Genomic DNA, 144,179 nt, shown 5'->3' with positions numbered 1-144,179 from the left:
CTACAAACGTTCAAATCTCAGCCTCTCTGTGAAAGAACGTTTGCAATATTGAATTATTAGGTTTAGCTATTGCTACGTACCTTGCTTTTGGAGGAAATAAAGTAGTATTTTGAAGTATGGTAAAATCTGTAAAGGAAATACAGTCCCATCGTTTTAGAAGTGTCCAGGATCCACTCAAATACCTATTTTTCTCAAAGAAAAATAGGTCATGGATATCAGATGAAAAAACTAATTAATAATAAAGATTAATTGAAAGAAAATATGTTATTACGTATACAGTATAATATTATTTATTTTAAACTCTCAATAACATTGCTTTCTTTGTCAATCGGTTTCATTTATTTGGTTTTCCTTACGTATTTGGTTGTCCTTATGGTTTTGGTTTTTCTTTTCCCATATTTTGTATTCCCATATTCTTGAGATTTTTGTTACGCATAACCAACCATTCCTTTCGTCTTTCATCCGTTTCTTTTGTTCGGATATTTCAAAGTTGTTTTCTTGAATTTCAAGTGGTATTTTACTTTTTAACGTATGAATTCCGTCTTTTTGAAAGCCGTTCCTTTCGTTGTCCATCGGTTTCATTTATTCGGTTTTTATTACGTTTTTCTTGGTCCTTATGGTTTTTCTTTTTCTTTCTATCCTCTAGTTTTTTTATTCGCATATGCTCATATGTCTATGTATATATGTATATGTAATTTGTGAGTTGATTAGTGGTATACTGTGGTTACTCGGGTGGTTTGATGCGTATGTCCCTTTAATCCACCCGGCACTGAAACATATCATCATTACGTCACCATCGTAAACCAATTATACCCTGGCATTGGTACATATCTTCATCACATCATGGGACATACACTTCGTAGCATGACGGAAAACATACCTGCACGTGTTAGGGTTTAGTAAGATAGGACCCAAAAGCAGAACTCAGAACCAGATGAAGGCAAACTCAGGTATTTATTCACAAAAACAGGAAAAAACAAAATAGGCATGGGGCTGTATAGGGCTATGTTGAGCTGGTCGGCAGGCAGGCAGGCAGGCGGCGTAGAACACTGGGGGCACAAGGAGACGAGGAGTTAGAAAAATATTTGATCGCAAGGAAAAAATGTAGAACTCAGAGGCACCGTGACTTTACCGATAGTAACTGAATAAACTGGCAAGGGCTGGAGTGAAGAGCCAGGTCTTATAACAGCTGGGCTTGATGAAGAGGTGTGTAGTTCCACAGGAGGTAGATACCACGTCACAGCCCAGGTAGCCAGTCACATGCCCATGCCAGACCGCAGACCATATAGGGAAAAGGAAAAAAACAGAAACACAACAGAAAAACAGCCCGCCCATAACAGCACCCCCCCTCAACGGGAGCCTCCTGGCGACCCACCAGGCTTCTCAGGATGGGCTAGGTGAAAGTCTCTGACCAGCTGAGGGTCCAGGATGAAGGACCGACGAACCCAGGACCTCTCCTCCGGACCGTATCCTTCCCAGTCTATCAGATATTGATAACCCCGGCCACGGCGACGAACATCCAACAGCCGCTGGACAGTATATGCAGGGTGGTCATCTATGATCCGGGCGGGCGGAGGGGGCTTGGAAGGAGGGCAGAGAGGACTGGAGGATACTGGTTTAAGTTGAGACACATGAAAAGTAGGATGAATCCTCATAGAGCTTGGCAGCTTCAATCTGACAGCAGATGGATTGATGACACGTTCCACCACAAAAGGCCCAATAAAGCGTGGGGCCAATTTCTTAGATTCTACTCTGAGTGGGACATCCTTGGAAGAAAGCCAAACACTCTGACCTGGTTTGTATTTGGGAGCCTCTACCCGATGGAGGTCAGCGACCCGACGATTGTTCTCAGCAGAGCGTAGTAGAGCAGCGCGTGCATCTTTCCAAACCCTACGACATCTGCGAAGGTTCAATTGGACGGAGGGAACAGCCAATTCCTCTTCCTGGGAGGGAAACAACGGTGGCTGATAGCCTAAAGAGGCCTCAAAGGGAGACAGTCCTGTGGCAGCACTGGTTAGAGAATTATGTGAATACTCCACCCAAGCCAGATGTGTACTCCACGAAGCAGGGTTGGCAGCCGCAACACACCGTAGGGCAGCCTCCAGATCCTGGTTAGCCCTCTCCGTTTGGCCGTTGGACTGGGGATGGAAACCAGACGATAAACTCACAGTTGCACCCAATGCTTTACAGAATGATTTCCAAACATGAGATACAAATTGAGGACCCCTGTCTGAAACAATGTCCAATGGAATACCATGAAGGCGGAAAACGTTGTTCACCAATAGATCAGCAGTTTCATAGGCTGTAGGGAGATTTGGAAGGGCCACAAAATGAACTGCCTTAGAAAAACGGTCAACAATGGTGAGAATGACAGTGTTACCTTGGGAGGTGGGCAACCCAGTGACGAAGTCAACTGCTATATGGGACCAGGGACGACTGGGAACAGGTAATGGATGCAACAGACCAGCAGGTGGACGATGAGAAGCCTTCCCCCTGGCACAAATGGAGCAGGCGGAGACGAATGCCCGGGTATCTGCCTCCATGGAAGGCCACCAAAAGTGACGCCTGAGGAGTGACACAGTGCGGTTCCTTCCCGGATGACACGCAAGTTTGGAGTTGTGTGTCCATTGAAGGACCTGAGAACGAGCTGAATCGGGAACAAACAGGCGGTTAGGTGGGCCATTACCCGGATCCGGCTGTGCTCGCTGAGCCTCCCTTACTGCAGATTCAATCTCCCAGGAAACAGCTGCCACCACTGAGGAAGGGGAGACGATGGTGTCTGGACTGGGAGGCTGCTCCTCAGGAGCGTGCTGGCGGGACAGAGCATCAGGCTTGACATTCTTAGACCCAGGACGATAGGTAATGGTGAAGTCAAACCTTCCAAAAAACAAGGCCCAACGAGCTTGGCGAGAATTTAGACGTTTGGCTGACTGAATATAGGCCAAGTTCTTATGGTCAGTCCACACAATAAATGGGTGTTCAGCTCCTTCTAACCAATGCCTCCACTCCTCCAATGCCAATTTCACTGCTAGCAGCTCCTTGTTACCAACATCATAGTTACGCTCGGAGGAGTCAAGGGTATGAGAAAAAAAAGCACAAGGGTGCACCTTCTGATCCTGGCTGGACCGTTGAGAGAGTACTGCCCCCACCCCTATATCAGATGCATCGACCTCCACAATAAACTGCAGGGAGGGATCAGGATGAACTAGAATAGGAGCAGTGGTGAACAGATGTTTGAGCTCATAAAAAGCCTGCTCTGCTTCTGGGGTCCAACGAAATGGGACAAGTGTGGAGGTGAGCTTATTAAGAGGCGCCACGACTTTGCTATAGTTCTTCACAAAGCGGCGGTAAAAATTTGCAAACCCCAAAAATCGTTGAAGTAGCTTACGGGTAGTGGGTGTAGGCCACTCTGCAACTGCTTTGACCTTCCCTGGATCCGCTCTCATCTGTCCTTTCTCCACAATGAAGCCCAAAAAACTGACCGTATCGACGTGGAACTCGCACTTCTCGGCTTTCACGTAGAGTTTATTCTCCAACAGCCTTTGGAGAACCTGGCGGACATGGGAAGCGTGGTCAGACATGTTCTTGGAAAAAATAAGAATATCATCAAGAAACACAAACACAAAACGATTCAGGAAGTCCCTTAACACATCGTTTACCAAGGCTTGAAAAACCCCAGGAGCATTGGTGAGTCCAAAAGGCATTACCAGGTATTCAAAATGACCCAATGCCGTGTTAAAGGCCGTCTTCCACTCATCTCCTTCTTTAATTCTGACCAGATGATAGGCGTTCCTGAGATCCAATTTAGTGAACACAGTTGCTCCATGGAGAAAATCAAAAGCAGAGTTCATTAAAGGCAGAGGATACTTGTTTTTCACTGTGATGTTATTAAGCCCTCTATAGTCAATACAAGGGCGCAAAGTACCTTCCTTTTTGGCCACAAAAAAAAACCCCGCTCCCACAGGAGAGGAAGATGGGCGAATAATTCCTGCAGCTAAAGAGTCTTTAATGTATTTTTCCATGGCCTCCCGCTCAGGACGTGACAGATTGTAAAGTCTACTAGACGGCATAGGGGCACCAGAGAGCAGATTAATTTCACAATCATAAGGACGATGAGGCGGTAGAGAGAGAGCCAGATCCTTGCTAAAAACCTGTCCCAGGTCATTATAATTAGCAGGAATGGAGGACAAATCAACAGTTTCAGGACGAGAGGCAACAGTGACCTCAGCTGGGGGCAGAGCAGATCGCAGGCAGGAAGAGTGACAAAACTGACTCCAGCTAATAATCTTTCCAGCAGACCAGTCAATGTGAGGGTTATGTAGTCTTAGCCAAGGAGAGCCCAGCACAAGGGGTGTTTGAGGAGAGATAATTATCTTGAACTGAATTAACTCCCTGTGATTGCCAGATAGGACCAAAGACACAGGTACAGTTTGATGGGTTACACGGGCCAACAATCTCCCATCCAAAGCATTAGCAGTAAGTGGTCTTTCCAACTGAATAAGAGGGATCTTAGCCTGGTCGGCAAAATGACTATCCAAAAAACTGTCATCTGCACCCGAGTCTACAAGAGCAAAAAGTGGCAAAGGGACCTGATTAACACATAAAGTAGCTTGAATCTGCATTCTGGTTTTGGATAGGGTTGAACAATCTGCATGGCTCACCAGTACCCCCACCTCTACTGACGAGCCCGGTCTTTTGGTCGGGTGGGGCAGGCAGCGCGCAGGTGACCTAATTGACCACAGTACAGGCACTCACCCGCCCGGAACCGACGAGAGCGTTCATCAGGGGATAAGTGGGCTCGACCCATCTCCATGGGCTCCTCTTCATCTGATTGCCGCGAGGGGTGAGATTTCACAACAGGTGGTGAAGGGAGAGAGGAAAGCGGAGGACGAGGACGGCTCCCTTTCTCTCTGCGTCGCTCACGCAGCCTGTTATCCAGCTTAATGGCAAGAGAAACAAGGGATTCAAAGTCAGTGGAATCATCACGAGAAGCAAGCTCATCCTTCATCTGTTCACTGAGAGCATTAATAAAAACCCCACGAAGAGACTGGTCACACCACCCCGCATCAGCAGCTAGGATTCGGAAGTCCACAGAGAAGTCTGCCACACTCTTGGAACCTTGATGAATATATAGCAGACGTTTAGCAGCATCACCACTGTGATCCGGATGATCAAAAACTCCCTTCATTTTTGACACAAAATCATTGATTGTGAGCATAGTCAAAGGTTGATTAGAATTTGCTGCCTCTGCCCAAGCCAAAGCCCTTCCTCTCAATAGCCCCATTACATAATGTACCTTAGATCGATCCGTAGGAAAGGTAAGTGGTCTTTGCATAAACACCATGGAGCATTGGAGAAAAAAACCACGACACTTATCCACATCACCGGAGAATGGCTCTGGGTCCGGAGCATATGAATCTCTGTCAGCAGGTTGCTGTGGGTTGGGCGGAGCAGCCTGAGCTGGTTCTGCAGGATTGAGTTGAGAAGTTAACAGGTTCATGCCAGCGGATAATTGGCCAATCTGATTTATCATGAGTTGATTGTTGTTAGAAAGTTCTTGCAAAGCTTGTTGGTGTTGTCCCAATAGCCTTCCTTGGTTCTCAAGAATTTTCCGTAAATCTGGTTCTGGGTCAGCTGAGTCCATAGTGGCCAGTTTATTCTGTTAGGGTTTAGTAAGATAGGACCCAAAAGCAGAACTCAGAACCAGATGAAGGCAAACTCAGGTATTTATTCACAAAAACAGGAAAAAACAAAATAGGCATGGGGCTGTATAGGGCTATGTTGAGCTGGTCGGCAGGCAGGCAGGCAGGCGGCGTAGAACACTGGGGGCACAAGGAGACGAGGAGTTAGAAAAATATTTGATCGCAAGGAAAAAATGTAGAACTCAGAGGCACCGTGACTTTACCGATAGTAACTGAATAAACTGGCAAGGGCTGGAGTGAAGAGCCAGGTCTTATAACAGCTGGGCTTGATGAAGAGGTGTGTAGTTCCACAGGAGGTAGATACCACGTCACAGCCCAGGTAGCCAGTCACATGCCCATGCCAGACCGCAGACCATATAGGGAAAAGGAAAAAAACAGAAACACAACAGAAAAACAGCCCGCCCATAACAGCACGTCTGCTTCCGTATGTCCCGACACATATCATCCAAACAAAATCACATTGTGGCAGAAACCGGGAAACGCATGCCGTAATCCAACAATGTAGACAACAAAATTACAAATTAGAAAATAAAAGCACATGGAAATAATCATGGTTGTCCGTGACACGTTCCCTCTTTTCATTATCTTTCTTTCTTTTTCACCCAACCCTCCTTCTGTTCCCTCTTCTTCCCCTGATATGACATGAAGTGAAGTTGCAATCCCACGTGTGTGTGTGTGTGTGTGTGTGTGTGTGTGTGTGTGTGTGTGTGTGTGTGTGTGTGTGTGTGTGTGTGTGTGTGTGTGTGTGCGTGCATGCGTACGTGCTCAGAACAGTGATTATAGCCATCATAATTACCTCTGTGCGGTTTGCCTATGGTGTCACATTGTTTCTTATTTACTTCATGTATGATTAATTGAGCAAACCACTGGGACATGACATGTAGGCCACTCTTTAATCCTGAAAGATCTTCAGAGAATATACAGGAATGGAGTGAATTAAAGAGAACAAGGGATATGGTGTAAGAGAATGCGGGGAAGGGAGTGGTAAGGAGAAAAGGAGTTAAGATAGGGAGAGAGTGGTAGCTCAATGCAAGACAGAAACAGGGAGATATGGTGGGAGGGAGAGAAAAGGAACAATGGACAGGGACTGGGGTACAGAACGTGATTGAGACTTTGAGAGATAATGAGACAGAAACAAGACTCTTTGAAAAGGATGAGAGGAAGAGAATAAGAGAAAGTGTGAGAGAGAGAGAAACTTGCTCTGCATGGCATTACTGACACAAATGGGCTGACAGGCAAATCAACCCGAAGTGCTTCTCTCCATGGTAACAAAAGCACACAGTATACTAGGCCTATACTGTAAGTTGGCAGCAGAGCTGGGGGAATTAATTAATGCTGCACTGTATAGCAGCATTAGACGTGATCATTTGTGAGTGTCCATCATTAAGTCATTTCATTGATAGCCTATATATTAAATGTCATTTAAAAAAGGGGGAAAAAATAACTCACTTCTCAACAACCAAGTCAATGAAACTTGTAGGCTATACTATCAGTTATGTTATCATCATCATCATCATCATCATCATATTTTTGATGATGATACAGGTTTAATGTTTGTTTTTAGTTCAATGTTTGACGATTCATTGACAATGAAGAGAAATAAAGATAATTTAATATAATAGCACCCCTCACTTCACACGGGTGTGATCTTTTCCTTCTGTTGAGTTGAGTTGAGTTGAGTTGGGTATGTCACCTGCATACTGTCCAATCAGATGAGGGCAAAGCACACAAATGCCTTGGGAAGAGTTCCAAATCGCTGGCCAATCGGAGGGGAAAATAGAGAATTTTTGCACGATTTAAAATAAAATAAAAATTCAACAATTTAGCGCTGGAGTGCAATCACAATTGTCTGTTTGCCTATAAGCAACCACAGGACCTGTCCCTCAAATGAAATAGAGGTTGTGATGATGATGATGATGACGATGACGATGATATGAGTCAGTGAGTCATAAGAAAATGGTGCATTTACTGTATATAGCGCCTTTATCCAAGGCGCTTATATAGATTATGCATTACATTCACGCACACATTCATACACCGATGGCAGCAGGAAACCATGCAAGGCACCAACCAGCACATCAGGAGCAATTAGGGGTTCAGTGTCTTGCTCAAGGACACTTCGACAGTAACTCTGGGGGAGCCCGGGTTTGAACTGGCAACCTTGCGGTTACCATCCAGCCACTCTACCCCTGAGCCACCGCCGCCCAAGAAAGAAATTATGTGGAAATAAATACCGTAGATAAAAACCCAGTTGTTTCAGAGTTTCATATTCAAGGTGTTCAAAAAGGTTTGGTGTCCCAGCTGGTCTATAGGAGTAATGTTGACAAGACTAAAACGATGGCACTGCATCTACATTTTCACTGTCGCAGGTGGTTATTTTTATCCAGCTACAGTACACAATGTGTCTTGAGGGAACTCCCACAAAATGTTTTACACAATAAATGAGGATGAGTTGCTTGTTTTCTTTTGTGTTGAAGTAGAGAAAGACGACTCAGATGACCTTATCTTTAGTCAGCAGGTCTACTTTGGCTGCCACTGTGCTGAACTGCTTCTACTCTGCTGGTTTTCTACATTTGTGATGCAGAACTTTCTAAACAATTCCACTGTATGCATGTGCCAAACTGCTGTGTACTAGTGTCGAGCTCAGTTTTTTCTTTGTTCCTTTCATATTTATCCAGAAGTAGAGGATGGAAGGCATGCTGAGTGATTTTGGATGCTGGTTCTTGAAGGCTTGAGTTTTGTGTGGCTACAGAATGAGCAATTGGCTTATCGTTTACCACATACGGTGCATGAAAAATGCACCGTATGTGCGTGATTGTTTTTATTATTGTTATTCTAATTTGCATTCCATTTTTAGTTTTTCAAACCCTTGAAAGTGAGGGGAATCGTTCTCTGCAAACCAGTCAGATTTATGACAGTTATGACTTGAGGGATACAATATGCCTATTCAATTCTACTACAATTGGAAATAATAGAGTGCACTGTTCATTTAAGGGATAATGAACAGAGAGGTCGAGGTGCTCATTAGAATTAGTACATGGCTTGGTTGAATGCTTGATTCTGATTGGTCAATCGCTGAATTCAGCGGTCTGTTATTTCTGGATAATGACCGGCTAATGACCGATAATGATGGCTCTATAACAGGCCGATGCCTAATCAACCCCTCGGAGCACCAGCTGTGTGGCTGCGCCCGCAGATTTTCTGACAGCCATGTAAACGCACACACAATTTATTAATTTTAAGTTACTGTAGGTAGCCATGTAATAAGCGGGATAATATCTGGCTAGGTGGTTATTGTCGGGAGATAATTCACCTTCAGGGTGATTAACCACCTTGACTTCGCAATGTGTCACGGATGCAGACAGAGTGAGTTGAACCCACAAACAAGAGTAGAAGTTAAAGTATGTAATAAAGAATTAGGCAGATATCTTACACTGAGGTTGCAGGTCAGGATCAGGCAATCAAGAATGACATAACAGGCATATGCAAAAGCAGGACATCCATGACAACCGGGTTATGAACTGACAATGAGTGTTTGCAATGAGTCCAGTTTTATAGGGAGCAGGTTGATTGGAGAAGTGTTCACTGCTGGGCTGATGAGGTAGTTGAAGACAGGTGTGTAAATGGAACTGGGTGTGCTGGAATGGGATATGGGAGTGGCCAGGGTGGAGTCACAGACTGAGGGAGAGACAGACTGTGACACAATGACCACCTAGCCAGAAATGATCCCTCACATAAATCCCTGTGATGCAGGACAGAAGGGTCTTGAATCACCCTGAAGGGGATTGTTTCTCAATGATGACCACCTATTAACCACTTATTACCACATATTTTGTGGTTAATAAATGGTTATAAAATCAATCAATACATTGCAAAGATGTTTGTTCTATACATGGCACAAAACAATGTGGATTGATATGATCCAGGTACTCAGTCTATTGATAAGAACATCCATACAGTATGTTTGAACGTTTTGTTATTCATTGCAGTGGTCCGCTATCAAGAAATAACATCTATGGCTCGTGTTCAGGGGAGGGAAGTCTGGCAGGGAGGGTGATATTGGTCATTGCACATACAGTACTCCTCTACAGGCTGGGGCGGCACCTGTCATCAGGGAGTGTTGGCCAGGAGTAGCTCCTCACTGGCAGTTGAGTCAGTATAGTATTAAGTACGTATATAGTCTTGCGTGGCCAGATTGTTGCCTCCTGCAATTTTCAAATGCTTCCGTCATACAGTCTGGAGCACGGAAGCTCTGATCATGAACAATCGATAAAGCAGAAGTGAAGCCTCCTCACCACTTCTTTTTAAGATACTTAAAGATATATGATGAGTGTTGTAATCTGATCGCCCACGGCTGTGTACTTGTACGTGAGAGCACAGTGTACTTGATAATTTATTGTGTACTGCCTGAACTGTAGCATACTTTATAGTTAGCTGCGGAGACATCTCAGACAGCAAGGTCAGCTTGCTGCAGTTAGCGGTTGTTATGTCTCAAGTGTTGTGGTCACGTCATTGGGATCCAGCTCTATATATTTCCTTTTACAACAATGAGGGAAAGGACTTAACAGCAAAATATCACACCCGTGTGAAGTGATCGAGGGGCGCTAATATATTAAAGTCTAACTCACAGAGAGATTAGGTGATGTAATGGTTATGTAAAACAAACGGTGCCAACACAAACATTAAACGCCATTAACAATAAAGAGACACTATGACTTAATGAGTTACACTATGATGTTTTTTTTTTTCCCCTTCATTGTCAATGGCGTTTACAAAACAAACATTGAACTAAAGACAAACATTAAACCTGTGTATAGGAGGGGCTAGCGCCCCTCAAGAATGCAAAAGCATTGCTGATGCACAGTATGCCATGCATTCTGGTGTTTCTACAAATCCATGCCCACTTTTAAAGTATTCTGACAGGCTAACTGCATCAAGGAATATCAATCCCAGACACGTATCAGCTCTGTCTACAACAAAACCCCCAATTTCATATACTTCAAAACAATTGCCAGCAGCAACCATACACGCTTGACATTGGAAAATGTGTTGTGTTTTGTGACAACCTGCAGGTTGAGTTCACTTTTATTAGAGATGCCATGTAGACCAATGATTATCCATTGGCCGCTGTAGTCTCTGCCACCCCTAAGAAGGGCATGCAGTGTTGCGTTGCTATGGCATCACTGTGCGAACAGGCAGAATTCTCCCACCAACGACGGCACGATGCCCAGAAGATCCTCAGCATTTTCTTGTGCGACATGCCTCCAGGAGACACGGCTCTCCTATCTGCCTCCACCCACTGCTCCCTGATCTCTCTCTCTCTCTCTCTCTCTCTCTCTCTCTTTCTTCTCCTTATGTAGATTTGCCATAGGATTTGCCATCCTATATGTTCTCATTTTGCTCCCTCTTTCTCCCTCAGCCCTCCTCGCTTACTTTCACCCCCTCCTCCTCATCCATCATCTCTGTTGTGAATCTGGCCAGTGTTTCTCTCTCTCTCTCTCTGTCTCTCTCTGTGTTGTTGCTTCTGTGTTTTGTGTTCTGTTGTTGTTTTGTGTAGTGAAGCATTATCAGCCTTTTGAAAAATGCATCCATGTCTATAGTCATCGTCTCATGGGACTCTCTGTCCAACAATGTGTATTTCATGTACCATTGAGCGACAAAAGGGCTTAGGAGTCATGACCTGTACAACTCACACACTCTGAGAGACACGGACAAGTTTGTTTAGACAGGAAGCATCAATAATTCACAGGTAGACAGGCACTGTGTATAAATGCATGCAGGCACGTGATGGCTTCTGTGCATATACTGTGTGTGTGTGTGTGTGTGTGTGTGTGTGTGTGTGTGTGTGTGTGTGTGTGTGTGTGTGTGTGTGTGTGTGTGTGCGACCGTGCGTGCGTGCATGCATTCCAAGTCGGTACTGATCATACAGTCTGCTTTGTCAAATGACATAAATAAATAAACAAACAAACAAACACACTAATAAATAAAACTTAACCACTTACAGTAGTATACTTGATAGCTTGATTATCTTTGTTTAATGTTCCCCCCAGAATGGATGCTAAAAAGTTAAAACACAGGCATGCACGCACACTACACACAAACTAAGTACGAAAATCCAGAGCCACTTACATTTAAGCAAAAACAAAAGCATGGCATACATCACATATATAAAAAGTAGTTATCATGAATCATGTATAAACTAAGAACGTAACAGTGGAGTATCTATGTCAACTATACATACTATACTATATTATATATTATACAATATACATGTGTACTATAAAGTGCTATGACTACATAAAATGCAATTCTAGTGCTGTCTACGTAACAAGCTATAAGTCTGTCTAAAATAATATATAAGTCGACATAAAATGCTATCTAAGGGGCTAGGCTAGGGCAAGTGCTACGGGCCATGGTGGAGTCTGAAGAGGTGGGTTTTCAGACTACGGCGGAAGATTGGGAGTGAGGCTGCAGTTCTGACTGTGATGGGAAGTGCATTCCATAGTTTTGGGGCCAGAAGGGAGAAGAGTTTGGGACGTGTGGAGCGTTGTCCCGGCGTTTTTAGTGAAGGTACCTCCAGCTTCCCTGCGTTGGCTGATCTGAGTGCGCGGGAGGGTTTGTAGGGTACGATCAGACTTACGATCATACTTGAGATCACAATGTTGTGGATTACACAAAATATAACAAGACGTTCCACATTCTCTTCACTATACCTTGGTGTGGTTGGTGCATTCTGATCGGGCGCGATGACACTTTCACCCCCGCACAGGAACAGGGACCAAAACAGCCATTTGGCACAAATTATGTTTCAACCGCACTGCCCTGGTTCATTGAGCATCAAAACGGTTCCGTATTATTTCTACCCCCATACTCACCTTTAATCTAAGCACTATTTCTCAGCATGGTAGTTGGAAGGTGCATGTTCCCCATGACCCTGCTAGAGGCAAAGGAAGAAAGCTTATATATTATATTTAATATATATTTTATATTCCTTTGGTTGGTTAAAGAAGTTAGAAAATGTTTTCCAGTCTAATGGTGGTGGCCTGTCCCTCCGTTATACAGCCTTTGTTTTGCAGAATATTTTTCACAAAGAGTTTCTACTGTAGAATCACTTTATATTAAATCTCTGCTTTTGTCACCTGTTGAAAAGAAAGCTTTGGCTGCTTGATGAGGGTTGGCAGCCATGTGGACGTTATTGCCGGTGCATGGAGAGATTTCATGTTGTGTTCACAGCAGTGGATAGATGTTTCTTTGTTGGTAATTTGTCCTGGAGCCGTGGACACACTTTGCACTTTACCGTTACATCCGTTGCAATAGTACAAACAACAATGAAACAACTCTATGAAAATAATGAATTTTTGGATTGGATTTAGTGCCCCTCCAGGCCTCCAGTCCAGATTGGACAATAGTACCCTACCCTACCAATGTTTTACAAATGTTAAATCTATAAGTTCTTCATGATTATTGTAAATATATACATGTTCAAATTAATTGAATAGTTAATAGAAATACAAGGTAACATGCATGCAGAATACATTATAATGCTCAACATATTTGTATTTCTTTGTTTGTTGGTGCTGCTGCATAATTGTAGCCTACTTGTAGCCTTTTTCAAGCATCACTTTGTTAATAGGTGGCTATTTGTTATACATAGGGGAGTTTGACAAATTAAGTGCCCCCTTTGCAAAAAAGTATGCCCCCCTGCTTATTTGTGCCTGGAGATGGCACTGCGCGCACGCACACCTGCAGGTGCGCATGCACAGATACATTATGGAGGCTTTGAAGAAGGAAGATTCAAGGATATCCAACAACTGTCCTTCAGCAGTGATAAATGGGTTTTGTGTGAATCAAAACCTTGGGGTGTACACTTCTTGATTTAGCTTCAATATGTGGGAGGATGACATTTTCGATTGAAAACTGGCGCATCTTCTCTCTTTCATGTGTCATGTCTAATGGTACACCAGATTTGTGAATATTCTTTTGTTTCCAGTTAAAGCTTCTGCAAGCGTAACTGTGACTGGCTCGTACATCTAATCCTAATTCTAAACATAAGAAATAGGTAGTAATAAATAAGTTGATGCAGTAAGTTGTCCGTCTCTGTTCCCTGGAGTGTGCAGTGGAAGGTTTTTTCCCTTTTTAAAGTCTATGCCTGCTAACTAGACTTGCACCTCCCACGGGTCTTTTTGGATGTGCAGGAGTCCCTTTTTTGTCTCATAAGATATAGCATGTTTTTCTCTTTCCTGACAATATAGGTGCATGGGACTCCAAAGGAGATCTCTGCAATATCAAATAAATGTGTGTGTGTGTGTGTGTGTGTGTGTGTGTGTGTGTGTGTGTGTGTGTGTGTGTGTGTGTGTGTGTGTGTGTGTGTGTGTGTGTGTGTGTGTGTGTGTGCGCGCGCGCGCGCGTGTGTGTGTGTGTGTGTGTGTGTGTGTGTGTGTGTGTGTGTGTGTGTGTGTGTGTGTGTGTGTGTGCGTGTGCGTGCATGTGCGTGCATGCATGCGTGTAGCTCTGAACCCAGGTATAGCATGCGGCCGGAGAACACACATTGCTCCCACGAGTCAATTCCCCTGGCTCCACCCATAGCATAATCTTAAAATCACAAAACTACAGGGAATACATAGTCCCTTGCACAGTGTTCAGACTAGAGAACTCGCTAATACTATGGACCAGAGCTAGATGACAGATATCCCATCCTCTGCATTTTAGTGAGTTGATTGTGCCTGGTCTTAATTGCTAATCTAGTGTTAAATTAGCACTTTGTTTTTAGTTTCGAGAACAATGTTGGAAAAGGTTTGTTAATTGGCCAAAATCCCCTTCATTTGTTTGTTGCTCAATTGCACTCTTTTTATTAAATTTCATTTATTAAATCAATAAACTTCCTTCAATAAAGTTGTACCCCCTAATTGCAAGCTAAGCATTGTAGTACACACCTTATACTATAGTGAACCACTACTGCAGATGCAAAAACCAACAGCTGAACATTATCAATGTGACTGTCTTGCAAGATGTATTGAGTGCAGTACTTTCATCCGACGGAGCATTGGTCCGAACGACAACCTACCTCCTCCCTCACCCTAACCCTAACCTCCCCCGGGGCAGACACCTAAACCTAACCGCTACCCTCTCCCGACCCGCAGCGCACCTCGGAGCATTGCCCCGTCGGGCCTATGAGTTGTCGGACAAAAGGATGCCCCCCAGATGTATTGCATGTTTGTACTAATCCTGCAGTGAATCCCAAATCAAATCACTATGGATATGCTTACATTATGGACCCCAGTTCAATGTCTCAGTCCTCAGGCAGTCATTTGCTGACCACTGATTTCAGTCCAATCACAGACACAGAATGACATTACTCGTTACATTACCGCTGATGGGATGGCAGTGGCTCAGGGGTCCTTGAACACTGAACCCCTAATTGCTCCCGATCAACAGGTTGTTGCCTTGCATGGTCTCCTCCGCCATCGGTGTGTGTGTGTATGTGCGTGCGTGTGTGTATGGCCAGACGTCATCAGCAGCCCCCCTGTCACCCCCACCCTGGTCCGACTTGATATTATCACCCCCCCCCCCCCCCCCCGCACATGCACGCGTGCAAATGCGGGGACTCCTCACGCACGCTCGCGAAGCGGACATTTTATTTTTAACTTACCATTTTTTGTTTTGTGATGCTTGGAGTTGGACGCCTTATGCTTGCACTTTGCAGGCAGTCTGCAGAATTAAATTCAATTAAAAAGTAGAAGCCACGCTGGATCGCCGGACGCACTTTCATTTAATTAATTCCACCTGGTACCGCCACCCTGAAAATACTTTGGCTATTCTGAGTGGCCAAAGAGCATTGATCACGCCTCCAGGTCTTAAGTTAAGTAATAAGACCTGGTACTTAAGACAAAATACAGCCCTATGTCTCATAAACGGCTGTAATCTTTACAAAGGACTGTATAGCCAGTGTGACAGAGCAGCCTCTGTCAGAGTAATGTAAGCTGTTCAACAATATACATTCATTGTATTGTTGCTGTATTGTATTTGTAACAGGTTGATCCTCAGTCCCACAGAAGGTGCACATTCTGCTTTGACATGTGAATCTAACATACTATCTATATATTATCTATGCACTAGTATGCAGATGCTGTAATTGGGAAGCTGCCTTGATTGCCTGAAGAGAACTCTGATTGATTGCTTTAGGGGGAGCATCTTGCTTTGTGATTTGCTGACTGCTTAGCCAGGGGTGGAGTCAGGAGTCTATATAAAGGGGAAATGGTTCAGTAGATTATGGGCTGCCATGGGGAGAGGTTGACACCAGTACCTCTCTGTTTAAGGTCACATTCCCACCTAATACTTTGACTGCGTATGGGCGGAGAAATTGGGATTCTTGCATATTTAATTTGCTGCGGTTTGCCTTCACACTGTCATCCGCAGCAATTGGAAACGCAGCAGGGGGGACCTTTAGCAATGTGTTCCATTCATAAACAAGCCTACACAGTGAAATCTATGGTGATAAAATGATAGGCTACTCATAACGTGCATGTGTCGTGCCGTCTGGGACAGTGGGACCTGCACCGAATCGTAATCAAGTGCGATTGGAAGCAAAGCGAAACCCCCGTTTTTGCTCGGAGTAGAATGCGGTTCTTTGATACGCATTAGGATTCGAATGAGCCTTCACACCTGCCAAACGAAGTGCACTTCCTGAAAATGCGCAGCAGGATTCGTTTTAATCGCAGCAAAGCTCTCTGGTGTGAATGTGACCTAAGTTATGTTGAGTTCTGTTGTTTCAGTTATTTTTCTTTTCTTCAGTTATTCACTTATGTTGTCCAGGCCTGGAACACATTAAACCTTATTTCATGTCATTTAAAGGTTTTATTACTGACAAACAGCCGATCTACAATCCCACTTGGTAACAGCCAGGCATGACAGAATTGTTAACATTATTGCAAAAGATGTGTCGACTATGTTTGATTCCTCTGTTGTGTTTAAAAAAAAAATCCTGTGTGAAACCAGAAATGTTTCAATGCAATGACTCAACCGTATTTGCAAATATAACTGCACCAGATGTCATTATACTGACGAGAACAGCAAAAGGTTTTTTCTATTGGAAGTTGGCTGTTCTTTTGATTCAAGTTTAGTGGAAGCTTTCTTTACTAAACAAGTAAAATATCAACCATTAGTACAGGCCATTATACAACTGGGCTATAGCCTACTGTCAGTTCATTGTTTTTATATTTGGCAGCCTGGGCCATGTCCACAGGCTAGTGGTCAGAGGCTTGAGGATTATGGAGTTGTCCAAGTGTAAGGCAAAGCAGCTTGCAACATAGGCTACTGTTCAATCTCCTCCATTATAGGCAGTCAGTCTATTTGGAGGAGAAGGTGCTTTTTGTACCCATGATTTACTTTCTGTTTTGGTAATACTAGCCCTTACCCGTTGTGAGATATTTCCCCCCCCCCATTGTGGCCGTGGGGGGTACTGCGCCCGGGTGCGTTTGTAATTGACTAATAAATTCATTAATAATCATGAATGTGTCAAATCGAAAAAAGGGCTTCGTTACGCCCTCCATATTCATATGGTCAATGCCTGTGTGAAGTGGGGGTGGGGGTGATTGGTGCAGGCAGTAAGGAGCTATGTGTGTGTGTGTGTGTGTGTGTGTGTGTGTGTGTGTGTGTGTGTGTGTGTGTGTGTGTGTGTGTGTGTGTGTGTGTGTGTGTGTGTGTGTGTGTGTGTGTGTGTGTGTGTGCGCGTGCATTTACATGGTCAGTGTCAGCAGACTGGCAGATTCCTTGTTCCTTGTCTTATGTGTTTGGCTTCGGGTCAGAGCCCTGGCTGACCTCACTGGTTTACACTTCATCTGTATCGTCTTCAGAGTCACGTTTTGGACAGCTGTCGGTAACATTGATTTATTACCCACAGAGCAGAGTTTGGCTTCCGTGCACACTCCAATCCGGTTAATGTCATATTGCACTCTTTATCCTCTGATTGAGCTTGCAGGGAGATTGCATCCTGCAGCTTATTTTTTATAATTTGAGGCTGTTTTAGCTGTTTTTATAACGATTATACACATAGAAGGTTGTGTGCTGTGAAAAAGAAAGACATGAACTGGAATACATTATCACAGTAAAAGGATACATAATGGGTTGACTCCAATGCAAGCAGTTTTACTATACTGATTTGTATTGTCTTCACCAGGCCGATCCATGCCAAACTTTACACACACACACTCCCTAGATACCAACGATGAACCTCGATGAAACAACGATGACATTTTCCAGAACGGCCTGTTATTGCGCCACCAGGATGCCGACTTTTGTAAAACACATTCTTTGATATTACTCCTCCAGATATTGTCCAAAAATCATGCAAATCGTTACACAGTATCTCTATAGTCATGTGTTCATGATGGATCTGTCGGATATTTCATATTCCATCCTAATTGGCTGACATTGGCTTACAAAGTTTGCAGGACTGGCCCGTTTTGAACAAAAAGCCTCAAATCATGAATGCAGTGTGCAATTTACGTGAAATATTTCACACACTTTCCTACTAGTCTGAGGAATATATCCCACCCTTTTCACATTGGCCTGTTATAGCGCCACCAACAGGAGGATTTTTACGAAATAGAATTTTGGAACAAAATGCCTCAAATCATCCAATTGCATCAAAGGCATAAGAACAAATGGCACCCTTTTCATATTGGCCTATTATAGCGCCACCAGGAGGCCACAACCTGCCTGGAGACCTTTTTCTAGTTGTGTCTCTTTTGTTGGGAGTTCCCACCACTGGTTTTGTGCTGCTGCTGGCGTAGTGATACGGGACACAAAAAATAGTTCCATGTGACAGTCTGAGGGGGTGTGTGTGTGCGTACGCGCGCGTGCGTGTGTGTGTGTGTGTGATTGTTGGATTATGCGTTGCTGCTGTTGCTGTTGTTTTGTGTGGGTTCATATGTTCTGACTCCAGGTAAGCTTTTAACCTATTCTGACCTCAGATCAGATTCAAAAAATGTTTTCTACATCCTGATAGTTTTCTGAAAAAGCTATATGTTTCTCTCAGTCGTTCTTCGATTTTTCAAGAAATTGCTAAAGCATAACATAATGCTAACACCAAAAGGGGTTCCCGCCCAAAATGGGTTATACAAAGATAAGGCTTTAAAGAGGCTCAGGGAGCTGTTATCAGCAACTTTCAAAGTGAAAGGCGGCAAGGCAATCTGATTGTGACCGAAAGGGAAGGATCAGCTATTGGAAGCTAAGTACTGTTCACAGGTTTCATTACGTTATATCTGATTATGGGATATGATGTGATTAAGGATGGATGAGTCCTTGTCATTCAATACACACACTTTGCTGCTTTCCATAATTGAGGGAGACCAACTAAGACTTGACGTATCACGTTGATGTACAGTAACTAGACCTGTTGTCTCAAGTATATTGGAGGCCAGTCAATCTATGTCGTCACTCGTCAGATCTGTGATCGGCACACGCTATATTATTATATTATTATTATAAAAGCCGCAGGCTACGAGAGAACGAGGCATGCTATGTTATTCTTCCGGTTTGAGGGAAAGGATGTTCCAGATTGATGGTTCCGGCCCGATGACAACAACAAAACAATGACTACAACATGATGATATCATCCGTTCCAGACCGGATCACACGGCAATTTTGTAACACAGACCAGGCTTTCCTCCGAGGTGGAAAGCCAAGTGAGAAGTGGGAGTGTTTTTCCGCGTCCTTATCTCCTGATCTGAATGCCATGTCTCTCTGAATTATGTCCCCACGCACACTACTGTTTAAAGGACCACTTCACCACTTCTCAACCTATCTTCATATATCATATATAACAGGTCCTCAGTATATAATCATGATAAAATGGCACAATTTTCTTTGCACGTACGCACGCACGCACGCACGCACGCACGCACACGCACACACACACACACACACACACACACACACACACACACACACACACACACACACACACACACACATCCACTCTCATTCAGGTCTTTGCAGCCGTAAGAGGTTCATACAGTACTCCTCTTTAATACCTGCTGTGCCCTCATGCAGAGGGGCTCATGATGAACAGTGCATGTGTGCATACTATAGCTGCGTACGTGCATGTGTTGTGCTCTACACATGCTCATACAGTATGTGCGTATATGTAAACAGGCTCCAACACACATACATTTTTAGAATCACCATTCCATTTTGGATGGGATTGTACCCCATGACATGCTGTTTGGCTGTCTGTCTGTCCGTCCGTCCTCTCTCTCACCTTCAGTTTCTCACTGCATCTTCATGTCACACCACCTCCTCCATCAGCTTTTCTTCATCACTGCCCCTTCTTCAGCCCCTACCCCCACCCTTTCCTTCTCTCTCTCTCTCTCTCTCTCTCTCTCTCTCTCTCTCTCTCTCTCTCTCTCTCTCTCTCTCTCTCTCTCTCTCTCTCTCTCTCTCTCTCTCTCTCTCCCTATCTCCCCCCTTCCCCCCTTGGTGAGAATTGTTTTTTAATGGAAGTGGGGGGACTGTGAAGTCAAACCCTACACTTAGTGATGCGGATGCTGCCAGGGTTGCTATGGTGACGAAGCCCACAAGGTGTCATGAAAGCAGCTACTGTGCCATGGCTTATACGCACCGTTGTACCACTTCACTTCACACACAAAGAGAGTGATTGTAAATAGAAGAGTATATATCAACTAAAATGATGACAATAACATCTATGACTATAAATCTAAATCATATAGCATACCTGACCTGGAGTATGCGAGTCTGTAGCAAAGAAGGTGAGGCAGCGCCTACACTATACTGCACATCATCTCAGACAGCTACGGAAATAAAAGGTGCCCTATAGAAAATATTTTATTCCTCTTACTCTGCTAGTACCATCACCATTGTTGGATTTATATGACAACAGATGCCGGAGGAGGGCTGAAATGTATCCTGGAAAACAGTCTGCTTGGGATGATGTGGAAAGCTCCAGGAGGACTGGAATGAGCTTGAGGCGTCGCAAAGCCCTGGGCTCTAAGCTGTTGGAGCCATAAATAGGGACATGGAAAAGAGACAAAAAGAAAAGTAAGCGCAAACATTGAATGCCATTGATAGAAATGAACGCCAGCTTTGAGTGTTTGTGTAAACACAGACACTGAAGACGACGGTGAGGACGCAAATTGTGATTGGCTGGAATGAGATGATGTATGATGATAAGAGCCCCTCTCACGTCTTTGATTTGTATTACAATATACTTACTCCACTACATCTCAGACGCAAATATTGTACAGTACAGTACAGTACAGTATCACCAACACAATTATAACAGCTTTATACTTCTATAATTTAACAATTTGTATGCATTTCTGGTACACACTGCAAAGACAAATGTATGAGTCCACTAACAAACTTGTTGGTGCACAATTCATTGAAAAGTGTTCTGATGCTATGGTATATGGTTTTATATTTTGAAATAGTAGGTAAAAAGTACTTTTTGGTCCATGTATTTTCTCTAGGATGAAGTCGTAGAAGTGGTTGTCTCTCTCTCTCTCTCTCTCTCTCTCTCTCTCAAAGTGGTTGTCAAAACAAAATAAGAAGTCAGGTGTCTGAGAAGGCTACAACGCCTCTGTTCAGTAGAGCCCTTATAATACTGTACTGTACAGGAGAGGCTACTGTATTTCAGTATCCTATTCGTCACCTTTAAATAGTTCACATGCTGTATACAATCAGGCCTGAAATCCGTACGGTCGCCCCTAAACCATCTTGCCCCTCGATATTTCCGCCGACCTCACACCAACCACTCGGTCCGACGGTCTTATATTCTTTATTTTGTTTTACTGAGAATAAGGTTAGAAATAAGTTTAGGGTTAGGCATAGTTTTACTGGGGTTAAGTTTAGGTACAGTATAGGTTTAGGCATAGTTTTACTGAGGTTTAGGTTAGAAATAAGGTTAGGTTTAACCGTGTAAGCATAATTTACTTAGGTTACTTTAGGAATAGAGGGTATGCGCATGCTTAAGGTGAATGGCACATTGAGTGGCAAATCGAGTGGCAAAGTGAGTTTAATATTGTTTAATGTTGTTAAATGCAATCAGATAGGACTTTTCTGTTTGGATGTATGGGCTGTCAAGGCCAGAAAGTCGTTTTTTCCCACTCATTAGGCATTCCTGCATAACTTCCGGGTTTGATGATGATGTCACGCGCATACCCTCTATACCAGTTCCGCCTAGCTGTACGCCCGGGGCGAGTTGGTAAAGGGGCGAGTCGTTTGGTATTCAATCCGTATAGAGCCATGCATGGGGATATCCAGTCAACCACATATTATTTCATAGCATAACATTCTAAAGAAATAAATATTTGCGTTAGCCTCGGTTCTATGATATCATATCAGGATACCGGTCTCATCTTTTGATAACGTTTGACTCATCAAAAGTCTCCTCAGCTCCTGCAGTGCATTTCACACGGCTCATTTCAATTACTAGGGAACGGCGAGCTTGTCTTGTTGATTACTGAGGTGAAAATACAGCCTTATCCCCAATGATTTCTTCCTTATTGGGTTATTATGACAGGACAGCGCGGCGCTCATGGGGGCTCGCATGTCACCACTCACCACACTGAGTTATATCTTTGTCATGAATTGATTAAGGTTTTTGAAACGGGCTGTTAAGAGAATCTAATGTGGCGGTGTTTGGCAAGCCTCACTGTGCAATGTGATCATTAATTTGTATTACAAAGATTCTCAAATTCCGATAATTCCCCCGGTATTGTTTTCTGACGGCAAACCATAAATCATACTTTTCATGTTGAAGACAGTACAAGATGTTCTGTCCAAAAGCTATTCATCATATTAATAAACGTGTCACAATCACGCTTTTTTACACCCCCACTTTTATCCTGCTCTGTAAAATAAGAGCTGAAGGGTTGATCCTGAAACCTAATGTAATAAGAGTGTGATGATTTCTTCAAACAGCATTCAATTACTTAAGTTTATATCACTGAAAATATAGCATTCAATCAAACTTTGGATAGGCCCTTAATTGATGAATAAAATATCCCCAGAGCAAGTCCTTGAGTCCCAGAGCAAGTCCTTGAGCAAGACTCTGAACCCCTAATTGCTCCCGATGTGCAGGTTGGTGCCTTGCACATGATTTCCTCTGCCATCGGTGTGTGTGTGTGTGTGTGTGTGTGTGTGTGTGTGTGTGTGTGTGTGTGTGTGTGTGTGTGTGTGTGTGTGTGTGTGTGTGTGTGTGTGTGTGTGTGTGTGTGTGTGTGTGTGTGTGTGTGTGTGTGTGTGTGTGTGTGTGTGTGTGTGTGTGTGTGTGTGTGTGTGTGTGTGTGTGTGTGTGCGCACGCGCGCGCGCGCGTGCCTGCGGTCAGAAGATTCAATCTTTCACTAGAAGCTGACTAACATAGTACTGTATATTTGTTAGTACACATGGGTGTCACCAAGTTTTGAACACATAGGGGCTGAGCTCAGGTAATTGGGGCTGAGACATTTTACCTTTCAGATCAAATCTGGAGACATTACATTACTTTGAAATAAATTAGATTCATGGCTAGGCAACAAACATTGCAGGTTCTTTGTAAACCCTTTATTTTGCAAGAGCCAGATTGTCAGATTTTTCTCATCAACACCCTGATTCACATCATTGCCATGTTCTGGCAGCCAGTGGCAGGGCAGGCGCTTGTTCGGCAACATATTGAAGTTACAGCTTTGACACAAAGTGAGTTAAACAGGTTTGAACCGGAAACATAATATGACACCATCACATGTGTTTTAACCTCAGTTGTTGGGATTGGGAATTAAATGGAGAATTGAGAACTCACACTACATCATTCAATTAAACTCCACAGCAGATTGCCAGTGGTAGAAGTGCCACTATGCACATTTAATCTGTCGGTGGTACATCACTGTTCATTCCTTTAGCCAGCAGTGTCAAAGAGTTCTTCAAAAATAGAAGAGAAAACTAACTAGAAAAGTAATTAGACAGGTGACTGCACTCGCTAACAGGAGTATAATGATTTAAGGCTTTAACTTTAACAGCTGCAACATAACTTCAGTTTCCTAAACTTTTTTGAACCTCTGTTGAATTCATTTGAAACACCATCTGTTTAAAAATGCGAGATGGAATGACTGCTTATGTGAGGAATGACAAAATGATTTTATAACATAACGTAACTGCTAATGTCTTGTCTCCGTAATTGCTCTTTTGAAGGCTGAGGGGGAAGGAAAGAGAGGAAGTACAAGAGAGAGAGGGAAAGAAAGACATAATACTGTAGGTACAGCATGAATTTATTTTATAATATAGTGCAAATGCCTGACAAATGTACAGTAGTGCAAGCGATTGAAATATAATCTAATTATGCCTCTATAACAGGACTAATGCTTTACATTTGTTTCATGCAATCCTTAAGAGTTAAGAAGACTGATATGGATTTATATAGAGAGATATGCGCTACGACTCAGATTTCGTGGGGACATCATGTTTAGCCATACTGTATGTGCTGTAATCTTTTCTGTGTAGGGTTGGATGTTCAGGTATTGTTTAGAATTACTGCATGATTGATTTAATGGGTTTGGTAGGGATGCGTGGCTACTGCTATTTCTGTTTGTTCAGGCTTTGCTCCATTTTTTTTTGTTAGGTTTTGTCATATTATTTAGTTTGCACTTTAGCTACTACAAGATGGTTTATGTTAGACCTGAAGTCTCATCTACCAAAATTAAATTAATTTACTTAATAAATAAATAACATGCCTAGCAAGTGGTGCAGTATCTGGTGTGGCATGAAGGCCCATTACTCAGTGGTAGCAGCAGCAGCACAATATCAGCTCTGAGCCTTGGAGGCCAGCACCATCTGGCTCAGTGTCACTGGCACACAATGGATGGCGGTGCTTTCACCGTGCCAAGGCCTGTGCTGCGTTCTGCCGTGTGCCCGCCCGTCTGACGCCGAATCCTTGACAGAAATACAGGAGAAAGAATATAGTGTCATCACTGGATTTACTTTTTACTTCCCTCCTCTGGTCGTTGAGTGGAGATTTGTTTTATCCTGATATGTCTGGTATGTTTGATATTCATGTTTGATAATCACAATTAAAAGATAATTACAAATGTATGCATGCAACTTTTCCCTCGTATTTTCTTTGCAAATTAAACGCAGCATATGATATGCAAGAGGCAGTATGAGAGCGTGCAAGTTACACATACAGCCTTTGAAATCCCTCGAGTACAGTTTACACATGGGACTATCTACCCTGCAGGGTGCATCATGGCGAGGGAACGCTGTAGCTGGTGCTACATACCACCCATGTTTACTACATGGTGCCCTTGAGCAAGGCAATGGACCTGCAAAGTGCTGCTCCATTAGTCTGTGGTCTGCCTACCTGGCTTTTAGAACAGTTCACGTTTTGTGTGATGATCTAGCTCTTGCTAAAGCGTTCCCTGGTGTGCATTTAAAGCATGAATACAATTTAGCAGAAGTGCTCCGCTAAAGCACTCTGTTCAGGAAATGGAAGGCAGCACCGAAAGCACTCATGGTTTTAATTATATATTGGAAAAAACATTGATAGCTTACGCTGGTACCCCCATGGACAGGCAAGCTCTTCCTCCAGTCTTTAAATCTACTAGATGAGTGTACACTGGAGTAGTAGTACTCTGGCATTTGTATAGGCTTTTAAAAAATAATTGCAAAGTGAAAAGCCAAACATTCCATGCAGGGCATGCAACATCTGAACCAAAAGATGCCCCGCCCTATAGTTTTGGGTTTTTTCCCATTGAGAAAGTGATGAAACTGCCTTGACATATTCTTTTTTGTAAAGATTAGTTCCCAGCTATTGTTTTCTAGATGAAAAATAATTGGATCTAAAAATCAGGATAAACAGTATGGTTGGGTTTGATTCCCTCATAAACCAATAAATTCCAAGTCAGAGTTGACAGCGAACTATATGGCTGTACGCCCTATAGTCTCTCGAAGCACATGCTTCATCCAAGTGAGGTTACTGACATAATAAGCCCCTTTCCCACAAAGAGAGCTTAAGCTGATAAAATTGGAACTGGACCACTGTAAAATGAAGTTGATTCATTATCTTTATGGGGTTCTCTCTCCTGACTGGATAAAATTGGCATCTTGTAAAAAGGTACTCACTCTAAATAAATCATCACTATCGGAATCTAGAGCTTTAACGTTTTAAGAAAAAGTGCCCCTTTAAAGTTGATGTATTTGTATGTCTTGTCCGGGTTTGACTGTTTTTATGCATCCTGGAAGCAAAAGAGACCATATTAAGCAGACAAACAGATATAAAGGAAAACTGAATGAACAGAAGGCAGTTTTCCATTTTAGTTTTTCTTGTTTAAGAACATGTGTGCCAAATCACTAGCAATCAGTTATGTCTAATTACTGGATGTCCCCAGCTGATGCAGTTGATCCTTTGTAAATATGGAGCATCACGCTTAGGGTGACCAGATCCAAACTGTTCATTTGAGGGACCGAAGTATCACTTTTGTGGGACTATAAATGCCTTTATACCTTGATGCCAATAAATGCCTTGATGCCTTCATATTTGGCAATAGGCCTACTATTTCTTATCATTTCGTTATTAAACCCCTCTGGCATCTTACATTTTGTTTTAAAATCCAAATTTTGGTCATGTCTACCGTCTTGGTAGCCCTAGGCCCTAGCTAGGCCTAGGAGATATTTATCATGATATTTTAACAGAACACAACACACATATTGCAGGAAAAGAGACAATGAGTGAGCCTAACTATTAGGGGAATAACTATTAGGGCATTTGACTGCCAGTTACAGTGTGGGACAGGGTCTCAATTTGTGGGACGCATGGAAAGTCTTGGAAATGAGGGATTGTCACACGCAAAAGGGGACATATCCGGCCATTTTGGAACTTTTCCGCATGACGTTCGTGCCTTAACTAGATTGAGATTCACGTTAGTTGAGGCTTGGACGTTGATCTGATATACATACACTGCTACAGGTCACAACTAATATAGTTCTGTGTTGGCAGTCCATTTTAGTGTCTATTAGGTCTGGCAAGAACGTAATCTGCTGCACAGGCATGTTCCTTTGGGTCAACAGCTGGACCGCCGACCTATACCTGTCCCTGTGACATACCATGTGTCTCTTCCCTCTACTCACTAAGTCACTGGTAAATCACAAGCCCGCCTGATCCATCACAGCCAACTCCTGTCAATGTGAGGGTGGCTGTGAGTTAACCTGAGTAGTCAGCAGGCCATCTCAGTGGCCTTCTGTTTCACTTCTGTTATTTGATTAATAGCTTTACTGTTCATTGTGTTTTTTTTATTGTTAACTTGTTTGAGGAACTCGTTTATGGCCGTTTTGGGACTTTTGGGACTGATTCTAAAAATGTCTTCTACATCCTGACAATTTTCTGAAAAATGTTTCTTCGATTTTTCAAAAATAGCAGACCTACAAGCTCGTAGCGTGCCACTCGGTGGCGCGCTATGAGCTTTGTAGATCTGCTATTTTCCAAGGGGTTCCCTCCCCAAAATGGGTTAATGGGTGGTTGGCAGATTATGCTTGACATATAGTTAGTATAGAATGAAGGGAGAAAGGAAGGGTTTTAATTTGTTGCTTTCAGCTTCAGTGATTTTGTGTGGATCTGCTGTGTTAGGTAGGACGTTTTGTTATAGTCATATAAGCCACTAAAAGTGCCAAATCACTAATCAGTTATGTCTAATTACTGGATGTCCCCAGCTGATGCAGTTGATCCTTTGTAAATATGGAGCATCATCACGCTTAGGGTGACCAGACCCATGAATAAAATGTCTGTCCACAATATCTCTGCCCAGGGTATAGCTCGGGGAGCGATAGACCAACTGGTCCCAGATTTTGAACATGCCAAGCGGCAATTTGGAAGGGTTACGGATGCAGAGAATTGAAAAATCGAAAAATGGGCCTGAGGAGGAGGCTCTTCTGAATACTGAGGTCTGATGCGGAGGCATCGGTTCTAGGCTTCTCTGGTCTGTCAGACTCCTTGACGTTCGTGCCAGGCTTCATGTGACGAATGCGAAGGTTTATGATTTATTGATTGATTTAAGTATTTATTTACAGTTTGCAGAATTACAGTACATTTCAAGCACAACTCAATACAAAAACTGTTAACTGTGGACGATACACTGATAAACCATTACACTATTGTTTTCAACAGGGTCCACCCTTTTCAATTAATCAGATAGGCATATTGGCTAAGCTATTACGTAATTCATTTGTGAAAGTGCAGCACAAGCACGGCATCAGGCAGTGCAAAAACACGCTACAAAATCTTAGAATTTCGATCGCACCTACTGTATGACCTCTTTTTATAGTATTTTTTAAATTACATAATTATAGTATTATACCTTCTTTTAAATTTTTGAACACAAACTGGCTCTGTGCACCGTCTTGTAATTCTAAATGCAGGCTCTATACCATTCTGCCTTTACCCAGTGGGCTGTCTCAATTGTAAGCAAAATACCCATTTGTGCCATGTGTCTATGGGACATTGGGACAAACAATCTTTCACATGACACATCCAAGAGCTTGCTTATGGATATGCAACTTTTCAGTGTGGTCAGTTTGAATTGCTTTGCAACGACTGTTGCTTTTTACTCCAGCATGACATCTGCTCGTTAAACCAACCGGGGCTCAATGAGTTGGTGGAACATGAAACAACATTGTAAGGCCTGCCTCTCTAGTAGCTCTAATGGCCATAGTCTAAAACAGCATGTGCTGTAAGCCTCCAAAAATTTCTCATATACAACATCTGTACTGTAAATGTGCCACGTCTCTGTCTGCGTGTGTGCGTGTGTGTGTGTGTGTGTGTGTGTGTGTGTGTGTGTGTGTGCGGTTGTAATGCACGTAACTCGAGAACCGTTTGCCCCACCGACTTCAAATTCGACACACACGTTCCACACCCCCGCAGGGAGTGCAGTGCCCGGCCTCGAGTTGGTGGCATACAACGTTGTCCAGAAACACCACAAAAGGCTCTAGTCAGGCTCTGCCAGTGGGCCTAATGAGGCCAATTAACTCCTCTCACCTGTGCAATGTCCAGCCTCTGCCTTGATTGCCATTGCCAACTACAGAGATCTTCATATACAGTATGGGCACAAAAGGGACACAGACAGTTCCCAAGTTGCATCGTTCCTGTAGTACTGTAGTACTGTAGGCCGCTGTAGTACTGTAGGCCGCTGACCGTACAGGTAGTTGTACTTCAATGCAATACACATAATAATAGCACACATGTCACCATGACATGCATTAATCACTAGCAATCAGCTATGTCAAATGACCAGATGTGCTCAGCTGTTTGTGTCCCTTGCAAATAAAATGCTAAATACTGAGGCTTAAAAGAAAACAGCATCCATTGAGCTTTATATTGGTGTCAAATTAGCTGTAATCTGAACAGTCGTTAGTCAGATTAATGTCAGTGTCATGGATTACTATACTGGCTGATTTATCTGCTCTTCAAACCTATTTCAATGCCATCTGTCTGCATGTTAGTGAATACACACAGGTACTGCTCTCTGACGTACTGATTTGCCAAAGGTATACGTTGGCACTATGAAGTCCAAAGGGACATAGGCCTACTGATGTTTGTACGCTCTTTCCCACTCTAACGAGCTCAATTGATTTGCAACCTTGACTTTGAACCCTGTTTACTTGTCCTTATCAATACCTTAGCCTTCATTATCGCTGTCGTCATCTCCTCCCTCCCTCTGACACCTCCACAGGCGGCAAATTAAGCTGTTTCTCTTGTTCCGTTTAATCAAAGTCCCAATCACACATCATGCTGCGTCATCATTAAAGGTCAAGGGAGTTGGGTGAGAAAACAGTTAAGCTTGTTATGGCAGTAGACGTAGAGCTAAATAAGACTGATCTCATAATTACAATCTGCTCATTGCATCCCAGCTCACAGGCCCTGATTAATGCACAGGCACACCAGGCTGCAGCCCAGCACTGAGGGTCCAGGGGGCCCGCCTGCAAGTGCCAACTAGGGCTGCAACTATCTTTTTTCAGGTTCTGACATATATCCAATTATCCATATGGAGATCTAAGGGTTTGAGGTTAGATGTTGAGTTGCTGGCCAATATTGATGACATCAGGGATCTCCATAGGGCTTAACCAAAGAGTCCAATAGAAAGAGGATCCAACTTTGCTGTGGGCGGACACATTATTAGGAGACGGGAAGAATGCTGGAGTTTATTCATTTCCAATGGGAGACTGAACGTGAACACAGTTTATGAACCATTCCTTAACTCCATGGTCACTGAACTAAATACTGGACCCAGTCATCACAAGGCACACAATATTTACAAGATATTCATATTAAATGGCTTATTTTAGCGAGACAAATCAGGAAAAAATCTATTTTGTTATCGACATTTCTTCATCCCAGCAACAAACTCTCACGAGATTTGAGTCCAGAAGATTCTCTCTGTCCATTTGCAATTTGACGGACAAAACATAGGGGGCCATATTTAAGATGAGAATATGTGAATATTATAACGTGAAATGAATGGACATATTAAAAGTTAAATAAAATGTGTGTTCCAATGCTTAATACTAATATAATTTTCCATAACTGTCTTAGACTCTTGGTTGATGGGGGCTGATTTCCACATGACATGGGAGAGGGAGGGTGGTGGGAAGGTGAGGGAAGACCATCTGTAGGCTTTGTGTACCATTTGGCCTCTAGTGGCTCCACATCTCCATCCCTGATGATGTCACATGATGTCACGAGACCTACTGTAGTAAGTAAAGTAAGTAGCCTTGCCGAGCCGCTATGAGGCCTCCTGTTTCTGTAGCGTGAGACAGCTTGATGTACAAGTACACCCCCTGGACATGACGCTAGTATGATGTACCCCCCCTGGACATGACGCTAGTATGTCGCAGGGACTAACCCCCAATCCTACCTTTTCACTGATTACTTATACATTTTTTTGATCAAATTGTTATTTTGTTTTTGTGGGCTGTAAACTGTGGCTGTCTTTTGCATCCTATGCCTGTGCTTGTGTGTGTCAATGCCTGACATGTCCAGTGTCTTTGATAAGTGCTTCTTGGAATGTCTTCCAGTTGCCAGTCACAGAGGCAAATCCTTCTTTCACGCAGTTCCAGCAGTTTTGAAAAAGATGGGTATTGATAATGAAAATGGTAGGGAACAGTTCTACAACAATGCTGGTACTATGTTGAGCACATATAAAGGAGTGCAATCATGCATACATGAATTAAACCCACTCGCATAATGGTTCCTGTGAATAGACTGAGTTAACTGCTGCTCGGAGGCTGAAGAGGTCTTTTCGTTCATTCAGTCCCTCATATAATTCTTTCTATCTCCTATCTCCTACCATCACTTTAGCAGACACTGACAAAGCATTTTCAACCTAATGAAATAATTGTACACACTCAGGTCTCCCTCACTTGGTAGTCTGTGTAGCGAGCATAGGGCATTAACATCATTATGGAAAATATTAACGAAAATTATGAAAAATCTATATTTCGGAATTATGCAAATTAAAGTATTCCTTCACACCTTAATTATACTGTTTCTAGAGCTCACGTAGAGTTCAAGGGTGTGTTAATGTCAATTGGTTAGAGTTTGATTGTTGAAAACATCAGGAAAGAGACTCATATCATGTATGATACAATTCCTATACAATTCTTATAATTCCTGTATATTGATGAGAGACTTCTCTCATATTATATACAATATTTATTAATACAATTCCCATAAATCAACACATTTCATATAAGAGTCAGATAAGGATGGCCACATTCTAATCTGCTAAACAGGGGAAATGAATAAAAGGAGAAAGTTCAATGATCGGCCGCTGTGGCGTTGAGAGCTGTCCAGAAGAGGGGGGCTAGGGTCAACCCGGCCTCGTCGTTGTGGGGCAGAGCTGGGGGAGGAGACGTGGAGTATAATCCTTCTTCTGCTGCTGTCGTAGTGGGAAGGGCTTGGAAAGAGAGCGAGTTCCTTGGTGGCCAGCCGTTTTATACTGTAGGAGGAGCCTCTGTTGTGTGCATGGGACCTCCTTTTTGCTAAACATGATGAAATGCTAAATCTTTGATAACTGTTTAGGGGAACGTCTATGACCTCAGCATAAAATCTGCAAGCTTGTGGATCTGTGAATAAACTTTATATCGTCTACGATACAGCTCATTGTATTTCAGGTTGAATCCATTTTTCCCCCTTTTATTGGTTGTTTTATTATCATCAATATATAGGAATTGTATTAATAAATATTGTATATAATATGAGAGAAGTCTCTTTCCTGATGTCTTCAATCCATTTACAATCAAACTCTAACCAATCGACATTATACTGTTTCAAGATCTCACGTAGAGTTCAAGGGTGTGTTAAGGTGTGAGGGAATACTTTCATTTGCATAATTCCTTCACTTTGGGGGGGAAATCCATATTTCATACTTTCATAATTTTCATAAATTATTAATATTTCCCATAATCATATTAACCACCTATTCTCGCTACATCGGCTCACAGTTCAGCAGAGTATGCTTTAATTTACGAAAACATTATCTAGTCGCTTCATAACATACTGTATAAACTCCCCAAACCTGACAACCACCAGTATTGCTTATAAAGTCTGCTTATAGTATACGCATTGTTTAGATTTGTATTTTTTCTGTAAATTATACGCTAGTTAATATTGGTAGTTGCGGGTTGCATTTTTTGGGGGCTTGTTGCTTCCTATATAATGTTTAAACCAGTGGTTCTCAAACATTGAACATACTTGTATAAGAGCGCTCCTCACTTCACACTGGTGTGATTTTTTATTTTTATAATAAGAATTTGAAGGTTTTCAGAAACCTTTTTATGGGTTAATTGTATGGGTTAATTAATGGGACCATTAATTACTAAACGCATATAGTTTAATGTTTAATATAATGCTGGATGGATTTTATTTGACTGGAAAATGGGTCTATACAGACCTTTGTCTGAAGGTGCTGTCTATGTTGAAACATTATTACATGTTTCCTTGCGTGTGTGTGTGTGTGTGTGTGTGTGTGTGTGTGTGTGTGTGTGTGTGTGTGTGTGTGTGTGTGTGTGTGTGTGTGTGTGTGTGTGTGTGTGTGTGTGTGTTGTGAGGGGCTTAAACCTGGTCAAAGCCCTGGGGTCTAGAGTCTTAATCTGGCCCTGAGCTGTGTGTAAAAGTCAACAAGGAAGATATCTTGCTTTGAAAATGACATCAGGGGGTACAAATCCTGATACTTTCCATTCAGGGGCATTCTGTCATGTTGTACAAAATAATAAATCAATAAAAAGGACTAGGCCTATACTATTGATTTTGATTGATTGATTGAATACTTTATTAACAGTTGGCTTGTTTCCATTGGGGTCCTTTATACTCAATTCATCAAAACATTTAATAACATTATACAAATACAAATATACAGTACTATGCAATAACAATATACATCTGTATAAATAGCATCTATTGAAAATAAATAGGCAAAGTAGAGAATTCTAGAAAAACAAGGAGTGCCAGAGGTTGAGGTAGAGTCAAGAGGTGAATTTTCATACTGACAATGGAAAATTGATAGTCTTCAGTCTTGACCGGTGTTGTTCAGTAACAAGTTACTATAGCAATATATTACTGTAATATTAATAATAATAATAATACTTTATCCAGTAACGAGTAGTATAAGGTATTACTCTGCCAAAATAGTAATAGTATACATATACTTTGTAAAAGAAATATCACATACTGTCTGTATTACATATTACTCAGGTTTTCTACCGTTTGAAAACATTTTATTTAAAAGGTCAAGAGAGATTGCTGCTTTATTTTATCGCCTTTAGGCTGATTGGTGACTCTTCTTCTTATTATTCAAAACAATTGGATTCAGTTCTAAAAGAAGCTGACTAAACATTATTGTGGAAGCTGACTAAACATTTGCGGGTGGGGGGGCAAAGTATGTAATATAATATGTAATATATTGCTCTTGATTCCAAGTAATATCATGTAATAAAATATGTAATAAGTAACACATTACTCTCTTGAGTAATATTGCCCAACACTTGAAAAGTTGAAACCAAAGTGCTGACTCTCTCCCCATTTCAAACATTGACAATTAAAGCACATTTGATCTGTACCCACATGTCAGTGTTGGCCTGTGCATATTGCATATTGTTGACTGTGCCCTCTGGTGAGAGAGGCCTTTTTCAATTAAAACTGGTGAAAATGTAACGAAAAATGAAGAATCGGATGAACCCATCAAACTTTGGAAGCCAATCTTAGCCAATCAGGATCATGGAGTATGAAGAATCGGACAGATCCATCTTGATCACATGCCTATAGAGATACTGTGTACAGATTTACGTGATGTTTGTGGACAAAATCTGTAGGAGTGATATCAAATAATGCGTTTAGCAAAACTCTGCCCCAGAGGTTCTGCTCTACTCATGCAGGGCATGCAGGGACAGTGTGTGGGCTGTTTCTCGTCGCTTGGGCCAACGATCGACATGCCTTCATTTGGCCTGCCAGAGAGGATAAGAAGAAGAAGAATCTGTAATAAAAAGATGTGTGTGTGTGTGTGTGTGTGTGTGTGTGTGTGTGTGTGTGTGTGTGTGTGTGTGTGTGTGTGTACAGCATTTAACTACGCAAATTATGTAAATTGAAGGCAAGCTTAATCATAAGGATACTGAAACGTGCATGTTCCTTGTTCATTCCTAACCTATTTTGTCATTGTGTGTAGCTTCAGTAGCTGGTAACATAGGCCTTTTCAATATCGCTAACAGCAGTTAGCACACTTTTCTTATTTAAGACAGTGGAATGTTTCTCGTGTCACCAATATTCAGCTTTCTTATGAACAGAACGGAAAAATGGGGGATATGATTAAATCCAGTCCGCTTCCACCAGAGATCTTTTCAATCAGGCAAACACAAGAGGAGCCCCTCTGTCGCTCTTTTGTTGGACCTTACCGGCTCGATAGCCTGTGATTACTTATTTGTTGACTCTCGCAGAGCCCCTTGGAATCAACAACACTGCTCTGGGGATTCAACAGAAGATCATATGACACTGGAGGGGTGGGAGATGGCGCTGGGCACTAACCTGACGCTGCCAGATCCAAGAAGCTTGCTACACAAATTTGTTTCACAGCTTATTAGGATCTGGGATCACGGAAGCAAATTTGATGACGGGGCTGTTCCTTTTTTTCAAGATACTTGGTAGATGATTGGATGGGACCGTCTGTCTATCACCGTGTGGGCGTGCAAACACAACCAATCATATTGACGTGTCTATATAGCTTCACGTCCGGTTTCGCACATATCCCGCCCTTAGCTCACGCTGATTGGTCCGGTACGGAACGGATTTTTGTCAGCTCAACTGCCTGAGAGATCCCAGATGAATGCTGTGTTGGGGAACATGGTTACCCAATACCGCCCTCATCTGGCAGCGTCAGGTTAGCTGGGCACTGCCTCGGTTCACAATGATGCTTTTATTTAACTTTTTCTTATTTTTTGAGGTTACGCATGAAGCTTCAGGCTCCTAACTGCAGGCTAATATTTAGACATGTTTGCAATTAATGATTTTTGGGTGTGTGAAAACAGGCTGATGCTAATGTGATATCATATTATTGACATTCACTACATGACATTATTGTTTTTCTCAAGCCATAGTGCATGCGGTACTAAAACCCAATATTAATATATTATTATTGTTATTTTGAAAGCTGCTATTTACTGGATTATGTAGGCGTAATCAATTAGATGTATTAACATTTTCAATACCTTGTGTCCCAATATAATGGTAAATGTCATACTTTGACATTTAACCATATTGTCATACATGCATTGGGAATTGGATGCAAATTAATTTGACCCTGCGAACTCCGGCTTCTTTTTAGATCTCAGCAATCAACAAGGTAATGCCAACCTTAACCATGAGGACAGACACGACATGCCACAATTTTGTGGAGCAGAACTTAGTCAATATGAAGCTTGGTCATACGGTATAGTACCTTGTCCAAACGGGACTGTGTGTGCTAAAAATGTTGACCCAGGCCATGGGCTGATTATTGTAGCTGTTGGGTGCTTGGGTAATGGGTGGTGATAGCCAGGGTGGTGTGGTCAAACCAAGATGTTGCCATCTTTATACATGTCTATTCAACTGACTACAACAACGAGACTAGCTTGCAGATAAGTGAGATATAGTAAGAACAATTATAAAGAGAAAGAGAAATAAAATAGAATGGATTCAGCAGCACACACAAATTATTCAGATACAAGGCTTTGTGACATTGTCTGTGGCATTGATTATTCTGTTTGACAGGCTAATTTCCTAGCAGACAACACAAGCAGAGATTAGCGGAGAAGAAAACCACGAGAGGTTTGAGAGGTTGATGGTTGGACAGAGATTGCTGGAGGAATAATATGTTCCATGTTTGATTGTGTTATTAACTGTCACTGAACCCTCTAAAATGTAATGTTACATTGTCTTGATATTATTATACATTTCTGTTCAAACCGGCTGTGGTGCCCCTCCCAGGTGGATTCTGAGGAGCAGAATGTGGAAAATCATTCAACAATCAGTTTAAGAAAATTGGTACTGTCACGGGGCCCGTGCCCTATAGACTAAAGAGGAACAAACAGGCATACAGCTGCTTCCATTTAACAGCAAGCCGGCTTGGAGGACTGTGTGACTGGACATTAGTGTTGCATGTTGTTCTTATTTTATTATTTGTACAAACATGAATTATAAAAAGGACACAAAGATGGTGCATGGGTTTTAACAGCATTTCTGTTGATTGGAAATTGTGTGGCACCTGGCTCTCCTGCAGTACTGCCTGGTGATCCTCTTGATTGAGTGGGGGAAGGTACCAAGTGCTATAGAGCAGGAGGGGTGTCTGTCTTATGTTTCAAGATCTTATGTTCTCTTATGTGAATAATGTGGCGCCTGAAAGGTTTTCATGTATTTGGAATAGGTTTAGTAAAACCGTATATAATAAGTGTAAATCAACTCATGCAGGATGCCGAGGTTCAGTAGTGGCTTGGGCAACAAGCAGGTAACACCCAGGGAGAGCTGCTAGGGGTCCCTTTTTGGAAGGGTTTTTGTTTATTACGTTCTGGGTTTTTGTTTCCTAATTTGCTTTCAAGCTAAGTTTCATCTGTCTTTTTGTGAGTTTAGTCTTCAGTGTTTTTTTATTAGGCCTTCCACTGTAAATACTATTGCAACTCAAAATGGTATTGCTGGATTCTGTCACTTTTTGGAGCCTTGGCCACTCGGCCAACTTTACAGGTACGTTCAACTTTAATTTCCAAATCTCACTTAGATAAACAAATATCATTACTAATAGCAATCTGGGGACAGATAAAGCTCCCAGAATACTAGAATATAGAATTATTTTTGTGACATTTTCAATTGATATATTAACTATAAAATGGCAACATTGTGGAGCACAAATCTCCACCATATGCACACCCCAATTATAGTAGGTCTACTTACTAGAAACGTCAAGTGCTCTCTCTCTCTCGCTCTCATCATGGTTTGCAAGAATTCCAGTCATTATTTTGGTCACTTTTTTCCACACTCTTGGGGGGGGGGGGGGGGGGCAATAATTCACGATTCTGTCCTTATTGGTACATAACTCGATCAGATCAGATTATTTTCTTCATCTGGGCTTTACATCTTTTGAAAATAGACACTATTGATCCATAATGTATAAATTAGTTCCAACCCTGATATTAACGGTGTCTCTCTCTTGTGCACATTATACTGTAGGTGTGTGGTCTCTCTGTGTGTCACATATCTGTGTCCATGTGCGCATGAATCACTGGCATGTGAGCTGTTGTCACTTCGTATGTTGCTGTTCTATCTATCTCTCTCCCCCCCCCTAATATAGCAGCAGCAGGTATACCCTATACAGTGGCCTAAGGTGCAGCAATAAAAACAGTAACACAATCATAGAACACTGACTTTATTCATAGCAATTAGCCTACTGTACGTGCAGGTGAGATGTCATTGAGCAACACAATGCATTGTAACCCATTAAGACCTGAGGTCGATTGTACAATGGTCTAAATCCAAACAGTTATCTGAAAAACGTACGGTATGTTAAATGAGTTAAAAATGTTTGCTTGAAATAAAAGATTTGCACAACGCTTTTTCAGCAATAGCGTGGCACGAAGTGAAGCGCTATGAATTTATATCTGCTATTTTTGAATAGCCAAAGTATAAAATAATTGTTAAAATGGCTAAAATGACACAGACAGTTTACCAGTTTTAACAGGTTAATTAGCAAAACATTAGGAACACCCATTTTTCTTAAAACTAGACTATGCAAAATGTAACGTTCCATTATGAGTCAAGTGCTTCTATTGTCAGTACTGTATGTGAGACCTACGGAGCCCCTAAGTGGCCATGGTAAGAAAAATAATTTATCTCAACCGGTCAAATTATTAATTCGACTGGACAAAATATTATCTCGGCCAGTCGAGATATAACACGACATATATTCTAGAGCAAAGATAATATCCTCTTCCTCGTTCCTAATATTAAATGAAAGTGATCAGAAATGCACATTGTTTGAAGCACACTTCTTGTAATCTCTGAGAATTTAATTAATCTCTTTCAAGTCAATGCTTAATCTTAGCCTCCCTACTCCACTGACGTTACATTATGCAAGTTGGTTAACACCACACTTTGGCATGCCTCACTGGGCTTATATCCACGTCTGACGTCACGTCCTGCCTTGTAAATTGTTTTGAATGCAATTTCAATAATTTACAGTGTTAAAACTGTGTTGAGTCTACATGGACTACCTTTGCGTCACGTGACAGCTCCCTGAGCACTGAAAGTGACACTAAATGGTTATCCAGTGCGTCGTCGACCGAGTGATGCCAAGGAGTCCTGACATGTCAATACCGATATGTGACGAGCGACACATGCACAGAATCACCAAATCTGATGCACATGGATTCTTGTGTTTAGATATGTGAAATTAATGAATACTTTGGCAATATCCCATCACTTCCTTCCCCCCCGTACATTGTTTCTTCACAGTTTTGCTACATATGGGCTGTTTAAACTGTGGAGACTGATACTTGGAGCCAGTCAATCTGTCATATGAGCCGTATAGTCCCTGGGCTTAGTATAGTCCATTAAGCAGGCTTCCACACACATCATAGACGTCACTATAAGGGAAGGTTCTACATATTCTGCTCTCTCCATAGTTCTATCCCTGCTGTCTGTATCATTCTATTTTGTTCTTTTTCATTCTGTGTCTGGCTGTCTTTCTGTATCACTGCAGACCTCTTCCTCTCTACATCTTCACGTCCCTAAGGGTCCTCCGTACAATTATGTACCATCAGTCAGTTTTCTTTGCCACTTTTTACTTCACAGTTATTGTCATCTGGGAGCACAGAGACAGATTGGATTTTTTCTTATTTTCTTCCGGTTTTGAATTGAATCAAATTAAATTAAATTAAATGTAATTAAATTAAATTATATTAAATTAATAATGCCATTGCTGCAACAGCCAACGCAAACATCCATCTTCCCAGTGGGGAAGACTCATAAGGATTTCTATTCAGGCATGGGAGGTTGAATAATATGTGTATAATTATGTGCAGAACGGTGGTACACCGTGGTAATTGGCGTTTCCTTTTTTGCCACCTCCTCCCCTGAAGTCAAACTCTGAGTAAAGACTGCTTTTGTCACTCATTTCCTATACTGTATACTTCCTTGTATGATATTGTATGTCAAACAGCAGTCGATGTACAGGCTCACAACGAGTTGCACGTTGCAACATTACATGCATGGCACCTTCTGAGCTTGGAGACCTGCAATTTAGCCAAATGTTCACCTACTGTATTTCTGCTGAGTTCAGCCGAATGTTTAGCTTTAGTTTTTCAAATGTTCGCCTATTTCTGTTGAATGTGAACCTATTTTTGTTGAATGTTCACCATGCCCATAATAGGAACACTACAGAGCGTCGCAGTCCCACCCCCTTTCAGAACGACGAGTGGTCCAGGAAATGATTCTCCATTAATTTTCTCCATAGGCTTTTCAAAAAGTAAAAAGGACAAAGCTAACTTGGATCGTGACAAATCATGACCACAAACACAATATTTTGTGCCGATCAAATAATTTGAAAGAAGAAAATAAAGGCAGGATACAACACTATTTGTTTTGTTTTTCTTCTTACTAATTATTTGATCGGCCCAAAACATTGTAATTATTGTCATGATTTGTCACGATCCGAGTTGGCTTTGTCCGCGGCGTAACCGTCTTTTAATAAATACTTTTTGAAAAGCCTATGGAGAAAATGAATGGAGAATCATTTCCTGGGCCACTCGTTGTTCTGCGGGACTGCGTCGCTCTATAGGGTAAATGTGTTTAATTTCAAGATGTGAGAAGTAGCATAATGGGATGGTGCAGATCAAATGAAAGCATTCACATAGACGCAAAGGCACAAGCTACAGTGGGGGGCCATGCATTTGTATACTGAACCATGCCAGCACATAGAAATGAACACTCACTGTCACTATGCATGAGCAATGAGCATTAATGCATGTAAGCTGCTTTTCCTGTGCACGATATATGAATATTGAACACAGAACCACAGTTACATAGTATACATACCTAAAAATACAAAGCCATGAAGTAATGCATACATATATATATATATACATGCACAAAGAGTAAGGTACACATGCAGAGACACATATACAGTACGACACAGAGGCAGATGTGAAGGCATAACGCTATCACTGCCATGAAGGCATGAGCACATAAACACATAAAGGTGTAGCTTCGGTACCCAAACACGGACATTGAATGTATACACATGCATAAATTAACACTGAGAATTGTACTCATTAATGCACATGCATGCATTGGCAAGGTGTGTGATCAAACAAACATCAGGCACATACAGTACAGGTACACACAAAGCCATAAACCACACAAGTAATACTAAATACTAAGTAATTAACAACAACTGTCCCCCTGTCCCTGTCTCTCCAAATTTAGAAACTTTTGCAAACATGGAACATTGGAAAGAAGCCCACGTAACAGGAGTATCTATATAATGAAACTATATATAAACTATACATACTATACTATATTATACTATACATAGGCCTATGTACTATAAAGTGCTATTGCTATGACTACATAAAATGCAATTCTAGTGCTGTCTACGTAACATGCTATAAGTCTGTATGAAATGCTATCCAAGCCTACATAAAGTGCTATCTAAGGGGGTTAGGGTTAGGGTGCTAGTAGTTAGTGCTACGGGCCATGATGGAGTCTGAAAAGGTGGGTTTTCAGACTAGATTGGGAGTGAGGCTGCATGCAGACATGTCATTTGTATGCCAATAGACATAAGAAATCCCATGTAGGTTAGACATTATGCCATTATTTTAGCAAGGTGATGCTACAGTATGTAAAAGTACCACAGGCGAAATACAGTCCAAGTCCAAATTTCATTCTGACCCCTCCACGAAAAGGCCTCGTTGTCCTGAACCCTTATCTATCATTTATACATTATGGATCAATAGTGTGGACTTTTTTTCGTCTGTGGCATTCAATTGTCAATAGTTATTTTCATGGACATGTATGTAGGCCTATTGCTTGAAAGAAAATTAGGCTATCCTGCAATCAACTATTCTGCACCCCATCCATCTGACATCAGTGCAGGGCATACATGGACAAGACTATTAATAATACTCAATCATACAACTGTGTAGCTTTCTGAACTTAGCACGTGGGACAGAAATCTGCTATTTCTTTGTTGAGCGACACGATGGCAAGATGTATATCATGCTTAACATTACACTGTGACTAGCCTCGGTACCAGGCTTTCATTTTTGTTGGTGCAAAAATTGAAAGCCTGGAGGAACGCATTGGCCGCTCTGGTCTAAAAGTGGGAGTCAACCCTTCCGGGTGGGCGTCGCTCCAAATGATGTGACGTAGCGCTGCACTAGGGGGAGAGGAGGGGCCGGGGGTGACGGACAGATCGATGAGATCCAATCAGGGCGTGCGCAAATCTGAGCCGCGACCCGCCCCTCTAGACCAGAAACCTAACATGTTAGCTCAGGCTACACTGTGACTGACTGAAACAAACAATGTATAAACATACTTCCTGATTATTGTCAAATGATTAATCTGTCTTGTTCTGTTCTGTAGATTTGGTGAAATGATTCACTGTACATTTTATATTGGTTGCAATTAACAGGCTTTCATAGGGATGCCAGAACAAACCAGGCAGCTAATTATGGTCAATGCAAAAACAAAAACAAAAAGAAACAATAATGACAAGTGTATCATTAAAACTGTGAGGTGAAACAAGTGCTCTCCGTTGTGCATCTGTCCCCCTTTTTTTCTTCCCCCCATATTATTATTATTATTGTAACGTATATGTTTCTGTGTCACAACCTTGCGGCCGTTGTTTGCGTTCGTTTTTGACATTCTGTTCGTGGTTCAATCACTGTGTTTTGTTGCTTTGCTTCTGTTCAGTTAGCTCAAAACATTAGCAGTTGTTGGCTGCTGGCTGGTGTGACTGTGTGGGTGCAGACTTCCGCAGTGCGGGGCAGGCCTTAGGAGGCAGCCAAACATGACTAGGTCGCTAATACAGGCAGCCAATCATGACTAGGTGACTAGCCTCGGTCCCAGGCTTACTTATCTGCGAAAGAAAAGCCTGGTCACAACCTAAGGCAGAGAAGCTATCAGCGGTTGTATCCTCCGGAACAGCCGTCAAATGTATTTCCCCCGGATACGATATTTTCCCGACCAATCACAACACTTGTTTCATTCACAGAGAACGTAAAGCATCAACGATTTCACATCCGCTAAAATCCCGCAACTTCCGCTGATAGTCTTTTCAGCTTAGGTCTTGCCCAGGGTGCTAGGTGACTGGTCGCTACTACGTGATTGGCTACACAAGTGGTGCAGACTCCCATTGGCTTAGGCGGCGTTTCAGAGTATAGCCTACCTTAAGGGCAGCCAATCATGACTTGGTCGCTAAAGCCAACAGCAAAGGTTGTAGGCCAGGCTTCACCTGTCAAAAATAGGAACAATTTACAAGGAAGCCAGTGACCTGACCTGACCAGTGACCTGACTTGTACTTGATTGCCACAATATCTGTGGTAATAATCATGATGAAATTTAATCTTCATCACTATTTATCTGTTACAGGACACTGTGTTAAATAACAGCTGTTACACTTTGTTCATGCCGGATTGCCAGGTTAGCAAGCAATATATTTACTAGTTAACACAACCAATGTTAATCACAGCTAAACGGTGATTAATATGATTAAAATGTTAATCTGTTGACAGTCCTAATACACGCGCACACACACATGCATGGCATGTGCGCACGCACACACACACACACACACACACACACACACACACACACACACACACACACACACACACACACACACACACACACACACACACACACACACACAGTACACAGTACAACAATGTCTGGCAGCATGCCAAACAGAACCAGGCGATATGTGCTTTAATCTCTAAGTAGTTAATCACGTTAGTCTTTTATGAAGGATATGGATGCCTTTCATCCATATCTGGGTTAGAAAGCATAAAAAACACCTTGAGGGATTCATGCCAAAGTGAAACAGATACTGTAAGCATAAGCACCATGGAGATGAAATAAATAAAATAGTGTCCCTTGTTGACATCAACATTGAAGACTTGGGAAATTGACATACCAGTAGCTCTGTCAGGTGATAATATTGCAGAACCACAGCTACATATCTAAAAACACAAAGCCATGAAATAATGCATACATGCACAAAGAGTAACGTACTGTACACACCCAGCCAGCACGCCAAGTGGGTCCCATATGGTTTATGGCTATCTATATGGGCCTCAAGTGGGCTTGTCAGTGGTCACCAGATGGTTCCCATTTGGGCTTGCCCTTGTGGGCTTTAAGTGGGTTCTACCTAGGCCCTATTGGGCCCCAATTAGGCAAGTTTATGTGGGACCCTAGTGCAGAGACATGCAGGCATATATGACAGAGGCAGATGCAAAGGCATAAAGCTATATACACACTGCCACGAAGGCATGAAGGTGTAGCTTCTGTACCCAAACACAGACATTGAATGTACCCACATGCATTAATTAACACTGTGGTTGTTTGTGTGTGTGTGTGTGTGTGTGTGTGTGTGTGTGTGTGTGTGTGTGTGTGTGTGTGTGTGTGTGTGTGTGTGTGTGTGTGTGTGTGTGTGTGTGTGTGTGTGTGTGTGTGTAATAGGGGAACAACAGGGGAATGTCCATGATAAAGTGCTGATAATGCATTCTTTGAGACAATTCTGTTTGTTTCGGGGGCCGCCGCAGTCGGTAGCGATGTCGCCTCATAGGTAGAAGGTCTTGGGTTTGATTCCCACTGGGGACGCTGTGGGTGCTGGGGCGTGTTCTATCCTCCGTTTCACCAGTGCCCATGGCATTAAAAACAATAGATGCCTGGCTGATGCAGTTCGTTGGAGCGATGTGTGTGCAAAAGGGGGCGAAAGTGCACAGGAAGTGCTGAAGGCACGCTGCGTCGCTGCCCAAGTGGTGTCACTCATGCGACTCATCCATGTCTCTCGCTGCCACTCAAGTGACTACACTGGCCAATCACAGCACGTCTTTTCCGGGACATCTGCTACACATGCAGAAGCTTGGCAAGCTTCCACTCATGCTTCCACTATGCTTCGCAAGGATACTCGTGAAAATGTTGCCCCCTCTCGAGAACACACACCCCAGAGCCGGAAGAGGCCTTTATATGTCTATGGGCAAAAGGGCCTTTCTGTGTGGAGTTCTCCCAAAAAACATGCAGTAATCCTGGTCTCTTTACGTCCCCCTGGCCAGCTGGGGCGCCTGTCGGAGGGGAAAGGAACTGTTTGGACGTGTTGAACGTGTTCGATCCACGTGCTATGTCAGTAGTGCCCATAGGATTACATTAGATAATTGACACTGGGTGAAAAAAGGGTTGCAAAAATTGTGGGATAAAAAGAAAAGAAAAAAAGCCTTGCTTAATTTGGTGGTTTCAGTGTATGTGGAAATATGTGCATTTGATACCCATTCCATAACTATTAATACAATATAAATGAAAGTTGCGACATCGTCACTCTGTATGTGCTTGTGTACTGCGTGCATACATACAGCCACTATTTACCCAGTAGGGATGGAATGCAATGCAACTCACACACCACACAGTGGGTTGATGGCATATCACCTGAGATTGGATTATCACATCCACCTGTTTTCTCTTTGACAATGTTTTGTCAAGTAGGGGGTACACAAATATCACAAATAGCGTAGAACGGAAAATGATTGGAAGTGTATACCTGCCTGCCTGCATTGAGCATTCCTTTCCACTTTATTATTTTTAGTCTTGTGTTGCCAGAAATCGTAAATTTCGGCCTATACCAATCGTATTGTACGGCCTGTAGCCGTATTATTATTATTATCATTATTATTATTACTAGAACAGTGCATGCACAATTACAACTGATCTGGATAAACTTCTGGACTACACCAGGCTTTTCAAAGTGTGCGTATGTGTGAAATTTACTGCATGTCTACAGTGGCGTTTGGAAAGATCCAATTGATATCCACTTACGCACACATCACGCACCGGCTGTATCCTTGATATCAATTGTAATAACTCAATATTTCCTTATTGTAGGTAGAAAAGGCAGTCAGTCAGTCAGGCCTGTACTGATGTCCAACAGACGTGGAACTCTGGTGTGAAGAAGAATTGGCGGCTGAAGACAGTAAAACACATTCAAATACCACAGACCTCAACATGTATGCAGGACCATTAACACCACACAGCCACATGCCACTCCACCACCATGCCCCTGACTTTAACCCACATCAACACATCTATAATGGCCCCTCTGTTTCAGCTCCACACAGATGGTCTTCTTCAACTCAGTTACAGAGCAGATGTCAACATGGGCAAGGCCAGGCAAGCCCAACCCCACATGATTCATCCCTAAACACATGTGTTGTGTCACACTGAACACAGTGACAGCAGCACTTCACTCACCTGTAGGACATGCAGGATATTTTATGATACCTACATAAAATGATCTCCCATTCAAGCAGTGGCACTAAAACTCAAAGTGCTTAACAGTTCTGGCATGGTGCTAAGAAGCTGCGTACAACATGCAGCTATCATCGCAAAACACCACAGATCCAAATCAAAATAATGTTTACATGGCATTTGTATACCCAACATTCACTGGCGAACAAAAACACGGCAAAGATGACAAGGCCAATGTAATTGCACTTCTGGAGAGCAGAGGGCAAGTTGTGGAGAGGAGAGGCCTTGTGGTGCACCCTGAACACCCTTGGTTGGGAGCCAGCCCTCTTCTTTTTACACATGGTACCCAAGTTGGCTGATGATTTTGCTGCATGAGAAAAAGATAAATCTCTGCCAAAATATCTGGATCTCTTTAAGTGAATGGATCACTGTCACTGCATTGCGTTAAACATTCAATGAATAAACCTGCAGTACACAAAATCATTCATCATTCATGTTATGTAATCCTATATAGTAACTGGATTATCTCATTTTCAAATTCATAGTCATTTCTTCGTATGTGGCCTTTTGATGCATTTGCTAAATCAGTTTAATTAATGTCATAAAAACTTGATCTACAACCGGCATTGTTGATGTGCGGGCAAAACTTTGTAAATGAGCTCTCAGGGTACGGTGCAGTCTAGATGTCTTGCTAGGTGGAGCTTTGGCATAAATGTGCATAAATGTGGTCCTCCATTTCCTGGGACTGGCCACTCTGTGTGGACATCATGTGAGCTCTTTGACACATTACTGTGGTTAAAATGTAGATCTACCTGCCATTCAGGCAGGCATACATTGAGTGTTTCATAGGTGTATTTGTAACAACACTAATCGGCCAGGAGTTTGTTTTCAGTCTCTAGTTGAGCAACAAACAAAAAAAACAGACAAAAAGAAAAAAAGGGACATGTAGCATGATTCCCATGCAAGTGTAACCCAAGGCTATAGATACATATACTAGACGGAACACAGAATATAAATAAAATAAAATATATAATCTTTATTAGAAAATGCAGAATATAAAAATAGTCTTTATTATGAGTAATGTACACAGCTCGCAACTCTCTCTCTCGTTGCGAGTACCACGGTTTGGTGCAGCCGCTCATGGAATTCATGTTGCCGCCAGAGACACGCCCACACTACTCGTCGTGACCCCAAGCTGCCCCCACCTGGCCACACAAGGAACGCTAGCTCTACTGGATATTACCGTTATACATTATCTACAGAAAATACAATATAGCAATAAAAGGAGGTGTGGTTAGATACTGTAACTCGACCTACTGCATTAGTGACCCACTCGCACACAGATGTGTCCTCACCTCACACACTCAATTATCATGAAAGCTATTTAAAATAAGTTGGGACTACAAAATGGTGTATCTGTTCATCTAATGTACAGTACTGTGTTCCCGGAATTATTGCTGACTTTAATATTACAGTTTTACAATTTCCATCACACCTCCCCTGGGATGATGTGTCGTAAGTGGAAATACAAACAGTGTTTACACTGATCCTTGTGCCCCCTGCAAAAGGGGCCCCGTGTACTGAAATAATTGATTAGGCCTATCAGTCAGCTACCATTTGCCATTATCTCCCAGAATGCAATTTCTTTTGTGACTTACACACTCATCTCATTAATAAGTAAGCTAAAGCAGGGGTTGTTTTGGCAATATAGCGCCATCTGGAAGATAAGGGGTCAGGCATTTTTCTTGTCTTGCCTTGCTCCCAACCATTACTGTTTCTTGGTTACACTACTGCACTGCATGCACGCACACACTCACACTTACGCGCACGCACGCACACATGCATGCACGCGTACACTCACACACCTCTGCCCTGGCTGCTATAACCATTTCCATGTCTGCATTATTCAGTATGTTGTTCATATGCTGCTTTGCTCGGAACAGGACATGGGCATGCTTGCTGCAAAATATTAATTCAGGATCATAATAATAACTGTCAATACTGGGAAACATGAGAATACTTAAAGGAGAAATCCAGACCAAAACACATACGCATAAATCAGCCTATAATCCTGTCCCAACATACATGTTGGCCTTGAAATGTTTCCCACCCCTCCCACAGTAAAATGCAGCTAGAATGGTAGAAAGCTATATTGTCTTCATTCTAATGCGCAAATGCAGGTATTTTTGTAGCTCCAAACGCTATTTATATATTTTTCATGAATGGTCTATTAATAGCGTCCCGGTATTCACACATGCACTTTGTCACCTTGGAGCTGCCGTTCATACAGAACCCAGGGCCGGGCTAGGCCGGGCCTTAATACGGAAGGTAGAGGGCAACAAACGGTGCATGTGTTAGTACCAGGTCACTATTAAAGGATCACTTCAACACTTTTCAACCTACCATAATATAATTTATCCTCACAAACATTCTGTGTCTCATGGGAGGGCTGTGGACAGTTCAGAAACCCACCCACCAGTGACGTCATCGATGTGGAATCCAAGCTAATAGAAACCTTCTATATAGCCTTCTATTCCTGAAAAGTTGCAATGCGATAATGGAAGCCATCGAACAGGGGGCATCTATGAAACAATTCAAGGCCAACGTAATTGGGACAGGATTATAGGCTGATAATGGGTTTTGTTCTGGATTTCTCCTTTTAAGTAAAGAGATGCCTTCAAAGAGTAATTTCAAGAGTCATGCATCATGATCACATTCTTACCCTAATTCAATCCACCAGACTCCACCAGATGGAAGAGACACTGGCTTCACATTCTCTGTCAATCATATTGACATATGACAATCTGTCAATATGAATTAGTCTGTCAGATATTGACATGTCTACATGACGTATGGTATAACTGCACCAGCAGGAAAGTAAACAACCCCCGCAAATTATGAAGTGTTAGTGAACGCCTGATAGTATTAGGTTCAACCTCACTATCATGTCAGATGTGTAGGTCATATGTATAGGTCATATGTGTATGTCATATGTGTAGGTCAAGGTGCTAGGAATACCATTGCAACAGGCGCTTCTCGATGGCGTCACTGCACACCCAGTCTCACCTAGTCCCGCCCATAGCTGCCGCTGATTGGTACGCGTTGACGTGCGTTGGTTTAAATGCCAATCTCTGTATGGAGGCTGTATTGTGAACTTGTGAACTCAATGCCGGCAGAGTCAGGTTTAGTTATGTCAAGGTTTAGTTATGTTTCGGAGTATTACGCAGGAAAAATAAGAAAATTAATGAATGAATGAATTAATTAATTATTGTGTTTTACGTTGGACATCAATTGAAAATGAGGTATGTTGATCTACACAACCAATATGTGTGAAAATAAATAATAAAGGGAATGATTAATACTCATTTTACAATTATAAGTAAGTTAAACAAGAGGTTCAAGTGCTGCTGTCGGGAGCAGACAGCTATTCACTGACAATATGTGGCCATCAGTTCACATGGCACGTCCTTGACTGTACACACCATTACACCTGAGTGGAAACTTGAGGCTATGTCTCCAGACAAGCAAACAATCTTGCTGATGCACTCAGAGATGCACTTCAGCAATGGCAACTTGATCAAAATAAATATAAAATAAACGGCCATAACCACAGACAACAGTGGCAATGCTGTTGCTCAAATATATAGGTCCCTGCATTGGCTGTGGATTAATTGTTTTGACCACAACCTGAACTTGGCTGTTACGCATTGCAGGACCAACAAAAACCTAATCGGAACCTCAGACTCTGCCGCAGCAGCATCGACACCGCCTTTTTACAAAGCTGGCACCGAAACAGAAGCAGGTAGAACTTGTGTGATGCATCAAGCCCTCATCCATTTATGTATAGGCCTACAGAAAAATATATCCTGAGTCTAATAAGTGTGTGCTGTGTGGTACATATTAATGTATGTCCTTTTTTGGAAAACACAACATAAACAACCTTGACTGCCATACGTGTCCTCATTGCGCACGTAAGGCCTCCTGCATGAATAAATTTAGAAGCAAATATTCTTAAAGCCTTTTTAGCCTACACACATGTCGACCTGTGGTCGACATTATAACTTAATTATACCACAGGTCATTTCGAGGAAGCAATCTGATTGGTTGAAACAGCCTTCTAGCCGTGGATCAAACGAGCACCACTCCACACCTAATCAAAACAAAGAATTCAGCTGCTCTGTTTTCCCAGAGCGCAGCAAAGTCGGTGGCTAGGCTAGCTAGTTTCTTGGGACATTTGTGGTCGTAGTGACTACTTCTGTCATTAAAGAAATATGTTTTTTCAGTGATTTTCTTAGTTTTAAGGGTAACTGAATTGTATAATTGCAATATTACACTCGAGGGTGTGGTTTAACGTGATGTGAGTAGAACTTTCTTCATCTCATTTAAATGTCGTAATCAAACTCATATTTTTTATCTCAGCATCATCTAGAGAATTTCAGCCATCTTGCCATATATTTTTATATAGTTTTAGGATTCTTTGATTACCCGTGCTAGCCCATTTAGGAAAATCCGGCTAATAGGCCTAAATCCATACGTCGTCTTCATTTTGCTGCTGTTTCGACCACGGCCAAAAGAACAGATCTACAAGTTGTCGACAGTCATGGTGCAGTGTATTAATGGATTCATTATTTTTTTGGAAAGGCGCGCCACATTATGCAAGCATGAACCACCCGAATCTTTGTTTAATTTTGAAACCCATATATATGACTCACCACTCCCTCTCTCTCTCCGCACGCACTGTTCTTTTGGGCATGGAGGCACAGCGCTGAGCGCATCTGAGCGCAGACAGCAGCGCAAAACTGCAGTGTTTTTATGTGTTTCCATAAGCAATTGATTAATGTACTCGTCCATTATTTCGATGAGGGCTTCAGTCTCCTCATTCGACCAAGTCTATCCACGGTTGCGCTGCATAAAATATGCCCTCTCCGTCTCCAACTGTGTTTCGTCATCATTCATCCGCCACATTATTTGCTTCATTTCCTTTATCTGTAGCGGGTTGCATTCACATCCAGTGAATCAAAGTCAGGTGCGCTTGAAAGCAAAGTGAAACCCCCGTTAATTAAACCATGGTAACATGTTTCTATATTTTGACCGCATCAGGTACTATGTCAACAATGCAGTCATGGTGCATGGTGACAAATGGTGACTGTCTTCATCTAATTTAAATATAAAAACGAAATTAAACAAACATGTTTAGGCCTACTTCAACATCAATGAAATTAAATAGTTAATTCAGCATTCTTAAAATTAATTGATTATAAAATCAATTAATTTTAAGTTAGACACACAGACACACCTAGTGCATCTTGAGCAAGCAGAAGATAGCCGATCTACAAGCGCTGTGATGTTTTGTGAGCTTTTAGATTGGCTATTTTTGTTGTATGGCGGTGTCAGCCATGAAAGGCTCTTACCAGTTCCTGCCTTTGATCAGTCCTCTATGGAGGCAGTGTGCTGCGAGGAAGGATAATCATCTATCATGATTGACTTTTTTCCGTTCACTTGTGATGTCGTAGCAGCCTGGACGAAGCGCCTCAGGTAGGTGCTAAGTCATGAGGAGATGCAGGTACTTCATCCTTGTCAGAGTGGAAGAGAGGGAAGGAGAGACCCTCAAGACCACCAACAAACTAGACTAGATTGGTACGTAGCCAGTTATATGGCAGGCCCCAATGCAGGCTATTTAGCAGCTAGTTTTAATTAGTTATAAGTGGATTTGCTCATTTCAGCAAAAACACAATGCATTCATCACACGTAGCCCGGCACGAATGTAACACGAGCACATGATGCCATAGGGGTGTGTGGGTGTGTGTGTGTGTGTGTGGGTGTGTGTGTGTGTGTGTGTGTGTGTGTGTGTGTGTGTGTGTGTGTGCGAAGGCTGTGATTTGGGCTGGGAGGAGGAGTAGGACTAAGGCCCTATACGTCCTCTCTGTAAGTGGGGAGTGTTGGCTGATGAATATCAACATCCTAATACATCCTGATACTGGGGGGTCAAATTATGACAGGCAATTCCTGCTGTCAAAAATCCATGCTGTCAAAATTCCTGCTGTCAAAAAACACTTTGTTTGAAATAGACACTCATTCTTTCCAAGGTGTGAGTTCACACGAATGTAACACGAGCGTCACACAAATACAATAGGCGTCGATGTACGCGCAAATGTGTTATTGAACGTCTGCTGTGTTTTGCGTGCGTGCGTGCATGGCTGCGTGCGTGCGTGGCTGCGTGCGTGAGTGCGTGCATGCGTAACGAAAAAAGATAAAACAATATATATATAGCTGCAAGCAGCGATAGGACAGTGCCAGGCAAAGAAATCACCCCTGTGTGAACTGAGCGTTGCAGGCTGCTCAACAACACTGCTGCCTGGCTGCAGTTATAGTTAGTGCTCAGTGTGAAAGGGCTTTTTAGGCTGCAAACAGTGCCACTTTAGATCACCCAGCGGTATTGCAGCTGTTTGTTTTTTACACCAATTTCTTCACGGTGACAGATTCAAGGTACATGTATAAACAAGTTCCATGGCTTTTGGCCAAACAAGGCCAGGCATGAGTTATCCCTGTTCAAAGTGCTCGTTAATGGATTATTTTGATGTTGTTTACACACCATTTCAAGTTGGACAGGTCACCATATCTGTTTGTCCGGTTTGTCCTAGATAGGTCACTGTCCCTATCTGTCCCATCATTTTTAACTCTAGCCTAAAAACATCGCAAGGATGCAACTGGGACGTATCCTCAGTGATGTAGGTCATCAGGGTTTCGGGTCTTCCAACATCATACCCCTCACTTGGGTGACCCAGCCAGGCTGATCAAGTCCCGACTTACGTCCCAGTAGCTACCCTCCATCAGTCCATTAGGGAAAAACCAGGGACACACAATCCGCTTCTCCAGAACTACTCTGCCGGTACTGGGTGGGCCATCGACGGGTACTGGCCGGGCCATCCGGCGCGTGGAGGGACTAGGCACTGTGGGTTGACTCCTGGCCGGGCACCTCCTACGCCTCACCAGGACCTATGCGTTGCACCAAATTCCCAGCACCAACCACTTTTTTCTGGAGTGGTGGATTCCGCAGGCTCCACTTGCGGCTTGAATGGCCCTCCTAAAGGCCTCACGTGGGTTTTTTGGGCGTTCTCCTCCACTAACCCAAACTGCTTACCCAGGGGGCCGTCTACATTCCGGCTGCCAACCATCTCTCGGGTGGTCATCGACTATTCCCGGTTAATATACTGTACATCTCTGTTGCCATACTGTCTATACTGTCTATACAGTTAACTTGAATATTACAGGACAATGTTGAATGTTTTAATTCTGCCAGGCAGCTGCCTCCTTATCAAACCCTTCAGATAGCGTGACCTCGTTACTAAACGGGGGACAGCAAAAAAACACCCAGCTGACTATTATTAGAGAGTTCACAGAAGTCAGGGCATTATCTACAGGTTGTCCGGGCAACGCATTCAACTCTATGGGAGTCTGCAGGACTTCCCATCTACGTCACTACGCCACCACCATCTGAGCCACTGCCGCCTGCTATAAACTGTATTATCCACGGTAGAAACTTTATTCAGGATCTTTGGATTAATGCTATGTAAAACTTTGTAATATCAGAAAATTTCTGTTTCTCGATAAATCAATTTTTATATAAACTCCCATATACTTTAAATTAGGTGTCCTCTTTCTTGCGTCTTCAAATTTATATTTTTGGGTACTTTTTTTCTCTAAAAGTATTTTTCATCTTAAAATTATAGTAAACATTTTTCTAAAAGAAAATGCTATTTCTAAACTATACAACTAAAAGGTTTTATAACTATTTGGGTACATTTCATTGGTATAAGGCTTTAAAGCCTGGGTTTATGAGACTGAGAACTTTTTGTAATCGGATTACATCCATGGGTATTTTTTTACATTTTGGCTTAAAGCCTGGTCCTTCATGAACTATTGAAATTACTAATAATGGGTTAATAATAATATACATAATTATAAATGAATTAACACTCGTTATCACTGTGTTAAATTTATTTTTGAAATGTTCACGTACAAACTTCTCTTGAACTGCGATTTCAGTTAATGGTCTAGAGATTGTGTGTAGAACGTTTCATGCCAATTGCAACAAAAACTAATCCAGGCAGAAAATCAGGTTTAAGCGTTTTTAAAACTGCATTTTGATCAAAGATCCTGGAGGAGATAGATCTGATAAAATTCAAAATGGTGGGTGATCAGACTTCGAAAGTTGTTCGGCATGAGGAGACGCATATGCGTAAAGTTTTATTGCCGACCGTCAAATGGTTCAAGAGCTATGATGCCTGTTCAAAGTTTGCTATTGGCGCCACCCTTTGGCCAATGGTTGTGGGCTTTGCGTCCTCACTGTTATGGCATAGCTCTCATATCTGGCAAGTTTCGTGAAAACTGACTGCACGGTTAAGCCTTAACTGCTATTTTTGGCGGAAGGAGAAGAATGATAGAATGTCAGTGCTGTCGCCTTCAGATGTCTGACAAGACCGTATACTTCCTCTCAAGATCAATACAATATGGCTTGGCCATGAGGAGTAATAGATTTTTCCTCTAGTTAGGTAACATGGTTATGAAGACATTGTGACACTAACTGGAAAAACATTTCGATGGCAGTGTGTTTGTATCAGGATGTCGGATGCTTACCAAATAGCTACTTATCACCATGACCTTAATATAGAAGCCCATTTGGCCTCTTGATTAAAATGTAAAAGGTATATATGTGTGTGTGTGTGTGTGTGTGTGTGTGTGTGTGTGTGTGTGTGTGTGTGTGTGTGTGTGTGTGTGTGTGTGTGTGTGTGTGTGTGTGTGTGTGTGTGTGTGTGTGTGTGCGTGCGCACATACAGTACACACACATAGTATAATGCAATTTCATAGTTCCAGACCTCTTTGCAATTGGGCGCAGAAATGAGGCTTGCAGTAGTGCTTTGCTAGGATGTTTTAGTGTTATTTTAATTTTACAGTTCCCAGTATTGTTTGAGGTCAAAACCTTATATTAAACCTATATTGAATGTTACACTGTCACTGGTCCACTGCAGTAGTGTTACGGACGGTAATGAATGCAGTTGGAAAGGTTGTATCAATCCACGTTAGTTTATTCCTCAGCACGGACAGAAGAATTGATCCCTGCTATGGGCTTGGCACTGTAGGTGGCAATACATCCAGAGTGCTTGCCAATATTACCTTAGTGCTCTTGAACAAGACACTAAAACCATCCACAATTGTGTCAAGGATTCTGGCCTGCAGGTCACACTGTGTGCCAGCCTCTCTAGATTAAATACATTCAGGAATGCTGTGTGCTGATATAATTGCGACTGCAGGTCGCATTGATTTACTATGAAAACCTCATGACATCACACCTCCATATATGGTCACACCTCGTGACAGCACGCCTCCATATGGTCACGCCTCGTGACATTACACATATATGGTCACACCTCGTGACATCACGCCTTGTAACACGTCACGCCACCATATATGACCAACTCCATATATGAAGATTGCAACACTGATTTCATCTAACCCTGGATAACCATACGCAAAGAAGACAGGATCATCACCTAGATCTGCATATATGGATCTACATCAGATCTCCATATGGTGCTAACCTGTTCTGACATGTCAGAATAGTTCTGACTTCAGTGAGACTTCATGTCAGAACAAGTCCTACCCCACCCGTCCTTCTTTTCCTGCATTTTCTGACATTCCATATGTTGATCTGAACTCATCAAACCCTGCACACTCAAGACACGCTCCATATATGGCCAGTACAGAATTCATTCCATATGTTGATCTGACCCAGGCGGATGCATACACGCAACCTCGCCCTTCACGGTGGTGAGCTGACCACCGGAGCTGAAATAACGTTGAGCGGTGGAGATAAGGGCTGGAGCGGTGGTGGTGGTTTGGTCTTCACCGCAGCTCATGACGTCATGTTGTAGTTCGTTGGTCACCTAACCACCGAGAATCCAGACTATGTATGAGCCTTAAGAATACAGATACTGTCCTTTTGGGCTAGTTTGGAGCATTTGGCCAACATCACACTGCTCATGCAAAATAATCTCTTGGTAGGCTATATGTGGCGGGTTCCACAGGTGTGGTATGGTAAGAGAATAAAAGTATAATAATAATAGATCACCGACTAGGCCATCCTTTTTGGAGAGGTAAAACGAATTTGGTAAAATAGCTAGGCTAAAATACAGGCAACACAGGTTCGTTATGACAATAAAATAAGCTTGGCAAATAATTGGGTTGAAGCTACGGTTTAAAAGGTAGGTATGACAAAAACACAATGACAATGTTTCTAAAACCATCAATCATCCCAATCATCACGCTGGTTGGTGAAACCTCTCTCGCGCTTCACAGGCTCAGTGAAATGCATGTTGGGATACAGATGCATGGCGGGAAGCAAGTAACTAATTTAATGGGTCACAGCTTTCTGTGCAACATCGCCATCATGTTATCAACAGCAAATTCTGCTACACCACACTTACTAACCTATAGAATTCCGCTGCGCCGCTGACTACACGCAGCGACAGGTCGTGCAAACGTGCGTGCATGTATGTCGCGCAGACGGGACACATGTTCACTATTGATGCTTGCTTCGTGGACCACTTGGTGGTCCGTGGACCACCTGCCTCAAAATACATGTACGGTATCAATAATAGGCTATCATCTATCTTCGAATGGGTAAGGACCACTACTACTATAATAATAATGTATGCTGGCTGACGTTATAAGCTGTTTATTTGAGGACTACTCTATGCATTTAAACCATGCTCCTTCACTCAAAGGTCTGCCAATAAGTTGCTCCAGTGCTTAGGCCTACCCTAGATGTGTTTGAAGGATTAATTATGGTCATTTTTCTAATTATACTTTGAAATGTCAGCAAGGTGATCAAGTAGCAGGCACATAATCACATATTGAAGGCTTTTTCAAACTTAAGTTATGCATTAAATGAGTGTGTTCCGCGAGATGCCATTGACTCAGAAAGCCCCGATGACCTTTCATTCATAACAGGTGCCAGCATGCAATGATTGGAAAATATAGTGTAAGGGCCTTCAGAGTTACATTGAAGGTTTACGGTTTAAGTTAAATGTAATTATCCTTATACTTTGAGTTTTGGGATTAAAGTTGATTAAAGATTGAAGAATGACTTATGAAGGGAGCTGGAGACAAAGGCGGTTGTAGCCCTAGACAAAGGTGTTCGTAACACATGGTACACTATGTGTTATTACTTATTTATATGTCATATTGGTGTACACGTTGTGTAACATGACAAAGTTTTGTACACTTTGTGTTACATTACATACTTTTGTACAGTATGGTTTTCATATAGTATTACAAGTATAGTGTTGCAACTTGATGTGCAGTTGGACATCTTGACATTTAGAATTTGTAAGTGCACTGCATAATAGCAAAAACACCATGTGAGACAGCAGCACACTCACAGGCACAAAGCCTGGCCTGAGAAAAGCCTGAGAAAATGGCTCCCTGTGGCTGGCTGTGGGGCTCATACTGCACCGAGAATCTACACATCATTCATAGGCTGGTGTGAGTCCTGAAGTGTCCTATGCTCTCCTGGAGGGCACAAAGTGCACCTTGAGGGGAAATGTCAGCAGGATTTATGAGTGTATGTAAATTTCTATTTCCAATGGCTGCTGACTGACACTGACACTGACAATCATTTGGCATGACTTCGGCTCAGATAAATTGAGTACCAACTATGGATCAATTGAAATTTCAATGGAAACCAGCACAGATATAGGCCTAACTGCAGACAGGTGAGTCTGCACTCTGCACCTCATGATGACAGCCATTGCAATAATCAAATTAATATAAATGCATGCAGTTGATCACAACATATATCATACATGATCTTTGCTGGCAACCATACTTGCCATAGCCCTTGCTATGAATGCAAGGTGGTACAGTATAGCTCTTATGTGAGATCCATGCTTTTTTGCAGTCCTTTACATCTCACTGGCTACAATTCAATTTATTTTATTTTGTTGTTTTTCCAATTGAGGGTGAAAAAAGTAGCTATAGCCTACTCTCTTCCTCTCCAATTCTATCAAAGGTCCAGAATTCCCCATGCAACAATCACATTCCGTGATTACTTTTATTGATCTAACTTTATCTATGGAATGATATAAGGAACCACAGCCAAAAGAGCCTTCCTTCTCCACTCCCCCTTTCCTGTTTTTCACTACAGGAACTTGTCATTCCTTACATTTTGACCATGATTGAAGGGAGTCATACAGCGGGACGGGATGAAGGTTGGTTTCTGAGTCTATTCTGGACGTGATCTGTGGTCATGTCAGTTCAACAAAGTTGATTAGTGGTCAGAATTATCCGGATTTAGAAATCCCATAAACCATAATGCACTTTACAGGATGCGGTGCAACAGGTAGAGTGACACCACTGTTTAAATATCACTCTGCCACTGATTAGTAATACTAGATCGGTGCCCGGCTATAGAGCACAGAGTCGGTAACGATGGAAGTTGAAGATCCATGCCCCACCCGTTGTACCCGTGTCAGAGTACCCATTCCACCCATCTGTCTGTCCCTTTTATACCATGGTAATTTCTGTATCTGTCTCTCTGTGAGCCTTTATTCCTATATATGGAGTTCTGTGTCAGGCATGCCCAAATATGGAGTGTTGTGATGTCAGAACAGGCCAGCTCCATATATGAAGCCTGGGCAGGGGCCCTGCCTTGTCCAACCGTGGGTCCGTCCGACCGACTCGACACCGGGCACTGCACTCCCTGTGGTGGTGTTGAACGCTTGTGTCGAATTTGAAGTCGGTGGGGCGAACGGTTCTCGAGTTATGTGGATTACAGACGTACACACAGAGACTTATAGTTAGATAAGATAGCCAACTGTTAAAATGCATGAACAGTTTGCTTATGTAGTAAATATCTGTCCTTGAGTTTGTTTTGTGTTTTTTCAGCAGATATCTGAAATTATGCTAACAAGGAAGTTTTGTCTTTCTTTGTGTTTTAATTATACAGTTTGGGAAATCACAATCTAATTTGAGCTCATTAGCATAAATTGGCTGGCACAGAGCCAGAGGTTACTGTCAGCTGAATCTGTATTTATTTTCTCATTTAAGAAGTGACTTATATATGGCATCATCATCTTTGTTCTTCTTTCTTTTTCTTGTTCTTTCTTTCAAATAATTCTTTGAGCATCTTTTCTGAGCTCCTGTGGCAATACCTGTGAGGATTCAACAGGGCTGAGTAATGTATACAGAATATATAATACATAGTAAATAGTAATGTATGTATAGGAAGAACCAAGTAAATACTGTATAAACAAGTATGAGAAGAACAATCTGTACAGTGCAAGCGATGCATGATGAAGATAACATATGCAGTGTACACACCCACCCACACATACCCACACTCTCTAACATGCTAATAAATATAAGCATGAGTTCAGATGGATGGAGGGATTGACGGAAGGCGTGTCAATGTTCAGTATCATTGGGGAGGGGCTTGGTTAAGCAAGGAGACATGCAGTAACAGGAAAATAAGCTGTTCCTAAGCCATACTTACTTCTCTATGCAATCGTAGGCTCAGGCTCACTTGCATGTTTTCACTTAATGTCAATAATGTCAATTACCTGTCAATAACCATCTGTGAAATCACCTCTCCTAAAGGGCTTGTTGCCTGCTGCTTATGCATAGTCCTTTGTTTCCTTTCCAACTATGCAGTTAGGACAAGGGTTCCCAAACTTTTAGGCCACAACCCCCAATTTGTACGCTCTCAGGGAACCCCCTCATATGGAACCCCCTCATGGAACCCTGAGCTGGGTCCCCCCCATGGGGTCACTTTGAGAACCATTGTTTACCTGAGGTCTGTTATTATGAGTATCATATACTGTAATCCATTGTTTACCTGAGGTCTGTTATTATGAGTATCATATACTGTAATCCATTGTTTACCTGAGGTCTGTTATTATGAGTATCATATACTGTAATCCATTGTTTACCTGAGGTCTGTTATTATGAGTATCATATACTGTAATCCATTGTTTACCTGAGGTCTGTTATTATTGCGAACGCAGTGAGGGTAGCAAGACCACTCGCCCTTGGCGAATCGCCTAGACCACTCGCCCAGGCGATTCGCCAAAACGTCAAGTCCACTCGGACCAAGCAGAAGGCCATTCGCCCCGGGGCGAGATGACTTCCCCTTTTGGCGACAAGTCTTCACTTTTTGGCTAGTGTTTTCTTCACTTTCAGCAACTGCTATTCAGATGTAATTCAGGCAGTAAGTAGTGTAGCTGCCATTGTAAACGGGTGATCAAACAAAGTCCATAGTTCTACATTACAGCAACATTAAACAATCCACAACAACACGTCAACACGTCTAACAAATGCTAACCAGCTTTCCTGTTAAAGTATGCAAATTCCGCTAAAATCGGCCTTTTTGTATACAATCGTTTTTGAAAATAATACTAGTCTTTTACTAACTTGCTAACAGAAATAGCAGAGAAATAAGTATTAACCATCGTATTTTGTAAAAAGTGTGTTTATTTTCGGTCCGCCTAAAGGGGAAGAACAATCAGAACAATAGAACATGTTAATCAATGATAATGTTTTATTTGTAGATATAAATTATATATTTCCCCTCAAATATCTTAGTTTTACCAACATTGTTAATGTGAAATAGTTTCAATATGCTTATTTAGTTAAATTGTGATAATTGCTATAGCTATTGGAGCTCTGGTGGTCCCAGACAGACAGGGGATGTTAAAGACGAAATTATGCCCGGGTACAAGGCATCATGAGTGGGGGTGACTGGGAGGAGTGACTGGTGTTGACATCGCGGATTGTCTGACTCTGCCAAAACGGAACAGTTACCCTTAAAAAAACACCTCCATTCAGTTTCATTGTAACTGAGATTTTCGATCATAATTCATAATTTTTTAATACTGTATTTAGCTATAACGAGTGCAAATGTCCGATGCTAATTGACAGTGCTACTATGCTACTACCAGGGGGAAAAATGGCTACTCTCAACCGCACAAGAGGAGATTAGACCCCATCCCTCCCAGAGAAAATCCCATAGCCTGGAAGGACGATCCCATAGAGTATGGTCCGTACGGGAGATCCTTTAGAGGGCAGCAACGGACCATCTTGGGGCTTCACTTTCGGGTCGAGTGGACTTCCCCTTTTGGCGAGAAGACTTCACTTTCCGGGGCGAGTGGTCTCGGACACCCCGCCCCGGAAAGTGAAGTCTTCTCGATCAAAGGGGAAGGCCACTCGCCAAAGATGAAGTCCACTCGCCGAGGCGAGAAGTCCGGTATTCGCAGTGAGCCACTTACTATGACAGCAAGGGCTGAATGTCTGTGTGTGTGTGTGTCACGCTGTTACACCACCCGCCCGCCACCAGAGGGCGCAGCTGTAGCACACACACACACAGGGCGCAGCTGTAGCACACACACACACACACACACACACACACACAACCACACACACACGAGCTGCGTTCGCTTCCCGCGTTTGCGCGTCTTACTTGTGAGTATCATATACTGTAATCCATTGTTTCCCAACTTTTTCAGGCTTCACCCCCCAAAAAATCATATTTGAACTGGGGGCCAACATCCTGATAAGCATGCACAAATGTATACAGCTGGAGTCGGCATTATTACATTTAGTTCCGCATATTGTGAAAATAGCACAAGCTTGTATGGACTAAATTCACAATGTTTGCCTCTTTCTTATATTATTTGAAAATGTTTGACCAGTTTATAGTTTGTTGTTTTGATGACGTGGTCTTCTTTCTTTCTTTCTTTCTTTCTTTCTTTCTTTCTTTCTTTCTTTCTTTCTTTCTTTCTTTCTTTCTTTCTTTCTTTCTTTCTATTAAAAAGGTCTAAGGGGGGGGGGGGGGGGGGTATAGTGCTATGTTGTATTGTGTTTGTGTGTATTGATTAGCGTGTATTGATAACCAACAGTGTGTGTTGTACTGGTGTATTGATTTAGTAAATTACAACATTATTAACTAAATGTCTATACTTGCCAGTGTAAAGCACCTGTTCACATTATGGTGTGTATGTGTGTGTGTGTGTGTGTGTGTGTGTGTGTGTGTGTGTGTGTGTGTGTGTGTGTGTGTGTGTGTGTGTGTGTGTGTGTGTGTGTGTGTGTGTGTGTGTGTGTGTGTGTGTGCGCGCGCGTTTGTGTGTGTGTGTGTGTGTGTGTGTGTGTGAGAGAGAGAGAGTAAAGAATCCACACCCTTGCTTCCACACTAATAAGATAATAACCTATAACTTGGGGGACATTCACATGCTATTATTTGCACAAGATGCACATGATTGTGTTATATTTAGTAGGCCTAATAAATAAAGTTGAAATTAAATGTATTACACTTTTTGAGATGTTCAAGTGGGCGGTTGGCCCTGCTCTATTTTCTGATCAAAAAAAAGGTTGAGAACCATTGACGTAGACTATAGGCTATAGACTCAATTTGATCCACCTAAACCAATCAGGTGGGATAATTGACATAATAGGTGACATAATATTATGTGATCTATAATCTGTTTTTTTCCGACAACCCATGTCAGATAGGCTATTAGATAATGTTGCCATCATCACCCTGTGAGCCTGCGTGTGCGTGTGCACGAGAGAGAGAGAGATCTCGCGCTTTTGTCCTCATTCTCTTCATTCTTTTCTCGCGTGGAGTTTCTTTGTGAAGGCATTGCATGTAACTGTGAGACGCATTTTTGTTGGCGTGTTGTGGATTTGTGGTCTTATCACAGACAGGTTGTCATAAACCTGCGTGGCGATTACGAGAACGTCACAGACCGCGTGTGGGTTCTGAAGCTCACACACTCACAAGCTGTGGATATTTCAGGTCAGGAAGTCTGTTGTGTTGGACTAAAGCTACTTTATCGTGCGCTATTTTGTTTACTTTAAGGCTTTGAGTCATATAGAGACGGGGTGCACGTTTGTCGGCAGGTGTGTAGAGCATTATATGTTGTCCATTTCCCTTAAAGTATGACATGAGTCGTGCGCGGGGGCTGGGTGATCATTTCCAACGACGGAATACTCTCCCGCTGGAGGATAGGAGTTAACACTCGTCATCCTTATTCGTGGGGAGCCTCCTCTTCAGCTGGCTGAATGTATAGCTATGTTTTAGTTTAGATTTTCTTTATCCTTTTCCTCGGGAAGACAAATCCATCGGAATGGGTGCCCGAGCAACAAGCAGCCGTGGCCGTGGGCAGCTGGCACTGGCACACACTTCAGAAGGATAAACGCGTGAGCGTCTGATTATCAGTCGGCGTGAGGTGTTTTTTTGCAAGGTATAAAGCGTGCGGAATTATTCTACTTCATTCCATTTGAAACGAGCTGTTATCGTGTGGCAGCTGACGGATCACATGAATGGACAATTTCGAACATGCATGCGAGACGATGGATTCCTAAAACTATAAAAAGTGCCCTTGTTGTAGCTTGTTAATTTGGTCCTATTCCTGATTCGGCGAGCTGCTTTTATTTGACTTGTGTCGTGAAAAGGGGGCTAAATAAATCATGGCCAGGCACAAGAATCTCACTCATCTATGCTTCACATTCCGAGTTGTGTGGATCCTCAAAGCTCTCCTGGACCTGGCGGGTTCCCAGGAGATTTACGCGCCCCATTCCATCAGGGTCGAGGGCGACGTGACGCTGGGGGGGCTCTTCCCGGTCCACGCTCGTGGGGCGCCGGGGATGCCGTGCGGGGACATCAAAAAGGAGAACGGCATCCACCGACTCGAGGCGATGATGTATGCCCTGGACCAGATCAACGGCGACGAGGAACTGCTGCCCAACATCACGCTCGGCGCGCGGGTGCTGGACACCTGCTCGCGGGACACGTATGCGCTGGAGCAGTCGCTGACTTTCGTCCAAGCGCTCATCCAAAAAGACACGTCGGACGTGCGCTGCACCAATGGCGAGCCGCCGGTGTTCGTCAAGCCCGAGAAAGTGGTCGGGGTGATTGGCGCATCGGCGAGCTCTGTGTCTATTATGGTGGCCAACATCCTGCGCCTCTTTCAGGTAGGTGGAGTAGTATAGCCTCATCGTGACACGAGATGGTCTACTGGTGGTTTTGAGCTGGCGCGCGCGCGCGCACACGCACGCACGCACACACACACACACACACACACACACACACACACACACACACACACACACACACACACACACACACACACACACACACACACACACACACACACACGGCTCTTTATTTCCCTCCTGATGAGAGGTAGTAATTGGATTCCATTCAACCCATTTTTACATCTGTCCGTTAGTTAGGCTAATCTCCCACTGTCTAAACGTGCCCCTCCCCCCCCCCCCCCATTCTTAAAGCCCCTACAGAAAAAGTGCATCTGATGTCGCCTATATGCCAATCTATATGCATGGCATTAGATGTTGAAGGCCCTACTATGAGTAATCCAGAGACCTAATTTGCAAATTGCAAGGGATTATTTTTTATACCCCCTCCCTTCATGCCCACACATATACATGGTACACACACACACACACACACACACACACACACACACACACACACACACACACACACACACACACACACACACACACACACACACACACACACACACACACACACACACACACACACACACACACACCTGTCTGCAGTGTGAGCCTGGAATGTGTTCAGTGTGTGCTGTGTTCAGTCACAGTGTGTTGTAAGGCTGAATTGTGCAGCAAACAATGGGGTTATTTGTGTCGTTTAGAACAATGCAATATGATTTATATCTGGATTGAATCTTCACAGAACAGGGACCGTGCAAAGCCGGGGTCAGGTCATGTCAATTCTGAGACGTGAGAGAAAGGTGGGAGATCAGAGAGTGAGAGAAAGGAGGAGAGAGAGAGAGAAACACAGGAAGAGAAACGGAAGACAAAGTGAGAGAGCCTATAAAGAGAGAGAAATAGAGAGAAAACACCTGTTGACCCCAGCTTCAGCTCACATGTGTCAACTTCTCTGAAGGTGACAAACTGTATACATGAAACAGCTGTCTGGAGTTTGTAGACAACAATGTCTCCTTTTGATACACACAATGCCGCCGGCCACTTCTTTTCACCTGACAGTGAGCATTCGTATCACATACAGTAACACGCTATCCCTCCCAGTTCCACTCCCTGCTGAACAGGTGCCCCTACCAACCTAGTTAGAGTCACTAGTGCAGTGAGAACATCCTCCCCTGCTGACTTACCACCCGCAAACACAGCCAGATTGCTTTTGTGAATTATTATTGTATGTTATGAAGGGCTGACAGACGATAGCTATACACAAATCTAATTATTGATTGGGCGGGTATGACACATGTTTGGATGGGCTGGAACCACCCCATGTTGTGTTGCACCATAGACTTCTTTAACTTTGAAATTATTTTATTTCCTATACGTTTCACAATACTATAAGTGGAATGATATGTTGGCATGTCAAGGTTCAATTCAAATCTGGTTGCAGGTGTCTCTGTCCGCAGATGAGGTCAATCTCACTGATGACACTATAGGAATGACAAAAGGTGGCCACTGTCCTATTGTCCTAAAGTGCTGAAACATCGTCCCTTTTTTCACAACTATCAGCACCCCTGCTCCAGTCTACATCCAGATTTCAGAATTGTATTGAAGGGTTAGATACAGATAATATAAAGATATACATACTGTACATATTGTATATACATAGATAGCTTGCTCACCCTCTTCCACCCACCCCACCTACCACCACATCATCAGCCATTAAACAACAGAGGAACAAATAAAAAGGCACAGTGCAAATACATCCGTGACGACATATCATTATAGTGGCAAATTGTCAGTTTAGAAGCAGAAACAAGTTGAACGTATCCAGCCCTGCTGTGCTCTCTGTTGTACAGAGCTTGGTGCTGAAAGGACAGCTCCCGTTTCATGAGGGCATCCCTCGTGCAGCTGCTCTCTGTAGGCTGCCACTATCTGCTCCTCCTAGCCCTTCGCTCTCCACCTCTCCTCCTCCACCTTCACCCAATATTCTAACGTCTTCTTCATTCAGTCAGTTATAGTGCCATAATAACTATCAGTGATATTCTCGTAATTTATTCTATTAGTAACTTTTTTGATCAACCTAATAACCAAGAAGCGTGTTTACAGACATGAATCAACACGAAAACAAAAGAATAAAAAAAACTTGACTAAGGAATCACTGCATGGTGTCTCTGCTGGGGTGCTGGGGATCTCCTGGTATAGCTGGCAACAGCTCCTCGTTATAGCCTAGAAACAGGGAACAGCTGAGACAGGGTGTGGCAGCCAGAGCCATCAGGTGATTGATAGGTGAGTCTCTAGACCAGCAGATCATAGCAGCATAGTCAGATTTAAGCAATGTCACAGGCAGGACACTACAACAGAACAGGGACAGAGAAACATTAGTGAACAGATGATAGACAGATGATAGCGTGAGCAGAGAGTGTGAGAGTGAGAGTATGCAAGCACATAACACCATGCTTTCTATGCCATGTGTGCACATGTGCAAGCACATAACAACTGATTTGAATGATTCAGTTCTGCTTTGTTAACTTTTATAAGCTTCCCAAACACTAGCCATAATGGAAAGTATGAAAGGATGGATGGCTTTAAATGGATACACTATTCATATTGCGAGCAAACACATTTTCTGCACACAGTCCTCTAGGCTTAATCCATAGCATATTCAGGTCAGGAAAGCCCACACTAAGCTGGGCTATCACCAGTTTGGACATAAGGGCTTGTGAAGCTATAGATTCATAAAGCAGATTTAATTTAAATTCCCCCTTTCCACCAATTTCTGCAAATCACAGACAAGGCAAAGTAGGTCAAATGCTGAATTGAGAGGAACACCAACACCAAGCTGCCTTCGGGCCAGCGGTGTCCCCACAACGCAATACCCAGCATAATGAAATGGGAAGCTAATTATTTACCCAGGTGATAGAAAAGTCATCTGTGTCACAGCTGTTTTTCAGTTCATTACACCCCTAATGTTCCCTAAATGGGCTGGTTGGCACTGGAGCTACACCACAAACACATTAGATCTTACACCACATTAGCACATTAGATCTGCTACCAGCAGATCATGGTTTGGATCAGACCCGGAAATGGCTATGTTTTATGTTGAGATCAGTGATGTGGTTGTAACAGTTCAATGAGGAGGTGGGCAGACTGAAATGGCTATGTTTTATGTTGAGATCAGTGATTTGGTTGTAACAGTTCAATGAGGAGGTGGGCAGACTGAAATGGCTATGTTTTATGTTGAGATCAGTGATGTGGTTGTAACAGTTCAATGAGGAGGTGGGCAGACTGAAATGGCTATGTTTTATGTTGAGATCAGTGATGTGGTTGTAACAGTTCAATGAGGAGGTGGGCAGACTGTGACCCGACTACCATATGTTACAATAGTGATTATACTGAAGGATTCTTCAGGATCCTTGTAGTTGTGGGGGTGGATGTATGGCTGATTAAGTGGGCATATTGCAGAAGATGTGTTCTACTGTATTACTAAGCAGACTAACCGATGGTGGTAATGTGGCTCATTGGTTGGGTATCTGTCTCATGAAACTGCCACTGCAAAACACAAGGCATGCTCAACTTACTAATACATGTATATTGAGTACCGGTAGTCCTAGCGTATTGGTGTTGTAGTTCCATAAGTCAAGTCACCATACAAAAGAAAACAGCCAGCCAGACACACTACAAGGAATCAAACTTTGTTACACATATTTTCCCATTTTCTATATGTAGATGTGTACTATGGTTCCCGTCGATGGACCCTCCCCCTGCCATGTGCCGCCTCACATGACATTTAGGAAAATGATCATTGAGCCAATCATTTGAATTGCAGTTAAGTGATAAACGTGCAGCAGTATTAATGGATTGATAATATACTTGGTGCATTGTTCGTTGTGGCAAATGTAGAGGGTGACTTTATGACCTCAACATAATGTGCATAGTCCTTATTATACTGTCAGGTAGGCACACACCTGAAATATATTTTCATATTGTTGCCAATTTGGAGAGCAGTACAGTGTAAGAGGTGGGTGGATGCTGTTCAGGTGAATATGCTGTGACTCCACCATGTGTACCAGTAATAATTAGTTTGTCATCTGGCCACTGGAAATGTCCTTAGAAATATAGGTATACTGCAGAAAAGATGGGTATAAATGTAGTTAATGTACCGCAACATACATGCAATACAACACAATACAATACAATACAATTGAAAGCATAACTGGGAATGGGATTACTAACGGTTGTCTCATTAATTTGGGAGGAACAGGCTCTGAAACGTTTTCCAAATTCCATGTTTCATAATTTGGTGAGCTGTGGCGTGCAGTAGAGGAAGTGGTGGCGTGCCAGTGTTTCCCAAACAGAATAGTCATCGTGGGATATGTTTCCATATTGTGAACTGCTGTATTGTGTTGTGTTAGCTGTTAGTCATAGATTAGTGGCTATATTGTCATTATTGTGTCCATAGTAAGACCAAGAGACATTTTCCGAAAGTTGGAGAAGTGACTGCAGGGGATTACATTTTATGTCATCTCATATCACAGCCTACCCTACTGTACACACAGTGGGATACTTTGTATAAAATTACAAACTGCTCTTACATAAGTATAAGAAAGGATACAATACAACAACCAAATGAAAAATCAACCTTGTTCCCCTATCCACACATCACCACCACCACCACCACCACCACCAACAACAACAGTTCAGTTTGTCAACACTGTTGAGGATGTCAGTATCCTCCTAAGGATGTGTGTATTGAGGGAGATTTGAGTTGATAAAACATGAAATGGCGTTGCTTTCTTGAGAAGCACAAATTATTCAATACAGCACTCCGTTTTAACAATGTATTTAATGTAAAATGGAAGGACTAGAATTTGGCACACGCATCCCTCGTTAAAGCTGAATAAATCACCCACTAGGTCAGAAAATAAGAGCTGTGGCGTGTGCGCCATGTCTGGTGGGTATGCTGTGACTAGGTTTATCTGGCTGCCTGGAAATGCATCAGAAGTAGTGTTGTGAACTATTATTATGTCGCTCACTTCAAACCCGATACCTGTGCGATGTTGTCAGCTATAGGCTAGTTTGGCAGTTCATTGATGGTGAGGTACAATTCAGTTATATTAATCTGCTACAGTTTGCTACATCACTATTATATATGCAGACAGACTATATAAACTGTAGGCTACTGATTTGCCGCAACTAGTCCCGAAAGTGTTGTCATTTGTCTGACGTTATAATGACCAGTAGATGATGTCAATATGTAAATTTCTTTCATTGAATATATGGTGTTTTTCCACAAACGATAAAAAAGATTAAGCACGTAGACCGCACACACTCACAGCTTTTAGGATGCGTCTAGTGGAATCAAAGCATTCTCTACAGTCGCCATGCTAATCTTAACAAGAGATAATCTTATTTACAAGTCATCTACACAACTTTACAAGAAGATTACATTGCAACTATATATACTTCAGAGGTAGAAAAGGCCACAGTTCTTGGTGACTACAGTATACAAATAAGGAAAGCAACAAAGAGACAAATCTGCATTTGCTTGAAGCAGCCTCTTAATTGACATCACCCCCTATGCATTTTAGTTAGTTTATCTGTTCAATCCAGGCCCAGCCATAGGCCCAACATTGTTTGCAAATATGTATTAATGTATTCATGAGTACCAGCAGGTTGAGGTTAATTGGATAGTGTTTTGTTGTTCAAGCTTGCATTGTTATTTTTATTACTATGCAATGATGCTGTTGTTCTGGACTGCTTCCAAAATTCAAGCTAGATGATTGATGACCTATGTTTTTCTTTTGTTAAAGACAATATACTGTACATGGTGACCTCCATTGTGTTCAGTGATCGTATGACAGTTGATAAGGGGTTAATACTGCTGAAAATGTCAAACCATGGGTTTGTGAAATGATGTCTGAAATAATCTAATTTCAAATAATGAAATCCCACAAAATAAAATGATTACATATTGACAATTTCGGCTTTTAATAATAAACTTTATTTGTATAGCACTTTTCATACATAAAATGCAGCTCAAAGTGCTTCACAGGGCAGGACACAAAAATAAAATACAATAAAACACAAGTAGTTAAAATGATAGAACAATAGCAGAGAACAAAACCGAATATAAGAACATAAAATAAATAAAAACACATAAAATAAATAAATAAAACTCAACTAAAAGCAAGGGTGAAGAGGTGAGTCTTGAGTTGAGATTTAAAAATGTCTACAGATGGTGCGTGTCTGAGCTCGAATGGAAGTTTATTCCAGGCTGTTGGGCCATAGAAGCAAAAAGCTGCCTCACCGTACTTTTTTGTGCACATACCTTTAGGCACTTCAAGTAGGCCAGCGTTGGAGGACCTGAGGGGGCGGCTAGGGACATATCTAGGTAGGCAGTCACGGAGGTACGGAGGTGCGAGACCATTGAGAGCTTTATAGACAAGTAACAGAATTTTAAAGTCAATCCTGAAAACAACCGGAAGCCAGTGCAGTGATGCCAAAACTGGAGTAATATGTTCTCTCATCCTAGTTCTAGTTAAAACTCTAGCTGCTGCATTTTGGACAAGTTGTAATCTGTCAGTCGCTTTCTTAGGGAGTCCTGAAAAGAGTGCATTGCAGTAGTCAAGCCGAGAAAAAACAAAGGCGTGGATTAGCGTTTTTGCATCGTCCAAGGACAAATAGGATCTGATCCGTGCAATATTTCTAAGGTGAAAAAAAGCAATCTTGGTAACATGATTAATGTGTGAATTAAAATTCAATTCAGAATCAATAATAACCCCCAGGTTCTTTACTGTACTGTTACCTTCTACAGTCAGGTTGCCAAGTCTGCCAATTATTGATTCTCTTTGCTCGCTAGAACCGATTATGAGAACTTCCGTCTTATCCTCATTCAGTTTGAGAAAGTTCTCACTCATCCAACACTTGATGCCAGACAGACAGGTCAACAGCGGGTCCAAAGCACAGGGATCGTCTGGGGCCACAGCAAGATATAGTTGGGTATCATCAGCATAGAAATGAAAATTGACTCCGTGATTGGTAATGAGTTCACCCAATGGCAGTTGGGTATAATACTCTTATCGAGAGTGGCTTAAAAAGTTCAAGATCGGAGAAAGCAGTATGAACTCTACCAAAACAGGGTAAGTTGTCAAGTAAATAAAGTGCTAAGAAAAACAAGTTTACTGCTACAAAATAACTAGGAAAACTGTCTCATCAAGTGCAGTTACTGCTTTTTTATACTGTAGCATCAGCAAGGAGTGGACCTGACCTGATGTGGTTTGAGGCAGGACACATCTCTCTATGTTAGCTGGGAGGGTTTCGGCCAAATTCATCAAGATTGTGCACTTGGTGACAAGTTTTATATTTTTTGGCACAGTGTTAGATACGGGCATAAGGTTTTCAAAAACCATCGCAAACTAGTTGGGCTCTAGTTGGCCCCTGTCTGTTTGCAATTAATCCAATATTAGATAACTCAGGCTGAAACCCCAAATAAATATATAATAATAAATATCTAAGTTCTGGAAAGGCATCATTTTCAAAATGGCGTTCACGATGGCTGCCGGGAGCTTAAAGGTATATTCAGTGATTTCACTCAAAAAACCTTAGGTTTCGTTTTTGGCTGTGGGACCCAGCCTTTCGTCCAATCAGGATAGAGAGTCAAAAACGAAACCTAAGGTTTTTTGACCCCCAGGGGTTAACTGGGGACAGGGAGGAACTCCTTATATGGCCAGAACACTCTATAGTAGGGAGGATTATCACAACAAAACAAAAAAATAAGTGATATTTGAATTAAGTGAAATTAAATTATCTATATTTTCTATATATATTTTTAATAGTAACAGAATCCATTGAAAAATCATTTCTATACATTATTTGAGGTTTCAACCATATACTGACTTATCTAATATTGGATTCAATTAATTGAAAACAGACCACTAGGGGGTGAGTCCAACTCCTTTGAAAACCTTATTCCCATACCTAACAGCACGCCATCATGAACATTATGCCTTTAGTTTCCAGAACTTAGATTTTCCAAAAAAGATTGTATGTTATTTAGCATACCCAATAGTGCACGATTTACATGAATTCCCTCCCAGCTATCAAACAATACCTCTTTTGGAGTCTCCAGTCATCTTGGCAAGCTCATTTGTGCATTCCGCACCAGCTTCTTTCTTTCTTTACACATCCTCACTTAAATTACATAAGAACAACCTTTTGTCAGGAAACATTCAAGTAGCTTTTTGATCTTCAGGCTTAACTTGTTGGATCCTATGAGGATGGTTACCCCTACTGTATGTTGTCCAATCAATGATCTAAGTTATCACCACTCTTATTGGGTATGAATGATTCACTTTCCACATAACTCTCCAAAAATCTATACTAAAGTTATATCCTGTTCATATTATGCCACATAATATTTTCCTGTTCTCTGTTATTGAATTTATGAGCAGAGACCAGTGACCAGACACTATGGTTTGCGGGAAGCAACTGTAATAATATAATTCGATTTCCCAGAACGATCCATTGTTAATACACTTTCCACATGTTGGTGAAATGACTGCAGGGAAATAAATCTTATATCATCCCATATCACAGCCTACCTCTCTTATTGCATTTGTACAGCTGTCAAAGTGGATATTTGTCATGAAATGTAATTTCTTTGTACTTCGTACAAAATAACAAACGGCTCTTGCATCTGTGAGACAATAATAGAAAGGGACCAGGAAACAAAATAACAATAAACCTAGTTCCCCTATCCTCTACCCAGTACACACATAATAATAAAGACCCCCCACCACCATAAACACACACAAATGCCTTGCTCACGCTCCTTTCGGCCGATTTCTACAAAGCTGCAGTCTTCCTATGCGATTAATCCAAGGGCCCCAGAGTGGCTGGTTCCACTTTCAGCAGCTCCCCTCTTATTTGGAGCTTCTTTGTGCTGTGTCTCAGCCTGTCAAAGCTGGTTGGGAAGGCTCTTTCGCCTCTCTGTCTCGGCTACGTATAAAGGAATTGCTGTGGTGGACTAAGCCAGCCCTCTGAGCCATGCAGGCCCATCTATTATAGGAGGATAAATCTGTCTGTGGGTTTGTCTGGCAAAAGTTTAGTTTTCACTGCTTACTGCTTAGATGAGGTTCTCTTGGACAGACTCTATGCATTGGTCGTGATGATTTTACATCCAGTCAGTGTTGGAGTGAGCCATTTAGTAAGACATAACGTTCTTTTGAGTTCGAGCCGATATGTGGTCCTCACGCCTACGCCACACTGGCTTTGTCAGAGTACTCGTTGTACCCGTCTGTCTGTGTCATTGAGTTTGCCATTTATGAAGATGTCTGTCTCTGTCTGGTTACCTGGCTGTCCATTTTATGCCCATATATGGACATATCTGTATAACATAATCCCTCACCTTGTGCCGTTCCGGGCCTCCTGGCGGGGATCATTTCACCTAACTCTTTGTCATGGTATGCCATGATATGCGCGCACCAGGTTTGAAGGCATATAGTGGTCTCTGTATCTGTCCTTGTCCCTTTTATGCAAAATAGCTGATGTCAAGAGATACGAGGAGAGAGGATTTGAAGTAGCATAGCATACGTTTTACAAAATATGTGTGTGTGTCACAGCTTCATAATTTGTCCATTGTTTTGTTATATAGCTTACCGCTGTATTTTATGATCTCAGAGGAGATCAAACGTATGTATTTACTTTTATTTTGATTTACAAAGTAGTAAAATGTGTCATACTCTTTTTTTTTCACATCTGGGGTGATTTTGAAGTTGCAGTGATTATTAATAACATTCTGAAAGCAACAACAGTTATAGATTACAGTATCCTGCACTACAAAAAATGTAGTAACTCACTCCCAGTTTTTTTTTTACCAGTGCCCTTTTCAAGACGACTTTTCAATGAATATATGGACATTGTTAAAAGAGGCCGCCCAACACCGGAACTACTGGAGATCAGCCAAGTAAAGCTTCAAAGGCCGGTTATGAGCTGCATCCATAGCAACTTGGAAATATACTATCCTATTCTGCTGGGAATGCTTGTTGTTTGGGACCGACAAGGATGCGTGGAACTGGAGAGAATCATAGCTGTTTAATCAAGACTGCACAAAAACATGAATGCTCAGCAAGTAACCAACTTAGCCAAATTAGTTGTTTGAACACTTTGAACACATTGCTGGATCTGCCACTGTGCATTTTATTTCCACACACTTATGTCTCTTGAATTATTGGCTGGTCTTTCTTTGCATAACTGATGTAACGAGGTTGATTGTGTGGTACTGGCAGCCCGCATCAATTTAAGTTATTAGCGTTATTACGAACATATTCGTACCCCCCAGCTATGGGACGGTATCAGCTACGTACAAACATGTCCGTGCCCACTCGTACAGTATACTCTGTGTATGGTTGAGGCCCACAGCAGCGTTTAACATTGATCCAGTTGCTATGCAATGCCTCAATCACCACCAGCTATGGGACTGCTCTCCGTTTACCGCAGTTCAAAGCAGGATTTTCAAACCTCCATAAGTCGGAATCTAAGAGAGCTGTCCTTGGTGGATCTTCAGCCATCCAAAGCCATCTCACACTGTCTTAGGGGTGTGTGTGTGTGTGTGTGTGTGTGTGTGTGTGTGTGTGTGTGTGTGTGTGTGTGTGTGTGTGTGTGTGTGTGTGTGTGTGTGTGTGTGTGTGTGTGTGTGTGTATACAGTGCTCATGCACTGTCTGCAGCTCATTGATATGTTGTGAAAAACGTATAACCTCAAATTCGCCACCCAAAAGAGCCCTTTAATCCATCTTCCCACAACGTGGGTCGGTTGTGGGAACCATTAGTTTTGGAAACAGCACAGTGGACAAAAATGGGCTGTGCTAGACAGTTATCCTTTTGAGAGACACAGCCAGGCAGTGTGTCTGGACAGTAGTCATTGGCTCTCATGTCATACAGACAGTTTGAGTCTGGAAAAAAATGCTGAACACAGCCCACTTTCAGTGATGGAGGTTTTTTACAATGGCTATGACATTCCTTGTAAGTGACTTACGACGACATTCTGGGCATTCAGCTATAGTGAGCAATTAGTCTGATGCAGTTCGAAAGTATGTGCCATCTAGTGCAGCAATGTATAAACATTCAAGAGTGTTACCAGATTGGTTTAGCTGTGCATGCGATGTCTTTGCTAACATCCCGAATACACCTGATGTTGTCTTTGTTGACACCAGACACAAGGAGGTCCTGATTCTGGAGGTGGGCTGTGTCTTTGATTTGTACATGGACCAGGCATTCCAAGATAAATATTCTAAGTATCAACCATTACTTGGAAGTATAACAAACTTGGGGTATCGCTGTAGATTTGCCATACTGATATTCGGAAGCCTGGGCCATGTGCATAAACTTACCATGAGTGGCCTAAGAATAGCTGGCATGACAAAAAGCAAAGCCAAACAACTTGCCAAATACTGTTCTGTCTCGTCTGTTATAGGCAGTTTGTCTGTGTGGAGAAGGAGGTGCCATGTGTATCCCTAAGTGAACATGAACTGTCAACCCCGTTATATTTGTTTCCTTGTAAAATTAATTGTAATTTGTGGATTCAAATAAAGAAATCGAAATGTGTGTGTGTGTGTGTGTACAGTGCTCATGCACTGTCTGCAGCTCATTGATATGTTGTGAAAAACGTAGAACCTCAAATTTGCCACCCAAAAGAGCCCTTTAATCCATCTTCCCACAACGTGGGTCGGTTGTGGGAACCATTAGTTTTGGAAACAGCACAGTGGACAAAAATGGGCTGTGCTAGACAGTTATCCTTTTGAGAGACACAGCCAGGCAGTGTGTCTGGACAGTAGTCATTGGCTCTGATGTCATACAGACAGTTTGAAAAATGCTGATGGCTATGACATTCCTTGTAAGTGACTTACGACGACATTCTGGGCATTCAGCTATAGTGAGCAATTAGGCAGTCAGTGTTCTTGCTTTGGGATACATCAAACACACAGTTGTCTTCCAGTTAAAGGACAGTGTCTCTCACCCACTCAACATATTTTTACTTTGTGGATATCCTCCGAGAATCACACTCCACGCAAAATCGCAATATAATTTACAAAAGGTTTTGCCAATCATTTGTAGTTATGAAAAGTTTGCATATAAGGCAGACCATGTTGACCATGATAGGCTCTGTAATTTACATTGACAGACAGGTCTACCACTTAATGAACAACGTTTGACAAATACATTGTGTGGTTTCTTCAAAGACACATTGAAAGAACATAATTGAAATAAAGCCATTTATTTCTGGCTGCCTTTCTAAGCAGGATGGACTCTCACATGTGCCTATATTTAACATCAATACTCATTACTGCCTCACAATTACGAGTTATGGTAGCCTTGGAATTTGGAAGTGTAGTGAAGGCAGGACTATTAATTAAAAGATTAAATCACATTTTGTGTCTGGACACTGCTCTCACAGGCAGATGGTTGACTTTCTCAGTGATTAAAAAAAGCAAAAATAAATAAATACAATTGTTTAGTCAACGTGTGCTTGACATCAAAGTGTTCCTTTTTCTGGAGATTGCATGGTCTCTTGAGGACAACATGCAAAGAACCGTGGCTCACTTGTGACTTCACAGTGACATCTTCGGTGTAATTTAACTCCTGGTAGTGTTGTACAGTATCTTTGGGAGCCTTGTTTATGCTGACAAGACCACACTGTCTAAGATTAATTGTGTGCATTTCTACAGTATAGCATCTATTCTGTCTATTCTTTCTTTCTTGGGTGCATCTGCCAAAACGGGGAAATATTTCAGCAGTGATGCATGCCAATGCTCCTTTTCATAGGCGTACTGGAAGTGTACTTGTGACTGGGTCTAGACATTAAGTCATCAAGCCGGCCGTTGAGAAACAGTAGAATCAAATGATTCCATTTGTACACGCAAATTAGCGACACGATTGTTTTCATGAAGTCAATGCAAGCTTCCACATCAGCGACGCATTTCCACAGAGCAAAAATGCGGCTGTTTTTGCTCCTTATTTTTTCGCTCTGGTGTTGAATTTGACCAATCAAAATGCAGTCCAAACTGCATATTGGTCTATAAACAGTTATGAACGGAGCATAAGTCGGCCCGGCCGTGCAGCTCTGCGAGGTCGGGGGAGCACAGGAGCACACTGCACCCTTCCTCCCCTCCTACATACATATGTAGAACTAAAGAAGATCTGGAACATAAGTTTCCTGCCTTTCATCTGTCTGGTCAAATTATGAATGTGTCCAAAATTACAAAATATCTTGGGCATATCATAACAGATACCTTAGAGAATGCTTTGTGTACAAGCCAACATGCTGGTCCGTAAATGTCATCATTGTACTACGGATGTTAAGGTAAACCTCTTTAGAGCTTATTGCACCCCTCTCTACACAGCTCCACTGTGGGTGAAGTATAAGAAGGAGAGCTTACGCAAACTGCAAGTAGCCTATAATGACTGTCTTATAATCCTGTTAAAAAAGCCCAGGAGCACTAGAGCCAGTGGGCTTTTCTGTTCTTTGGGTCTCACTACGTTCATGGCTCTGTTAAGGAACCTGATATTCAAGTTCATGAGCAGGCTGGATCGCTCACTGAATGGACTCATTGGACAGACCCAGGCCGTAGTTCTGTAAGGTACACTTCTACCATCAGAGGACACTGGCATGAGTGCCTCGCTTAGAGTAGTAACCTGTGGGGCTGGGTAAATGTATTGTATTTTTTTTTATTTTTTTCATTTATTTGTATTCTCGTATATGTGATGTACTGTCTTAACTTGTGGGCCACGAGCCTGTAATAAAGTTTATATATATACAGAGCTTTGGGGCGGGGGGGAGGGGGGCACTTGTGTGCTAGCAGCAGCCACCAACGGGCTCCGCCAAACTTTGGTCAACTGAACCAAAGTCAACTGAATCCAAATTACTCTGGGCCCCAACCCAATTGCGTTGCCTGCATCACGGTAGTGAAGAAGTTGTGGACAAATCGGAAGGATACCAATGATATAAAGAAGCAGGAGGAGGAGAGGGGTGGCGAATATAATCGCATATGTGGTGCATTTCGCCGGCCAAATATTTCGCATTTTCGGGTTGTTTATTCACATCGCATCACTAATTTGCCAGTGTGTAAAGACCTTAAGTTACCATCCTAAGATCCTTGAAATTAATCGTTTTTGAGAACCACTGTGCCACACTAAATACAGGGCCTTATTGTCTCCACCAGGCCGAAGGCATGGGGGGAGAGTATGTTTTGCACTCCGTCCGTCCGTCCGTCCGTGTGTGTGTGTGTGTGTGTGTGTGTGTGTGTGTCCGTCCGTCCGTGAGCAGCTAATCTCGGCCACCGTTAATCCGGTCGATGCCAAATTTTGCACACACACTCCCTGGATGCCAACGATGAACCTCTGCCCCAAACTTTCCAGAACGGCTTGTTATAGCGCCACCAGGAGGCCGCTTTGTGCAAAACAGGTTTTTGCACAGCACACCTACAGATTTTGTCCAAACATCACGCAAATTGGTACACAGTCTCTCTAGAGCCATTCAACCAAACCGGTCTTTCAGATTTCTCACACTCCATCCTGATTGGTTAAGATTGGCTTCCAAAGTTCACAGGAGTGCTCAGTTTCAAACAAAATGCTGCAAATCATGAACACATCGCGTGATTTCCGTGAAATTGTGCACCCACATTCCCACTAGGCCGAGGACAAAATGCCACATGAACAATTTCAACTCAGCCTCAAGGTGGCGCTATAACTGGCCGAAAAGTGTTTTTACCTCTAACTGCACGGATCTGTGGATAACCTGGTGGAGACCTGTGCCCAGAAGGGCACTTTTTCTAGTTTAGTATAATAAGGGCTGCAAAGGAAATTAGGAAGAGGCCCAATTTCTTTCCAATATGGCCATGGTGCATAGAGCCTATTGAAAAAATGGACTGTGTGTTGCCGTGTGTGACCCACACCAGTGCACCTGCCCCAAACTAGGGCCTAACAGATTAATGTTGAGGATGCTGAGGATTTTGCTTTGTACTCCAATTATAGGGTTGGGTCATTCAAATATACAGTAAATAATTGAATACAGTTACAGCTGACACCCATCACCTGTCCATTCCTTAGAGGCCATCTACTTTTCGCTTTCCTAATTTCTACATTATTAATGCTTCAATAACTGGGAATAAAAAAGGATGCCACCCAGTTCTCTTCATACACACACACACACACACACACACACACACACACACACACACACACACACACACACACACACACACACACACACACACACACACACACACACACACACACACACAAAAATAATAATAATAAATGATAATGAAATGAAAAGAAAATGTGATTAATAGTCTTCTTTTAATAAATGCACCATTTACCATTTATTATAGTGTTATAGTCTTAGAGTATATATGAATAGAGACGGCACCCGGAGGAAACCCTGAGGCGAAATGGACATAGTGGCCAAATTTGGTATTGCAGTTTGGACCCAAACACATGAACGTGCTGGTCCATTGGCTATCATTGCGCACGTTCATGATGACACGTGAACGCTGTTTCATACGTGAACGCACGTGAACACGTGCAATGATAGTCAACGGCAGCATGTTCATGTGTTTGGGGCAAATCCATCCCAGAATGCACTCTGTTCCTATCCGTAAGGAGGAGTGAAATCGCCTCATGCGCTTTTGAGTGGATGGGAGGAGAAGTCCGGTGCCGTCTCTATTAATATATACTCTAAGGTTATAGTTCCTTCCTATGTTGTGTACCATGTGGTGGTAATAATCGGTTTGTCTCCAGTGCTGAGAGGAATTGCTGTGGTAGACTGAAGCGTCCCTGAGAGACCTTGTGCCATCCTGCTCCATTTAGCCTCCACAGTAAAGTACTGCTTAGCCTGGACTCTGCTTTCGTTGTGGAAATTGTGTGTGTGTGTGTGTGTGTGTGTGTGTGTGTGTGTGTGTGTGTGTGTGTGTGTGTGTGTGTGTGTGTGTGTGTGTGTGTGTGTGTGTGTGCGTGTGTGCATGTGCGTGTGTGTGTGTGTGTTCATGCGTGCATGCGTGCGTGCGTGCAGGCCTATGTTATGTTATTACTTGTGGGGGTGTTGCATCAAAGAAGTGGTCTGACCTTGCAGAATTAGAGAAGGATGCATGCAGAGAGAGAGAGGACACATACGGTACTCACTGGGTGAGCTGTCCTACAGATTTGTGGGGAGGGATGTTTTTTTTATTGCGATCAGAGATGTGACTGATGTCTTGCCAAACTCAGTCAACAAGTCAAGGAGAGGTTACAAAGACCTCAGTTTGCAGTGCGGTAGTGTTTTCACTGCTGCGCTATTGTCAAACCCTGTGACTTTGTTCACGTAAGAATAAATAAATGCATAAAACAAATATAAGACGTGTGTGTGTGTGTGTGTGTGTGTGTGTGTGTGTGTGTGTGTGCGTGCGTGCGTGCGTGCGTGTGTGCGTGCGTGTGCGTGCGTGCACGTGCGCGTGTGTGTTATTCATTCTGTGTATATTCATTCTTCAGCAGGATATAATTAAAATCCCATAAATGTCTGATAGATTCATTACACACCAATGTGTCATCATTACACATTTTTATAGTTGTAGTTTTGGGATGACCTATTCCTTCAAGACAGAAGATATTAAAACTTTTTAAGCCTGGGAGTAAAATGTATCAGAAAATGTTATTACCATGGGACCGAGGATCCATAAAACCTTGGATCCAGCAGGAACAGAAATGGCTTTGCTCCGACGTGGTTTGAAATCAGAATTGATTAAAGTACAATACATATAGTGATGTGTCCTGGTGATATTATAGAGGACAGTCACTGATGGCTCACAGAGTTTTACAGTATGAAGTATTTTTTGTATCACAACATATATTGATGCACGATGCATCATATTGATCTACTGCTGAGCCTCTGCATCTACCCTGGGCCCAGACAACTTGCTGTATAGATTCAAGTTTTCAGTCTCCAATGAATAACTTTGTGTGTCCCTTTGTCGGTTTGTACATATGTAAATTTGGATTAGGACCTTTGACCCGGCTTTTTAGAGTGTATGGCTGGGTGTTTGGAGCTTGGAACCTTTGACCCCTGCATGAAAGCATACTGATTGGGGTCAGGAAGGGTCATTACAACCCTCCACCACTCAGTCCAGACGTGTCTGATTTTCTTTTCAGCAGACCAGCGCTCAGGGTTTGGCAATGAGTCAAGGCAGAGTCAGCCCTACAATGTTGTGAGATGATGACAATGTTCATCCCTTCAATAAAAATCTACGTCGTGATGTATATAGATTAGTGAAACACTGAAACAGTCAATAGTTTTTCTCAGCTAATCACGGTGTGCAGAGTTGATCCACCAGTGTTTAAGATGAAACAATTGAAATGATTGAAAGAAAATGAATGCGTATATGGCTATATGAGGACCAGACTGAATGTATAGACAAATCCATGGAGCAGTACCCTGTAGGCCAGCTCTAGCTAATCGGTGCTCAAGGTCAAGGTCAAGGTTTCTTTATTTTGTCTCCCAAGGGAGAAATTTGTCTTGGACCCCAAGGACCCGCCCTGCAGTATACAGATACAATACAATACAATACAATACAATACAAGACAAGACAGCAAAGGCACACAGTGACCCGTGCGCTTAGTCGTACACCCACCGCAGCTATGGCCGCGCCCAGGACACCCCTCCGTGGATTCATCTAGTATAAAACGGCAGTGCTTAATCAAGTTCCAAGTTTTCAGAAACATTTTTATACTGTTTAGCTACTTTTTATACTGTTTGGATTGCTAAATGCCTAAATTGTATCTTAATTGCAACACATGGTTGTGTGTATGCGTTCAACTCAGTAGCACCTCCCTCTAGTGTCTAGCATGGAAGAATGAAGCACCTGGAGAGAGGCAGCAACTATACACCTGGCAGCCAGCCATGAAACTCTATGAATCATAGGTTTGTGTGGTAGGGTGATTAACAGGTGCTTGCTATCATATTAGTGTTTGAAATTTGTTTATATGTGCTGATGTAATAATGATGATGTTTTTTTTTGACAAGAAGTCATTCAGAGTTAAGTAATTAAGAGGGTTTTTTTCTGAAGCTGTTCTCCTGCCTTTTAATGCCTTTTTTTGATTTAGGACAGTGTAGGAAAACTAGGGCAGAGACATGTGAATAAAACACAATGGGAGTTTGATTACAGCTAGAGTCCAAGGTTGAAGTGGTTATTATGTCTGGGTTTTAGAAATGGTGTGTGTGCGTGCCTGTGTGCCTGCGTGAATGTTGTAAAGCGCTTTGGATAGAAGGTGCTATAGAAATGCAAATCATTTACCATGGTATTCTTCTATAAACATTGATACAATAATTATCTCCAGTACTACTGCAGGCATTGATGCCATATTAATGGGGAATAGTGTCCACTTTAGAAATTCTATGACTAATATGAACCTAATTTTACATTTAGCTGAGGTTAAACAATTTAGCATTTGGTACATTTAACTGGTGCGACTTTCAATACAATACGTACAAACACTGAACAATCTTCTAGTCTCTAATCCGACATCACACAAGCAATTAATACAGTACATTTAACGTTTCTCGGTCAACTGGTTACCAGAGCATTCTCTATGCTTTGTGTCAACTGCTGTGGACATTTTAGAAAATGTTTAAATAGTTCCACCACCTATAATCCCCACAGCACATGATCACTGTTGCTGCATTATGTGAATGCATTTTATTTATAGTATTTTAATGCATTTGTGTATTTTCTATAATTTATATTTCTTTTGTCCCACGATTTTGTAACCCATTTTCACCGCTGTGTCAATCATCCTGTGATGTGATCCTGGGCTCTACACACCCTCCGCCAACCTAGGGAGAGCAACGGACTTAACTCATGCTTCCTTCATGCTTGAGTGTCCAAGTTGCTCCTTTACACCTGACAGGGGGGAGTTTCCCTGGTTGGACGTAGCGCGTGGAAGGAACACGTTATTCCAACCAGATCCTTTGCCCTCCATCAGGCGTCCCGGCTGGCCAGGGGGAGGCAGTTTAGAGACCAGGATTACTGCATGTTTTTGTGAGGGTATCTACCCTAGGGGACACGGGGATAACATGCAAACTCCACACAGAAAGGCCCTTTCGCCAACCCCGCCTTCGGGTATGGGCACTGATGACGCGGAGGAGGAAACACGCCGCCAGCACCCACAGCGCCCCGAGCGGGAATCGAACCCAGGACCTTCTAGCTGTGAGGCGACAGCACTACCAACTGTGCCACCTCATTTGTGTATTTTATGTACTGTTGTAAACTGACTGCTGGTGTGCCACGGAAAAGATTCCATTTGATGTAAATTCAATGGACAATGAAGTTTTCTTTATCTTTATCTTTAAAGAACTGAGTACAGAGGCATAGACTCTATGCCATCATGTTACTGAATAAACTCTGTACTCTATGCCATCATGTTACTGAATAAACTCTGTACTCTATGCCATCATGTTACTGAATAAACTCTGTACTCTATGCCATCATGTTACTGAGTTCTCCTCGTGTCCCTTACGTCGGGTACGTAACCTCACAGAAACATGCAGTAATTCTGGGCTCTAACTAACTCCCCCTGGCCAGCGGGGGCGCCTGATGGAGGGAAAAGGAACTGGTCAGAATAATGTGTTCCTTCCACGCGCTACGTCTGGCCGGGGAAACGCTCCCCTGTCAGGTGAAAAGAAGCAGCTTGGAACCCTCATGCATAGAAGGAAGCATGAGGTCAGTCCACTGCCCCCCCAACCCCCCCAGGTTGGCAGAGGAAGTGTATAGCGCCCACCTCCAGCCAAGAAGAGATTCGTCCAGTCCATGCTACAATTCGGCGGCGCCACCAAGACCCGGCTGCCAGTGCTCACCGCCGCCACACCGACTCCGGCGCCGGGGGGCTGGGGAGCACCCAGTGACGTTATAAGAACCTTCCGCCACTGGCCGAGGCGCACACATGGCCTCCTCAACGAAAAATAAACGCTTATTATAAGGGTACAGATAGTTAGTAGTGACACGGTAGAGGGTATGCACATGCATAAAGTAAGTGGCAAAGTTAGTTCAACATCGTTTAACGTTGTTTAATTCAATTAGATATGCTTTTCTGTTTGTATGGGCTGTCAAAGGCCAGAAAGTAATTTCTTGCCACTCAATAGGCGTTCTCGCATAACTTCCGGGTATGATGATGATGTCACACGCATACCCTCTATTGATAAGCTATGACATTTTGTTGGTGGCACGTTATGTTAAAGAAGTACTGTATAGCACACACATAGAGTTGTGAGCTGCATGCGCACACCAGAGAAATGCACGGCAGAGAAAGATTACATTAATTTGGTGTGTTGGATTCAGATTTATTATGCTTTAGGACCGGTGCTGGACTTTTGGCCCTGTGCAGTGCTTTAATGAGTGAGATCCGTACTGTAATTACTAATTACCCTAATTTAAGTGAAAATTGATTTTTTTATCATCTTCCAAAAATCCGATTAAATTCGATTAATCAACCAGCCCTACTGCCCACAGTTGCCAGACACAGCGCTCCTCAGAGTGGACACAGGCCACATTCGTTGGCTGGTGTTTTTAGATTTTTTTCCTTTAAATGGCGATAATGCTCAAACGTGGTTCAAAAGAACACCTTCTGGGGAGGTCAGATGGTTGCGAACGCCAGTGAGCCTTTACTATGAGACCCAGCAGAACATGTCTGTCTGTCTGTGTGTGTGTCACGCTGTAACACCACCCGCCCGCCACCAGAGGGCGCAGCTGTATATAACACACAAAAATGCACGCACGCATGGGAAAACTTAAAATAATAATAATAATAATAATAATAATAAATAAAAAACTTAAAAAATAATAATAACAAAAAACTAAAAACTAAAAGGAGAACAAAAAAATAAACTTCCATCTCATTCTCTTGGGTTCCTTGTCTGGTCTCCTCTATTGCATTGTCTTTATCTTGTGTTGTGGCTGCCTGTCTGTATCTCTCCCTTGGACTCTTAATGTTACAAAGTGTGACCAGCGTGGGGTCTGTGGTCGTCGCTGTACGGAGGGGCAGCCCGCAAGGGGAAGCTGCCAGATATCGTTACCGCGCTCTGATCACCTCTGCCTTGTTTAGCCACGTATCGGTCGATGAGCTGCACGCCAACATGACAGCAATGGATGAGATATCTCTTTGTTCCCCATCAGTCTCTCTGACACACACACACACACACACACACACACACACACACACACACACACACACACACACACACACGCACACACACACACACACACACTTCAATCAATAGCCACCACAGACTCTCAGCAGACCAACACCACTTCACTACCATTCATCAAGCTCAAGTCAAAGTCATTAATTTGCCTCTACATTCATTCACAATGGGAGAAAATAATGGGGTTGAGTGATCCCTTGAGCAGCATGTGTGCCACAGCCTGGCAGGAGCTCTCTTCAAGAGGACTTGTCACAGACAGCATGCTGGCAGTAGCTCCAAAGATCAAGATTGGAGCTTGTGTATTTGTGTTATAGTGTTACGATGTGATGATAAGTGATTTATTTGTGCTCCACTAATAAGATAATCTGTCCTCTCCGTCTCTACATCTCTCAATACGAGCATATGTGTTTCCACTCTTTGAGCAAAGTGTTTAGTGTGTGTGTGTGTGTGTGTGTGTGTGTGTGTGTGTGTGTGTGTGCGCGTGTGTGCAAAATGTTTGTTTGTTCCAAGAGAAAGTGATATGGCCTGGGGTCAACTATAACTAAAAAACATCGCATGGATGCACCTGGGACGTATCCTCAGTGATGTATCCTGAGGTCAACAGGGTTTCGGGTCTCTCAACATCATACCCCTCACTCAGGCGACCCAGCCAGGAGTGATCAAGTCCCGACTTACGTCCAAGTAGCTACCCTCAATCAGTCCCACTAACCAGGGGCACAAAGTCCATTGGAACTACTCCAGAACTACTCTGCCAGGGCTGGGATGTACACTTCTGGCACATGGAGGGACTAGGCTCTGTGGGTTGTCTCCTGTCCGGTCCCCTCCTACGTCTCACCAGGTCCACTCCTGCTCTCACCAGGAGTAGAGCGAGGACCTGTGCGTTGCACCAGAGTCCCAGCACCAGACAGTTCATTCAGGAGTGGTGGGCAATGGTTCCGCAGGGTCATGGTGCTGCGGTTCCGCTTGCTGCTTGCTTGGCCCTCCCAAAGGCCTCACTGAGTATTAACCACTTACTTATTTATTCGCCTGTTTTCTTCACATTTTGTTCATCATTAATCACAATGTTTTGTTCATTGAGGTTTGGCCTTGTAGCTGGAAATGTGGCTTTTTACTCTGTGTTTCCTTATATATTGTATATAAATTTGTAAACGTTTCAAAAGACTTCTGGAATTTTGCTGAGTGGCCTTAAGTTGAGTAGCCCTGTCCTACACACAGACATTCGGCACACATAACTCCACACATAACATTGTTCACCTATTGATCATCAGTGACAGTGACAGCACTGTCAAGAGTTACGTGTTAGTATCCCCACCAGGAGGCCGGAACAGCCGAAGGTGAGGAATTATGTTTGTCTGTCTGTGAACAGCTAATCTCAAGCACTGTTGGACAGATCGGCGTGAAACTTCGCATGCATACTCCCAGTATTCTATATATATATTTGCAGATGTTGTCCAAAAGTGTACTTTTTGTAGTATTAGTTATGTAGTTCAATGAGTAGAGCAAGGCACTAACAAAAACAGGGTCAAGGAAATATATTCCCTTTACAGTTAATTACGAGTATAGCTTCAATTTACCTTTTCTGATCTTTTATCTTTTGTATCTTTATTTAAATTGCTTATATCATTATGTTATCAAGTTGTGGGTTGTGTTCATAAGTCACAATGCTACAGACATGCACAGAGGTTGGAGGCCTGTGTTGTGTTTCAGATGTGACAATCTCAACACTGGATCTCTTATCTGGTGCAGAGATTAGATTTTACAGTGAATCCATTAACATGCCCACAAACTGTCAGCATATCAACCCAGTCTGACTCCTATAGTGGCATGATTAATATTCAACACAACCCTGCCACCAAAATAGATTTTCTTTCTAGCACAAGGTGAGGGAAGTCCCCTGGGTCTTCCATGTTTAGCATGTCTGTAATACGTAATACAGCAGTAATTGCATTTCACACACACACACACACACACACACACACACACACACACACACACACACACACACACACACACACACACACACACACACACACACACACACACACACACACACACACACACACACACACACACACACACACACATTAAAGTAGGGACACTTAATTATATATTATAAAAGAAAACTCTTTATATGGTTTCTTTCAGTGCTTAAAGGTATATTCAGTGATTTCACTTAATTCAAATATCACTTATTTTTTTGTTTTGTTGTGATAATCCTCCCTACTATAGAGTGTGCTGACCATATAAGGAGTTCCTCCCTGTCCCCAGTTAACCCCTGGGGGTCAAAAAACCTTAGGTTTAGTTTTTGACTCTCTATCCTGATTGGACGAAAGGCTGGGTCCCAGGCCAAAAACGAAACCTAAGGTTTTTTGAGTGAAATCACTGAATATACCTTTAATTTCTTCCGCTTGGCGGAGCTGGTACGGTACCTGTCACTTGAGCTCCCCTACCTGTAGAGGCAGCTCCGGTAGCTGTAGAGGGCGCTCCGCCACCCCAAATGCACATTACAATATACAATACGTCTCTATTATTATTTTAGTTTCATTTTCAAGTCAACTAGGCTTCTTCCTCGTCATAGTTACTTCTATTTCCAGTGCGATTCCAAAATAAAACATGGCTTGAACGATCGCATTGCAAGTACAAACAAAATAATACTCTTATTTTGAAATGTGTGCCCGTTTTGAGAGGAAATAGGTGGCTATGGAACCCCGGCGTCGTGAGGCTTGACGCCTCAAATCACTGTTGACGGTGCCGGGTGCGTAAATAAAAACAACTCGATCGTCTCGACTTTTGCAATTTGCATCTGTTGTCGTTCGTTGCATTATGGAATATGGAACTTTCTACTTTTATGGAGCAATAGATTAACTGCTACTATCATAACGCTTGCTTTGGTGGGCCCGAAATAAAAAAAGACTAGTACAGAATTAAGTAGTAGTAGCATTATTGAGTTGTCATCAGATTAGGAGGAGGAGGTCGGAGGAGGAGGAGGAGGCGGAGGAGGACAACAACGCTCATGCAGGTATTTAGCATTGCGTACTGTTCTGATGATGGGCAACTTGTTATACTGTATTTTATACAGTATGTAATATAACGTTGAGCCGCTGTGCCAACTGAACTGCAAATGCTATGTATGTTGTGAGCCCGGCGGGCCCCTGTGTAAACTGCTGCAGGCAATTGTTATTGATTTTTTTTTCTTTTTTCCAGTTTGTAGAATGGGTACAGTTCAAACGAAGTAGCCTACACAGGTCAATACAAAATCTGACTGCTACGAGTATAAAACCAGAAAAAGACAAATACTTGTTACTTCAGTGTCCTCCATTTTCAATTCATCAGAACATTTAAAGACATAAAAACGTCATGTTACTTTATATGGATTAAAAATATGACATGGATAATACTAATGCTGGTATCCCACATCCTAGAGTTGTGCTAAGTAACGGCCTATAGTCGCCTTCTACTCTAAAGTGTTTAATTCTGAAATTACTTTTTGGCACTCGAACACTTTATCATAAACAAACTTCACAAGGCACAGTAAAATGAGTTGCAATGAGTTGATTTTTTTTGACTGAGCTTCATGGGTGCCTCAAAAGGACAGTATAGCAACCTTGCCTGACGGAACCAATCCAGCATTATCTTTTAGGGCCTGGCCAGAGGGCAATATGTCGCTAACTTTAATGCGTAATTCATATGGTCATATATGGGTCTTGCACAAAAAAAGCTCACTCTTGTAGATCAAATATTTTTTTCCGAGGACGATAACTAACTAGTATATCAGACTTAAGAGTCACACGTCCTGACATGTTAATGCAAATGTCCTTCATTCAGACAGAGACAACATGGTGTGCCTTCAAAATGGAACATAATGCAGAATTCAATTTAAGGTCTTCTCAGAGCAAGCAGGGGTCAATATGTTCCTATAGACCCCACCCTTTTTTGACTTGAGAGCTACTTTCAAAATGACCAGCTCAATAAGATCTACCCACCTGAAAATAGTTTAATATGTACCTGAGGGTGCTTTAGAATAGCGGTGCTGGCATTACATATAAGACAAATGCACTTGGAATGGGAAATATAGTGGGAAAAATGGAATAGGTAGGGTTTTCTGGTATTTAATTTATAATGCTACCGATGTTTGTGCACAGCAACACTGAAAACAAAATGTTGCATTGTGGAGTTGAGCTGACAGGCGCTTTTTGATGTCAATCAAGTCACCTTTAATTCAAGTGGCAGATGCCAAGAATTGTCTTTTATATATTTAATTGAAATATTCTTTAGGAGTATGTCATGTGATCTACTTGCACAGCCTTTGTGATCTACTGGTAGATCGCAATCTACCTTTTGGGCACCCCTGCTATAGACTGATCGTAAGATCCACCCATTATCCCTCAAGCTAGTGTATCATTCAGCGTGAACATACCATACGAAGATGTTCTAGTGGTGTGTGTACCTTAAGCCGTTTATATTTTTGTGTACATTTTGTTGTATTTGTGAAGACGGTGGCTTCCAAAAGGAATAGACGGTCTGGTTTGACACACCACGGATCAACTGTAGTACCGTACTCATTAAAGTGCTTCTTCATTTGTTTGTCTATTTATGAAGTGCTACTATTTGTAGTCTTACTTACCATGCGGTACACAAACTCTCCTGTCTGGTGATAATGTAGTTAATGTACTGAGATGCCATACCGTAATCTATCTTTCTTCGCTATTTGCCTGTATTTTGGTTGTGGTAATGGTAATGGCATGCACATTTTCCCGGTGCATTCTGTAGGCTTTGCTGATGAGATTTAAGGGAGAGATTTTGGAGCTCTGTCTCAAAATGAATCCATAATAGCATCATGCATGCATCGTGCGTGTGTGCGTGCATGTGTGTGTGTGACGCGCACAAACTGTGTGCGTGCCTATGCGCACGCTGGGCTGGGTCTATCTGGGTGTCTTTCGACTGTAATGGTTAGGGGAGCACTAGGTGGGCAAAAAGCACACACGTGCAAATGCATTCACATGTATGCACAGTGCACACACACACACACACACACACACACACACACACACACACACACACACACACACACACACACACACACACACACTACAGTATACATGAACAATAACAAAGTCTCAAGTAATTTTTGCTTTCCCTGAAAGATGTTGAGATACTCCACGAGAGGAATTAAAAAGAATACAGAGCAGTTTACCCAAATAAAGCAAATAGAGCAACACACATGAACATGGCTCAGTGCTTGCAGCACCATACAAACACAAGAAGTGTCGTCCCCCCGTCCCCCCAGCTGCAGTGAAGGAAAGGATATAATAATACAAAAGCATTGCATGAAGTAATTACTAGCTGGGGTTCAATGAGGTATTCTACTGTGGACCCAGCTGCTCTCCCTGCTCCACAATTCAGTTTCATGGTCATTAGAAAACGTGAAAAGGTCACCTTAAACTTAATCTGATCAGTGAGTCTTGGCATGGGACATGCGCAGGATGAATGTATGGGTTTTTGTTTCTAGTATTTAACACATTTAGCGGGTTTCGAAACCCAGGATTATTGTAATGAAAGAATACTGATGCTCTACAGTAGAATTACAGACTATACTTATTTTACTAGATGAGCTGATTGAGAATGTATTATTATTCAGCAGCCACCTGCAGTAGTTGTACAGTAGGTGGAGCACTTTTTTCTAATTATCTGAGTTTAGGCTAGCTATAGTATAATATACATTTCACTGTTGCAAGACCAAATACCAATTAGCTTCTGATGAAAAGAGAGGCACTCAAAGTTAAAAACGAGGAAAGACATTATTGGATTAAAAAGGCAACCAATTAGCAATAGCTTCTGATTTACTTTTGCCAGTGGCCATTGGTCGATATAGATCTAAAATATTGAAACACCTTGCCACGGCTTAATGAGTTGCCTGGCACATTACTGGCTTTTACGAGTGATATTTGGAGGTTTTTTACACCCCATGCCCTTTTGGCTATAACCTAAATAACTAAAAACAGCCATACTTAAATACAGAGGCTAAACGGCATTATGCAAATCATATGCAAAGTGCCTGGTATCGGTCTCATCTTGAAAACCAGTGTCTGATAAAATAAATGAGCCTGTTGTTAATTGTGTGTGTCAGCAGAGAGAGAGAGAGAGAGAGAGAAAAAGGAAGAGAGATTGTTAATTACTCCCTGTAAAACAAGTATCTAATGAACGTGTCTTAGTCAGAGTGACGTGACAGTCTGCAAATGGATGACTCCATTACCATTAGCAACAGACAGGTAGTATGGAAGCTTGTTAGTTTAGTGTATCTGCAGTATTTAGTTTTTCTTTTTTTAACACGTCAGTACCAGAGTTTAAGATGAATGAGTCTAATAATGAAAAATAAAAACTTCTTCAATAGGTCGTTAAAGAGCGACCGGGACCAGTTTTTAGGTGATAACCTATACTGCAACCAGCCAACCACAGCGGTGGGCAGCTAGTAAAAACAGAGAGATGTGCTGGGGTGAGCGGAGAGTCACTTATCACCGCAACTCAGTGACGTCATGCTGTAGTTCTTCCAACCGTAACAGGTACGGTCGCCCCTTTTCCATCTCGCCCCAAGTGTCTATACCTAGCTGTAAATAACAAACATAATTCATGTTGGTGATTATTAAAAAGGTATATTATCATATTAATTTATCATTGTTAAGTTCACTCTGTCCACGGGCATAATAGCATGATGATGCCATTACACAACATGGGCTACGTGGAAGAAATGTGATTAATAAAACAAAATTAACTGCTAGAAGGTCCTAAATTAACTTAATTAAGCAGTCACCGTCTCTGTGACAAAAATTCAGAGTATAGAGATCGACTACTACTATACATTGGTAAAGGGGCGAGTCGTTTGGTATTCCTTCCAACCGCCGTGGAGAATAGGTTATCACCTAAAAACGGGAGTATATGGGATTATGGGCCATATTATGCATGTCATAGAGGCATAAGGCAAAGAGGTGACGGCCATTCTGTGGTTCCACAGATAGAAACCACATTAATCCTTCCCATAGAGTTTTCAGATTATATTTAAATACACACACATGCTCGCGTGACCCAGCACAAGGCCCCTGAAAGAGGGTAAAACAGAGATTATAGGAAGGAGTTGTGTGCGTGTGTGTGTGTGTGTGTGTGTGTGTGTGTGTGTGTGTATGTGTCGGGACAGATTCAGAGCTCCGCAGCTGAGTCTTTCAGCAACTCCCGTTACAATGTTACAAAAGTTAGGAATGTAAACAAAGATGCGTGCGACCGGAAGTGGAGCACTAAAGGAGAGTGAACGGCCAACATCCGGTCTCTACAAGTGGAGGCGTGCGCATGCCGCCAAAGACAAATTGAAAAGGAATTTAGTTTTTCTCTTTTTTTCCGATGAGTTCGCAGATTGGTGATTGAGTGGATTATATTGATGTAAGCCATTCATCTACGTATATTGGTGCATATTGTTTAATGTAATTTAAAACCCATTCTGGGCGGGAACCCCTTTTGGTGTTAGCATTATGTTATGCTTTAGCTATTGAAAAATAGCAGATCTACAAGCTCATAGCTACGAGCTTGTAGGTCTGCTTTTTTGAAAAATCGAAGAAAGACTGACATAGAAACATAGCTTTTTCAGAAAACTTGTCTGGATGTAGAAGACATTTTTAGAATATTAGAACAGCATTGTTGTGGATTGTTGTCTAATGGTGACTCTACTACGCACGCAGGCTTCCACCATGCACATGTATTATATTCAGCATTCCCCTGCTCCTGGTGAACCACAGGCATGTTCTGTATGTAATTCTCTTATCACAGCCCTAATGTTAACTCTTGTTAGCGGCGATTATAGACTTGAACTTGAACTCAAGCTTATCTTGTTATCTTGTGTTTCATTAAGTGTCCTGGCTGAGATCCAAGCAGCCGTGCTAACGGCATATAGATGCCTTGACTGTGATCTTATGTATACTGTATGTTTAACGCCAGGCCCGGTGACTTTCTCTCATTAAAATGTGCCTCCCTGACCCGCTGTGAGCCCATGTGTACCCTCAGCGTGGGCTCACAGCGGCCTACTGATGACACTCATTGATATTCTGTTGATGTCGTAACATCACTCTAATAGGGTGATAGATAGTACTGTCGTATAGGCTACTATCGTTCATCGTTGATTGCGTTTTGTGGTGGTGGGGTCTTCTTTTGACTCCTAGATTTCTATAGGCCTGTCACAATGATTGCCCAATCGCAATTATTTGAGATATTTGCAATTATTTTAGATAATTGCAATTATTTATTTCTTTAGCTAAACACTGCATGGTGAAATGCTGTGGTTCTCTGGTTGTTTTACCCACTTTTTTACAGTGTGTCCCCCTATTTAGAAGTGGGCAAGTCACAAGAGAAGCTTGCTGAATCCAGGTGCCAGTCACGGTTAAGGTCTTTACACCGATGGCATGAGAAAGAAAATAATAATTAAAAATCACACCCGTGTGAAGTGAGTGGTGCAACTCCGTGTGGGGGTCCCCGGGGGGTCCCCAGACGTTCCGGTTCCGGCGAGACGCCTCACGTCCAAAACGGTAGAGAAATGAGAGAGTTACCTTGTGGGGGTCTCCGGGGGTCCCCAGGGAGTCCCCGGGGGGGGGGGTCCCCGGAACATGATCCAGACCCCCAGGAACGCGTCCAGGGGGGCAGGCCGATTCCGGCAAGCCGCCCCACGTCCGAAACGGTTGAGAAATGACAGAGTTACCGTCTGGGGGACCCTCTACTGTACTGCCACTGTACTGTACTGGCACACCCGAAATCATCATATATATACAGTTAATATGTGCTTGTGTGTTTGTGTGGGTGTTGTACACTGCACAGGTGGTGAAAAACAACCATGCTATTTTCGTGCTCAGACCAACCAGGCACCCAACCAGCCACCCACACACATGGCTCCGTAAGGGAGTGGTTGCACCACTCAAAAATATATATATTCAAACTCGGGCCTCCAGCGTGAAAGTCCAACATCTTAACCACTAGACCAAAGGGATATCCCTCTGGTTCGGGGGAGATATTAGACTTTTGAGGCCATCAGGCAAAGGCTCTGAGCCACTCTGCTACACTCTGCTACCCTTTTGACCTCCTCCCACGGGGAAACCCGATCCGGGCACGGCACCAATGTAACGCCTGGGATTCGAACTTGGGCCTCCGGAGTGAAAGTCCAACATCTTAACCGCTAGACCAACGGGATATCCCCCTGGACCAGGGGAGTTATTAGACTTTTTTTATTTGTGGTGGAAAAGTCATCCTTGCATCGAATAAAAATGTAGTCGCATTATCAGCATGTTAGAGACACATTCTAGGGGGGGTGTGTGTAAGGACTTTGTAAAGTGATGCACACTACATATGCACTACCTGTAGGTATGTGTGTGTGTGTGTGTGTGTGTGTGTGTGTGTGTGTGTGTGTGTGTGTGTGTGTGTGTGTGTGTGTGTGTGTGTGTGTGTGTGTGTGTGTGTGTGTGTGTGTGTGTGTGTGTGTGTGTGTGTGTGTGTGTGTGTGTGTGTGTGTGTGTGTGTGTGTGTGTGTGTGCGTGCGTGCGTGCGTGTCTAACTTTGGTTTCTATCTGCTGTTCCTTTCTTCATTATATTGGTCAGTCAGCCAATGAGGCAGTTGGTCAGTCAGTGAACCAAGTCTCCATGCAATGTATTAATTCAGTAACACATGCTGATTCAACCCCATGCCCATCCATACATATTTTATCATGCATTCATATTGTATCATGTAGATTAGTCATACAGTATGTACTATGCACTTTAGGCTCTTCTCTCTCTATCTTTTAACTGCAATGATGAGCCAAATTACTTATAATGGGATGTGACAATAAAGATGTATTCTGATTCTGATTCTCATCCATCCATCCATCCACCCACCCACCAAGCACTGGTTTCAGTCTATTACTCTATTTCAGTCTTTCTCTCATCCTCTTAGCACTTTTCTGTGTTTGTTCAAAGTGAATCTTGACAGTTGACCGGGCTGCCATGGCACATTATCCCTCTCGACCCCCATTTAGAGAGATGACAGTACAGTGCACACACACACACACACATACACACACACACACACTTAAGCGAATGTGCATGAACTCTCATACACTGTCCCTGAAAGACCAGTACTGATGTTTATCTGGTGAAGGGTCCTTCATGTCGTGTCTGTGGACCCAGTATGTTATCAACCATTGTGTGTGTGTGTGTGTGTGTGTGTGTGTGTGTGTGTGTGTGTGTGTGTGTGTGTGTGTGTGTGTGTGTGTGTGTGTGTGTGTGTGTGTGTGTGTGTGTGTGTGTGTGTGTGTGTGTGTGTGTGCATTTATGCATACGTGCGTGTGTGATGCTGTTCACTTGCTTAGTCATAGACCTCCTGCAGCTCATGACTGCCTTCACACATGCACACATACTCACTCACTCACTCAGCGTGAAGCAATGTTTGTGTCTTGAGCTAAAAGGTTTGGGAACCAGTGCCCTAGGCCTAGGGGACACAGGGAGAACATACTAACAGAAAGGCCCATTCGCCAACCCCACCTACCAAAAGTGAATTACACACAATATATCTGTATTAGTTTTCTTTGTCTGGTAACAAAGACATCACTGACACTATCTTCAAATCCTAATGGATAGAAAACTATTGATAGCTTGGAAATGTCAGTGCTTGGTAGAGTCTTACAAAAGAGTGTGCTGCAGTGAACTGCTCCAAATGTCATTGAACTGGAACTAATATCTGTTCTCTGCTCAATAAACTGAGCTGGCAATTAATTGCGAATGAAGTGAGCAATTACTATAGAAGCCGGCCTAGCTTGTCTGTCTGTCTGTGTGTGTGTGTCACGCTGTAACACCACCCTCTGCCACCAGAGGGCTTGAAATTGGAATGATACAGAGGTCTCCGTGTGTGTGTGTGTGCGTGTGTGTGTGTGTGTCAGACTGCCACAACATCTTTGTTCGCTTCCCGCATTCAGGCGTCTTACTTGTCAACATATGTTTATATTTCTTCAACGTTCACCTGGCTTTGCGTTCTGCACACAAGTTTTAATAAGGCAAAATGAAGGGATGTTAATGTTCTTTATGGGAACACATAAAGTTCACGATTTCAGTGGAGCAGGGTAGCATAGATAAATAAACTAGTACATAAACTTGGAAATATCCAGTCTGGGTCTTAATTATTTAGAATAGAGATTCAATGAAGGTTTTTTTAAAGTGATATCATGTGAAGCAGGGGACTCTTTGATTTACTTCTCGTAATCTGTATCTGCACACTCTTCCCTATCTTGATCTATCTACTTTCCTACCTACTGTTGATCTACCTACCTACCTACCTACCCACTGTTCATAGCACAGTTATGTTCTAAAGTACACTCTGTGTGATCAATATAGTGGAAAGATGCTATCCATGCTCCACTGTGTCCTGAAGAAGACAACATGCCAGGTCTGCCTGTCTGCAGAATCTGATAGACTCCCGGTGGACGTCACTGTCATTGTCCGTAAGGCTCTGGCTGATTACACCTGATAGAAGCCACCCACACCACATGCAGTAGTCTGTTTCTTATCCCATTGTTAACCTTTGAGGGTGATGGGGGAAGGTTCCTGGCATGTGGTGTTAACAAAGAAAGAAGTGGCAGGTGTTCCGTTCATGAAGGTGAGACAGGATGGCTGCTGTCACATGCAAAGTTAGGCAATGTCAGTGTTTCTCTCTCTTTGACGAAGTTGCGCCAAATTCACAGCTGGGAAAAACGAGAACGTTAACATGAGCATTAATAGTGGTGTAAAAAATAATCGATCCAGCAATGGATCTCAACCTAATTGACATTTTCCAGTCTTTAATGAACAAAGAAAAACATGTTTCACATCAACCCCAGCATCCATAATTTTATTCTGTGTGGAACATTCACCAAAAGATCACAATGCGTTGTTGAAGAGATTTGGTGTTTAAGTGAATAAATGCTTCCCCTCCCGAGTTCCACTCATTCTGTGACCTGTTATTTCTCCTCTCCAGCAGAGACCATGAGTGACAGCCTCATATTTTCTCCTGACGATGTCTTCACTGTGATGTGTTTAATCGTAAAGACTGACAGCTGCTGGGCTGCTGTAGCCCATGGCAACGATTGGAAGGTACAGTAGGAGCAGCCTTCAGTGCTGACAAAGAAAGCTAGCGGAAAGCAAGCATGAGATGGTTAACTTGAAGGCCTTCTGGCTCGACTGTACTGTAGCTGAAGAAGACTAGCCTAAGTGACGGAACGAGGCAACAGGTTTGCTGTCATAAAGACTTAATTGTAGCATCAACGATTTCCTTTTGAGGTTTAAGTGTTCCTTTAACTCCAGGTTGTGTTCTTTCTACATTAAAAACTCTCTTCAGAGCCACAATTAAAAAGGCCTTTAATAGCATCTGAGACAAGCTTCTTGTCTTATATAGTAATGACACAAATTAATATAAAAGAAAAAAAAAGAGGCTCATAAAAGCACAATAAATATAAAATGGCAGGGTTAAAATGATAAAACCCAGTAACATCTAGCTATTAATCATGAAGCGCTCGTTTGATTGTCTCTGTCCTTACTGCCCGATATAAAAGAAGATTTTAAGAAGGGATTTAAAAAATGTAGCCTGTCCAATCTCAACGCACTAGTCTACATCTGACAGACAACTGTAGCTTGACTGCCATCCGGTCAGCCTGATGAAGAGTAGTTTAGAGTAGACTACGGCCAGTTGAGTGGTTTGTCTACTGTGATTTAGAGTTTAGACCATGACTCAGTGTTTCACGCTCCACAAAGGCAAACCATGAAGGACAATTGGTAGAGCATTTAGTCCCTATAGACCGGCAAATAGGATGCCGATTATGATATTAATCATAGTTTATGTAATGTGACGGTGATATTAAGACAGCATTCATGCCTTTCAGTCTCGGGAGCACGTTCAGACTGTTAGGCACTCTATTTCAGCGCGCTCAGCTAAGAGACCGGAGACGTCTTCATTTCTCTTCAAGCAATCATATATTGTAACCACCATGTATCAGGTTTGTTTTTCACAAGGAGTGTGAGGGACAACGGGATGAAGGAAAGAGTCAGGGTTGTGAACGGATGAATGAGATATGATGTTGGATTGGTGTCAGTTTGTTGCGGAAGATTGATTGATTGATTGATTTATTAACAGTTTGCAGAATTCCAGTACATTTCAAGTACAACTCAATACAAAAACTGTTAACAGTGAGTCGACGACACCATAAAGCATTACACTAGGATGAATTCCTACTATGAATTTTCAATTCATCAAAACATTTAGAGACGTACGAATATACATATATATATATATAGGAGCTAAATTATATTTAGTCCCTTGTTTGTGCCGAATCTGGGTTGCACATGGTTTGTTGAACTCCCTCTGGTGTTGTTGGTGTGGACATCGTTGACATTAAAACAGTTTGACTGATTAAAACGAGTAACCCGCATTTTAATCAAATACCCTACGCTGCCGAGATTGTTGTATTACAATTGTTGGATTGTTGGATTACCTTTAGGTATTTAGACAGGTACATGGGTATCTTGGTGGTGTATCGAATCTTGTGGACCAGACTCATTGCAGCAAGGTGCTGTACTCTGTCGTCAACCCTAAGCCATTCCAGCCTGTCAAAGTGGGCAGGGGTGAGGTGGGTTCGGGGAGTGAGGCCAAGTAGTAGCCTGACCAGTTTGTTTTGGGAAGTCTGGAGCCTTGTTTTAAGGGCCTTAGAGGTGCTGTGGTACCAGGAGGTGCAGGCGTAGTCGAAGAAACCTTGTACGAGGGCTCCTGTCTTCAAGGTGTTTTTGTTGACCAGTGAGGAGATCCTGTATAGGAATCTTGTTCTTTGGATAGGATGGAGCTGGGGAAGACTCTGGAGGCTCTGAGTGGGGGAGTTGTCTGTCTGTTTGTTTTACCCGGTGTAATATATTCCATAAAATCTATAATATATTAATATTAACTGCCTTTTGATGACTCAGGGATTCAACTTGTGACCTTAAGAAAAAACGCACCAACTAATCTTTTGATACCCTAATATAACCATTAGGTAGAGCAGTCCTCACACATGGCAGTAACGAAGTGTGAAAGCAATTCTTTTTATGATGAACAGCATAAACCATCATAACAAATTGAACACGCTAGTAAATTAGCCTGGACCTCTATAGTGCAGCAAGGGGTCTTGTGTATGTGTTAAAGAATCTAATTAGATGTTAAACATGCAGAGAAAATGGATTAGGAAAACATAACGTAAGTAAGTAGATAGGTTTTTTTCCACAGTGATTTTGATTGCACTTCAGTTTGATATGCAGCTCGTTGATAATGATTTACACAATTAATGCAGCCAGCCCATGCAAGCAAATTGCTATGCCGCTAAGATTACATTATGCCTGTACCACACACGTGTGTGTGTGTGTGTGTGTGTGTGTGTGTGTGTGTGTGTGTGTGTGTGTGTGTGTGTGTGTGTGTGTGTGTGTGTGTGTGTGTGTGTGTGTGTGTGTGAGAGAGAAAGCACAAGTTTCCGTGTTGTACATTGGACATCTGTTGTTGGACTGTTGCTAACCTTAGGGCACTGACCTGCATACTAATACCACTGTTATTATTGACTTTGGCAGGCAGTGAAGGAAAGATAACAGGCCAGGGGCTGATAGAGACCAAGGAAAGGAATAAGGAACAGCGGAGTGGATAAAAGTGTGTGAGAAAGTGAAGGAAGGACAGCGAGAAGAAAGCAAACAAATGAACAACAGAAAACATCACAGGTGGCTGCCTTAAGGCGCATACATAGTCTGGATTTTCGGTGGTTAGGTGACCACCGAACTACAACATGACGTCACAAGCCGCGGTGAAGAGCAAACCACCGCCACCGCTCCAGCCCTTCTCTCTGTTTTTACTCACCACCGCTCAACGTTATTTCAGCTATTTCAGAATAGGCCTTTAGCAATATAAAGAAAACGAGGGCAGCTGTGTCTGATCGTATAGGCTTATTCAAATCCTGTAGTACAATTCATTGCTGTTTTGTAGAAATGTTCAGAAGGTCTTTGAAAAGAACATAGCTACAAGCTGAAAATAATAATTTGTCTTGTCGGCTCTTTTAGCTGTTTTGGTTATACAGTTCATAGGCTATATTGTTATTGTAGCTGTTGGGCAGACACCTGACCCGTTTAACCTTGTTTTTGAATAAATATCCTTTTTTGATATTATGAATTGGCCAAAATAACAAAGCCAAGTAGCAATTGATGAAGCATGTGCAGGGAATTAAATCGATTTTGTTGTGGTCGCATCTTTCCACTATTAACACACCTGCTGCCTCCTGCTGGACGCAGAGCCAACCGCAGACTCCCGAGCCGTTTGTAATGTAACACACGCTGGACTCACATCTTAGCATCTTAGATTAGGGATGGCCAACCGACAACCGTTAGCCGTTAACCGTTAATTAATTGGTTACCGACAACACTAACGGCTAATGGTTTACCGTTAAAAAAAAATATATTTTATTTTGAAGCGCCGAGAGCAGGCACCGCGACCAAAGCACCAAGCTCCTCTTTCCACCTTTACTGTCAGTGCAACCAGTGACCACGCATGTGCCCATTGTGCCGTGACTTACTTCCCCAAAAACAACTGCATGTAGTGGACTGTGGAAGCAGGAGGGAAAAAGAAAAAAAGACGAACACACACACAGCATTGCGCCGCTGCGCGCCCGCAGATCTGCCCTTCATGCAACGAACGTTGGTTCCGATCTGCGTTGTGGATCTGTCGTTTTATGGATCATAGAACGAACGTACCGGTATGCTGTTAGCTTGTTGCTAACGGGACGGACGGACGGGACCCCCCCCCCCCCCCCCCCCTCCCTCTCTCTCTCTCTCTCAGACGTTCTCTCTCTCTCTCTCGCGCGCGCGTTAGAGAGACGCTCTCTCTAACACGTCTTTCTTTCTCTCTCTCTCTCTCCCTCTCTTCCTAATCCTTCCCGACCGGTCCGCGATACATGTGTGCGTATAGAAGACTGTAGCCTACGCAGTGCGCACTAGTGCACTGATTGACAGCAGGCCACGTGTAAACGGTGTATTTGTCTATTTTTTATGCGCAAAATAGCGCTTTTCTTTTCTTAACGGATAACGGTTAATTAGCCGGCAAGTCCTGGCGGTAACCGGTTAAGACAATCTTTCCATTTGGCCATCCCTATCTTAGATGCTAAATTAATAGCGTCAATGCTAGCGAGCTAATGAAAGGGCCAATGTGAACGGCAGCACGGTTGCGCAATCCGGTCTAGGATCGCTAAAGAAGGAAAGGCCAAGCCAAGCCAAAAAAAATAAAGAAAGTGATCCGGTTTGATATCAATAATAAAGCTTATCGAACGGAACGCTACGCCAGAAGCAGTTGCCGGTTGGATTCCTACAAGCATTAAAACTATGATTACACAGTTTAAGAATGATTTCAGGATGATTCAAAAATGATTTTCAAATTATGTATACTTCTACAACTAGGTCTAGTATAGTCTCCGCAGCACATTGTGTCAAACATATATGCCTACACAGAAGAGAAAACATTGAGGTAAAACATTGGCCCTGCATGCAAATGTGAGCACATGTAGTTTGTAGTCTCGTCTCGTCTCATCGTGCAAGGTGATCACACCTTTTTCCCACCTTTTGATAATGCAGCATTAGGTCTGAAGGAGGGTGTAGAGAGCGAATAGACGGAGTGAGAGAGTGAGGATGGAATTCAGACAGAAAGAGACAGGGAAAGTGAAATGCTTGTGTGTGTGTGTGTGTGTGTGTGTGTGTGTGTGTGTGTGTGTGTGTGTGTGTGTGTGTGTGTGTGTGTGTGTGTGTGTGTGTGTGTGTGTGTGTGTGTGTGTGTGTGTGTGTGTGTGTGTGTGTGTGTGTGTGCGAGAGAGAGAGAATAGAGAGAATAGAGGTGGCGTGAAATGCAGAGAGCAAGACGGGGAGAGAATGGTAACAGAGAGATTAATGAGGGAGCGAGAAAGACAGTTAAAGGCAGGTGGAAGACACTATAGAGAAACAGAGAGGGACATGGGGAGAGAGAAAGAAAGGATGGATAGAGGCAGAAAGTGACGTAAGGGTGGCAGACTCGTGTTGAGAGAGAGAGGGAGAGAGAGAGTAATGTGATTGAGGAGTAGAGGAGGGGAGGAGGATGATATGGCAGGAGGAGTGAAAGAGCCATCCCCATGCATTGTGGCTGCTCAGACAGGGAGGCTTGCATAATCACCCACTCATGGAATGCAGCCTCACTGATTTTATTATACCATCAATTGTGCGTGTCTTTGCCTCCACACCCCACCTCCTATCATACTCTCCCTCTCTCTCTCTCTTTCTGGTTCTAATCTACACCATGCTCATTCCCCTCTCTCCCACACTGCTATACTCTTTCACATTCTTTTCTCCTTCCCTGCAGTATTAAAGTGATTTATCTTGTGTGTTACATTTCTACAGTTGCAAATTAATTATAGATCACCATAGCTTGCTTGTTCCCTGGAGAAGCACAGCCGGCGTGACAGAGAGACAGGTCTGTGCCAGTGTGTGAGCAATGTAGTAGCAATGTTGTGACAGTTGTAAATTATTCATTCGTTTTTCACTTGAAATTAGTTTTGACTTGTTTGTTTTTGAAAATGTTTAGGTTTTGTAATATTTGGTATTATTTCTATTTCAAAGGCGAGACTTAAAAGGTCAGAAAAAAGTATTGTGTAGGCTACGAGAAACTGCATACCATTAAAATATATACTGTACTGTACAGTATATTTCAAGCTTAGGACAGACATAAAATACACAACTATAAAAGACAACAACCACAAGACACAGACTGTTGTGAGTTATTCAAATGGAGAAATGTTATACATAGTTTATCACCTTCATCTACAAGGCACTCGCTCTTATCTGTAATTCCAAATGGTCTCATGCTTTCTCCTTACTTTCACCACCACCCTGATGCCTGGAGTTCTTTGTCAGAGATTGTGATGTTAGAACAGGAGATTTCTGTATCTGTCTCTGTGTATGTAACAGGTTTTTGGGAGAGTTGTTACTACTCTAGTTCAGACTCCAGTTCACACCAATACGGAGCAAATGACACGACACAAAGGGATAAGTTATAAAAGTACAAAAGCCTTTTTATTATAATAAATCATAAAGCATATGAATTCACTCAACAATACAATGGATAAATGCAAGGGTACCCTTTTTTAAAACAAACCAATAAATCAATTCAACACATTAAATCCCTTCATCACATTTAAAATAGCAAGCAGCAACTGTTAAAACTAGAGGGGAGAGAGTCAGTGATTCAGGGGTTAGAAATACCACAGTCCAGTCCAGTAGTGAATGAGATCCGGGTATTGCGCCTCGCCACAGCTGTGACGAGACAGCTAATTTAGTTTAGTCCGATTACACACTGTCCAGTCCGGGACTTCCGCGTCGTCGCTATCCGGGCGTCCTGACGCTCCGCTGTTTAAACAAATAGAACGGTGCAATGAGTGACAGCCCTCTCACAACCGGCACTTTCAACTACGATAGAACACACACGCTGGCATTATTACTTTCCTTTCAAAGGGAGTAGGAAGAGCATATCAATAATCAATCTCTGGTCTGCTGCTCCACCGCCGTCACAACATCCGGCTGGCACCAGCACCTCAACACAGAAACGGGAACTCGAATCACCTTACTGTCACACTATAGAGCCTTATACCACGCAGTCAATAGAACGGAGGCATATAGTTACTTTCCTTAAGTCGGATGATAGAGAGCGTTGACATTGCAGAGTGATCAATCTCAGCGACGTGGAGGAGGCGATAAGGACATCGGACCCACGGTGTAGTATAGAGGAGGAGAGAAGTCCGGTCCGCGGGCACAGCGTGGAGAGACGAGGAGTTATTTCTATCTGGCCTACAACATGTAGGGAGAAGAGGACATGAGAGAGAAAGGTCTGGCGTGGTCCGACGACGGCAGCAGCAGGCACTGTCTGAGCAGAGAGAGAGCCTTGAGGTGGGATCTAGGTGGACCTTTTATTTGGGCGTGGAGTTTTCACTGGCGAATGAATGTCTTGACTCAGTCTGTGTCTGATAGGCTGCACAGTGTGCACACGCCTTGGTTAGAGCACCTGACAGGTAAACAATACTGGGGCATAATGTTCATTGTCCATCGCTATCATAGCGCACGGCACTCATCAAATAACACAGAAATGAAACAGCATGCATAATCAAAATTAAACACAAAATATAAATAAAGCAATAAAACACAATATAAAGTTAACCATTTATCATGCTGCTCTACGTGGCACTGTGCATTCTGTGACATTAAACCAAATGGCAATGACATCCACTCTATGACATGTACCTGTATGGAGTTCTGTGTCAGGCATGCCTGGGCAGTGGCCCAGTCCTGAACCCGGGGAAAAAGGCCATTTTGGGGTGGTCTGGACAACCGTGGGTCCGACCGACTCGACACCGGGCACTGCACCCACTCCCTGTGGTGAAATAGATAGAAATAGATACATGCCGATCTCCTCTGCAGTGGCTCAGGGGTATTGTGCCTGGATGGTAACCATAAGGTTGCCAGTTCGAACCCGGGTTCCCCCAGAGTTACTGTCGAAGTGTCCTTGAGCAAGACTCTGAACCCCTAATTGCTCCCGATGTGCTGGTTGGTGACTTGCATGGTTTCAGCTGCCATCGGTGTATGTATGAATGTGTGTGAATGGGTGAATGTAATGCACAATCTCTGTAAAGTGCCTTGGATAAAGGCGCTATATAAATGCACCATTTACCTCACTCTCGCCCCCCACATGGATGCAACGTAATAATTTCATAGAGACTAGAGTAGATCTTGGGTGAGAACGAAGCCCAAATTAAATGGAAAGGTTGTGCTTTCTCCACAGCTGTCATACACTCTCCCCGCTCTACATTTGTGAACACAATGGAAACACCTGGCACACGGATTCTACTCGGATCTCCGGGGGACAAACGTTTAGTGTCTTATGCTTGTTTGGGGATGAAAGAGGGGCATTTGACAATAAAGCAGATGGAAATTTTATCCACAACCTGTAAGTATTTATTTAGCGATAATCTGTTGGAAAAGCCCTGATGGGACTTGAGATTTATCAGGAAGACGGCAGCTTTCTAGTCCAGACAAAATACACTATATGAACGTGAGCTGGCCACAACACCATAGAGCTGCGCAGTGAGTTCCAGAAGGTTGCTACTGCCATTGAATTGAATTGAAATCCGATTCCTTTTCTCCATAGGATTATAATAACTTTATTTACATATCACCTTTTCAAAAACAAGTTTACAAAGTGCTTCACGGTAACAATAAAAACAACAATAAAATATACAGTAACATTCACAAAGAATGTATAAACAGTGCAACAGGTCATAAAAACGCTGTGCGATAGAGGTGAGTTTTTAGAAGAGATTTAAAAGAGGACAGTGAGTTTGCCTGTCTGAGGTCCCCAGTAACTATCCAATGTAGAAGTAAGCTCTTTGGAAAACGATGCTAAGCCAAAACCATAATCACATTTGACTTGTGATCTTAGATATGCTATTTTCAGTGAATATGCTTTGCTTATTATGGCATGCTCAGAATAAGGTTAATGTGGTTAAAAGCCATGGGAATTTTGAATAATGGGTAAAAACCAGTGCTTGTTTGATGTTGCCCACATAGTTGTAAATAGTTTCCATACAGATTTTCCACATTTACAGCTATGAAAAGATATAACAACAGATATAATTTAAATTCATTCTCATTCCCAAACCTCACATCAAATCAAATCAAACTTTTTTTGTATAGCACCTTTACAACAGCCAAAGCTGACCAAAGTGCTGAACAGAGTAAAACAAGACAGTAGAGCATAGCAATATAAAACAATGAAAATAGACAATAAAACAGAGCATACAATAGCACAGAGCAGGAAATCAATATACAGATAAATCAGGTGCAGTTAAAGGCGAGGGAGAACAGTTGAGTTTTGAGGAGGGATTTAAAAGCCCCAATTGACTCGGCAGATCTAATATGGAGGGGCAGCATGTTCCAGAGTTTGGGAACCGCAGCCGCAAAAGCACGATCACCCCTGCTCCTCTTACTAATCGTGAGCTCCGCCGACCTTAATGCTCTAGATGGGGCGTAGGGCACAATTAGGTCAGAGAGGTAGGAGGGAGAGAGACCGTGAAGTGATTTTAAAAACAAAACAAAACAAAAAAATCAACACTAAGTCGATACTTGAGATAAAGAATCACACCCGTATGAACTGAGCGGTGCTGTGTGTGTGTGTGTGTGTGTGTGTGTGGCTGCTCAACAGTGACACGTAATTCAGCAGTTTTTTTACTCTAAACAGACATGCATAGGGACATACATAGAGACACACACATGGCCAGTTATTGGAGCGGTGTGCACCTCAAAAAATAACAGTACAGCTCTCTCTTTAAGATCATATTTTTAACACGACATTCAATCTCAAAGTTGCTCAGGAAAGATCCTTTCCTTCAATAAAGGTCAAAAACCTCTTATACATCCGGAATGAAAGCATTGATCTGTCAGCCATTTAACATGCTGTAAAAAAGCAACTTGCATTTGGAAAGTGATGAAAGGAAAGACATTATATGAGATATTATTAGAGACTGATAACGATACTGTATCGTTATCAGAAAAGTATTGGCGAATATGTCTAACCACGGATCCGGCACAGGAGTAAGGGGCTTGTTACGGACAGTTTGACACTATGGCAGGTAAATAAAATGTTGGGGCATGTGAACTTTGCTTTTGAGTTGCCCAAACTGCAAGTGCACATTATGAGTGAGGAGTCTGCTATAAACACAACATGAGATATATATATATATATATATATATATATATATATATATATATAGCTATAAACACAACACAAGATCACAACACTGGTATAGTATTCGGTATCGGCTAACACAGAAATTGTGGTACCGGGATCGGGGAAAAAAATGTGGACATCCCTAGTTATTATTCAACAAGTGTTTGCAAGTTGAGGTGCAGTGAACCGTGTTTGATACGAGAATAATTCTAAATCTAAACTGCCATAAAACGGGATAAAAGGTGACTGACAAGCCAAATCTTCCTTTGAGCATGTATTCATGCAACTCCTAACACATCTGCACATTTCATGCAAACCATGGGGGCAAATTGTTATCCCTGTGCGAGTGAGTGCAATCATAATAACATTTTTGTCATTTGACAAATATAATACAATATTCATCAAAGCATACAATTATGTGATTCATATCAGTATCATCAATCATTCAAAATAAAAGTACTATTTTGGGGAAGAATGAACAGATGAAATGAGTCATTTCACTGTATTTTGCATTGACGATGTGGGTGGGCATCCTCTTTGCGAGTGGTTTTGATGCTCCATCTTATGCCATGCTTTATCCTCAAGTAATAAACATTTTCCGTGAATTATGCATTTAGGAGCTTCCACTATGCGTAAACGTTATCTTGCGGCCACACAACCCACTATTCAGTTTGCCGACCCCTGTATTTGCGGGTGGAGTTGTGTCTGTAGGTGTGTTGATGCGCTTTCCCTATATTTGCTATCTTATGCACACAGGTTTAGGACAATGGAAAGTGCTTCCTCAAACCACCCACAATGCGAATTCTGTTTGATAAAATAATGTGCTCCTGACTCTGAGACGGTGAGACAGCTTGAGTCATGTTGCACAACATTCACAGCTCAAAGGTCTTAATTCTCCACAAATCTATGTGATTGAAAAATTACTATAATCAGCCGTGTCAATTCCTTGTGCTTATTGTGTTTAATTTTCTAGTCAAAGAAGTTATTAGATTTGCACGATTGAGGCTGTGTTGGAGCTACTGAACACAAAACAACCCGGCCGCTGTATCAAATATAAATAGGCTATATTTCAAGGCAGCAACGTGTGTCGCTCTTCCATGGCCATGGGCCATAGTGTAAATCACTGGGTATAATGTTAAACGGATAATGGATCTCTTAAAGGCAATGGCAGGTCGCACGGTGATTGGTTTAATCATTGTAATACCCAAACCACACCTATGCATAATGTAAGGGGTAATGGAGGTGTTTTAGGGACTCAGGCTGTGGCACAAGATAACACATTTTACGGGGCCACACCTCTCACACAATACTAAATCCCCAAATTAAGGAAAAAGGGCCCCTGCCACAAGATGGAGCCCTTTAGTGTGTCAGTGCCATTACATAAGCATGTATTGTCAGACAATGAATGAGGTGTCTGTGATTATTACGTTGCTCATCCTATGCAGGGTAAGCACTACTTTTCTTCACTGACAAGTGAACCAACCACATTAGGAAAAGGATGTGCTTTGACTGCACGTTCCAGAGGGCGCAGATATTTTCTCTTTTGTTGTATCGGTCTGAACTGTAGCTACTGTGTCTGAATAATCGTGAAGGAGCATTGTTTTATATGGGGGGGGGGGGGGTGTGTGTGTGTGTGTGTGTGTGTGTGTGTGTGTGTGCGCGTTGTCGGGCGGGTTGTCACAGTCCATTAACTCGAGAACAGTTGATCCTTCTCAGAGACGATAAAAAATGACTCGTTCCAGAATCATGTGAATGAATGTCTGTAGATTTGTTTTCGTTCATCTGATCCTGTCCTTCAGTGATTGTCTAGTAAAATGTAGCGTGGTGTGTGGTGGGGGTGGGGTTAGAGATGCAACCGATCCGATATTATATCGGGATCGGCCTCCGATCCAGCTTAATTAATGTATCGGAGATCGGATTTGACGCCACCGATACACGCTCCGATACAGGAGGGGGACACGTGCTTAATGTTTACTACAGTCCGTCCTGCACAGACAGTGCAGTGAGCGAATCCAACCTCCAGTATGTACAGACTGCAAACAGTTTATAGAAAAAAGCCCCACTAAGGTGCAATATAGAATGGAATCACTTACAGACTTAACAGTATTAAAAGTATAAAGTTTACCCGTCGTCGCACGGATCAGTCAAGTCACTGCATGCGCAGTTCAGTTGTGTGGAGCTGCGTTCTGACGTTGTTGATGAGATTGCTCTTGTAATCCATTCTTCTGCTAAATATTAACTGCACACACGTGCTGTTTAGCGTGTGATTAAATATTTGTAACTTTATAATTGTCATTGAAAAAGAATGCTGCTGTGACGATGATGACGATGAAGAATAAGCGTGCGTCGTCATCGCGGTTAAATCCGTCTTTATATAATTGGCTCAGTTATCAAACCATGACATTGTTGTCAGAAGCTCAAATATTCATTCAGATTGTAAGTTTAGTGCAATTCTTAAGACAATGACAGTTTGCAAACTAAAGTAGCAACACAACACCAGCACCATAACAAACGTCCTGAGGTATTTCTTTTCTCCCCGAGTTCTGTCGGTAAGGCTCAAGGCTTTTGTCACATAATAGCGCAGATGATTCCAGCCATCACATTAGGGGTAAAAAGGTACCACGTGTATATAGCAATAATAATAATTACTATTATTATTATTATTATTATTAACCATAGTATTAACAGGTTACATGCAGGCATCACTTTAGGGGTAAAAATGTACCTTTGCACATAATAATAATAATAATAATAATAATAAACCATAGTATTAATTAACAGGTTGCCATTTCCTTAAGATTTACAGGTTAAACACTTCTTATTCTTATTTTTACAGGTTAAACACTTAACCATAAACATCCCCTCTTTGAATTAAAATGTAAGGCATTTGTACAATTAATAAAAGGCTTATGGAAAGTTAATGCATTTTTTGTATTTATTTGATTTGCTATGTAGCCTACAGCAAATATCGGATCGGCAAATATCGGATATCGGGAAATTTCAAAATGAATATATCGGATCGGATCGGAATTGAAAAATCAGTATTGTTGCATCTCTAGGTGGGGTGTTGCACTCCATTAAGTCAAGGACACTTTGATCCTTCTTTGAGACGATAAAAATGCTCCTCGCTCCCGAATCGCGTGAAAGACTGTCCATAGATTTGTTTTCATTTATCTGATCCTGTCCTTCAGTTATGACTGTCAAGTAAAATTAATGTTGGGACTCTGTACTGTATAGCATGAGCTAAATTATACGGGGTGCATACTTAGTTTAGACTAGTCATTCTTTAGACATGGGTTAGGTTTAGGTGTGCTGCCCAGTGGGAGGTTTTAGGGTTAGGGTGAGGGTTTGAGATAGGTTGTAGTTGTAGGACTAATGACTGGTCTAACCAATGACTAGTATGACTCTAAACCAAAAACTTACCCTTGCACTCACTGATATTCAAACAAATTCTGCCATTTTGTCAGCACTGGTTTGACACCAAAGAGACCTTTTTCGACCACTGCAAATCTAGCAAATATGAAAGTAGCAATTTGCACAATAAACCTGTCTGTTTGTTTACTCCTCCTGAGTCCTCAGTGAACAGAAAATAACACATTTTCTGCCAGGAGTAAATGTTTTTAACCGACTTAAATTCAATTTAGGCTTTTCATGCGAAACTCCATGCATGGGCATGTGTAGCATACTTTGTCAGTCTACTTGCCAAAGGGTGCATGTGTTTGGTCCGTCATACTAACAGTCGGACAGGCATTAGACCGACACCCTACACAAAACCCAACCCTAAACCTAACCTCACAGGAAGCCACGGGTAAGTTTTAACCTGCCAGGGGTTAATTTTAACCTGCCACGCATGTCAGGATCCAGGGGTTAGTTTTAACCTGCCACGGGTTAGTTTCAACCTGCCACGCATGTCGGGATCTTCTTTTACCATTCTCCCCCCTCCTCTCTCCTCTGCTCTCCTTTCCTTATCTTGACATTTCTCTGCATCTCTCTGACAGTTATGCAATGGTGTGTCAACAGTCTAGGCTGCAATTACTGTTTTTCTTGTCAAGGTTGTCCAGCTGAAGCCTTTGATTTGAAGTGTGAACGGATGAGAGCAGAAAAACAGCTAGGGTGCCAGGATGGAGGTGAATTCAGACAGAGACAGAGGTGAGGGCAGGACAAGAATGTAACAGGGGACTTCCGGTAGGAAGGTGGAGGAAGGAGCTGCTTGATTAGTGAGCTCCCCAAAGTTGGTCATGATAAGTTAAACGGAAAAACAGATTCAAAATGAAAAAGATATGACACGAAATTAGTGGTGAACAACAAGGAAGCCGTAGGATAACTCAAAGTTATAAAGCAGATGAACAAACTAAAGAAAACAACGATGGGAGTGGAGTGAAAGAAAACACAGACAGCAAGTCATACGGACCGGGCTCGCTGAAATCACCAAAGAGCTAAAGACTTTTAAAGAGGGCATACAACAGGAGCTGGCTAAGTTTAAAGAAGAACTGAAGAGGGAAATGAAGGAAGAATTCGCAAACTACCGTGTAATAGTGGACCGGGAGCTACAACGACAAGACGAGGAGGTGACTGAGCAGAAGACGAACATGGCCGAGGCGCAGACACGGATATCAGAGGTGGAGGACTGGAGGACGGGAGCGACCGAGGCCATGATGACACTGGTGGACCAGATTGAACAACTACAAGAAAGACAATTGAATGCCGAGGCCAGATCAAGACGGAATAATATCCGTGTATTCAACTGTCCAGAAAATAGTGAACAAGGGACCACTCTAATTCAATATTTGGAACAGCTGTTTCGCACAGAGCTTGAGCTACCAGCAGGAACTCAGCTCCAACTACAGAGGGCGCATCGCGCACTGTCTCAGAAACCTACTCACCCGTCTGCAACACCACGATCCATTGTGGCAAACTTTCTTCAATTCGAGACGAAGGAAATGGTGCTGAGAAAAGCCTGGGAGGCGAAAATACAAGTAGGAGACAGACAGCTCGGTTTCGATCACGATTACCCACCCGAAGTTGTGAAGAAGATGAAGGACTATATTCCGTTCAAAAGAAGGTTGAAAGCAAAAGGAATCCGGTTCCAGACGCCGTTCCAATGATCTGCTATATTGCACGAATTTTGTGTGCGTGTGTACATCTGTAATCCACGTAACTCGAGAACCGTTCGCCCCACCGACTTCAAATTCGACACACACGTTCCACACACCCACAGGGAGTGCAGTGCCCGGTCTCGAGTCGGCCGCACCCATGGTTGTCCAGAACCGCCACAAAAGGCCTTTTTTATTTGGCGGCCATCTTGAAAAATGACCGCCATATTGGATTTTTCGTTGGCTTGGTTAAAAAAGTTAAAGAGGTGACCCAGAGGCATGTTCATGCCAAATTTCACGCTTGTATCACCAAGTGAAAGATCGTTCCTATTATCTGCTGTACTATTATGAATTTTAAGTTGGAAGACTAACAGTGGACTGCTGGATGCTAACATTGTTACAACATTAATGTTACTTTCTTGGATTTGTGGTGGTGTTGTTTGCTGGTTTCAGATATGTACACTCTCGGAGTTACAAATGTATAAACTAAGGGTCCTTAAGGGTTCATTTAATCTGAGGCTTATACTGTACTGTGCAAAGAAAGTAAAAGAAGAGACTACAGGGAGGGGAAAAAAGGAAGAAGAAAAAACGGAGCAGAGTGGGACAGTCGTCTTGACTAGTAACAAATTAGCACTGTGGGGGTTTTATCCTGTCAGAGTTGCTCTGGATGAGTCGTCCTAAGATACTGCATCTTTTCCCCACCTATTAATTGGACTGTCACACCTCGCACCACAACTCCTTCCCACCCTAGGCGCCGGCCTGAAGCCCACGATCTGCCTCATCTGGACAGGGCCTGGATGTGTTATCTCTAGCAGGCTGTCTCTGAGAGTTTTCGCAATCCCGATTTGGTCGTGATAGGCTCTGGCACTGCAGAAAATAGAATCTATAATGTAGTAGTGGTTTTTGAGGTGGTGGGTGGGGTAGGGTGACAATGCTGCACATGTCAAAGTTGCTGAATGAGTTTTTGTGTCTGTCATGAGAGAGTGGGTTTGTGACAAGATAGTCGTAGACTGGCAGTGACACTGCAATGCCATATATGTCTTGTGATTAGAGATGCATGCTGTGTCTGGCTCATGCTTCACGGCACCAGTTTTGCAGAGACATGCTCAGGTGCCTTTATTTTTTCTTCGACTGAAAAAAACAGCATGTGGAAAAACTGAAGGGGGAAATTATATATATATATATATATATATATGTCTCGGAGGCACCGGGAATCGAATGATTCTGTCCATATCGGGACATAACTCGGATGGCACTGTGTCGACTGAAAGTGACTTCTCAATGCTCGGTAGTGCCTCTCGTGGCTCAAGTCACCTTTAGGCGGCGTGCCTCCGTTAGTGAAACCGAGTGCACCTCAATCTGACTGGTTTTCCAATCGTACTGTGACATAATAATTATATGTCCCGATAGTGACAGAATCGAAAATCATCGCCCCCAAACTGTATCATACTGTAATACACACACACATACACACACACGCACACATACATATAGTATTCCAAAATATCACATGGTTCAAAAGGTTACTATTTTTTTTCACGTATGCCAAAAAAAGAGACATTGAACTGGAAAATCATGCCAAATTTAAATGGGTGCATGTTTGTTATTGCTCGTGGTGGCAGGCCGTGTCCTTCCCTGATTATACTCAACCTTTCACACATTTTAACATTTCCCAACTTGAGAATATACCTCAATATAAATTATTTCTCACTCTGTCTCTGTCTACATTATACCATTGCAAATATTGAATGCTCTCTCTCTCTTTCTCTCTCTCTCTCTCTCTCTCTCTCTCTCTCTCTCTCTCTCTCTCTCTCTCTCTCTCTCTCTCTCTCTCTCTAGTAGGTAGGGTATATGCTGTGGGAGGGGCATGGCTACCTTGGGATGATTTTGATTGACAAGCTTCCCCCCCGCTATTTAAGTCTAGGAGCTTGGTTGAGACTTCCGCGCGGCATTTCAGATATGGGGTCAGACTCCCATTGGCTTAGGCGGCGTTTCAGAGTATTTTCAGGGTCAGACTCGGCCAGCCAATCAGGACTAGGTCGCGCAAAGGTCCTCATAGCCAACAGCAGCGATCATAAGCCAGGTTTCACCTGGCAAAAAAAGTCTGATTAAATGACGTTAAACTATGTTACACTCACTTTGCAACTCGATTTGACACTCACGTTATGCATGTGGGGGATAGCCAATACCCCCTTTTTTGCATGTCATATAGGATCTTTAAGAACAAAAGTATCGTTTGTTGTAGTTGTCGTAGATGTTTTTCTGACCCAGTTCAGTTTGTTGGTGGGTGTTAGTTGTTGTACACATGAATAAGACTCACACCTCGCTCTGGTTGTACATGTGGGTTTCGAGTACGACCCACCACCACTCTGGTCCCATGTCTAGGGATGCACCGATCCGATACTCGTATCGGAGATCGGCGCCGATCCAGGCTAAAATTCTAGATCGGGTATCGGATCGGTGGCCGATCCATTATCCGATCCGATCCGATAATTATGTGTAATTACAGTATGAAAACAACTCTACCTCCTCTGTGACACAGCAGTGTAGTATTGACAGTATAACATGTGGGATGCAGCCAGGCTAGCCTGCGCACACATTAACCTGGTCTAATTGTTGCACAGTTATTTAATAAATAATTCAGTGCATTTATATCTGTGTTTGTTACATTTTGTTTTACAAATTTGGGAAAGTAATGTTTAAGTCAAGCCTTGATGTTGCCTTACACAAAATAATGATTCCAGACTCCACACAGTGAGGCATACAGCTTAATAGGTTATTACGTTTCTTTGTGGGGGGTATCGGATCGGTACTCTGTATCGGCAGATACTGGACCCCCATGTATCGAAATCGGTATCGAATGCCAAAAAGCCGGATCGGTGCATCCCTACCCATGTCTGGTCCCAACCAATAGCATTCAGTTCCAGGGTGTCTTTGGACCGGATATAGAAAGATGCCGGATTTGAAATTGCTCCAAAATAGGCTTAATTTACTGCCTGTAGAGTCTATCTGTGTGTGTGTGTGTGTGTGTGTGTGTGTGTGTGTGTGTGTGTGTGTGTGTGTGTGTGTGTGTGTGTGTGTGTGTGTGTGTGTGTGTGTGTGTGTGTGTGTGTGTGTGTGTGTGTGTGTGTGTGTGTGTGTGCGCGTGTGCGTGCGCACCTGAATGTGTGTGTTGTACGTTCATGCATGTGTCTTGTGCATATGACTGACTGATATTTATCAGTTATTATTTTTATACATACAACAAAACAAGACAATATACGTACAATTCACACAAGGGGAGATATCTGCCTCTCTTCTCTATTGATTACCATGTATATTAAGTACCTCAAACAGGTGCATCTGCTTCTAGAGGTTAAACAGATTTAACTGAATTTAAACAAAGTCAGGTCTTATGGTAGAGACATGAGTAATCCATCTAAACCAGTGATCTGTGAAGTCTCTAAAGCTGAATGTAATTATCTACATAATAAATATACTATAGATTAAATCAATCCATTCATTTTGTATAGTTGGAATAACATTTGTAAGCCACTTTTTTGTTAAGGCTTTTTTGGATGCCACCAGCAATACCCTCAGTAAATGCTGATCCTGCTTTGCAAATTGAAGTCCTTCCAGATCTGCAAGATACATGGTTTTAAAATAAAAAGGAATGTCAACACCAAAAACTGCTTCCAAGACACTGTGGACACTGTGGAACAACAAGGGCAACTGCAGAAAACATGAAAATGGTTCGCCAATGTTTCCCCACAGAGTCTCCAGCAGTCCGACTGGTACGTGTCTTTTCTGGGCTTGAGTACAAAATAAACTACTCACATTTTTCCAGCTGAATTCTCTCCATGTGGGGGAACTACTCATTTTCCACTGATGTTTACATATTCTTTCCCATTCTTCTGTTGATATAGTAAGGTTGCCCTCTATTTCACATCTTTCTTTAATATTAATTAATGTTAATATAATATTCATTATCTCCTTTCATGTTTTGAAGAACTACATATGAATTTGAAACTATCTTTTGATAAGTAGAGTCTGCATACATATTTTGGAAAATCTTAATGATCTCTACTCCTGTTGCATCTTCTTTTCTTAATCGCTTTAATTCTCTGATTTGTAGGTACCGAAAAAGGTCCTGATTCTGTAAATTAAATTTGTCTTTCAGGCCCTGGAAGCTCATAACATTACCCTGTTTTAAAAGAGTACTGCAGAGAGGCCATTCCCAATCCAACCTCTAAACCTCATTTCATGTGTACTAGGTCTGAAGTCTGGATTATATGCAAACCATTTGATAATTCCAAATTTGTCCTTATATCTCCTAATTATTTCACTCCTAGCTCAAATTTATATAGCGCTTTTCTAAGCACCCAAAGGGCTTTACATAAAACACTAGGAACAAACTTTATTCAAGAAAACAAAACAAAAAAAAAAATTTTGAAGGTGGGTTTTGAGTGAGGTTTTGTTTCTTAACTGACGTCATTCCATAAGAGAAAGCGAAAGAACAAAATGGTTCGTTCTCTCTGCATCGCTCTATTATTTTGTCTTCCTGTTTACCATAATCTCAGTATAAACGAAAAAGGCTTCTTGTCTTTATGATTGGGAAATGCAGAGCAGCGTAATTTGTCCAGGAGGAGACAAAGCAAAGAGGTAATGATATCTATAGCTTGGTGCTGTCAGTGCATTGTGGGTAATTTACTGAAGATGGAATGAGAATAAGGCCAGAGCGCACTTGTTCTTGTTTCTTTTCCCCCTTAACACAGCAGTTTCACTCTATTTCATATCACTGTGAATTGCAAATTATCCAGACCTGCTGTGGCATGCAGATAAACAAAAACTAATTCCCATTTTTAGTTCATGTAAAGTGTGTCGCTGTGGTACTACAAACAAACAGGACAGAGCATTTTACAGTTCATACTGTATAGCTAATCGTCTCAGCCAGAGACACTTGCAATGGAAGGCATTTTGTTATTGTTTCCTAAGTCAAAGGATACTTTGACAGTACTCTGGAAGGTGCTGTTGATGGACAGGGTATCAAGCATGTCACCGTTCATTCAGGAGATGTGTTGTGCTCTTCTAAAATATGGATATGTAGCCTACACCTGGAGGATAATTTAACAGGAGAACCCACTTCTTATTATACTAATTATTAATTAGGGCATATCACAATGCGATGGCCAGACTTTCTCAAGAAAGTAACTTTGTCCATCTAAACTGTAATGTACTTGTCACTGAATGGCAGAAGGGTTGCTGACTATATGCACGTTGTAGTGCAGTTTACTTGGTCATAATCATTATGAGACACTCTTTTTTAATATATTTTTTATCCCACGATTTTGTAACCCATTTTTCACCCCTGTGTCAATCATCTAATGTGATCCTGGGCTCTACACACCCTCCACCAACCTAGTCTCCATATATGGGGGACAAGGGGAGAGCAACGGACTTGAACTCATGCTTCCTTCATGCCTGAGTGTCCAATTTGCTCCTTTACACCTGACAGGGGGGAGTTTCCCTGGTTGGACGTAGCGCGTGGAAGGAACACGTTATTCCAACCAGTTCCTTTCCCCTCCATCAGGCACCCCGGCTGGCCAGGGGGAGGCAGTTTAGTGACCAGGATTACTGCATGTTTTTTGTGAGGGTACCTACCCTAGGGGACACGGGGAGAACATGCAAACTCCACACAGAAAGGCCCTTTCGCCAACGCCGCCTTCAGGTATGGGCACTGATGTGGAGGAGGAAACACACCGCCAGCGCCCACAGCGTCCTGAGCGGGAATCGAACCCAGGACCTTCTAGCTGTGAGGCGACAGCACTACCAACTGTGCCACCGTGTCCCCCTATGTGACACTCTTGTGGTTATTTCACCAAGGTTCTCCAAATCCCAAAGTGTCTTCATGAGCTTATCCTCTGAAGGAGGTCTGTACAGAGGGCAGGTGGTAATGATGTGGTCGGCAGTCTGCTCAGGCTCGCCACACTCGCATGCTGCGCTGTCTGCCAGGCCCCACTCCTTCATAGACGATCCGAAGCGTCCGACCCCGGTAGCAGGGTCCAGTGCCGGCGTGGTAGGTGTTCTCCTTCGACTCCGTCTCCCGGGTCTTGGATGTAGCGGTGCAGGCGTGTGGGCTCAGCCGACTCCCATTCCCGCTTCCAGGTGGTTGCCAGCCATGCCCTTGTAGACAGGTCCTCAGGGATGGAACCGAGCACACATAACAAATACATACAAAAATCTGTATATTGCTCGCCACGACCGTATTGTTGACCTAGTGTCTGATGCAGTTTGAAAATATGTGCCATCTAGTGCAGCAATGTATAAACATTGAAGAGTGTTACCAGACTGGTTTAGCTGTGCATGCAATGTCTTTGCTAACATCCCAAATACACCTGATGTTGTTTTTGTTGTCACCAGCCCAAGGAGGTCTTGATTCTGGAGGTGGGCTCTGTCTTTGATTTGTACATGGACCAGGCGTTCCAAGAAACATTCTAAGTACCAACCACTACTTGGAATTATAACAAACCTGGGGTATCGATGCTCTGGCCCCATCACTCCACAACTGTGAAACAGGGAATTAAAATAAAACTTGATTAAACATTATTTCCCACAGTGTTTGAAAAGATGCTTATCCTTCTCATTTCTGCACTGCTGTGGAATGAGCAGTGATTAGACATTCAACCATCTGGTGGACTGCTACTGTATGTATCAAAAGCAACAGGCAAGAAAAACAATTATCATAATGATGAAAAGCTGCAATCACAAACACAGTTCACTGGAGAATGTTTGTTGTTATAGAATTATTAAATGGGTGCGTGGGAGCCTGCGTTCATGCGTGCAAGGGTGGGTGGGTGCATGTGTGCGTGCGTGCGTGCGACAAACGCAACACACAAGTGACCAGGCACCAAATCAGCATAATGTCATTATTTTGTCTAGCACCGCGACTTGACATTCAAGCTATTGGGTCAGTACAGTAATCCTACTGTGTGTGTGTGTGTGTGTGTGTGTGTGTGGGTGTGTGTGTGTGTGTGTGTGTGTGTGTGTGTGTGTGTGTGTGTGTGTGTGTGTGTGTGTGTGTGTGTGTGTGTGCGCGCGCCTCCACCCATGTGGTGCATATCTCACCCTCACAGCTGGTGCTTTATAAGATGAAGTTTCCCCAGACTTGGGTGGTGACATTTACATATTAAGACCATAATGAGCTCATTACAATGGGGACTCATATGCGCATGTGTGCCCATGTGTTTGTGATATGTGCTTGTGCATGGTAACAGAGAGAGAGAGAGAGAGATGGTGGGAGGTAGAGAGCGAGGGTGACCATCCACCCTTCGGCAATAACATCAACACAGTCTGAAACACACTCAACACACATACCCCGTGTCCCCTATGGTAGGGTACCCTCGCAACAAACATGCAGTAATCCTGGTCTCTAAACTACCTCCCCCTGGCCGGCCAGCCTGATGGAGGGGAAAGGAACTGCATGGTCGGAGTAACGTGTTCCTTCCACGCGCTACGTCCAGCCGGGGAAACTCCCCCTGTCGGGTGAAAAGAAGCAGCTTGGACTACTCATGCATAGGAGGAAGCATGAGGTCAGTCTGCTGCCCCCCCCCCCCCGGGGCCCCAGGTTGGCAGAGGAAGTGTAGTGCACAGGATTACATTAGCCTAGATAATTGACACTGGGTGAAAGAATGGTTTGCAAAATCGTGGGATAAAAATGTTGTTAAAAAATAAAATAAAATAAAAATCTGAACAACAACCACTATATTATACACTGAAACATTCCCTTACAAAGCAATGTCCAATGGGGAGTAAAAACCCACATTCTTTCAAATGGAGAAGCATTGAAGTCTTTTAACCAGCAGGATGACACACTAGGAGGGTAAGGGCTTCCCGTATCTTAGAGTCCCAGTAGAGCCCACGCTGGGCAAGGCCTGCAGTTGTAACTGTGAGTGCCTAACTGGGACGAACGCTCAAGGAAGTTACGTTGATGCTTTGCAGAACTGTTTACATTCCCCGTGCATGAAACCTGTGTTATGCAATCTATTGCTTTATGCCTCAAAATAAAGCAACACACAAACAACCAGTAATTAAAAATCTAAATTTTGCTTTTCATCCCATGGGGCAGGGACATTTGTTCATGTGCTCTGCGCCTGACAAACGACAACACCTGTGTTAATGAATGTGGCATCCACGTGTGTGCGCGCATTAGATTTGTGCTGCTGCCATCGTCACCGTTGCTGTTTGCTGTTGTTGACACTAGTCATATTCTCTTCTCGTATGCTGCTGTTGTGGCTGTGTGTGCTGAGCTCGCCGCAGTGTACAATGCGTTCATAGCTAGTAAGCCCCAAACTGCAGCAATGAAAGGCGTCAGGGCTGAAGGTGAATGAATAATTTAGCTTTGTTGTTTTTGAAGTATACAGTAAGAGATGGTTGAACAGTGGTTGACCGTACAAGCAGATAGCAGGGTCTTAGTGATTTCACAGCTGATATACCTACCTAGTGGGAAATTGGAAAGTAGAGGAAAATGAAAGATAATAAAGTAATAAACATCTTTTACATGCACACACACACACACACACACACACACACACACACACACACACACACACACACACACACTTTTGCTACTTACCAACAGATCCTCCAAATCTCACACAAATCGGTACACATTACAGTATATCTCTATTGTCATCCAGATTAATTTTCATATTCCATTACGACTGGATGAATAACTTTGCAGACCCTGGGTAGGCAACCCAGCCTGAGGACCCCACTTTTCAATTGTTGCTTTACATGTCACATTTCAAAAATATGAAGGCGACATGTGTGGAAACATAGTAGAGAACGTTGCAATACACATTTGAACAAGGATGATTTTGTTTTATTGTCATTGTCTAAAAGCATAAAACTCACTATACTCGATGTTAATGACAAAGTTATATAAACGGCTGTGTACTGCAAAGCCCACGGCTGCTTTTCCATCTAGGGTAGATGGAATGTCACGGATTGCCTCGGATATGAACTGTATCTTTTTCTCAACCCTGTACCAATGAACATCCATCCATCCATCCATCTAATCACAATGGGGGACCTCGGCCAAATACACATAAGTTTGGGTATACTTGACATGAAAAGGTTTGAGAACGACTGCAAAGGTGCATTGAAGGCTAGCTGTTGGTGTTTTGCTCACTGGGCCCTATGCAGCAGTGACTGCATAGGGCATGGAGGGCATGACTCATTAACTTGAGGTTACTGCCACTTGATCGTAGGGTTGGAACTGGCAGTCTTTCAGTCACGCTGTCACAGACATGCTACTCTATAACCTCAAGGCCACCACAGACCCCAGTGTGCTGGAATTGGCCGCACAAGCCTAGTCTTCTCTAGACTAATGAGAAATGGGAGCACAGATCACTCAGCATACTGTATAGATTTCACAATCTATACGTACCTTACTTAGAATATACCACGTTAGCCAAACATGTTCAAGATTCAGTAGCACAGCTGTGCACAGGGCATAATCATTAGTGTAATAATACTACTACTACCGCTAATAATATTTTATATCCCAACAATTTTAGCCAATTATAAATGTGGTAATTTCCTATACCAAGCATGGGCTATTGTACCTAATCCCCTGGACCTTAGCATTTGTAGGGGGGTTTGCAGAAAATATTGTAATATCTACTGTATTAGTGATTTTGTACACTGTGAAAGATGTGCACAATAGAGTCACACGGGGACTACAAATTTCACGCCCCCTGTACTGTCCTCAATATAAGTGGCTAGATATCTTGACAGTCAGATAAACTCCTCCTTGACATAAAGACTCTGAAGACAGTTGTTTCCAAATCCACAGGTTTACTAACATCAAAGAAGTGTGAAACTGAAACATACAAATAAAGCATAATCAATATCCACAATATATCAAAAATAATCATGTACAATCATCAATGAACATCTAAGCATTAGTTACATACCCATGATGCTATCAAAAGGCGTATATGCAGGTAGATGTTGCTGGATTATCATAGACAAAAACACACAGCTTCTCTGTGCTCAGCCATGTACTAAACTGAATTTACTTCCTGGTTACAGGTGATCACATGACATTCTGCTGGTCACATGACTACTGATACACTCTGCTCTTACCACACACAATTGCAGAACAGCATTACTTTAAACAAAACACATTTGTAAAATATTAAATTGCAACTTGAAACGTTGTAACTAAACACTCCCCGTCTGGCGTGGTTACACGTCACCCAATAAAGCTAAGACACATATCAAAACTTCTAAGCATTTGGGGGGATAAGAAGCACAATTTCTGTAACAGGCCTTCGGAAGAGTGAAGTCCCTCCTGGTTTAATGACCTTCACATCGACCTGGCGCACCCTGCCGTCTTTGCTAGGGAAGGTTTGAGTTATGAGTCCAAGAGGCCATTCATTTCTTGAGACTTGACTGTTCTTGAGGAGAACAACACTTCCAGGCTCAATGTTCGGTTGAATGGACTGCCACTTTCTGCGTGGCTGTAGTGTTGGGAGGAATTGCTTCCGCCATCGGTCCCAGAAGGTGTTGGACAGGTGCTGAACCTGCCGCCACTGACTCTTGTAGAGGTCCGAAGCTCCAAAGTCACCTGCAGGAGCAGGTACACTGTTCACTTTCTGTGTGAGAAGAGCAGCTGGTGTGAGTATGAAAGAGTCATCAGGGTCAGTTGTCACAGGCACAAGAGGTCTGGCGTTGATAATGGCTGCTACTTCTGCCATAAAGGTTACCAGAACTTCATGTGTAAGTTTGTCTTTGAGCTGGAGAAACATGGAGTCGAGAATTCTCCTTGCGAGACCAATCATTCTTTCCCAAGTTCCACCGAAATGGGAAGCATGCGGAGGATTAAAGGTCCAAGTGCAGGCTTGGTCTGCTAGGTAGGTCTTCACAGCTGTGTTGTCAATGTTTGAAAGTATCTTCAAGTCCTTGCATGCACCAACGAAGTTGGTGCCACGGTTGACTGGTGCTACAAATCCGAGGGGATCGTAGAGGCTGTTAATGATGGATAAAACACCTCGCCGGGTGTAAGGTTTTATCTTGTCAGAGACACTGAAGAGGAAGCAGTCTGTTTGGAGGTTCCAATTGAGTCCAAGACTGCGTTGCATTGGGATAGTGTCTGCCTCGAGTTCGAGGTCTTTAAGGTCGCTTGCATGGTCTTTGGGCGGAAAGGCTTCCATGAGCTCTTTGTTGTTTGCTGCAATCTTATGCAGCCTCAGGTTTGATTGAGCGAGGACGTCCTGTGTCTTTTTTAGCAAGTCGATAGCAGCTTCGACTGTAGGCAAGGACTTCAGACCATCATCTACATAGAAGTCACGCATTACAAAGTTCTTGACATCAGGGTCGACGTGGAACTCGCTGCTCTGAACAGATTGGTGTAGGCCATGAATAGCCACTGCAGGTGAGGGGCTATTACCGAAGACATGGACTGTCATTCGGTACTCGACAATCTCTTTGGAGGGGTCGTTCTCTTGGAACCAGAGGAACCGTAGGAAGTTCCTGTCTTCTTCTCTGACTAGGAAACTATAGAACATCTGTTCTATGTCTGCTGTAAAGGCGATTGCTTCTTTCCTGAAGCGGATCAGTACACCAAGCAGTGTGTTGTTCAAATCAGGCCCAGTTAACAGCACATCGTTGAGCGATACACCGTTGTATTGGGCACTAGAATCGAACACCACTCGGATTTTCTTGGGTTTCTTTGGATGGTACACGCCGAATGTGGGCAAGTACCACCGCTCCTCCTCTTCACTGATAGGAGGGGCTAACTCAGCGTGGCCATTTTCGAACATCTTGTCCATGAAGCTGAGGAAGTGTTCTCTCATTTCAGGCTTCTTCTCAAAGTTGCGCCTGAGAGACATGAGACGTTTCAGTGCTTGAGGCCTGTTGTTAGGGAGCCTTTGTCGTGGGCACTTGAAAGGTAATGGGGCAATCCAACTGTTGCTTGAATCTCTCCTTAGTCCTTCATCCATAATTTCCATGAAGGAGATATCCTGAATTGAGGGAGCCACTTGATTGTCATCTTTGGTTCGCTTAAAGACAGTGCATCCCAAGTGATCAGGATCACAGGTGGTTTTCTCCTCAGAAGTTGGGGGGTGGTTGGTGACTTGCACATCACTGTACGTTTCCTTTACATGGGACACGTTAGGGCATGGTTCAAAGAGAGTAGGGCGTTTTGGCTCTGAGGTGTTCGTGAAGAAGGTGTTGACCGATGGTGGTTTGTGGACGCTACCTAAACATACATTGCCTACAATGACCCAACCCAAATCCAACTTCTGAGCATAGGGTAGGTTGTGAGGGCCGTTCACCTGTTTGCGGACTTTATGTACCCTGATAATGTCCCGACCCAAGAGAAGCAAGATTGGGGCATGTGGGTCGATGTCCGGGATGAGGTGTGCAACTGACTTTAGGTGTGCATGATGAAGAGCGACATTGGGGGTTGGAATATCATCTCTATTATTGGGAATGTCGTTGCATTCTATGAGACTTGGTAATGTAATGCGAACAGTTCCATCCAGAGATTCCACTTCATAGCCACTGGCCCTTCTTCCTGTGGACTGTTTTACTCCAGCACACGTTCTCAGCGTGTAAGGAGCGCTTGGACTTTGGTCACTGAACACGTCGAAGAACTGTGAACGAACTAGCGACCTGTTGCTCTGTTCGTCCAAAATCGCATACAGTTTCACTGCTTTGTCTCTTTGGCCAGATGGATATACTTTGACAAGACTGATTTTGCAGCACGATCGGTCTGTCAGATCTCCGCCACAGACTTTAGTGCATCTGGTGGTAACCTCAGATTGGGAGGATGTTTCCTCATCCTCCCCGCCGTGCTCAGATGCAGGAGCCGCCTCTACTGTCCAGGGTGCGGGTCCAGGGTGAAGCGCTGTGTGGTGTCTCTCACTTTTACATTCGGAGCATTGCACTTTAGCTTTACAGTCCTTAGCAAAATGTGTAGACGATGAACAGCATTTAAAGCACACGTTATTCTCTTTTAAGAATGTCTTGCGTTCTTCGATGGGCATTTCCCGAAAGGCACGACACTTGCGTAAAGGGTGCGGTTTCCTGTGAATGGGGCATAGCTTATTGCAATCATCAGATTTAGTTTGGGGCTCGCCAGCATTTGAGGTGGCTTGAGAAGAAACCTCCGTTTTGTGGACATAGACTTCCCGTGGTCTGTTTGACTTCCAAACTGTTTTTTCAGTCTTGGGAGCCGTGTCTGATTGAGACAAGAAGTTGAAGCTTGGATCGCTTACAATGTTAGCCTCTTGGTTAATGAATTGCACAAAGAAGGAAAAGGGGGGATAATGAACATGATTTCGATGCTTATAGGATGCGCCAGTTGATGCCCACTTTTCCTGTAGACGAAATGGGAGCTTCTGCACTATTGGGTTGACTCCTCTTGCTGTGTCGAGGATAGCGAGACCTGGCAATTCTCCTTCCCGCTTGGCAGAATTAAGTTCCATTAGTAGGTCACTCAACTTTGTTATTTTAGAACAATCTCGGCCTGTTATTTTTGGAAAGGTTTCAAGTCGCTTGAACAGACAATCTTCAATCACTTCTGGTGAGCCATACGTTTGATCAAGTCTGTCCCATATCATTTTCAATCCATCCTCTGGGTGATTGATGTGTATTGCTCTTAATTGTTCGACTTGTTCTGCTGAGTTTTTACCAAGCCATTTAAGCAGAAGATCCATCTCCTCACTTGGTGTCAGATTCAATCCAGTGGTTGCAGACTCAAAAGAGCGTCTCCAGGCTCTGTAGTTCTGAGGCTTGTCATTGAATTGAAGTAAGCCTGTAGCCACAAGCTCACGACGGGCTAGGTATCTTACAAAGTCATTAATGTTCGAGCTGTAATTTTTGGGGTTTGGAGAGGGAGAACGGCTGTTGTCACTTTGCAATCTGGAATGCCGAACATAAGTAGCATGTTGCATTTTGGAATTAACTTTACGTGGTTCATCAGCAGGATTTGGTGTGATAGGATAATGTGGTTGGGAAGCAGTATTAGCTTGATCTGGATAGAAAGGTTTGGCTTCAGATTTGAGAAGTGAAAGGCGTGGTTCTGTTTTAAATGGGGGACTATTATCACGTGCCTGGCGTTCTGCTTGGACTTGTTGTGACTGTTGCATTTTAGCGTGGTCATTGACATATTGTTCGGTGCGTTGTGCGGCGTCCAAGGGAGCAGAATCTAGGTTTAACTCACAACTGAGTTTCTCACTAGTTGCATCAGCAGCAGCTTCGAGTATTTCCGCTTCCGCTTCTGCTGCAGCTGCCTCTTTTTTATAGTTGAGCATGTCCATGGATGCTTCCACTTGAGCTTTTTCTAGCTTTAGATTAATTTCCTCTTGAGCAAAGGCAAGACGGGTTTTAGCTGCCTCCGCTTTTGCTCTCGCCTTGGCTGCAGCAGAGCCAGTTGATCGCGATGAGACACGGGAGCGCGTCTTTAATGTTGCTTCCTCAGAAGGTGCTTTTTTAGACATGATGCAGTCGAATGATGTACCTCTGTTTGTACACTGTTTTGCTGGTAGCACTGGTTGTGTGTGAAAGCGTCGTATTGATATATTCCAGCTTGCACTACGTTATCTTGCCCGCTAGAAAGCCATGGTTTCACTGTACTGTCCTCAATATAAGTGGCTAGATATCTTGACAGTCAGATAAACTCCTCCTTGACATAAAGACTCTGAAGACAGTTGTTTCCAAATCCACAGGTTTACTAACATCAAAGAAGTGTGAAACTGAAACATACAAATAAAGCATAATCAATATCCACAATATATCAAAAATAATCATGTACAATCATCAATGAACATCTAAGCATTAGTTACATACCCATGATGCTATCAAAAGGCGTATATGCAGGTAGATGTTGCTGGATTATCATAGACAAAAACACACAGCTTCTCTGTGCTCAGCCATGTACTAAACTGAATTTACTTCCTGGTTACAGGTGATCACATGACATTCTGCTGGTCACATGACTACTGATACACTCTGCTCTTACCACACACAATTGCAGAACAGCATTACTTTAAACAAAACACATTTGTAAAATATTAAATTGCAACTTGAAACGTTGTAACTAAACACCCCCAAATGAGACAGCATCCCCACTTCTGGTTCGTCAGAACGGTGTACTACAGGCCAGCCCATAGAAGTCCATTGAAATTCAACTGTAGTTAGCCTACTTTTTAAATGTAACAAAATTAACTGAAGACTATATTGCTTTGAATAAAAATATGTTTCCATATGTATATATGAAGTGTCTTTGTCAACATATATTTTCTTTTAATTTAACACTTGAATGAGTTACCCATAATGTTTTAATTTAACACTTGAATGAGTTACCCATAATGTTAACAGAGCAGAGGGGAGACGGCAGACATGAGAACCTGACAATTTTAAGGGACGTCACTGCCTTTACGAGGCTACGACTTTGAAGAGTGGAATTCTCATACATCCCAATCCCGACTGACTTTGTTCATTCATGTCTATATTTTGAACATGTCACAGACTTACTAATATGTTCTACCCTAGAGTATTCTACCTACCTCGGAGCTCCGATGGTGTGTTATACCGTTGTCAACTTTTGTATAATTAACTTGGCTGAATAGTTGGGGAAATAACCCAGCTAAATGGAGGAGTGACTATATATCCTGACATTTCCATACCTAGTGAATTCTCCAGATGAGTATTAATAGCAAGATGCTGTTTAGATAATTTTCTACAAATACATAGCATATAAAAAGAAACACAACAAATATATCTGGGTATTGAAAACCTCAAGGAATGCGACCGTGACGTATATATACCGTGCGCCCACTTTAACTTGAAATTTACAATGCTAGCACTTTGGAATCTCTGATGGAGTATATTATAGTACATTGTGGGTTTTATATTTAGATGGCAGGTATGTGACATTGAAAAGGACAAATCAAACATATGGGACACTTTATTAGAACACAAATAAAATCGCTACAGCCTCAGTAATCAACCAGTGAAATTAGGGTATTTTATGATATCTCTCATAGGGATTGCATTGACAGCTGCAGTACACCGTTGAAACGGACCAGAAGTGGGGCCGCTGTCTCATTTGGGGGCGTGGAATTTGTAGTCCCCGTGTGTGTCTATTGCAGGCCTTCATTCACAGTAGGCGTGTTGTCAAGTGGGGCTCAAAGTACCACTGGTGGTGTGCCAATGAGCAAAACTGCTTCTAATATATATGACTGTGTGAAGCAGCGATAGGCCAAAAGACTGAGGGCACTCTGTTAACCTACTTTGTGTAAGTAAAGCAAAACAAGACTTTGCTCCCCACAGATGGGACAGAGTTAGAGGTCTGCATCGTGCTTCTCCTGAGACAAGGAACTGCTTGCAAGAAGGCAGTTAGCCAGTAACACATTCACACGCGTGTGTGTGGCTGTGTGTTGAATAGCATGCACGCACGCACGTGTAGTGCCCCTGTAAAAGGAGCACTACACTTGTGAATCAATAAATCACACAACGCTGTGTCTCTCTTCCATACACAAACGGTACTGAAGAGGAAACAGCGCCAGTTTCAATACAATACAGGAACAACTGAGGCAGACCAAAACAATCGATCACAGATTCACCAAAACACAATAGTCGATCCTAGAACTATCGATCTATGTGATGCTGTAAGCAATATAATAATGTCAAACTGTTTTAAATGGACCCACAACTTTATACAAAATAAATAATATTTTAATACCAAAATAGCTGCTACTCAAAATAAAGGCTTAGTTCAAAATACTTTGGAACAAAAATAGCTTAGAGATGTGTTTTATAATAAATCAACATTTCAATCTACTACACACTCCCCTTCAAAATAAATGTCGTCCCCGACATTAGAACAGCAATAATGTACCATCAACATTTCTTCTTTTCAAGCAGTTTCTCTCTTCTTCTTCTTTTTTTTTTTTAAATCTCTTTTCTTTGACAAACGCATGATAACTCAATCTGGTAATAACTTGACCTTTCAACCTTCTCTGTAACTGGCTTAATCAGAAGTCCATGAATGTACGAAAGACACAGTTCACGAGTAGTGTGTGTGTGTGTGTGTGTGTGTGTGTGTGTGTGTGTGTGTGTGTGTGTGTGTGTGTGTGTGTGTGTGTGTGTGTGTGTGTGCAAGAGCATTTGGCTTGATTCAAAGTCCACGAATGTGAGGTGTATGTTGTGTATATCACTCGGCTTCTCGCAAAGTCCAGGAGTGTGTAACGAGTGTGTGCATGTTATGTTGTAGTACTCGACTTAAACAAAGTCCATGAGTGTAGGAGTGTGTGTGTGTGTGTGTGTGTGTGTGTGTGTGTGTGTGTGTAGCACTCGACTTTAATTATTTCAAATTTCAGGAGTGTAGTGTATTTGTGTGTGGATATATGTGGCACTCAGCTTCTTTGCAAAGTCCATGAGTGTGTAGAGTGAAGGTGTGTGGCATTGGGGCATTGACAATCCCATAACGTCGGTGTCAAAATGCTAATCGTTGCAGCTTGTATATTAGCAGAGTTCAACCTAGCGGTATTCATGCCACGTATTTAAAGACCTCCATGTAAGTTCTGTGAAGTCCACAAGATGGTCACACCGCGGTATCGGGTTCATTACCGCGGTTAAAAAAAAAGAAAGAAAAGTGTATCATAATAAACAGTGACGCTCAGTCAGTCTAATCATGCCAGCAACACAACAACACCAGAGGGAGTTCAAAAAACCATGTGCAACCCAGATTCGGCACAAACAAGGATTGATTGATTGATTGATTAAAATATTTATTAACAGTTTGCAGAATTACACTACATTTCAAGCACAACTCAATACAAAGACTGTTAACTGTGAGTGGACACTTGTTTACAAGAGGGTCCACCTAAATTCATTTCACTCCTATGCCACAAAAATGTGGAACGCCCTACAAACTGTCATTAAGATGTAAATCCCTTGACTCCACCCACCCCTTTCCCCCCCTCACTGTATACGTTTTCCCCCTTTTTACCTCCTTTATGATGATTTCCTGTTTTTGGTTTTATAGAAGTGCATAGTGTATAAAATGATGATGAATTGAAAATGGTGGACCCTCTTGTAAACAAGTGTAATGCTTTATGGCAGGGGTATTCAATTAGATTAGGCCTCCTATGTGACACAGACCGAGTAGAAAGAAACGTGCCATTTTATCATGACTATTAGTGAGGACCTATTATATGAAGATAGGTTCAAAAGTGGTCCTTTAATGATTACCGTCATTATGGTAATCTCACAATTAATATCGCACACACCATACCTGTAACTTTTATTAGCCCTCTTGTTATTCTCCCCCCCCCAAAAAAAAAAAAAAAAAAAAAAAAAAATCTTTTTGGGGGGGGGGGGGGGGGGGGGGGGGGGGGGGGGGGGGGTAATAACCGCGGTAATAAAAATCCCATACCGCCCCAGACATTAAATCGAAGGAAGGAAAGAAAGATGGAAGGAAGTTAAAGTATCCCCCCAAAATAAACATGAATTGTAACGGTGAGGATAGGAAAGCGCTTTTTAGCCCAGGGAAACACGCAAAGAGCATGCCTGCTGTACGTACACTGCTACTTTTATTGGCGTATTCTTGAAGGGCTTAGAGAGAGTGGGAGGAAGAGAGGGAAGGTTGGGGAGAAGCAGACAGATAAAGGGAACATTGAGAGGGGTAAAGAGATGAAGAGAGAGATATAATGAAAGAAATGAGACAGTTACGCATTGGGAGCACGGTAACAGTTTCAAGGAGCATTAATTCCCATTTTTATCTCATTTATTGAAACTACTCATTCCTCCACAATTTATCTTCTTTCCCTTTCCCTCTTGTTGCTTTCTTCTCTCTCTCTCTCTCTCTCTCTCTCTCTCTCTTTCTCTCTCTCTCTCTCTGTCTGCCGATATGGAGATCGATCCCTGATGCCATCAGTGTTTGCCAAACTGATTTGTTTGCAGCGTGTATATATACACACACACACACACACACACACACACACACACACACACACACACACACACACACACACACACACACACACACACTCCCTCCAGGATTTTCTCTTCCACACTGATAAAATGTATTGCCTGTAGTAGACAGCTCAGATAAGATGCATTTTGTACGCCTGCTGTAGTTGTAGTGTGGGAGACCACAGTAGGTGGGACACACACACACACACACACACACACACACACACACACACACACACACACACACACACACACACACACACACACACACACACACACACACACACACAAAACCATGCATACTTGATTTCCATACATGCAGGCATTTCTACAGAGGCAGGATCAAAGCTATTTCATGGCTCTTTCCCTCAGCTGTGTATTTGCGTCATAGTTCACAGGAACTGTGTCATTGAGTTTTGTGTGTGCATTTTGTTTTGTATACATGATACATCATGTATGTGGCTGTGCACGTTCATGTGCATCTGTGTGTGCAGAAACTGCTCCAAGTTCCCCTCTCTACTGGGCCAATGAGGCATTTTATAGCCTACACACATTATGGTCAAGAGACGATGAAAAATCAGTACACTGTAAAGAAATGTTGGAGGAGGTATGATTTATCTTCCCACCATACTGTATGGTTTGCAACTTTCTGTGTCAGTATAATCACCACAACCTATGGTACAATAATAGTAGTATGGTTGGAACAACACAGTTTGGCCTCTTAACCCTGAAGATGTGTGCTGTATTATATGTACTGAGCTATAAGTACTAGATTTGGTACAAGGTTTATAGGATTGTGGCAGTTTACGGCTGCTGTCAAATACAGTGTTGCTATTTTGGAGTCTGCATGAATTCGTGGTATCTGACCCACTGGGTATGGATTATGGAACAGGCTTCTTAGCTGTTTCCCGAGGAAGATTCCTATCTACTGTATGTCTGTGTTCAGAGAATGTGCTCAGTCTGAGGTATCAGAAGGCAAATATTGAAGACAGCTAGGGCTTGGTTTGGTACAGGCGCAGCGCAGCCTTCCACTTTTTAAGACCAGGAACTAATTAGGCTAACATATTCTCACCCTGGGAGCTCAGCTCATTAAAACAGGCAGGTCTTGCCACGTGGGGGCCTGGGACCTGCATGGGAAACGAGCTTGCAATCCATTTTAAGGCACCCCCAAACCACAGTTCAGGAAATGCTGATGTTGAGGTGGTACTTTTATTGCTACAATCAGAAGTTCCATGTTACAGCAAACCCATCTTCATGTCCCACTGTGGTCCCATCATGTTTCGCTAGCACACAGTGACATAGAAATAAAGAAAATTATGTACAGAGAATAGAGATACAAGCTTCCTGGCCAACAGTGACAATAATAGGAATATGTTTTGCTTCTGCAAGATAGGCTTATCTTGTGAAAGCTTTTATCCTGTATTATTTCAGATTTTTTTTCCACTTCAATCACAATGGGATAGATGTACAGTATGGGGTAGCTAATGCACTTTCATTATAGTTCATTATAGTCCCCCCCACCACCAATGGAGTAATGTATGTGAGTCTTTATAAGCTACCATGGCTTCTTACTCTAATATTCTACAGTTGTACATTAAGATTGTGTGATTCATTGGGAATTCATTATTATGAAGGTCATCTTTATATATCTTTTTCATTCTGTGTTTAACAAATCCTAGTATGTAAAATAGTGTCGTACAATGTAGGATATTTCTTGCTACAGTATGCTCACAACAAGTCTTGTTGTTAATGCCAGGTCCCCCTATAGAGCGTCGCAGTCCCGCCCCCTCGAGAGACCCGGAATAGAAATCCCCGTTCATTTTCCTCATAGACATTTCAGAAAGTATTTATTTAAAGACATTTACGCTGCGGACAAAGCCAACTCTTGTCGTGACAAATCATGACAACAAACAAAACATTTCGGGCTGAACAAATAGAGAAAACGGCAGGTTACAAAACCTTTTTGTTGTTTTTCTTCTTTGTAATTATTTGTTTGGTCCAAAATATTGTGTTTGTTGTCATGATTTGTCACGACAAGAGTTGGCTTCGTACGACGCTTATAAGGTCTTTAAATAAATACGCTTTGAAATGTCTATGGGTATCACGGTGTAGGAAGGGAGCAGGACGGTCACACAGGAGTACTGGAAACTTATTTAACAGAAAACTGAATCACAGGATTTGATAGGAGTGCCTCACAGGGCCAGCAAACACAGGTACAAAACACACGCGACATGTCAAGGAAACAATTAAAACTCAACACAGAATAGCACAGGAGCAAGATATAAATACCAACAAGCCGTGATGGCAATATTGTCCGCAGCTGAGTTCACAGGTGTCATTCTAACAGGGGGGCGGGGAAACACACAGGGGTGGAAGGGCAAACATAAGGACGACGGTCCAGGCGTGGTACGTCCTAGGACAGGACGTGACAATGGGAAAAATGCATTGGGAACAATTTCCTGGGCCTGGCGTCATCATGAAAGGGGGCGGGACTGCGACGCTCTATAGGGATCTACAGTATACCTCTCCTCCTTGTAGACCTCATTATCACCAGAATGAACTAGATCCATAATATAACACAGGGTATCAAAGCATATGAGGTACTAGGCACTGTGAAATCCAATTACATCCCATCCCAGGAGTCTAGTGGTTGAACAGTTTGAATGGATATCTGTCAAACTGAATTGAAGACCAGTTGGATTAGTGGAGATCTAGACAATCCCACAACTGAAAGGACGTCTCAGTCTGCACAATGTGAAAACTACTGTCCCCATATTGCACCTGTAGATGACATGGAGCCCCTTGCCTGCTCACGCTGACTGTAATGTACTGTGGATCAAAGTGGCAGTTGTTAAAAGAGTGAAAATAAAACAACATGGTTGCCGAGGACTTCTGTAGAGATGGAGATGAAAAGGAAAACATGTGTCTGCCTTTCACACATCAGACACACAGCAGTGTTTCCTTCCATGTAATCTTCTGTCAAAGGCAGAGTAAGGGACTGGTCATTATTGAACTAGGAGGGGGGTGGGGGTGGGGGGGGTGCAGCTGTAATTTCATTTTTTCCATAATCCCCCCTCAGCCTCCAAATATTCTTGGCACGCGCGACAGAATGCAGCCTTGTAACTAACTTGCAAGTTTTATTTTTGAGTGGTGCAACCACTCCAAGGAACAGCAATGTCCGTGTTCGTTCACCTGTGCTGTTCACGACTGTTCATGACTATTAGTACCAGTAGGGGCGCTGTTGTGCCAGAAACGGAGAGAGAGAGAGTGCTGCACTGTTGCCTGCTAATGAGAGAGAGAGAGAGAGAGAGATAGGGGGGGTGGGGGAGTTGCACCACTCAGTTCACACGGGTGTGATTTTGTAGAAGAGGCAAGCTAATATTGTTTATGCCATTTGCTTTGATTGAATAATTGATTGAACACGTGTACTACAATTTGATTTGGGTGTATTCTAAATAAAGTGTTAGTGTTGATTATCGTGACTAATACTATTACACTAAAAAGGATAAAGATGAAGGGAAAATAGACCTTTTTATAGAGTACAATAATGTTTCAAATTTACACATACAAACAAATTACACAATAATCAACACAGACACTTTATTTTAGAACACACCCAAATCAAATCATATTATGGCCTATGCTCAGACACAAACGGAATTCACGCATTGAGGATACGATGCATTGTGAGCTTCTGCCACTCAGGTGGAAGAGCGAATCACCGCATGCCTGGCTGACATCTCACAGTGGATGTCCTCCAACCACCTCAAACTGAACCCAGACAAGACTGAGCTTCTCTTCTTCCCAGCTAAGTCCTGCCCTATGCTAACTATTTCCGTAGACAACGCCCTGGTAACGTCTGTCCCAACAGCCAGGAATCTTGGTGTTGTCCTGGACAGTCAGCTCTCGTTCAAAACTCACATCACAGCTGTCACTCGATCCTGTAGGTTCACACTCATAACATACGACGAATTAGACCGTTCCTCACCCAGGAATCAGCCCAGCTCCTAATCCAGACAACAGTCTTGTCAAAACTCGACTATTGTAACTCCCTCCTTACTGGCCTACCAGCATGTGCACTTAAGCCTCTCCAGCTGATCCAAAATGCCGCAGCTCGCTTGGTCTTCAACCAGCCAAAATTCTCACATGTCTCCCCCCTGCTCCGCTCCCTCCACTGGCTCCCGGTCGCTGCCCGCACAGAATACAAAACTCTGATGCTGGCATTCAAAGCAACCAAAGGTATGGCTCCCCCATATCTTGCAAGTATGATCGAACCCTACAAACCCTCCCGCTCACTCAGATCAGCCAACGCAGGGAAGCTGGAAGTACCCTCACTAAAAACGCCGGGACAACGCTCCACACGTCCCAAACTCTTCTCCCTTCTGGCTCCAAAACTGTGGAATGCACTTACCATTGCAGTCAGAACTGCAGCATCACTCCCAATCTTCCCACCTTTTCAGACTCCATCATGGCCCATAGCACTTACCCCACCCCCTTAGATAGCATTTCTGTAGACTTAGATAGCATTTGATACAGACTTATAGCATGTTATGTAGACAGCACTATAATTGTATTGTATGTAGTCATAGCACGTCATAGTACATGTATAGCATAGTAGTATAGATGTATAGTTTACATGTATAGCTTCATTATATAGATATTCCACTGTTACTTTCTTAGCTTACGCATGTTTCTTGATAAATGTTTTTATGTGATCTATTCCCATGCTTTTTTGTTCTTGCTTAATGTAAGTCGCTCTGGATTAAGAGCGTCTGCTAAATGCCTAAATTGTAAAATTGTAGATCTGCTATTTCTGAGGTGCGTAGTAGCCTAACGTGCGTGCGTCTATGGTGCTGCGTGCTGGGCACCCCTCGCCTTCTGTCCGTTCCCAACCAAGCCAGGAGGATGAAAATGAATGAATATGCAAAATAAATGTCACGTTATTCTATATAAACTATTTGTCATAATATATGCAACAGAAATGCTAAGTTTATGACTGCATCAAATAGGCCTAGATCTATAGGCCTATTATGTTTTTTATTTTTACATGGAGAATAGCTCAACACTCTGTGATATGCCATACAGATCTATATCAATCTGGCAGCTTTAGAGGATACATTACATACATACAGGTGATCAGTCTGTAGGCTAACGGTTTATAAATGTTTCATTCCTTCCTATACTGTTAGCTACTGTTACAAATACAATCAGTCTCTGCTGAGTTCCACTCACCGTCGTTATATTTCCCTCACATATTCACTCGACCACAAATGGCATGCTCTTTCTCTCTGCCTCTGATTCGGTCATTATTTCTGAAGAATTAATCCAGGGGTACAGAATGCAGAGAAGGCGTGAAGAAGGCCTACTCATGTTAAACTGTATGGCTGAAGATTGTGAATAATGAAGATCCAAAACTAAATGACATGAACTCTTCTAATTCTGCTCATGGAGTGACATTTAGCGCAGCTCCCAGGCACATATATGCTAATTACTTTAATTGGGAACATCCAAGTTAGATTCCAATGGTATACTATATTTTTTTCAAATGGGATTTGGTCCTACATATGTGTAGAATGTGTTCTTTAATACGTATTTGTACGTGCACTCTTTCTTGAGTTATATTAGCCTACGCGCAGCGTCTCATTGCCTCCAGGCCACACAGATAGGGGCAGGGATTATGTTTTCAGTCGTGCTAATCTGTCAGTGCTAGTCTGTCTGTCTATGAGCTACTGTAAACTCTGCTACCGCGGGACCGATCAGTGCCCACACACTCCCAACAGGCCAAGGAAGGAAATAACCTCATATAATAATATAACCCAATATGTTTCATATTGGCCTGATGATGGCAACATGAACATGTGCCGCTTCACGTTTGTTCTTGTGAGTCATGTGACAATGAAAACAGGGTTTTGATACTCCACACTGTTTGCCTGTAATTGCCCCCTATAGGGGCACCACAAACACAACCGGTTGCACCATCTGCCATACAAATTAAATTCTGACGGCTGCACCACACGACTGATACATCCCTGAGTAGGCAACCCGGCCTGGCGGAGATCTGCTCCCTGAGGAGTATACTTACTTAGGCTGTTTGGAATGGAAAGTGAAGAGTGAGGGAAGTCCCCAGCTGGGAATCAATGAGATGTTGCAGTGGCTACACAGTATGTTTGGCTTTCCCACTAAGACATCCTGCCAAAAAGAGATTAGATCCCCTAGCACAGTGAAATCTCAAATCAATGTTAATTTAACGTGAGTATCCTACTTCGGGGTCAATTTTTACATTGTCAAAGTTAAATTAACTTGAGGAATTGACATGTTCAGTGCATGTTCTCTACTTACCAAGGCTTAGAAATGGCCAGTAGAGAACATGCACTTCTCTATTAGTTATTTCGGTGGTTTGCAAAGTGGGGTCCTGGAGGGGGTTCCAGGGGGTCCCTATAGCCTGGCCCAGCCTGTGTGGTTTCTGGTCTAGAGGGTGCTGGTCGAAAACAGGTGTGGATCTTATTGGTTCACCGATCCGATGAGCACCCGCCCCCTTCTCCCCTCCCCGCCCCCTTCTCCCCTCCCCTCCCCCTTCTCCCCTCCCCTCCCCCTTCTCCCCTCCCCTCCCCCTTCTCCCCTCCCCTCCCCCTTCTCCCCTCCCCTCCCCGGTAGAAAACAGTGGAGAACACCAACGTTACCAAATTGTATTGGTTAGCGAAATACAAGGAAGTGGGCTCTATGCCAAATTTTCCTGCAGGCTTTTCTTTTTGAGCCAAATGCGAATGAACATAGAAGCCTGGGTACCGACTACAGAGGCTAGGGGGTCCCCAGCAGCCTGGGTACCGAGGCTAGCGGGTCCCAGCAAAATGAGAAACAGTTGAGAAACACCATATTTAATATCCACACATCTTTCAAAAAACAATGTTGACAAATCTCCTAACACATTTCCATGTAAAAAATAAAAAACTCTACCGATCTAAAACCAGACTAATCTGCAAAAATAATTCAGAGGGGGGAAAGATATGCATAAACGGGTTGCAATTGCCATCATGGGATCCCAAATGACTCCCCTGGCCACGGCCATTGCCGTTAAAATCAATAAGTAATCATATCGTTCACATTCCCCTGGTCAGTCAATTTTATTGACAGGGCAGGTGTTCCTAATGAGTTGTACCCTTATTGTATATTTTTCTTAGCATCTGTTTATTTCACAGGGGCACCAGGTGGTCCTAATATGTTGTACACTCACTGTGTATTCCTCAGCAGTGGTCTGGAGAGAGCAGGTGGTCTGCATATTTCAAACGCCTGTGTGTAGATGTATTGTAGCGCAGAAACAAGCCCTCATTATCAGCCCTGACAAAAGTGTCCTTGTTAGCCAGCATCGGGTGTGTGTGTGTGTGTGTGTGTGTGTGTGTGTGTGTGTGTGTGTGTGTGTGTGTGTGTTTATGAATAGAATGAGTCAGGTACAGATGGTAGTCTCACCCCTCAGGTCAGCCTCTGTTCCTGCTGTCTCGCCGGGGGGCTGTCACGGCAACTCTAATAAAAACACGCTCACACGGATCAGCCCACATCAGAACCTGTGTGTAATGTGAGCTCTTGTAGTGATTGGGTCCCAGCGCTGGGCATGCAGTTGACTGTCATTATTATAATTATTATTATTACTCTTATTATTATTATTACTATAATAATAATAATTATTATCATTATTATTTATTGTTGTTGTCCAGGACAACACTGGTCTGTACATTAGAAGACCATACTTCAGTGTATTCATAATCATACTGTATAACTGCATTGCATTAATTTCTATGAAACTTGAAATACCGTAGGTCAAAATGATCAAGCCATATAATTGCTGTTTCCTAGACAAGCATTGTTTTATTTCTGCATGGAAAAGAGCTAATTACATGGCACTTGATCTTGAGAAAGATCTGATATGCAAGCTGTGCTTTATAGATCAGGCATGTAAGCTGCTCGGTGTACACAAATGGAGATAAACGAGAGGCTGTGGAACATGCATCATCTTGCAGTCATTTGGAAAAAAATGTGAGCCATCACTTTTACTTTATACCCACCTCACGCATCAAGACATGGCATATGCATAATTTATACTCCTGTGACATGCAACTCTTTCCTGGCGCTTGACACAGTTGTACGACAAAGTATAGGCTAAAAAATGTCCAATGTTCAATGTTCCAGGAGTTCACTTACAGGTTCTCATTCCACACCTGCTGCTTTCACTAATTAGGTCCCACTCTCTGACTGGAGGTGTGATATTGGAATCATCTGTTGGGCAGATGGGTTATGAACTGGCATGCTGAATGATGCTTCTCTAAACTCCTACCCCATCTTTCAAAAATAGATTGGAATTGCAATTCCTAAAGTAAAAATGTAACAAATACCAAGATGGCATCTAAAACAAAAATACTAATCACGTATTTCCTTAGCAGATATATGCATGGTCCTATACTTAGTTGTCACTCCTGCTTACATACTATACAAATATCTTACAATAAATGTGCAAACGTACAGTACGTCACTCACAGCTACTTGCGAGTGCCATAGAAGCTAAAACGTGTGAAACAAATGGTTTCACTTCTACACTTAAATTAACACTAAGGATATTCTGTATATTCCTGTTTTTGGAACCAAATGGCTCCATGGAACACATTGTTCCATTTGCAGACTGTAGTAAATGAACACTGAGGATGTTATTGTTTAGGTTTGCTGATTACTGGTTATACAGCCTCCATTTATAAATAAATCATTTGGGATGCACTTGGGGCACTTCTGCCCCAAAAAGCTTGAGCTTTCACTTGGGAAATTCATCATTTAACACACATAAAGTAACACATTAGAGCTAATTTAGGTCCAGTCCCACACCATGGATGCTGCCAACCATCTTCCATATTTGACAGGAGCTCTGCCAATACAGCCAGCCAAGAGAGAGAGGGATGAAGAGACAGACACGGGGGACAGCAGAGAGAAAGAGGATGAGAGCTTATATTACATACTGTACACAATGTACATACACAAAGATGATGGATAGAAGGAGGAAGGATGGTGGTCAAGGAAAGAAAGACAGAAAGACAGAAAGAAAGAAAGCAAGAAAGAAAGAAAGAAAATTTGTGCTGAAACAGAAACGATAAATGAGAACGTACAGTGTGAGAAGGATTTCCCTTTCTCTTCGGTATTGTCTCCAAACGTTCCCTCAGCCTTTGCGTCTTCCTCATCCTGTCTATGCCCCATCCACTGTTCCCATTACAGTAATTAGCTCAGAAAAAGAAATGTATGGGATTTACTACAATATTGAGAGAGACTTTGTTGCTATAACTTGTTTTTGTTGTTATTGTTTTTTTTAACTACGAACTCCAGGCTTGTCCGTGCGTGCATCGCCTAGGACACTGGAAAAAAGTAGTCTCCATGTTTAGATTGTTGAATGGTTTGTTTGCATTGAAAATCCTGTTAGCGGCATGTAATTCATGAGTTACGCTAGCAGGTACATTTCAGATTCAAAGACTAGCTGTATGTGTATGAGCAGTGAAATGCTGGTGCGGCAGACTGCCAGATTGTGGTACAAATAACAGCCAACCTATAGTGCAAAATAGAATACACATATTGGTGGTCTGGGTTCTAATCCAACCCACAACTCTTTACTTAATTCCATGCCCTCTCTGTCTTCCTATCTCTCTCACTATAAAAAGCTGTGCATTAACCCTGGGTTGATGATGAACCGATATATAGAATTATAAATTAAATAGAATATAAAGAGGGAAGAAAAATATATGAATGTCAGTAACCGAGGAGATATTATACATACTGTACAGAATACGTTCCAGTTAGTTCCAGTTTAAAAATGTCTTCATGCACAAGGTTGTATATATAAAATAATGTCCAGAAAGTTCTGCATGCTATGGGCTCTGTTGGTCAGCAGGTACAGCAAATGTATGCGATAAAGGGACTTGACCTGGCAGTTTGGTCATTGTTCAGAGTTGTCATAGCCTGACAGAATAAAGTTCTTTCTGTGTCTACTTTTTGCTTCTCACTCTGTGACGGTGCAAGCATTTGCCTGACCGCAGCAGCATGAGCAGTCTATCACTGGGGTGACGGGAGTCCTTCAAAATCCTTTTAGCTCTGTTCAGGCACCTCCTGCAGGGAGGGGAGTGGCGTCCCCATGGCTCAGCCAAGTGCACCACCACCCTCTGCCGGGTTCGCTGGTCCCGGGAGGTGCTATTCCTCTACTAAACGTCAGAATACTCTGAGTGATAGCAGAGCAGAACCTCGGAACCACTGACGACTGACCTTCTGTGATACTTTTTCTCATCTGGCTGAGGCGGTAAAGGCACTGCCAAAACGTCTGTGTGCATTGTCCATGACCAAGTCTTCAGTGATATTCACACTGCGATACTTTCGGGGGCAGGGGGGATGATCACCGGGATATCAGTATTATAGTGTGGTACAAGGCGTCAAAAAAACAGCTCCCGTAGGATTTTTGTGCTAAAATAGATTTTTTTGCAGATCTTGGTTCTATAGGGTCCAAACTATGAGAAAATGATGGGGTTCAAATTTTCCCGACCCCCACCCTGTTTCAGGGGGGGTCATCTATTTGGGACCTCCCAGAACAGTATGCCAGCCAGTTAATGTCCGATTTTCATAATATTAGAATTGTTTAGTATGTTTTAAAACATTCTGAGTTGATTTCTTAAACTTTTAAAGTGGTCAAAAGAATCTTTTTTGACTTTTGGAAGGAGTGTTTCCTCACCTGGGACCTCCCGGACTGACCCCTGGGCCTATCCCATCTCTGCTCCTGCTCCAGAATATTGTCAAATTAGATCATAAATGAAGCATAAAAGTATTTGTAGCTTCATATAGTAGTAGCCAATACCAGGGGTCTTCCACAGGGGGCCCATGACCCCTAGGGGGTCCTCAAAGTTACTATACAGGGGCCCACCAAATCATTGTGGGATAGGAACTTTTTTATTTTTTTTACATTAAACCACTTGAACCATAGCATCCCTTTTCCAAGGAGAACTTTAGCCAACAATAGCTGATCTACAAGGTTGTAGTTTGAGCTTGTAGATCAGCCATTTTCAAAGTAAGGTAGCACATATTGCTGCTAAATAAAGATCAGCCAAGATTAGCCAGGCTGCTGCTGTCTTTCTCTTTTCTCTTTGTCTTTCTGTTGTCGCCGTCGGTCAGGTGACTGGGAGGGCTACTTGTCATCCTTAGAGGAACTCATCAAGTATTTCTTTGCTCGTGATCTCCTTAAATATGCTCGACTGATGCCAGTCTATCTTGCCCAAATGAACGCTCTTGAACAGGATGACCCAGAAACATGGAACGCACTGAAGTCCGTTGAATTTGTGGTGGAAAAGTCAGAGATACCGTTCACTCATCTCTTCACAGATCAAGCCCTTGAGCAGGAAATCAAGAAGCTAAAGGGACATGGTGGGATGGTTGGACTCAGTAGAGATGAAGCAGCTCTGGACCGACTAGTCACTACTCACTACCACACCTCATCTTTCTGGTCTAGTGAATCAGTACCTCAACAGCTTCCCAAAAGCTTCCAGGTCTTCAAGGAAAGAACATTATCAGCTCTCAGGAGAGATTGCATTGAGGTCAAGAGAAAATGTTCTCAAGCAATATGTAAATTGATTGAGTTGCACTGTGGAGGCAATCTGTTCAAAGAGAACACACCATTGAAGAGTCTGGTTTCATCAGCGCTTGTGTCAGATGGGGCAAAAAATGACATTCTTCCTGGGCCTACACAATTTTCCTGGGCCTACACAATTTATCTGGTGCTGACTGGGTAGGAAAATTTGTTGGAATCTCCAAGAAGACATGGGTCAATGTCTACTTGAGGCTTGATGATGATGATCCTGCCATTAACTGCTTCAAGGACCTTGGAATGGGTTCCATTCCTCCTGAGCTTGTTAACGGCAAGCTTCCATCACCATTGGAGTCATTGGAGCATTTTGCATGCCATGTTTACAGTCCAAAAGGTCCAACAACCTTGCCATTACTAGATGGGAACTATTTCGGGCAAAGAACTTGGAGGGTGAGATGCTACCTCCAACTCGTGCTGCACTGCTACCACATATCCTCTGTGCCAACTACATCACAATGCGGGATAAGTCATTCATACCTGACAAATTGCCCTGAGCTTCCACCAATCGAACAAAATGGATGGAATTCAGCTAGTGGAGGGTATGTTCCAGTCAGGTGTCTTGCCCTCCCTGCTCCAAAGGCAGTACTTGAGCTCATCACATGTGGTTGCAAAGCAGGTTGCAAGGGACGGTGCAGCTGCTCAAACAATAACCTGCCTTGCACTCCTCTCTGCAAATGCTATGGTGTGTCAACACTATCAGGGAGGACATTCAAGATGATGATGACGAAGATGAATTGATCCTGCAAATAATGTATTGTAGGCATAATTGACAATGGGCTCTTTAAGAGGATGTTGTGTTGTGTTGTTAGTGTGAGTGCAGTGTGTGAAATAAATTAACACGTTCTGCATGCCCAAAGTGAGAAGTTGCAATACCTTTATTCCCTACAGTAACATCTGTCAACAATAATGGTAGAATACTAATAAACTATCAAAGTACTTTCAAAGGTACATAAACGCAAGATATTCTAATAATATTCGAAATACTTGCAAATCACATATGGGTGCTGTGGAAGACCCATGGTATTAACTACTACTCTTTTTTGTAAACTTTTAATGCTTAAATTATTATCTAATTTGACATTGTTCTGGAACAGGAGCAGAGCGAGGAATGTAATGAGTACTGAGATGAGTCCGGGGGGCCCCGGGTGAAGAAAGACCCCAACCAAAAGTCAGAAAAGTTTATTCTGGCTACTTTCAAAGTGTAAGAAATCAACTCAGAATATTTAAAAACCTATAAAACAACCCTAATATTATGAAAATCGGACATTAATTGTCTGGCGTACTATTATGGGGGGTCCCAAAATATATGACCCCCCAAATAAGGGGTGGGGGTCGGGAAAATTTGAACCCCATCATTTTCTGACAGTTTGGTCCCTATGAAAGCCAAAAAAGCAAAAAAATCACTTTTAGCAAAAAAATCCTACGGAAATACACCTCGTACCACACTATTATGTTCCTGATTGGTGTAGCAAGAACATTTGGTGATGGTTACATTATTTTGGCAACAGTAGCGTCGCTCAAAATCCTGAGGCCCCCCTGCAAGGATCCGGGTGGGGCCCTTTCACCACAGTGTAGCCTATAACATCATGGAAGACTTACCATCTTCTCTGCAATTTGGAAAATAGCCCATTCAGCATTGCTCTGCCGTAAATCCAGATGTAAACATTGAAGCACATGG

Source organism: Protomyctophum parallelum (assembly GCF_964188405.1).
Source record: "Protomyctophum parallelum genome assembly, chromosome: 8".
Lineage (NCBI taxonomy): Eukaryota > Metazoa > Chordata > Actinopteri > Myctophiformes > Myctophidae > Protomyctophum > Protomyctophum parallelum.
This window is presented reverse-complemented; position numbering follows the sequence as displayed.